The sequence below is a fragment of the Hemicordylus capensis genome, chromosome 2 (assembly GCF_027244095.1).
Source record: "Hemicordylus capensis ecotype Gifberg chromosome 2, rHemCap1.1.pri, whole genome shotgun sequence".
Taxonomy (NCBI): domain Eukaryota; kingdom Metazoa; phylum Chordata; class Lepidosauria; order Squamata; family Cordylidae; genus Hemicordylus; species Hemicordylus capensis.
In genome coordinates, this window is record NC_069658.1 from 185,447,108 (window position 1) to 185,590,763 (window position 143,656).

The following is a 143,656-nucleotide window of genomic DNA, read 5'->3' on the forward strand; positions in this document are numbered from 1 at the left end:
TCTAGTAGCACACCTCTGCTGATCTTTTATTGGGTCTGCACTAACAGATGTTGATCCAGTAAGTGCTATATAATTTATTATAGTCCACAAACTTTGTTTTGATTTGGTTTTTTTCCTTGCCACTTTAATTCCAGTCTCTGCTTCCCTGGCTTTGGAGTATGCTTTCTGCCTTTTGATCTTCATAACCAATTGATGGCTAAAGATTGTTAACCGTTAGTTGAGAAGCATTTGTCTGAAGTTTTTAGCCAATGGATTTTGAAGAGGTAGTTTAGCCAAATAATGGTTCTAGGGAGTTTGGAGTCACAAGTGTTGCCTTTTCCATCTTACAGGGCTGGGGTCAGAATTCATAGTACCCTCTTGGGTCTCTTATTGCTCCAATCTATCATCTGACTACAGAAGTAGAACTTGTAGCAGAAAAATGTCCCATGGACTTCAGTTTCATTAGTAATGCTTCCCTTTATGAGCACCAGATGGTGCTGTCATCACACAACAAGACTCGCTAGCGCAACCCATTTTTCAAATCCTCTCTATAGAAAGAAAATGGGTCCCACCATAGTAATTGTGAAATTCAGCCAGGGGGCTGCTCCCACCATACACTTTGGCAGAGAGAACTCCCCTCCCAACAAAAAATATGTCTTTGCTTGAACCAGGCACCTTTTATTTTAAAACCATCAACATCCCCCCCCCAATAATTTTGAGGAATCCTCCAATTTCGGAAGAAAATTCCTGTTTTTATCTCCTTTTTCTGGTGGCTGTACAGTTGATCCCGGTTGGGTTTGGATTGTGTTTGGTTTTGTATGCACATGTGCAAACTAAGAATTGTTAATGCACATGCCTGCACTGTGCACATACCTATGGCACACAGCCTATACCAGGGATTCTCAACGTGTGGGTCCCCAGATGTTCTTGGACTTCAACTCCCATAATCCCCAGCCCCAGTGGCCTTTGGTTGGGAATTATGGGAGTTGAAGTCCAATTACATCTGGGGACCCACACGTTGAGAATCCCTGGCCTACACCCTCACTTGTGTATGTGGTGTCAACTCGTGAATACCCCATACACCTTGTGGTTGCCTCCATGTTTTCTGCAGACACCTTTGCGAATACAAAACCCTGCATGTGTGTGTACGCTTGGCTTGCTGATCTCCCCAAATCAGTTGGGTTAATTAGGCAATAGTACCAATTAATATTAGTTTGAATTAAGAAATCAAGTTATGACTATAAATTTGGAAAAGACCTAGATGAACCAATGATACAAAAGGAATAATTACAGTCATGTGAGAACATGGCTAAAACATTGTTTAGCGCTCCACTGGAGGAGCTACTTGAAACTGCAGCACAGCTGGCCTTTCACCCCTGTTGCGTTGGCACATGCATATTACTTTTCTATGGATCAGCAGTGGAAGCGTCATCGGATTCAATACTCCATGGTTTTTAGGCATGTCCTTTGGTGGAAAAATTCTGGATGGAAATCATGGAAAATATAATGGAAATTAACAGGAGATGTTATTACTTGCCCAAATACTTTGGGGGCATTTAAAATATGTGGTTGTAACAGACGTTACGGTATAAACTGATTAACAGCAAAACTCTGCACTTCCTCTTTTTGGAAATTGCTCAAATTTCAATATTGCTCAACTGGTACAAACAGATTTGAGATATAATATTACTAACTCAATTGACAACATACAGTATAGACATGAAAATATAGATGTAGACGTATTTTGTTAAAAGATGGATTTTGTTTGTTAATCATTGGAACACAAAGTTGGATAATTATCCATATGCTTTTTTCAATTTTGTAATACAGTGTGTGTTTGGGGTTTTAAAATTTAATGAAGTACCAAACACCTCTCTCTTGGACGGTGTTCTGATACCTCTGTACACTTGCCTCAGAGGTGGCATACAATAATAGAAGGTAACTTATTTGAAGACAAAGACTATAGATCTAAAGTGGCTGGAAATGGAAAATTCACTTAAGCGACAGTCCTGGGCACCGTGGGACGTGGCTTCTAAGTAAAACTGCTCAGCATTGCACTGCTTACTGATTTACTGAGCTGGCTTTGGACATTTTGGGCATTTACCTGGCTTTGGACAGGAGTTGTCTTATGGTGAGATTAATGTTACTTCGGAGGGTGTGGGACAGGTTCAGGAAATCCTTGGCTCTTGACACTTCACCAATCTCTCTGCTTCTGATTAATTCAGTTTTCTGATTTAGGGGTCTAGTGAATTGTTCTGAGAAATGGGTGTCTTCTAAAACAGGTTCTATGAAAAAAGGCAAAGCAATAAAAAAAAAGAAGATGAGGACCAGAGTGGGTGGCAAATTAACAAAAGTGTCACAGATGGCACTGCTTACATTCCATGGCCTTTTGACCCCACTGTTTACAACTTCATTCTCTGTATCTGTGTGCACATGTGTGTGTACAAATGTACAGTGGACCCGTGAGGGCAGCTTCCAGAAAAGCTCCTAATCGAGGGTGCAACAGGGGGAGGTGAGGCAGGGGTGGTGCCTCAGGCAGGTGGGTGATGGCCATGGTGGGAGTGCCATCCTGTGGCTCACTCTCTGCCTGAAGCCATCATCTCACCTTGCCTCATGGGTGAGCTGCTGCTGTACAGGTGCCATCACATTAATAGTTTGTTTGTTTGTTTGTTTGTACATTATTATTTTTTTACATTTTATATCCCGCTCCTCCTCCAAGGAGCCCAGAGTACTACATACTTAGTACTACATACGTACTAAGTACTACATACTTGAGTTTCTCCTCACAACAACCCTGTGAAGTAGGCTAGGCTGAGAGAGAAGTGACTGGCCCAGAGTCACCCAGCAAGTCTCAAGGCTGAATGAGGATTTGAACTCGGGTCTCCCTGGGTTTCAACACATTTTTACACTGCCCAATCCAACAGCTCTGGGCAGTTTACAAACGAAAATAAAATAGAGTCCCTCAAAAATCAAACATAAAACCCTAAAATCTGAACAATTAAAATAATTCAAAACAGTTTAAAAACCCTGGAAGGCCAGACCAAACAAGTCTTAAGGGCTCTCTTAAAAGCTGATAACTTATGTGGGGATTCCACAAGCTAGGAGCGGCTACAGAGAAAGCCCCGTCCCAAGCTGCCACCAGACACATCAGTGGCAGCTGGAGACAGACCTCTCCAGATGACCTCAACATGTGGTGAGGATCGGCTTTAAAGGTAATAACCAGCACTTTGTATTTTGCTGGAAACGGATCGGCAGCCAGTGCAGCTGTTTAAGTATAGGCATAATATGGTCTCTCTGGGATGTCCCAGAGACCAATCTGGCTGCCACATTTTGAACTAACTGAAATTTCCAAACTACGTACAAAGGCAGCCCTATGTAGAGTGCATTGCAGAAGTCAATCCTGGAGGTTACCAGCTGGTGCATTGAGATTGTTTTGAGATTGTTCTTTTCAAGGAATGGATGCAGCTGTTGAATCAGCCAAAGCTAACTTGGCAAAGAGGCACCTTTTTAATGTGGTGATTCTCTTTATTTAGCAGGGGTAGAGTAACTGGCCCTATCCACCCCAGCACAGTACCTCCAGAGACTGTTGCTGGTGTCTATCTTATGTTTCTTTTTAGATTGTGAGCCCTTTGGGGACAGGGATCCATCTTATTTATCTATTATTTCTTTGTGTAAACCGCCCTGAGCCATTTTCAGAAGGGCGGTATAGAAATCGAATTAATTAATAAATAATAATAATAATAATAATCCCAATCCCCCAGTGAGACACTACCTTGGCGTGGTTGTGGGGCTTGTGTGCTCTGAGGAAGGTAGGAGCTATGCCAGAGGTCCAACCATACTGGACAGGTCTCACCAGAGGAGCCAGACAAAGTGTGCCTCTCCCATCAACAATATGGTGAGACGTAACTTTAATAAATCTATACCAGATCAGTCGTCGCCCGGGTCAACAAGGACCGCGCCAGGTGCTGGAGTCATTGGACATCTGGTGGCAAGTGGGCAACAGGACTCAGGATCTTCAGTTGAGCAACCAGGGCTGGAGACTGCAAGGTTACTGGAAGAAACGTCGCTTAACCGAAAAAAATATACGAAAAATGCCAACAAGGAAATAATGATCTGCTATTACAAGTCTAGTCCAACTAGAAGAGGTTATTTAAAAGAATGTACCAAATTTGGAATGAAAGGCATCCAGATACAGAAATAACAGAACAAAGGCTAGCAGACCAGGAGTTGAGCTGGAAGAACTGCAAAGAGCAACACAGGCTCAAGATATGGAAGAAGAATTACCACCAATTGAAGAAGTTGCTCAGGCGCAGGTGGAGGAGGTGTTGGAAATCGAGGATGCCACTGTTACTGAACTGTTTCAAAATCAAAACCAGGCAACCGCCCCTTTGCCTTCACCTCAAAAACCCAAATGCCATTTAACAGAAAAGCAACAAGAACTAAAGCAAAAAATAACTGAGCACATGAACCAAACAACCACCAGGGTTCGACTTCCAGCTCTAAAAACAAGTTGCCAAAAAACAACTCACTCAGGCATTAAAAGATGTCAATGCTGCACTTGCAGAAATAACAACCAATAATTTGCAAGAAACAAACCAACTAATGTACAGTGCAGCAACAATAACAACACCACCACAGGAGCTCGGATATAAGATCAGTGGACCTGTAAAAAAAGAAAGCAGTACATCACCTAAATGGAAGATTAGATTAGAAAATAAAATCGCCAGGCTTAGATCAGATGCTAGTAAATTGAAAGATATGAAAGACAAGAAGCTGAAGAATGAAAACACCAAACAGTATCTGATCCAAAAATACCACCTAGATTCAAGGAAAATTAGAGAAGTCCTGGAAATAATAAAGCAGCAAATAACAGCAGTGTCAAAGAAGATTAGCAGATATGAAGCCAGAATTACACAACAAAGGCAGAATCTCCAATTCCAGTCGAATCAGAGACGTTTCTACCAAAGCATAGAAGGAGAAACTGCAAGAAACATAGAAACACCAAATAAAGAAGAAACAGTGCAATTCTGGGGGAAATTATGGGACAATCCAATAGATTATAATAAAAAAAGCAGGCTGGATGAAAGAGGTCAAAAATGTAACCAACAAATGCAAGATCTAATAATAACACCAGAATTAATAAGTGAAAGAGCAAAGAAAATTAAAAATTGGACTGCGCCAGGCGACAAACTGCATGGCTTTTGGCTTAAACATCTAACAAGCCTTTATAAACAACTATCAAAACAGTTCAATCACATTTTGCAAGGAGGTGATATTGAACAATGACTAGCAACTGGGAAAACTCATCTCATCATGAAAGACCCAGCAAAAGGTGCAGTTCCAAGTAATTATAGACCGATAACCTGCCTGCCAACCATGTTCAAATTATTAACTGGAATAATAGCAGATGAAGTAATGCAACACTTATTAACTAACAAACAGCTTCCAGTTGAACAGAAAGGAAATTGCCCGAACACCAGAGGCACAAAAGACCAGCTGCTGATTGACAAAATGATTTTAGAAAACTGCAAGAGAAGAAAAACCAATCTAAGTGTTGCATGGATTGACTACAAGAAAGCCTTCGACTCATTGCCTCATACATGGATACTAAAATGTTTAGAAACAACTGGTGTCAGCAAAAGCATTCAGATGTTTATAAAAAAAGCAATGAGCATGTGGAGTACACAGTTAACAATCAATAGTGAGACACTTGGACAGGTTAGCATTAGAAGAGGCATTTTCCAAGGGGACTCACTATCCCCTCTGTTGTTTGTAATCGCCATGACCCCACTTTCACAAATACTAAACAAAACAGGCCTCAGATACCAAACATCTAAAACATCAAGTAAAATAAACCATCTGCTGTACATGGACGATCTGAAGTTGTACGGAAAGTCCCAGTCAGAAATCGAATCACTGCTAAACATTGTCCGTATATTCAGTAGCGATATCGCAGTGGAGTTTGGACTAGACAAGTGTGCTGCATTAATAATGAACAGAGGGAAAATAAGAAAAACAGAAGGAATAGAACTGCCCAATGGAAGCAAGATCAAGAACCTGGAAGAGAAAGAACATTACAAATACTTGGGCATTCTCCAGGCTGATAACATTGCACACACTGAAGTTAAAAGAAAAATTGGAAGTGAAGGAGAGGAGGAGAGTTAGAAAAATCCTCAAGTCCAAACTCAATGGCGGGAACACCATACAAGCCATAAACACCTGGGCTATACCTGTTATCAGATACACTGCAGGAATAATAGACTGGACCCAGGCAGAGCTAGAGACGCTAGATCGTAAGACCAGGAAAATCATGACCATCAATCATGCTCTGCACCCCCGCAGTGATGTAGATAGGCTATACCTCCCTCGCAGCTCAGGTGGAAGAGGAATGCTGCAAGTCCATCAAACAGTAGAGGAGGAGAAAAGAGGCTTTGAAGAATATATCAAGGACAGTGAAGAAGATGCACTTAAAATGGTCAATAATGCGAAACTATTCAACACCAATGAAAGAAAGCAGGCCTACAAGAAAGAACAAGTCAAGAACCGAGCAGAAAAATGGATAAATAAGCCCCTGCATGGTCAATATTTGCACAATATAAGTGGAAAATCAGATATCACCAAGACCTGGCAATGGCTTAAGAATGGCAACTTGAAGAAAGAAACAGAGGGTTTAATACTGGCTGCACAAGAACAGGCACTAAGAACAAATGCAATAAGAGCAAAAGTCAAAAAATCCACCACAAACAGCAAGTGCCGCCTTTGTAAAGAAGCAGATGAAACCGTGGACCACCTAATCAGCTGTTGTAAAAAGATCTCACAGACAGACTACTAACAAAGGCATGACAAGGTAGCAGGGATGATACACTGGAACATCTGCAAAAAATACATGCTACCTGTAGCCAAAAATTGGTGGGACCATAAAATTGAAAAAGTTGAAGAAAATGATGATGTAAAAATATTATGGGACTTCCGACTACAAACAGACAAACATCTGCCACACAATACACCAGATATCACTGTAGTCGAGAAGAAAGAAAAACAGGTCAAAATAATTGACATAGCAATACCAGGGGATAGCAGAATAGAAGAAAAAGAAATAGAAAAAAATCACAAAATACAAAGATCCACAAATTGAAATTGAAAGGCTGTGGCAGAAAAAGACCCAAATAATCCCAGTGGTAATTGGCGCCCTGGGTGCAGTTCCAAAAGACATTGAAGAGCACCTCAACACCATAGTGGTCACAGAAATCACCATCAGCCAATTACAAAAAGCAGCTTTACTGGGAACAGCCTATATTTTACGACGATATCTATAACAATTGACAATAAAATTCTGGCATCCCAGGTCCTTGGGAAGGACTCGATGTCTGGATAAAACAAACCAGTCAATAACACCTGTCTGACTGTGTAAACAAGAAATAATAATAATAATAATAAAAGGCGCTCCTAGCCATAGCCTCCACCTGAGATACCAGGGTGAGGCCTTGATCTAAGAGCACTCCCAAACTGTGCATCTGTTCCTCTGGGGAGAGTGTAACTCCGTCCAGAACAGGAAGATCTATCCCATCACTCAAATTCTGGTCCCCCACAATGAGCGCCTCCCTTTTACTTGGATTCAGCTTCAATTTGTTATCCCTCATCCAGCCCATTACTGCCTGTAGGCAGGTGTTTAGGGAGTTTGTGCCATTACCTGATGACAAGGAGAAATAGATTTGAGTGTCATCAGCATACTGATAACACCCAGCACCAAATCCCCTGATGACCTCACCCAGCGGTTTCATGTTTTTACCCAAATACAAGATAACTCTGAATCTTAGCCCCTTAAATTCATACAAATTGATATACAGATTATACCTATAGTTATTCAAAAGCGAAAGGACTCTCAATTTAAGATGACCCTCTAATTTTTAACATCAAAGAACTCTCAAAACACCTAGTCTTGGAATCAGGTAAATACAGTAAGTTTTTTGGGTTTTGTTATTGGAATAAATATGTGCACAGTAAGAAGCTCTGGGAATCTAGGAATAGACAGTGAAATAAAAACACTGCAACTACAACAGTTCTCAGTATCTAGATGTCTCAATATAAAATAAAGCATGTATACACTTTGGAGTAGATAACCCAATAGTTTCCTGATAGCCCAAAGTTTGCCTTATTTAGTCTGTCTGAGTTTATACTAGAGGACATGAGGCCAAGTGGGCACCTTCTCTCATGTTTGGTGGGCTTGGTCCATGGGGAGAGATTGGACTGGGGTTCTACAGTATGTTGAAGCAAAAGCTCACCATAGACTCGCTATGGATTTATACATATTTAGTTTTTTGGACAAAGAGCAGTCTGCCTCTATTGAAGCAGTCTGTGGGGCTCCAACCCTTCAGGCTGCAGGTGAGGGGTTCACATGAGTGAATGCTTGTCCAAACAAAATTCCCTGCACACAGTAGATTAGCATATCAGAGGAGAAAGCTAGTCCTTTAGTCCACTAGTTAGTCCACTTGTGGAACTCTCTGCCACAAGATTTGGTGACAGCCAACAACCTGGATGGCTTTAAGAGGGGTTTGGATTACTTCATGGAGGAGAGGTCTATCAATGGCTACTAGTCAGAGGGCTGTGGGCCACCTCCAGCCTCAAGGGCAGGGTGCCTCTGAGTACCAGTTGCAGGGGAGTAATGGCAGGAGAGAAGGCACGCCCTCAACTCCTGTCTGTGGCTTCCGGCGGCATCTGGTGGGCCACTGTGCGAAACAGGATGCTGGATTAGATGGGCCTTGGGCCTGATCCAGCAGGGCTGTTCTTATGTTCTTATATGGAGGAGCATTGTCAAATGAGCCCTCAGAGGTGCACCTAGGTAATTTTGGAGCCTGGACCTAAAGCCTTTAGAGCCCCGCCCCCGCCCCCTTCTGCAAGTTAAGCATCACCCCTACTCACACTCACTCACTCTCACTCATTCACTCTATTTTTAACATGTGGGTTTTTGAGGGCACAAACAGCAACTGAATTCACAAGAATGTAAGAATAATAAAACGTATATTTATGCATTAGCAGAAACATTTCAACACACAACATACTCCCATCCCACATATTTCTTTCCCCATTCACCCCTCTGTCTCTAGAGCACCCGGAGCAGGTCACAATGACCCTTGGCCACCCAGCACAGTGTGGGTCGGCATCACAGTGTGGCGGAACACACCACCCAAGACAGACTAAAGAGGATTTGGGCATCCCCAGGAGGTAAGGGTGTGCATGAACCTGTTGGGAGGCCCTTTTAGGGGCCTCCAAACGGCTTCGAACACCAGGGGTGGATGGGTTTGAAGTTTGAAGCGGGGGGGTTGTCACTTTAAGGGTGGGGGAGGGTGCACTTATCCCTCCCCCTGCTGGTGCTCAGTTTCCGTAAAAGCCTTTGGGGCAGCAGTGTACCTCTCTTCCCCCTCTTTGGCCGGAAGTACCGGGTGCGTGTGTGCAGTGTTCCCGTCTGACATGCACACATGTGATGTGCACACATGCATCCAGTACTTCCGTCTACTTCTGGCTAAAGAGGGGGCAGGGGCGGCAGGGAGGTACACTGCCGCCCCGAAGGCTTTTATGAAAACTGAGTGCTGGTGAGGGGGGAAGGGATAAGTGCACCCTCCCCCACCCTTAAAGTGACACCCCCACCCCCTTGAGCCACCCCCGCCCGGTTCTGTGCACATCTCTACCAGGGGGTGTGGAGCTCTGGACTTTGACCCCGAAGTCCTGGGCTAAGAGCACCTAGTCTGCTCTCCTGCAGTCTGAAGTGGTACAGGCCCAGGCCTCAGTGAGAATCAGGCCACTGGGCTTTTATCTCTACTATGGATGGTGGTGAAATTTCACCTAGCGGTACAATGGGAAAATAAGAAATCTCCATCTATTTACTTGGTTAGAGAGAATCTGGGACCTTTTGATCATGGACAAAATTGCTTTCCAAACCAGGAACATAAACAAGCCTAGATCAAACCATTTTTAGAGAGATGGTTTCCATTTTTGTGGCATAGTGAAGATAAAACAAACTTTCAGCAACAAAACACCAAGACTTTCATTTGTGTCAATTTATTGAACAATCAGTTCTTGTTGTATGGGGGGCGGGGGGAATGAGTGCTCTGCTATTATGTGTATTTCTATAAGTGCCTTGAAGATGTGTCCTTTTCTGCACACACTGTCTTCTTGAACAATAACAATTTCATCATGTTGGTACCCCCCTTTCTTCAGTTGTTCGGGTTTCTGTTCAAAATTCTCTTTATCCATCTTTTCTTTGATCTGGTCTACTTATTACCATGTAGGGTGTGTGTGTGTGTTGGTTTTTTTGGTCAGTCTTTCTAGGGCAGGGTTTCTCAAGGTTGGGTCCCCAGATGTTATTGGACTTCAATTCCAATAATTCCCAACCAAAGGCTACTGAGGCAGGGGATTATGGGAGTTGAAGTCCAATAATATCTGGAGACCCAACATTGAGAACCCCTGGTCTAGGGTATAAAAATTGTGCTTTTGAAATGCCACTGTCACCACCCCTCACTATGTAACATCTAAAGCCAATCTTGCCCCAGATCTGTGTGGGTGGAATATTCGATTGTGAAGGCACTCTCTGGACATATGTTTATTATTAAAATATTTATATACTGCTTTTCTTCAACATCAACAACTTCTTCTCAAAGCAGTTAACATAGTAAAGAATACGAGGAAAAAATGTCTCACAAGAGCTGTCCTATAAGGGCTCACAATCTAAAAAGTATATTCTGGTGTACTCCTTAGTTCCGTTCAGACATTATGCTGTAGGTGTGTACAGGTTTGTACATTTTCCTGTGCCCTGTTTGGACACTATGCTGCATGTACATTAAGGTGCATATTTTGTGCAAATGACTGTATAGTACATATGTTCACTTTGCAAGTGAACCTGGGTGTAGAGTCTACAGCTGGGTGTAGATTATTTCAAATTCAAGGGAACTGATAGGACGCAAACTGCTGTAGGTATTTCATTGTGCCTATATTATATGTGTGTCAGATATAATGTGTGAACAGGGCTTCTACATGCATTTATTTAAGTGAACCTGGGTACAGGCCCCCTCAAGTGCAGGGTGCAAATGGGAATTGTGTACTGCTGTACATGTGTTAATAACTGTGTATGGGCACACACTCTAGAGAGATTGTATGTGTGCATTAAAGGAACGTGTGAATAAACAGGGCTCTTCATTTCTCAGTTCACGTGTTCTAGAGCCCAGCGGCTAGCCCTAGAACGACCTTAGAAAGGTGGAAAGCGCTGGATCTCAAAAGCACTGCCTGCTGCCTCTCCATCTGGAAATTCCCTGCGCGCCCTCCAACCTCCTAATCTGCTCTAGATGCAAGTTTACATAATTACAAAAAATAAAATAAAATAAAAATAAAGCCTTGCTTGCCTGCCGCCATGGCCCCCACCCCTGGTAATTTGCTCCCGCCGCCTTGCACACCCAGCACACGTGGCCCTTGCCAGGCTCGGTAGCTGCTCCGGCATCTGGTTCCCATCAGAGGCCTAGGGCGTGTTGAGTTTCAGTGGTTTCTGGGCGATCGCGGTGCCAAGCAGCGGCCCCGCTTCCCTTCCTGGATCCCAGCCCGGGATGGGACCGGACGGGGCGCCCTCCCTCCTCCTGAGCCGTGACACCAGCACCCCCCCCGCCCTCTCCCGGAGTGTCCCGCGCTTTATGACTCATCACGAGTGAATGAATGGCAGACGAAGAACGGGGGCGGGGGGAGAAGAGACCGGACAGAGCCCGGGATGAGGCGTGGGGGCGGGGAGGTGTTGTTGTTGTAGCTCTTGCTGTTGCCCAGTGGCCATCAGAGTTGGGATTCCTGGAGATTCTCCCCCACCCCCATATATTTCTCGCAATAAAGCCAGCCATTAAAATCTTGAGGATTGCTTGCAAGAGTCACCTGGGTCTGAGATTGATGCCGATTCCTGGAGACTCCAGGCCGGTCCTAGAGGGCTGGCAACCCTAAGGGTCACCTGTCCTTGTGCCCCCACGCGGCCCGCCATGCCTGCCTCGGACCCAGCTCCACCCATGCCCTTATCTCCCCCGCCTTCCTCTTTGACCCACCCCACCGCCCAGCTCTCTCCATCTTCTTTCCCCGCCACCCGTGGGGCGTCCATCATCTCTCATCTCCTGGCTCCTGTTGCCATGACAACGTGCCCTGGCTGGTACAGCGGCAGCAGCTGCCTTTGCAGGGCGGGGGGTGGGAGGGAGATCTTAGGGATCTGTGGCGGGAAGAGGCCACGGGAAGGTTGGGAGGGAGTGGGATCCTGTGGCGAGAAAGTCGAGCGGCACCTGTTATTAGGTGAATCGTAGGGTCAGCCGGATTTCCACGCGTGCAACTAGTGTCTTTTCCTTAGCATCCTTCCCCTGGTTTCCCGCTAGGGGGCGCCTTGAGCACAGCAACATTGCCCAGGGCCGTAAAAGAGAGCAGTGGATCATAAGGGGTGTAATTGGGAATTTATAGGCCAGGGGGCAGCCCCTTTGCTCTCACCTAGCAGTTTTCCATTCCATTCCGTTCCATTGCTCTTCTTCTCCCCTCTTAGAATTCCCTGCCCATCCCAGCAAAAAAGGGGGGAAAGGGCGGGGGGGGGAGAAAAAAATGAGAGAGAGAAAGGGGAGGGACCCCAGGGGTTCAGGACAGGTAGAGAGAGGTGTATTGAATTATCATGTGACATTTTGCTTTCAAAGTAGTCCTGGTTTTGCACTCTCGTTCTGTGATTGTCATCTTCCTGTCTCCTTTCCTGTAGGGTTGTGCGCGAGATAGTCTCCTGCAAGGAAAAGTGCACAGTCCCTTTACAAAACAAATGGGAAGGGGCGGGTGGGGGGCTTCGATCTCTTCCATGCTTTGCCAGGGAGTGTTAGTTTGCAAGCGGGTTGCCTCTTACACTCACAAGCCTCCCCTACTCTCCATCCAGGTGGTGCACTTCAAAAACAGCCCAGCCTGTGTGGGAGAAACCCCTGTGCGAAACACCCCGAGTCTCAAGCTAGCTCCGGCAGCTAAGGGTCTGGGATGAATGAGTGCCCGGGAGGTACCATTTCAGGGGCCGGGGGTGTGCATGTGTGCATGGCGATTATCGGGACGGGAGAAGGAGTAGAGAGAGGATTTTCTCCCGCCCCTAACGGAGAGTAGAAGTAGGAACTTGGGTAAGGAAAATCGGGGAGGAGAGATTTCAGGGGTTGGGCAGGGAGGGTGGGGAAAGCATTGCTTTCCCCGCAAGCCCCCATCTCTTCCCTTCCCCCCCGCCTTAAATGGTTCTGGCCGCGTTTAAAGGGCTCAGACCGACTAGGGCGGGAGCAGACGCCGAGCAACAGCGGCTGCTGGAGACGGAGGCAGAGTGCGAGTGGCAGAGGAAGCAGGTAGAGACTGAATCCGTGCAGATCTCAGAGGGGTTCGGGCGGGGATGGGAGGTGGGTGAGGAAAAGAGGGGGCTACCGGGCGCGTGTACACACACACACCGCTTATCTCAGCACCGGGGGAGGGACATTTTTCTGCCACAAGGAAAGTCGTGGCTTTTGCGGAGAAACGGGCGGGCTGGGCGGCGGGAGATCCTTGAGCCTCTGCTAGGCAGGGTGGGGGAGCCCTTGCCTGGTTCTGTGCCAGGAGCAGACGCCCCATCTGTTGCCCCCCCTCCCCCGGTTGAGGTTCTTGCGTTCCTTCTCCCTCGCTCCTTTTTCTTTAAAAAAGGAGACACAACCCACCGTTCAGGGAGGCTTCCAGCTTCTCTCCCTTGTATCTGGGCTGGGAAGGAGGGCTTCATGGCAAGTGGGGCCGCCACAGGAAGGAAACGGGCCGGGGGAGGCGAGGAGAACAGGTAAGGTAATATTGGGGGGAAATGCGAAGGGGGAGGAAATGTAGCATTTTGAGATTGTGCCAGCCGAGGGGGGGGGGAGAATAAACTCTTTCCTTCTCACCCCCCCCCCCGCGCTCCCCACAATGGCTTGGCTCCTTACCCTGGAAGAGTCCAACCCAGGGTGGAGAAGGCTGGCTAACGCCCTTCATATGAGGAGGGGATTTAGTAGACAGCATTCATCACCCCGTCGCCCCCCACCCCATACTGTGGTTGTGCACGATTTGTCAGCTGGTGCATTTGTTTGTCTGTAACTGGTGCTTTTTCTTACACTCATTCCTGGAACCAAAAGCTATCACTTGTATTGGAGAAATTTCCAAATATATTGTCTTAGTGAGGCTGGTGGGGGTGGCAGCTGTGCTGGGGAGGTGAGAATCTTATGTTGTTATCATGGTGGTTTGAGGTCTAGGGAGTAGGATCTAAGCATTTAGAGAGGAGGGGTCTCTTTACTGTGGGAATTGGGTCAGCTTGATTGATGGTGTTGTGTTTTGGAAGGAGGAATTCTAGGTTCTCTCCTTACGGTGAACTAAGTGTGTTGCTAATTGGATGCCTTTATTTCCTTCATCCCCACAATAGCTGTGTGAGTCAGAACAAATTATTCCCATTTTGCAGACTGGCAAAACTGAGGTCAGGATCACCCTGCTAATAAATCCATGGCAGTGAAGTGATTTTGAACCCAGATCTCCAGGGTCAAAGCTGCATCTGATGGACCACACTGAAATGCAAGTGTAACAGGTTGGTCTCTTTCTTTATAGGTGGAAAAACATGTCAATTTCAGACTGCTTCCTTCTGCATGCTCCCCCCTGAGTGCATTTGAGACCCTAATGTGTATTGGGTGTATGGAAAACAGCCATGGCTGTTCTTTGATCCAGTTCTTTGCTATAGTATTCTAGGCCTTTCTGGGAGGGATATATTTATAATTCCTGTCTGCTTTGGAGAAGTAAGCAACCAAAAAGACTTGGGCTTGGTACAGAGAATGGAATATTTTTGCTATGTGATTGATGATGGAGAGGACAGGTTTTCGGGCATTGTTGAGGAGGAATGAGATTGTTGGAAATGAAAGGAGAAATAGGTTGTGTGAGGACTGATCATGAGATGTGATCCTAGTTCCTGGGGAAACCCTCCTAGTTGAGTGGCCTGTGTTTATGCATGTGTTGATTGTGAAAGTCAGGAAAGACTGCCTTGCACGAAAAGGGGAAAGCTCTGCATGTGATTGGGAAGAAGAAATGTTAGAGAATTTGAGGTTGAGAGGCTTGTGGCACTGATGTCATCCTTTCTAAGGAGTGTACAGTACTGATGGACACCACAGTAGGTGTGGAAGACTCCATGTGGCAGAGAAACAGAAAAGCAGTAAAGAAGCATCTGTATTGGTGGCAGAGCAGAATGTGTGTGTCTTCATATTTGCTCTGGTTTAGTTTATATTCTGGATGGGAACAAGGTTGCTGTCAAATTGGACTGACCTCAAACAATTATGATTTTAGAAGCATCCCTTTCCCCTTCTTTTAGAAAATGGCAAAAAAATGATCCCGATTCTCTCATCCAGATTAAGAATATAGGAAGCGGCCTTAAATGGAGCCAGCAGACCCTTGATCCTTCTTGCTCAGCAGTGTGTGCCCTGATTGGCAGCTGCTCTCCTGGTTTTCAGACAGGGATCTGCCCTTCTTGTACTTCTTTGAAAACATGGCCAATAGTTCAGTGGCTAGGCCATAAGCTTAGCCTGAGAATGTCCCAGGTTCATTCTCTGATATCCTGAGCTATAGGTTCTCAAGTAACCAGGTTTGGCACAAGGCATAAGTGGAAGATCTTGGAGAACTGATGCTGGTTGAAATAGACAGTGCTACGTCTGATGGACTGTAGTCTGACTGATCTCATTCACTCGGTTGAGCCATGTGAGCTGGTGGGGGAGAGACAGCCCTGGGAGTGGGTGCGTGCCAGGGTGGATTTGATTTAAATCAAACTGATTTAAATCACGATTTAAATCACTAGCAGGGTGGATAAAAATAAAAAAAATCTGATTTAAATAAAAAAAATTGGATTTTTTTGATTTAAATCGGATTTTTAAAATTTTTATCCACCCTGCTAGTGATTTAAATCGTGATTTAAATCATTTTGATTTAAATCAAATCCACCCTGGTGCATGCTGAGAGTATCTACTGTTTCCAGGTTATTGTGTATAACTTTTGAAAAGGAGTCCAGAATGGGAAGCTGAGTTGGAGGATATCAAGAGGGGGATGGGGCCGTATCTCATTGGCAGAGCGTTTGCTTTGTAGGCAGAAGGTTCCAGGTTCAGCCCCTGGTATCTCCAAGTAGGGCTGGGAAAGACTGACCTGGGCTGCACGACTTTGACCCTCCTGCAGATGTTGTGCTACAGCTTCCATCATAGGAACATAGGAAGCTGCCATATACTGAGTCAGACCACTGGTCTATCTAGCTCAGTATTGTCTTCCCAGACTGGCAGCAGCTTCTCCAAGGTTGCAGGCAGAAATCTCTCTCAGCCCTATCTTGGAGAAGCCAGGGAGGGAACTTGGAACCTTCTGGTCTTCCCAGAGCGGCCCCATCCCCTGAGGGGAATATCTGACAGTGCTCACACTTCTAGTCTCCCATTCATATGCAACCAGGGTGGACCCTGCTTAGCTAAGGGGACAAGTCACAAGACCAGCTCTCCTCCACACCATCCCTCAGTATTGGCCACTGTGGCTGGGAATGATGGGAGTTGCAGTCCAACAATGGCTGGAGGGCTGAAGTTGTCTACACCAGGGCTGCACAGTACTGAGCTAGCTAAACCAATGATTTCACGTGGTATAAGGCAGCTTCCTATGTTCCAAAAGATTCCCACATAATGGATCTAGGTTCTTGGTTGTGTGAATGCCTGAGCAGAGGTGCACCTAGGTAATTTTGGAGCTTGGACCTAAAGGCCTTTGGAGGCTCCCCCGCCCTTGCAAATTAAGCATCATCATGCTTAGCTGGGCGACCACACCACCCAGGACAAACTAAAGAGGATTTGGGGGGGCCCAGGGGCTGTGGAGGCCATGGACTTCAGCCCCGAAGTCCAGGGGTAGGAGTGCTTCTGTGCCTGGGTATATGTGTACACCTTATTGCAATGCTGTGTGATAAAGTCTGTACCTCTCCATTAGGACACTATGTTAGAAGAAGAAGAAGGGGGGAAATCCAGAAAGAGATAATGTTAGTGTGTGCAACATTTCTTACCATTTTTTAAAGCATTATTTTCATATGAGTGATGCATTTTTATCCCATCCTTCCTTCAGGGACCTCAGAGTGGCACAGGTGGTTCTCCTTCTCATTTTATGACTACAACAACCCTGTGATGTAGCTTAGAGTGAGAAAGAGTGACTGGCCTGTGAAGACAAGCTTCATCACTGAGTGGGGATGTGAATCTGTGTTTCCTGACTCCTGGCCTGACATTCTGTCCAGTACACCACACTGGCTCTGATATTATTTAATAGGGTTGCTGGGGACCAGCAGAATTGCTTCAACAGCCAGATCTGGCCTACGGTTGATTGACCAGTTCACCTATTGCTGCCTTTGGCTACCAACTTGTAATCAACAGTAAAAGGGTAGACCCCACACACTGCCTGATTCTTACTAATGGCCTCGATCTGATTCTGTATGTGAGCCTGTGGGCAATACTGGATGTATTCCGATCAATTCACTTAAAGTTTAAAAAAAAAAAAAACAATGTTCAGGTTGGAAGGTGACTGCTTTCCAGATATTTGTGGGCTCAAGTTTTGGGATGTAACATTAGCAGGTTGGCGGTTTGGATGAAGAATGTATGGTATGTGAGAGGACTGTAATTGTAAGGGAAACTTCACCCATGCGTGCACATCACTTGATCTCTGTCTCCGAATTAGATGTGTGAAGTGGCTCTAGTGGAAAGCATTGTGGCCCTATTCAGACTTTATGTCTGTACGCAGGTATGCGTTTTTGTGTGAATGGCTGTACCCGTGTTCATTTTTAAAGTGAACCTGGATACAGACTCTTCAAATGCATAGTACAGTTAGGAAGTGTACTGCTGTACCTATGTTCAACATAACATAGGAGTAACAGTACCTTTGCACAGATCTGTACCTGTGTATGCTGCACATTTGTACAAGTGCTCAACAATATCTAAAGGTCTTAAGTTTGAGGTGATATGAACATGTGGTGTTTAACTGCAGTGGCTCATTCGTACATTCAAAGTCATTGCTTGATGAGGAGTCATCAGGTAATGAACATGCCTGTATGAACCAGTCCTTAAGATCACTGTTCCCTTTAAGAGGGATTCCCAGATGTTGTTGACCTCAACTCCCATAATCCCCAAGCAAAAGCCACTGCAGCTGGGGATTCTGGGACTTGTAGTCAACAACATCTGGGAATCCCTTTTAGAGGGAACAGTGCTTAAGATGCAACTTAAGGTGCAGGCAAACAAGAAAGATGTGCCACGGTGGCATTATGCACTCCCAGTGTCTCATTTGAATCGGGCCCTTGCCCACTACATGTGCACCGTAAGAGTGCCAAGGGTCTGCAGACTGGGCAGGGGGGGCTGTGTTGGCATGCTGATGTTGTGTAAATAGTGGCTGATGGCCCAGTTTAAATGAGATACTGGGCATATGCAGTGCTGAATGGGTATGTTCTTGCCTGCCTGCCTGCCTGATATTCAAGTCAGGCTGACAGCATCTGGGTTGAGGTGGCATTGCCAGGAAGTTGCACTGAGTCAGAAAGGAGCAACCCCTTATATATCTAATTCATTTTGGGTGACAGGTGGCATTGCTGCTTTCAGCTTCACTAAGTTGGAGGGGTGTGTGTGTGTGATATGATGGTGTATTTGCTCTTAAATCCTGCAGGTGCTGTTTTATGCTGTGCATGGTGAGTGCTAATGAGAAACTGAGAAGCGTGTTGGAAGTGTAAAGGAAAAAACAGGTCCTCAGAGGCTGTGACTCTCTTCACTTGGAGAAGTGTGGATTCCCTGTTAGAGTTTGGAGGAACTGGTGGGAAAGTTAAGCATTTGAGGCCACCTAGTTAGGGTGTGCAATGCTGGGGAGACTATGGGACTAACTGTATCCTCAGTTCCAGAAAAGTAGTTTTGGTAGCAGCCCAAAGTGCTGTGGAACCTATGCTAGTTTACTTGGAAGCAAGTCCCAGGAGCTCAGTGAGGCTTTCTTCCAGGCAAGTGTGCATTCGATGCCAACACAGCCCCCCCTGCCCAGTCTGCAGACCCTTGGCACTCTTACTGTACACATGTAGTGGGCAAGGGCCCGATTCAAATGAGACACTGGGAGTGCATAATGCCACCGTGGCACATCTTTCTTGTTTGCCTGCACCTTAAGTTGCATCTTAAGCACTGTTCCCTCTAAAAGGGATTCCCAGATGTTGTTGACTACAAGTCCCAGAATCCCCAGCTGCAGTGGCTTTTGCTTGGGGATTATGGGAGCTGAGGTCAACAACATCTGGGAATCCCTCTTAAAGGGAACAGTGATCTTAAGGACTGGTTCACAGAGGCATGTTCATTACCTGATGACTCCTCATCAAGCAATGACTTTGAATGTGCTGTTTTACTGACTGTTTTACTGTGCCACAGAATTCTTTGTGTTTTCACCATGCAATGCAACTCTGGCGTGGCCCTTAACCACCTTCTCTCCACCTTGCAGGCTGGATGAGCTGCCTGTGTCTGGCCCTGTCTGACCCCAGGCAACTCCCTGGTGATCATGTGGCGGCTGCTGCTTGCCACCACCATCACCGCCACAGTCCTCCTCTTCTCACCGCCACTCGTCTTGGGCATCCTACCCTCGCGCGCCACCTTTACCGTCTCAGACATGTCCCTCACCCACCTGGCTGTTCACCATGACATGGGTGAGGTCTACCTTGGTGCCATCAACCGCATCTACAAGCTCTCTGCCAACCTGACCCAGCTGCGGGCTCACACTACGGGACCGGTGCCGGATGACCCCCGTTGCTACCCTCCACCCGGTGTGCGGCTCTGTACTCACCGGCTGGCCCCTGCCGACAACATCAATAAACTACTGCTGATTGACTATACTGGCAATCGGCTGGTGGCCTGTGGCAGCGTCTGGCAGGGGGTGTGCCAACTCTTGCGGCTAGATGATTTGGCAAAGCTGGGTGAGCCGCACCAGCGCAAAGAACACTACCTTTCTGGAGGGCGTGAGCCAGATGCTATGGTTGGCGTGATTGTGGAGCACCCTCGGCAACCCAGCCAGTTCTTTGTAGGCACGTCCATTGGAGGGCGCTCAGAATACTTCCCCACCCTCTCCAGTCGCCGCCTGACTCCTGATGCAACCAGTCCAGATATGTTCAGCCTCGTTTACCAGGACGAGTTTGTCTCCTCCCAGATCAAGGTGCCTTCGGACACCCTTTCGCTCTACCCAGCCTTTGATATCTACTATGTGTCGGCCTTTGTCTCTGGGGGCTTTGTATATTTCCTCACCTTGCAGCTTGACACGGCCCAGACGCCCCTGGAGCCAGCAGGAGGGCCCGGGGGCCCTGGTGTGTCTGGTGGGGAGCGGTTCTTCTCATCCAAGATTGTCCGTCTGTGTGCCAATGACACTGAGTTCTACTCTTATGTGGAATTCCCCCTGGGCTGCTCCAAAGATGGTGTGGAATACCGCCTAGTTCAGGCCGCTCAGTTGTCCAAGGCGGGTCGCCAGTTGGCCCAGTCGCTGGGTATTGCTGAGGGACAGGATGTGCTCTATGCTGCCTTCTCGCAGGGCCAGAAGAACCGTGCAGCACCACCCCGTGAGAGCCTTCTCTGCCTTTTCACGTTGGATGAGATCAATCAACGGATCCGCGAGCGCATCCAGTCATGCTACCGTGGCGAAGGGCGACTTTCCCTACCATGGCTTCTCAACAAGGAGCTCCCTTGCATCAATACGGTATGTGTGGTCAAGCAATTTGTCTGCTCCCTACCCTCTAGTTTCCGTTCCCCTCAAGGACAGAGCCCAGATATCCTGACACAACAGTCGTCTTGTCCCTTTCCTTAATTCTCTTAACTCACTTGATCTCAATTTACCCCAGAACTGCAGACCCCAGAAGGTATTGGCTCTTGTGATCAAAACAACACCTTTTCTCTCCATACACGCATACACCAGGCATAGGTATTTGCGGAGATAGAATGTCATAATGTATCCAATCCCTATAATGTAGGGGAAAGGACCAGAATCCTATTGGACGTTGACGCTTTCCGCTCCCCTTCTCTCCTTATTTGCAGCCCATGCAGATCAACGGGAATTTCTGTGGGCTGGTGCTGAACCAGCCTCTAGGGGGTCTGCAGGTCATCGAGGGAATCCCATTGCTGGAGGAGAAGGCTGAGGGCATGGCTAGCGTTGCTGCCTACACCTATCGAGGCCACTCAGTGGTCTTCATTGGAACCCGTGCTGGCAACCTCAAGAAGGTAAGATGTTCCCCTTGGAAATGTGTGGAGAGAGAGGGAGGGAGAAGAGAAAAGGATGGGTGGCAGGGTGGAAGTGGTTGCACTTGGGCTGTCTTTAAAAGAGTCTGCTGGGCCTGTCCTTTCCCTTGGTACCTCCAGCTGCCTTTCTGTGGTTGGGACTAGATAGCCTTTGCACTTCCTCTTTAACTGGTGATGGGTGGGCCTACAGTACCCCTTCCCAAGCGTCCTATAGCATCCTTTGGCCCCAATATGCAGTGGTGACACAAGGTGAATAATATTGGGATGGAGCATAGGTGAAGAAAAGTAGTTTTGGAAAGAGGTTAAATTCTGTTTCCCACCTGCAAACTGTTAATAGGAAATGTGTAGAAAGTTCACTTGCTCATGCAGCTGCAGTCCTGAGGGTGGCTGCCTACAAATTCCACCAATGGAGCTCTGCCTGCAAGGGGTGGAACAAGTGATAAATTTGTGGGGGGAGATACTTGCCCATGCTTGTCCCCCTGTTTGCACCATGTATTCCCATAAGTATCTTTGCCTTACCCAACAACATCCCTCCAGCTATATTATTCACTTACACAGAAATATCTCCTGACAAAGTCCATCCTCAGGCATTGCTACCATCTTTTCTAGAAACTATGGTGCCTTTTCTTATTTGGGTGATCCACTACAGTTTGACCCTCATCAGATAAAATTTAAACTAGCTTTGTATGGTCAGTTCCCTTTTCACAGCACAAGCACTCTTCTGAATGTTTAATCTCCGCCGGGACTCATGGGTGTCAGACCACCCTAGAAGATTTTATAAATCAATGCCTGGATGTAGAATCCTATAATGCATTTGCCGAGACTATGTTTTTCTGGTTTTTTTAGTTTAGTAAATGAATGTGTCTGACTGTGTATAGAATGCCCTTCCTTCGCCACTGGATCACCATAGCTAGGCCACACATTTCCGGACCTGAGGACTGCTTTCAGGGTATCTCAGGCCCTGGGCACATTTTCTTTTTCCTTTCTTTTTGTAAATAATGTCTTTTGCGCTTCTGTTATCACATTCTCCATTTGCTGGGTGCTAAGGGTTGGGAAGGAAAGCGCCATGGGGGTAAATTCTTCTATGCCAGGAGCTGTATGTTCTAGAATTAGGCCATGCCCCATGGGAAAGTGAAGCAGCTTCCAGGCTGCCCCACACCTCCCCCAGTCCATGTGTGCAGATGGGGAGTGAATCCCCTCACGTCTGGGACAGTGGGGAGGTGGCTGGGCAGGCAAGGAGGCAAATCCTCTTTCGGAGAGCCCAGATCTGAACAGACACGAAACACCCCTTTCTCTTGAGATATATATTTTCTTCCAGCCCACCCCTCCTCCCGCTTTGCCTTCTGTGGGGTGGGGGTAGGAGAGAAGTCAGTGTTACTGGCAGCCCCCACCTTTCGCCATTAGTTAGCACTCTGCAGAGGCTTGTGTGCCCAACAGACTCGTCACATTAAATATTAACCGGGCAGCAAGTGAGCTGGCGCACCTCTCCTCCATCTAACTGGGCAAGGGTTTCTTTTTTGGGGGGGTGGGGGGTAGTGGAGTCCATGTCTGAGAAAGCAGAGGAGGTGGACAGAGTCTCAAACTGTGTGGCATTGTGAGAGTCGGAGGGCTGTAGGTGTGGATCTAGACACCAAGGTGTAGCGGAGGGCCACTGATAATGTTGACTAGAGATGCAGATGCTCCAGGGTTCTCTTCTCCTCCCCACAAATGCATTTTGCTCTGAACTCAGCAGTTTCCGCCCTGATTTTGATGCCTTCTGAGGAGATGGGGAGTGTGTGTGTGTGAGAGAGAGAGAGAGACTGACTGACTGACTGACTGATTTGGAAGGAGAGAGGATGATGGGAAGTGGTTGCTTCTGGGACATGGGGAGATGTGACCTAAGGCTGGGGTAGGGCTTATTCACAGCTCTCCTTAATTATTTCCGGGTCCAGTTTATGCCTTGAACTCAGGCCCTATTGAAGGTGCCAAGACTTCAGCACTTGAACACATGAATTGATCAAGTACCTATTAGCATGTGCATCATGCCTCTTCGCCCGCCTCACCACAATGAAATCGTTAGACTGTCACACCCCTCACTAAATCTTGTAGAATTTTGGGGAAGGACTTCCAAGCCGGAGATCATGACTTCAGGAAGGTGTGGGTTCCTGCACCTTTCGTTTTAGAAATCAAATGCTGGCTCAGCTGCATGTTAGCTTTGGGAGCTTCCCAGCTTTGTTGATGTACCTCAGTTCAGACTTGATGATTCAGCTCTCTGCTTTCCTGCCATTGAGGTTGCCGTTTTAAATAGGCCTGGAGCGAAAGCCCTTTTGAGGGTTGACTTTTGGGGGGGAGTTTGATCTCCTGGCTGGATTGGTTCTGGAGAGGAAGCATCCCAGCTGCTATGCCAGCTTTCTCTCTCCTCTTCCTTCACAAGCCGTGGGGCCAGTTTTGAAGTGGAAGGGTGTGTGGGTGGGGGAAAAGTCCCCAGGGGCTGTGGCGTCTGGTCTTCGGGGCTCCTTGCACGGAATTGAGTTACAGCTTAGCTTGTGGCGGGGGGAGGTGGGGGGGCAGGAGAAGAGAAATTCTGTTTCAACTCTTGAACCCCTGGCAGGGGACATGAGGGGAGGTCATGACCCCCTTCTGTTCCTCATGCAAACGGTAGAGATTCAATTAGGATGGCAGGAGGCAGGGAGGTAGCCTGTCCGTCTGTCTTTGCCATTCCAGATCTCCCTCTCCCGCCTTTTACTACACTAATTGCCTTGTTGCTGCATTGCCTGGAGCCTCGCCCTGGGGTGACCCCCGTGGAAGAGGGACAGAGGGAAATGTGGTGACCTGCCTGTTCCCTCAGTCAAGTCTGAAAAGGACCATTATACCATCCTTGGGGAAGGGAGGGGGTGGAGCTTGTATCTGAATCCCCAGCCCTACAACTGCATTGACCCCAGAGGCCTGGTTGGTTTGTGGGGGAGGCTCAATAGGGCTTTGTTGTCCAGGATGAAAGATCCTTTGAGCTTTCGCTTTGGGGCAAGTGCCTGCCTGTGTGTGTGTGTGGTGTGGGTCTTTTCCCTTGTAGATACCTTCCTTCGATGTGGGGAAAGGAGCATGTCTCTGTTCTGCCTCTGGTTTCCACCTTATCCTGTGAGAATGTCCCTCACAGTCAACTGCCTCCAGGGACAAGGCTCTCCTCAAACCCCTGCTAACTGGGCAAAGAGGCACCTTTTTAACGCGGTGATTCTCTTTATTTGGCAGGGGGAGAGTAACTGGCCCTATCTACCCCCAGCACAGTACTTCCAGTGATTGTTGCTGGCGTCTATCTTATGTTTCTCTTCAGACTGTGAGCCCTTTGAGGACAGGGAGCCATCTTATTTATTATTTCTTTAAGTAAACTGCTTTGGAAACTTTTGTTGAAAAGTAGTATATAAATATTTGTTGTTCCTAAAGTCATTGTGAGCTGTGTAAGGTAAAATGTTGGGAATCATGAAGCTGTAGACCTATTCACACATTTTGTTTAATGCTTGTGCAAGTGTACACAGGTAAAGTTTATTCACAGATTATGTTGAACACAGATACAGCAGTACACTTCCTTATCTGAACCATGCATTTGGGGGGCCTGTACCCAGGTTTACATTTAAATGAAAGCAGGTTCAGTCATTCATTTAAAAAAACAAACAAACCATGCATGAGTGTACAGACATCTCTACACTCATACAACATAATGTCTAAGTAGGGCTTGTGGAAAGGGAGAGAGGGATTCACTTCCTTCTGTTGCTTCTCTCCTGTGCTCTCTCACCAGTGTGCAAGAGGGAAATCTTTAGAGTTTTCTGTAAGTTTTTGGGGTGGTGTTTTTCCCATTTCTCACTCCCTGCCCAGTTCAGATGAACACAGCCCTCACCAGTTCCCCACAGGGGTGTTCGTTGTAATCTGCATGTGCCCTAAAATCAGGTTTTGGAGCATGTGTAGAAGAGCAATTCTGATGGACACACCTCACATGTGATTAAGTCATGGGCCAAAAATGCATAGGCACGTTATTTAAAGATGTCAAAATGGGTGTGTTGCTTTATCATGTGTATGGGACCAGTGGGGGCCATGTTCATCTGACCTGGCCTGTGTTACTAGGGTAAGGAGGAGCTAGTTCCCTTCCCTCCCATTTCAGAGTCTCTTCTTCACCATCTAGGAAGCCCGGTTCTCTTTGAAAGAGTGGCTTATACTACAGCTGTCCCTATTTATTTTAGAGTGGCTCTTTATTTCTGATACCTCTGCCCCTGTTAAAGACTATTTTGCATTTTGGAGATATATTTTAAAAGTTGTGTTAATATATGTAAAGTAAAAGGTAAAGTGTGCCGTCAAGTTGGTGTCTACTCCTGGGAACTACAGAGGCATGTGGTTTTCTTCGGTAGAATACAGGAGGGGTTTACCATTGCCTCCTCCTGTGCAGTATGGGATGATGCCTTTCAGCATCTTGCTATATCGCTGCTGCCCGATATAGGTGTTTCCCATAGTCTGGGAAACATACCAGCAGGGATTCAAACCGGCAGCCTCTGGCTTGCTAGTCAATTCATTTCCCACTACACACACACACACGCTAGGGTCCAAAAGATTTCAGCCCCCCTCCTCCAGGTCTTGAGAAGTTAAATTTTCAGAAGTGAGGAACATATACCTCTTGACTATGCATTTATGTAGCATTCTGTATAGCAGGGCTTCTCAACCTGTGGCACTCCAGTTGTTGCTGAACTACAATTCCCGTCATCCCAAGCCACAGTAAATTATAGCTGGGGATGATGGGATGTAGTTCAGCATGTTTCTAAATCACACACACAGATATAAAATGTCAGATTTTGTTATTAGTAAAATGCTTCTTTTTTTATTCCCTGCTGCCCACTGACAACTATTGCTCCAAACTGTTGCATTCAGACCTGTTCGTTAAGTTGCAGCTATAATGAGAAAAATCAGATCTATTGCATGATTAAACTTTTCTGAAGGAAGTACTGTATTCTGTTCTTAATGTGCCTTGCTTCAGAATCCATTGCAGGTCTAGGCTATTAGAAAATAAGTCCTTCCCATTGGCAGTGCTTATGCTGTGGAACTCCCTGCCCTTTGAGATTCACCAGGCCCCCTCACTCTTTTGTCCTTTCACAGACAAGTGAAGATGCTGCTGTTCCACTTAATGTTTTTAACTTGAAACATCTGTGGTCTTGCTTTTGGACTGTTGTGTGTATTTGCTGCTTCGGTTGGTTGTGTATTATTGTGCTGTAAGTGGTCATTTTTAACTGCTTGTTTTTTAATTGTACATTGTCTTGAATATTTACTTTTGGAAGAAAAGTGGTATATAAATCTGATGAATACAACAGATGGCAAGTGGAGGAGAATGTTCTGTGAAATGTATGCCTCCAGTGGCTGTTGCTGGTGTCTACCTTTATGTTTCTTTTTAGATTGTGAGCCCTTTGGGGACAGGGGACCATCCCATGTATGTATGTATCTTTCTATGTAAACCACTTTGAGAATTTTGTTGAAGAGCGGTATATAAATATCCATCATTGTCGTACGCACCAGGGAGTGGGGTGTGTATGTATGTAGGATCAGGGGCTTAGTTATAATTGAATAAGGTGAGACAAATGTCCTGACCCTAGGCCCCGAGGGAGGGGTGGGCTCTCTGGCTAGGTGACAGCTTGCTCTTTGCTCTCCCCCTTGCTCCCCTCTCTCCCCACTCATTGGCTTGCTGTTGGCTGGAGGACTCATCTCGGTATCAAGCAAGGGGAGATGTTTCAAGCATACTCTCCTAACTGACTGGCTTGCTTATTTATTTATTGAATTTATATACTGCCTAATATAGAAATCTCTAGGATTAAAACATCTATATCTATATCTATAGCTATATCTTCTATAGACTTATTCCTCTAAGACGGGCCATGCGTGGATGAATGGGGATGCCCAGAAGGCGAGTGAGACGGAGGCAGGGGAAGAAGCAAGCAAGAGGTGGAGGGAGACCTGGGGGGGAGAGCAAACTGGCCCAGAAGGTTGCCCCCGGGTGGATGGCGAGGGGCCGGTGGCAGCAGAGCCGCGCTGTGCCTGGCGGGGGAGGAAAGCGCTGCTGGGCTGGCGGGGGAGAAGGAAAGGTGAGAGTAGACAGGTGGCGGAGCCTCACTGCCGGGGCGGGTGGGGAAGGAAAGCGCTGCTGGCAGGCGGGGAGGGAAAGGGGAGGGGAGGCGGGCGGCCGCGGCAGGGGAAGGAAAGCGTGGCGACCAACTAGCGGTGCAGATGCTATGTCTGCTAGTGATATAAAATATGAAACATTTAAAATACATAAAAAAATAAAAATCATAATAAAGCGACATTGAATTTTTAAAAAGAAGTTCCCCTCATGAAGGGGAAAGAGAAGAACTGGGGTCTGAGAGGGGCAGGGGTCCATTTTCACTTCCTGTCCCAGGACCCTCCAGCCTTGCTATGCCCCTTGTGGGGATGGCTTAGGAAATGACCCTGGATGCGGCACTAGGGAAGCGCAGGTGCAAAACTGGCCCTGGTGTTGTCTGTCTGCGGGGGCAATTTGGAATGGTTTAGAGGAGAGACGACAGTTTCACACATAGTTATTCCTCCAGATTTTTTGGGGGGAAGGCCTTGACTGGGGGCTAAAAAGAGTAGTGTTTTGCTCAACAGTTCATAATTAGGATGGTTTGGCTCTCTAAGCATGTGTATGGCATGTTAATAGCCCTGAAAATATTAAGGTGAATTTTGAAAAATCTATATTGGGAGTTATTCAGGGTCACTTTTGGGGGATCACTTTGAAGGAGGACATTTTATCTTGCAGTGTGTCAAAAAGACTCTAGGCCTCCTAGGGAACTCCCACATTCAAGTTTAGGGTCATTTAGCAAAATGTCCCATGCATTCCATCTGGCTAGGTGAAAGCGTGTCCCCTGGGTACTTTGCCAGTTTCCCTGTCCGTACAACTTCCCCTGCAATACGCAGTTAGTAAGCAGTAGTGAAGTAGTTTTGCACGAGGTTTCTGCCCCAGGGGAATTGCTGTGCCCCCCTAGGCCTTCAGGGCCTAGGACTTTTAAAACATTTTTTTGTTGTTGTTCCTGCTGGGGCCTGGGCTCCTACACTGCCATGGGGTGGGTTGCCTTCTTTGCTCCTGCCACTGCCACCTTGGGTGGCATCCTTCAGCACTCCTGCTGCCTCCAGGGAGGGGGGTAGCCTTCAGCAGTGCTGCCACTTGCCATCACCTCCTTGCAGGGAGCAGCCTTTGGTGCTCCTGCCACTGCCAGGATGGGATGGCAGCAGTGGAATTAAACAGTGCGCTGCTGCCCAGCATGTGTAAAGCCCGCCAGGAAGTGGTGCATGCTCACCCGCTGCCACATCCCTGCTTGTTTTTCACACGCCTATCAGCAGTGGCACACTGTTTAGCTCCTCTGCTGTGTCCTTGCAGCGGCAAAGGAGGAGGCAAGATGCGAGGCCAGGGAGATCTGGGGAATCCCCTCCAGACATTGGGGGCACATGCCCCTGCCCCCCAAGGACACCACTGTCCTGCCCTACTAACTGATGGTTCTATATACTAAGTGGCTGATATACACAGTTAAATAGCCCTCTGCTGCTGGTTAGCTTCTAGTTTTATGAGAGGCTTCCAAAAATGCTAAGATGCCATAGATCCCAGGAGTTGTCTGAATTTTACCAATAACTCAACCAGGTATGTAATGCTGTGTTACTGAATATTTGAAAGATCAAAATACTATTAATGGCCAAATTTCAACTAGCGAAAGCAAAAAAATTTCCACCTACGGATGTGCATGAAATGCTTCGTGCATATCCCAGGGGGTGGGGAGGGATATCTCTGGTAAGCCGCTGCTGCACCGTCATTCCTTGAATCCAACTTGAAAGCAGCAGCTGTGCTGTTGTCCCCTTTAAACTGCCACGCCGCCCGTGGGATGCTGTTCCCAGCAGCCTTTGTGTGACGTCGGCATACAGATGGCGTCGGCGCATGCGTCAACACCATTTGCTTGCCACTGTGTGAAGGCTGCTGGGAACAGCATCCCATCTGTGCGGCAGCAGGGGCGTGGCGAGGTTCCCGGCGGCTGGGGGACAAAGTGTTTAGCCAGGGGGCCTCAGTGCCCCAAGCCACACCCCCTGCATCTGACATCAGACACAAGGGGGCAGGGCAACCTAACCCCCCCAAGCCTTTCCCTCCCTGTTTTCTGAACTCACAGTGCAGTGACCCTTTCCAGAGGGTGGCTACCACCGTGGCCAGCAGCGGCACTGGCCCAAAGGCACGAAATCAAGCTGGGCATGAGGTTGCCATCCCCCCCGCAGGGGCAGTGGTGGATTGGAGCCGGGCATCCCCTCTTCCAACAGTTCCTGCATAGTGGCCAGAGGGCAGAGCAGCGGCGAGGGGGCGAGGGGTCTGCTGGGAGGGGGAAGCGGTGCAGGAGAAAGGAAGCCCCAGCATGCTTCTTCCCATTGCATAGGTGCCAAGTACTGAGTGCCCCAGCAACACCCAGTGTAGAAAGGGTGGTGGCAGGGCGCACCCTGAGCCTGGGGGCCCCTGATCCTTCAGGCCTGTGGACATTTGTCCCCCCTTGTCCAGTGTTCTCTCATTTTTTCCATCTATGTGTGGAATGAATTTTGTTCTGAGCGGCAATCTCAAGACAGTATGTGTGCGCGTCCGTTCAGAATGGGGCCTTCTTGATTCAACCTGAGTGGGATCTAAAATTAACTGAGCGGACATCAAAAAACTTGTGAGCGTGTGCCCATGTGCATGCCTTAGAAGGATGCACATAGAAGTTAGATTTAAAGAATGACAGCGCTGTGATGGGGAGGTGGGGGCAGTGGCAGCTCTCTGGAGGAGCAGGTATGACCTGCCTGGCTCCTTTTAAAGGTACCCCTTGCCCTGCGCCAAAACGTTTTGGCTGCAGGAGGCCGAATCATTTCGTTGTCTCTCCAAAGAGGGGCTGCAATGATTTCTCCTATTTAAAAAAAAAAAAAAAATTCTAAAAAAACTCAGCAGCCCAGAATATAGAGACATGGTGTTGACTGTTGCTCCTTTTGCATGAAAGCCATTTTGATTAACTTCTGCAATTCTCATTTTGTCTCCAGTTGTTATGACTATTTTTAATTTGCAAAGCCAAGCAGAATTACTAAGCAGCAGAGAGCAAGTTTAGCTATCTTGCTCAATTAAGTCTTAACTAAATCTCACTAACAAATAGAAAACAGGGAACATAGATAAATTGTTCCTCTCAGCCCTGCTCCTCCTCCTCCAAAGGGGCCAGTTTTAAGCACCACTGCCATAGTCGCCATTGTCTCTTCACTGGTACACCATGGGGTCTGGATTGGGCCCTACCTACTCTAGTTGCTGACCCCTATTCAGTCTACTTGGTCAATATGCTAAAGGCACAAATCATCTTTGTTTCAAAACAAATTTGCTTTCAAAGTGGAGGAGTTGAGTGGTGATAACATTGTTGTTATTATTGCAAGGTATAATAAAATATATTGGCTGCGGTGGCACAGTGGGGAAGCAGCTTGCCTAGGGAGCAAGAGGCTGTTAGTTCGAATCCCCGCCGGTGTGTTTCCCAGACTGTGCCTAGTAAATATATATTTGAAGTCACCTATATTGGGCAACAGCGATATAGAAAAGTGCTGGAGGCGGATGTTCACTTCAGTAACAATGGCAAAAGGCGTCATCTCATACTATGCGGGAGAAAGGCAATGGTAAACCACTTCTGTATTCTACCGAGAAAAACCACATGGCTCTGTGGTCGCCAGGAATCAACACTAACTCGATGGCACAATCTTTCCTTTCCTATAATAAAATATACATTTTGTGTATGTTTTTAAAAATTATTTAACCTTGAATGTGTCCAAGAGTGGGCCTTCTTCAGATCTCTTATCCATTCCTGAAACTTTTCCTCATTAATGATCCTAAAGTCCAGACTTCTCCTTTCAAAGGATCAGGGCTGTTCATCTCTTGCAATTCCCAAATGTGGAATTGCTCACGGAATCTAGTACGCTACGCAGATTTTTAGATGCCTGAGATTTTCAGCTTCCACTTAAGCAAAACCCTTTAAAACGATTTGTGATGACTACTGGCTGCTTCTGTGTAAAATTCTCGGTAAGCCTTGCCTAAGGCCTGCACAACTGGTGGCCCACCAAGCTGAACACAGCCCACCAGCCTTGTAGTGTGACCTTCCAAGTGCTTGACAACCTTTGCAGTTCGAAGCAGGCAGCAAAAACAGGTGGTTTACTGAGCCCCTGGATGGCTCTCTTACATGACTGGTTATACATTTTGGTTTGGTGGGTCACAAGTTGTGCAGGCCCCATTCATCCTTGCAGCAACCTTGTGCAGGGGTCCAGCTAGGTAATTTTAGAACCAGGACCTAATGGCCTTACCTGAGGGTGGGGGCTCACTCCCTGGTGATTACAACCCATTGTTTCTAGCAACAGAAAACAAGTCAATTCCTCCTGTGTGTACACACACGCACGCTGATGGCTTCCCAACCTTAGGCTAAATTCCTGTTGCATCATGCCAATGAATTCAAAAATTAAAAGCACAACCCTTGCGTCACAGTTCTCACGCAGATCTTCTGGATCACAAACCAACTTGAACATAGTGCGTTTGTGGGGAAAATTTGTTTATTTGGATGTTAACCATTTGTTCTACTTCCACTAGGTGTGAAGTACTATAGATAGAGATAACTCTTTCTTGCAGCTTTACTGCAGCAGGGAAAACATTCAGTAATAACCACAGAATTGACTGATTTCTTTGAAATAAAAAACACGAGAGTTCTGCAATCCAGTTTGTCCTCTGTGCCCAATTTCAAAGCCCTAGCCCAGCCATTCCAGAAGATCTAAAGGTGTGGGCAGAAGATGAGGTCAAGGGTCAGGTTTCTCCGCATAGGGTTGTAAAGATCTCACCCCCGGGACCTCTCCTCCATGGGAAGAGAGCTGGTCTTGTGGTAGCAAGCATGACTTGTCCCCTTAAGCTAAGCAGGATCTGCCCTGGTTGCATACGAAAGGGAGACTAGAAGTGTGAGCGCTGTAAGATATTCCCGTTAGGGGATGGAGCCGCTCCGGGAAGAGCATCTAGGCTCCAAGTTCCTTCCCTGGCATCTCCAAGATAGGGCTGAGAAAGATTCCTGCCTGCAACCTTGGAGAAGCTGCTGCCAGTCTAAGTTCTTTTAATTCAAAAAATCATTAAAAATCGATGGATTGACTGATCTACTTCAGAATAAACACAGAGTCCTGCCATCCTGTCTAAGATCTCTGCCCAATTTCAAAGCCCTATGCCAAGCCATTCCTGGAGATCTAAATGATTGGACATTAAAAAATTGGTGTGCTTTATCCCTTTTTATGAAGGCAAAGGGAAGATTCCTCCAGATAGGGATGAAATGATGGTCCAAGGGGGACTTCATTTCCAGGAGTTCTGGTAACTCTGTGCCTTGAAACAAGCCAGTTATAGGACTCTTTTTGAAGTGTTTATTAAATTCAAAAATTCATTTTAAAAAATCATCAAATCGATTTATCTACTTCACATCCAATATACCAAGTCCTGCCACCCTGCCCTTTATCTGTGCCCAATTTCAAAGCCATATGCCAAGCTATTCTGGAAATATACAAAGGGGGGTGGGATAAACAACACAAGCCCCATAGTCTCCCATACTTGCCTTCTCTAGGGCTTCATGACTCTTCTTTAGGCAGGTACAAGCCACCAAGGAGACAGCTGCAGGGCACAGGGTATGTACAGGACTCTCTGCCCCCAGCTTTGCTCCTGGAGAACTTCCCAGGGAGACAGCACAGCACTCTGCCTGTGGAAGCCCCACCCACCCACACAACAGCTGGTGGTCAGGTAGCTGGGGGCGGGGAGGGGGAGCAGTAGCCTCCCTGCAGGACCTAGAGAGCCTCCCTGGGCTGCCAGAGTGGAGGAGGCAGCATGCCAGGGAGGTATCTCTGAGCCGAGAACGAGATTATTGGTACTGGTGGAGACCTCCAGGACAGAGGGGCACACAGACCTTTGCCCCAAGGTCCATGGGGAATGGTGCCTCTGACCCTGTGATGCCAGCAATTAGCATTCCTATTTCATGGATAAGGAACTGTAGATAAGGGCCACATTTTGCTGCCATATACTGAGTCTGACCTTTGATTCAGCTAGCTCAGTATTGTCTACACAGACTGGCAGCAGCTTCTCCAAGCTTGCAGGCAGGAATCTCTCTCAGCCCTATCTTGGAGATCCTGCCAGGGAGGGAACATGGAACCTAGATGCTCTTCCCAGAGTGGCTCCATCCCCTGAGGGGAATAATATCTTGCAGTGCTCACACTTCTCGTCTCCCATTCATATGCAACCAGGACAGACCCTGCTTTGCTAAGGGGACAAGTCATGCTTGCTACCACCAGACCAGCTCTCCTCTTCGAGCACATGTCTTGTGCTTGGGTTTCTGAACCAGTGTTCAAAATGCCGCACAAGCAGCCATCTTGGAGATAAGGGGTTTGCCCTGTGAATGTGTGACAGACATCTGAACCCAGATCTCACACTGGGTACTCGTACTTTTTTAAAAAGCCTAGCAATCACATGTAGGAGACATCTGCAAAGGACTTCAGTGTTCCAGGGAGCAAAGCACCAGTGCTCTGAATGGCTACCAATCCTCCTTGTGGCCTCTCATCGTGATATTGTCCTGCGGTTCCTTCCATCATAGCTCAGCCACTCCAGCTCATAGTTTCTCAGAGGAAACCAGACCCCACCACTGTGACACCATTTATTGTGGGCTGATTCAGTTGTAATGTGCAGCCACAATTATCCCATGCGATGTCCCCAGAGCTCAGGAGCACACACTCCCCTCTCCATGCCCGCCTGAGCTAAATAAACTGAGCACTGTAACTCCCTCCTAACCTTGGGTAAGGGTCATAGTTTCTTTCTAGTAAGGCTATTGGAACAAACCCAGAATGGTTGGTTTGGCTGTCACTGTTTGGACATAATCTTGGTTTATGGTAACCTGAATTGAAAGTAGATGCTTGTGTCGGCATGAGAAGGGAGCGTGTGTGCTCCAAAGCCTGGGGGACGTCACATGGAACCAGGCGTAATCTGGGTACCATGTTACATCTGAACCAGCCCAATATGGTTCATTTATTTGTGTAGCATTCTGTATAGCAGGGCTTCTCAACCTGTGGCACTCCAGTTGTTGCTGAACTACAATTCCCGTCATCCCCAGCCACAGTAAATTATAGCTGGGGATGATGGGATGTAGTTCAGCAACATCTGGAGAACCACAGGTTGGTAATCTCCACTATATAGGATGCTAGCCCTGCGATAGAGACCCAGTCTTGCGGTAGCGAGAATGAATTGTCCCCAGGGTTCTCCTTGGTTTGCATTTGGATGAGTGACTACATGCGAGCACAGTCTGCTGTAAGATATTCCCCTTATGGGATGGGGCCATAACTCAGTGGTGGAGCATTTGCTTGCATGCAGGAGGTCACAGGTTTGCTCCCTGGCATCTCCAGATAGGATTGGCAAAGAGACTCCCACCTGAAACCTTGGAGAACCACTGCCAGTCAGTGTAGACAATACTAAGCTAGATGGTTCAAAGGTCTAACTCAGTATGAGGCAGCTTTCTATGTTCCTAGTACAAAGTACTTCACAGTTTTTATCATCTTTACAACACCCCTATCAAGTTATGTTTTTGTGTGTCATATAAATGTACAGATAGAAAAAGATGTGAAGTTGAGAGAATGACTTGCTACAGTGTTGCCCAGTAAACGACAAGCCTGAGCTGTGATCTGAGCCCACCTTCAAGTTTAACACACTGAATCTCTCTCTCTTCCCCTGCTCTTACACCCTCTACTCGCTATGCCCATAGTTTTCTGCTACCAACACACTGTTGTTTCCTCAAAAAGAAACTCTCAAATATTCGGCTGCAACTCAGGCATGTTTGGGGATGTGGGGTGGGAAGAGGAGGAAGGCTGCGCTGCATAATTTAAATGTGAAGTACAAGTAAAACTGTTCATGCCATCACACCAACAGGTGCGTGTAGACAACCCGGATGAGGCCCATCTCTATGAGTCTGTGCCCGTGATGCCTGGAGAGCGCCTGCTGCGTGACATGGTCCTGAGTCCTGACCAGCGACACCTCTATTTGCTCAGTCAGAGACAGGTCAGCTGGGGGCAGGGCTGGCTGGGGAAGATGAAAGGGCTGGGTGGTTTCCATTGTATTTTAGCTAGGAGGTATGAGGAGCTGAAGAATTGACTTGGTATGGGGTTAAGTCTGAGGTAGCTGCCATTCTTTTTTCCTTTAGCCAGGCCTTAGCCTTAGAATATAAGATGAAGAGTGCCACTAGGCCAGGGTTCCCGGCCTTGGCTCTCAGATGACATTGGACTACAACTCCCATCATCCCATGCAATGCCATGATGGCCATTGGCCATTTGGGAGCTGTAGTCCAACAACATCTGGAGACCCAGGTCTGAGAACCCTCGCACTAGACCCATGAAGGATTCCTTTCCCTTGGAGTCGTCACTGAGATTCAAACCAGGTGTTTACCTGAAGGCCAGTGCTTGGAACTCCACAGTGTGTGTGTGTGTGTGTGTGTGTGTGTGTGTGTGTGTGTGTGTGTGTGAAAGGCCACTGAGGGCAATCTGGATTGGGACTGTGGTTCAGGCGGGTTGACACTGACCCAGATGCCTCTCCCTGCCGCTGTATGCCCCGTGAGGGAAAATGTGTGAGAGCCCACAAGTCTTCTCTTGTGGGCAAGTAGCAGCTGGGGGTGGGATCTGGATCAGGGCCACAACGCTGGGAGAGGGTGTTTGCCACTGTAGGCCTGATCTGGCTGCTGAGGCAGAGGGAACTTGAAGAGTTCTACACATGGAACTGCAGGTAATGTCTAGTTAGATGTCTAGTTAGGTAATGTCTAGTTAGCCACTCACAGATAGTGGCTGTGATTGCTCAGGGTCAGCCACTATCTGCACTTCATTGGTGGCACCAGAAAAGAAAAGAAAAATGAGGGGTCGCACAGAAGGGACAAACTGTATTTATATTACACTGGGCCCCATATATTCTGATTTCTGAAACATAATGGAGGGACAGACTGTTTGTCTGGGGGGGCTCCCCCCTCTCACCAGAGCCGCCCTTGCCGCCCTCCTAAGGATCTGAGATCACATTTAGAAGGTATGAATTCCAGATACATTTGGGCCCGGCCCCTCTTTCTCTTTAGGAGTTAAGTTCTGGGGCTCAACCACGGCTGGATTTCAGGGCCTGTTTTCAACTGGCCAGGCAAATGGTATCATGACACAAATGTGGCTGGGCTTTGGGGAGTGTGCGTGTGTGCTAGGTGGAGGGCAACCTGGATGCCTCTTGGTATGTTAACATATCAAAACTAAGAACAGTCTGAACATACTTTGAGATGGGGAGACAAAATCCCTAGCACAGTGTTGGGAACAACTGGGCACAGGAGAACGGCAAGGGTGTTGTGATGGGGGAACTACATTGTCCTGGGGAAGCAAAATGTCTGCATGGCCTAGTAGTGTGAAGAAGGATGGAGGCTGTCAAAGCTTTTTTTTCATTGCTGTGAACACTGATTTTGTTTCCTAAATGAGTAAGAAGTCTGTGTGTGAAATGGGATTGGGTACTGAAACAAAGAATATAGTTCCTGTGAAGATGCTTCTGGGGTTTTTTGCAAGTGTGGGGTTGCTAAAGCCTGGTGTGGGGTGTAGGGTGGCCATTAAAACCCTCCCCCCCGTGCTGTACAATAGGCAGAAATTCAACAGGTAGCTTTCCCCTCACTGTATACCTATGCCAGGAACCTGCACCTGTTGCATTTCAGCTTGTCATGCAGTTGTTAAAGGCACAGAAACTTTGCCGGGTGGGAGGGAGAAGGGCAACTCAGGTGAGATGTGGGATGAGCAGGAGATGGGGGGAAACGCAGGGGGTCTCCAAATCTGTGACTTTTAACCCCTTCCCTCAGGTGGTGCGACTTCCAGTGGAGAACTGTGAACAGTACTTGTCTTGTGCTGAGTGTTTGGGTTCGAGAGACCCACACTGCGGCTGGTGTGTCCTGCACAACAGGTGAGATCATTTCTCACCCACCCCCCAAAAATATACAGGCGCAGGGAGGGAGGGAGAGAATCTGAGACTCACCACTCACTCCATTTTTCTTCTCCCCCTCCCCATTCTAAGTCTGGGGGTCAGGTGCTGAGGAGGCAGCCCACTGCAATATTCCCCTCCTCCTTCCTACTGTTCTCTTCCTTCCCCTTATCTAGACTCTGCAGGAGCCTTAATCCTATTAAATCTGCCAGCACTGAGCTGACTGGGAGGGAAAAGTTAGTGGGGGCTGGAGGTGGGGAGAAGGAGATAGAAGCTGTTGTCCCCTGAGTTGAGGAGAGAGTAGGAGGCGGTGCATTTTCTCCCCCTGCCCTCCACAATCCATTGCTGATTGTAGTATGTGGGGGGAGGGGAGGGGGAGACGATAAGTCTTTGGCCCCTGTGGGTGGCAAAGCTCATTTGTTCTCTCTGCCCTGCAGGAGGCAGGATGGAGCTGGGGCGGGCGGGAGTGGGGATCAGGCAGAGAAGGGCTCCTTCCTCCCCACCCTGCTGTATGTCTCTGTGAGCAGATGTTTCTCCTCCTTTCCTTCCCCCCCCTCCACTCGCCGCCCAATCCCCTATCACTGTCTCAGCACCTGGCACTAGCAACTTGCACCTCCTGGCTTAATATAGAACTATGTGATAGTACTGGGTGTGTGTTGGGGGGGAGTGTGAGAACGGAGGTGACACTTCTCCCCGCAGCCGTGCAGAGGAAAGGAGGGCAGAGAGAAGAGTCAGGGCTGCTCACCCTCCCTCCTTGGCCCTGAGCTGCTTTTTCAACAGTTGCAGTCTTTGAGCTCTCTGCCTAGGTCTCCCCGTCCCACCCTGCACCCCTTGCCGCCCCAACAGTGTCTCTGCCCTGGGCTAGGGATGTGCATGGAACCAGTTCGAACGACCGGCAATTCCGCTGATTTGTAGGCCGGGGGGGTTGACCTTAAGGGCGGGGGAGAGTGCACTTACCCCTCCCTCCACTTCCCCCCTGCCGGCGCTCCATTGCAAACCGGTCCAGCGGGGCGGCAGTGTACCTTCCTGCCGCCCTGTCTGCTCCTCGGACCCGAAGTAAGCGGAAATACCCGGCACGCATGTGCATGCCGGGCACGTGTGTGCGCACATTGCACTTGCGCGTGACGTGCTCTCGTGCGCTGGGTACTTCCGCTTACTTCCGGTCCGAGGAGCGGACGGGGCAGCACGGAGGTACGCTGCTGCCCCACCAGACAATGGAGTGCCGGCAGCGGGGAAGCAGAAGGAGGGGTGAGTGCCCTCCCCCTCCATTGAAGTCAAACGTCCCCCGCCCGGCTCCATGCACATCCATACTTTGGACCCTTTCTTACTTGACTGGCACTCTTTGGTTTGTTTGTTCTTTCTTCCTTTTGGATTCTCTAATGTGCAACTACAGCTAATTCTTCCTCAAGGCAGACCTCTCCACCCCCACCTCCCCAAGCATCCTTGGTTCCAGTGCTAACAAGCCTCCAGGGCCCTGGAGCGGAAGCAGCAGGTCCGTGTTACAGTCCCCGGACTAATTACACTCCCACATTGTGCAATCGCACATGCCTGTGTTGCTGATCGTGCTGTTGCTTCTGCTTTCCTCATCTCTTGACTTGATCTTTGCTCTGCCAGATTTCCCATGCAAGAGTCCTTCCTTGCCTCTAGGTTTCCCATATCAAGCCTGAGAAATCAGGCCCACCGCAGCCAAGTTCTGTGAGCTTTCCCTGGCAGTGTGTCTGATACAAATTCTATTCCACTGTTGCCGCTTTGCTCATGGGCTGCTGTGAGCTTTTCTGTCCACTGGTGGCAGAAGGGTGGCAAGAATGCTTGACTGTGAAACTTCCATTTCCATTCCAAACCCTCCTTTTTCTCCCCCTCTGCCTCAGGTGTTGTAGGGAAAGTGACTGTCCTCGTGCTTCAGAGCCTCACCGTTTCACAGCAACTCTGAGTCAATGTGTGCGGCTGCACGTAGAGCCCAATAACATCTCTGTGACGGAGCCCAGTATTGTGGTGAGTCCTGGACCCCTCCCACTCCCTACATCATTCACTTGGAGCTAGGAGTCCTTGGCAATGGATTGGCAAAGGAACAAGGCTGCCTGACTGGGCAAGGAGCAGACCTATTCACACATTCAAGTTTCCATACATGTTGTGTTTTTGTGAATGACTGCACATGCATTCATTTTTAAAAAGTGAAACTGGGGACTGGATCTCTCAGATGTAGGGTACAAAATTTGCATACTGCTGTACGTATGTAAATATGTGTAAATAAGTGTGTACACTGTGCACAGATTGTACATAATGTGTAAATAGCCCTACTCTTTCCTATTAATACAGTTAGTGAAGGAGACATTGCCCTCTTTTCTGAGGAAGGTAATTTCCTCAACCCTGTGATTCCTTGAGATTATATGTTACCTGCCCTCTGTTTTCACTACCTTTTCTCTATTTTTTGTGTTTTCTCTGTTCTTTGTGGCAGTGAAATCACCATGTTCAGAGTGAAAACTCTACAAAAGAGAATCCATGCACAAATGCAGGCTCTTTGATCTAACACAGGGATTCTCAACCTTGGGTCCCCAGATGATGTTGGACTTCATCTCCCATAATCCCCAGCCCCAGTGGTCTTTGGTTGGGGATTATGGGAGTTGAAGTCCAGCAACATCTGGGGACCCAAGGTTGAGAACCCCTGATCTAACACAACAAATAGGCAGAATATACAAGAATTTGTGTATTCTTATATTAATGTTGCCATGACCTGTGCTCCAAAAAGATATAATGATCTGTGCTCCATGACCTGTGCTCCAAAAAGATATAATACATGATACCAACAACTATCAACACTCTTCATTGTCAAAGTGAGAGTCATAGCCAGATTTACACTATGACATCTGACTGTATGTGAATTTAGCACCCCATGATCTGCCCCTAAACTGAGTTGACTATAATTAAAATTATGGAAGTGTCTCGCCTCTCTTCCCTTATCAGATGTAGTCAAACTTCTCAAAAGTGAGGGGACTGGTGAAAAGGAAGCTGAAAGGGAAGTCAGGAGGGTCAGATCACTCCAGAAAGCATGAAACCTATTTAAAACCACAATAATAGAAACTGAGTTGGAATGTATATCAAGGAGGAAAGGTACCTTCAAGTTAACGAGAAACCAGTGGGCCTAACAGGTAGGGTCAGGGAAGCCATTAAAGAGAAGAATTCCTCCAGAAAATGGAAGTCCTGCCCAAATGAAGAGAACAGAAAAGAACATAAACACTGGCAAAAGAAATGCAAGGAGACAATAAGGGATGCAAAAAGTGAGTTTGAGAAGCATATAGCTAGAACTGTCAAAGGGGGTAACAAAAACTTATTTAAATATATCAGCAGATAACCTGCCAGGGAGGCGGACCCTTAGATTATGCGGATGTGAAAGGGATTATTAAGGAGGATAAGGAGACTGCAGAAAAGCTGAATGAGTTCTTTGCATCTGTCTTCACGGCAGAGGATACTTACCATATACCCACTCCAGAACTGAGTTTCTCAGGCTTGGAAGTTGAAGAACTGGGCCAATTTTAGACGACGAGAGAGGATATTGTAAACTGTCTTGACAAAGTAAAAAGTAACAAATCACCAGGGCCACATGGCATCGACCCAAGAGTTCTGAAGGAACTCAAATGTGAAATTGCTGATCTCCTAGCAAAAATATGTAAGTTGTCCCTACAATCAGGCTCTATACCAGAGGACTGGAAAATGGCTAATGTAATTCCCATTTTCAAAAAGGGATCCGGGGAGATCCGGGAAACTACAGGCTGTTTAGCTTAACTTCTGTTTTGGGTAAATTGATGGAAAGCATACTTAAGGACAAAATTGTTAAACATATAGAAGAGCAGGCCTTGCTGAAGGAGAACCAGCATGGCTTCTGCAAAGGCAAGTCTTGCTTCACTAACCTTTTGGAGTTCTTTGAGAGTGTCAGCAGGCATGTGGCTAAATGTGATCCGGTTGACATAGTATACTTGGACTTCCAAAAAGCTTTTGACAGATTTCCTCACGAAAGGCTCTTGAATAAACTTAGCTGTCATAGGATAAAGGAACAGGTTCAGTTGTGGATTGATAACTGGTTGAAGGACAGGAAACAGAGGGTAAGAATAAATGGACAGTTTTCACAATGGAGGGAAATAAGAAGTGGGGTACCCCAGCGATCTGTATTGGGACCAGTGCTGTTTAATTTATTCATAAATTATCTAGAAGTTTGGGTAAGCAGCTAAGTGGCCAAATTTGCAGATGACACCAAACTATTTAGGGTAGTGAAATCCAAAACAGATTGTGAGAAGCTCCAAAAGGATCTCTCCAAACTGGGTGAGTGGGTGACAAAATGGCAAATGCAGTTCAATGTAAGCAAGTGTAAAGTGATGCATACTGGGGCAAAAACCCCAACTTCACATATACCCTGATGAGGTTTGAGCTGTCCGTAACTCATACTTGCCCAGGAGAGAGATCTTGGGTTTGTGGTGGACCGCCCATTGAAAGTGTCAACTCGGTGCGCAACAACTGTGAAAAAGGCAAATTCCATGCTAGGGATCATTAGGATGGGGATTGAAAATTAAAATGCTAATATTATAATGCCCTTATACAAATCTGTGATGCGGCCACATTTGGAGTACTGCAAACAGTTCTGGTCACTGTATCTTAAGAAGGACATTGTAGAATTGGAAAAGGTGCAGAAGATGATCAGGAGCCTAGAGCCCATTTCTTATGAGGCAAGGCTACAGCATCTGGGCCTTTTTATTTTGGAAAAGAAGCGACTATGTGGAGACAAGATAGAGGTGTATAACATTATGCATGGAGTAGAGAGAGTGGACAGAGAGAAGATTTTCTCTCACACAACACTAGAAACTGAAGCTTTTGAATGAAACTGAATGCTAGGGATCATCTCACAAAACTGAATGCTGGGAAATTTAGGACTGACAAAAAGTGCTTTTTCACATAATTGATATATGGAATTCTCTGCCACGGGATGTGGTGATGGCCACTAGCTTAGATGGCTTTAAAAGTGGCTTGGACAAATTCATAGGGAACTGGTCTATCAATTGAGATAGTTGCTACTACAGGTGAAACTCGGAAAATTAGAATATCGTGCAAAAGTCCATTAATTTCAGTAATGCAAATTAAAAGGTGAAACTGATATATGAGACAGACGCATTACATGCAAAGCGAGATAAGTCAAGCCTTAATTTGTTATAATTGTGATGATCATGGTGTACAGCTCATGAAAACCCCAAATCCACAATCTTAGAAAATTAGAATATTACATGGAACCAAGAAGACAAGGATTGAAGAATAGAACAATATCGGACCTCTGAAAAGTATAAGCATGCATATGTATTCAGTACTTGGTTTGGGCCCCTTTTGCAGCAATTACTGCCTCAATGCGGCGCGGCATGGATGCTATCAGCCTGTGGCACTGATGAGGTATTATGGAAGACCAGGATGCTTCATTAGCGGCCTTCAGCAATTCTGCATTGTTTGGTCTCATGTCTCTCATCCTTCTCTTGGCAATGCCCCATAGATTCTCTATGGGGTCAGGTCAGGCGAGTTTGCTGGCCAATCAAGCACAGTACACTGTATACTTTTCAGAGGTCCGATATTGTTCTATTCTTCAATCCTTGTCTTCTTGGTTCCATGTAATATTCTAATTTTCTGAGATTGTGGATTTGGGGTTTTCATGAGCTCTACGCCATGATCATCACAATTATAACAACTTAAGGCTTGACTTATCTCGCTTTGCATGTAATGCGTCTGTCTCATATATCAGTTTCACCTTTTAATTTGCGTTACTGAAATTAATGGACTTTTGCACGATATTCTAATTTTCCGAGTTTCACCTGTAGTTTGAGATACTACTAGATTGAGATAATTGCTACTAGTTTTGTGGCTAGTATATGGAATTTTTGTAAACTATCTCAATAAATTACCTTAATTGGTTTAATAGTGCAACTGTGTTTGTGTGAGTTAATTATTGCTCGTTCATGTGTGTGTACAGTATTTATGCATAATGTATATACACTGTACACATGCATACAGCACCTGTTAAACCATAGAGTGTCTTTGTAACACCTATTGAACCATAGAATTTCCCTGGTATGAGTTTGTCCTGTCACCCTTCTTCTTGTTTTTGCTAAATAAATTATGCAAACCATGGACATTTTGTTTCAATTCCATAATTTGTACACGCTGCAGATTTTGGGTTACTTAAGGACAGAATTTTGATGCAGATGTATCTGTTAAGCATAGATAGCCCTGATTAAGGTCCTCTTCCCTTCCTTAGACCGGTATATTTGAGAATTCTGTCAATCCAGTGATTCCCCTCCCTTGGGGTATGTTTCCAGCTGCAGCTGACTGCCCACAATGTCCCAGACCTGACCGCAGGTGTGACCTGTTCCTTTGAGAGCCTTGGAGAGAGTGAGGGGCAACTCCAGCTAGATGGAGGGATCCGCTGTCTTTCTCCTACACTGAGGGATGAGCCTCCTGGGGAGACTGGTGAGTGCTTGGAGGGAGGCGGGGAGTGGAAAGCAGATTTACAAAGAGCTGCTGTAGTGTGGTGGTTCTAAGCGATTGAGCCAGGAGTTGGGAGGAAGTGCCTGGTTCATATCTCAAGGCACTCCCTCTCAGACTTGTATCTCCATCTGTTATATGAATGGTGAAACTGGTCTTCCTTGCAGGGCGGTTGTGAGGATTATAGTAAAGTAAAGCATGTGAAGCACTTTGAACACAGAAGTGTAAAACCAATGCCTATGATGATGATGATGATGATGATGGAGTAAGGGCTTTTGCCCAGATGGCATTCGGAAGGAGGGACCCTTTTCATCTTTGGCTGCTGCCTTCCTGTTCGTGTTATCCATTCTCAAAGTCACATGATAGAGATTGGAATAGCTCTGGGTTTCCTTTCATGCTTGCAAGCAAAAGTTACAAAGAAATGGGGCACATGCTCACACACAGTCTGTGCTTGTGTGTGGACAGAGGACTTTAATCTGCATAACAATTCTGAACTAGAGGCTGGTAGTTATTCTTGCTTTGGATTAATCCAGAGTGTGACTTTGCAAATACATGCTTTCTATTGTTACTGACTGTCTTTTTTCCTAATCACCATCTCAGGTGATGTCCGCACTGTTAGACTCCAACTCCTCTCCAAAGAGACCGGCATGGAATTTGCCAGCACAAATTTTGTCTTTTATGACTGCAGCTTTTTGCGCACGTGAGTGTTGACGTTGGGGAAATGCCCCTCTTCAGACCTTGCCCAAGCTTTGAGCCCCACTCCCCGGTAATAATGCTCTTTATTCTTGATCTCTACGCTTTGCTCATAATTCATTTGGATATTGTATTACCGTGATTAATGTAGCTAACGTGTATGGAAAAGAATATGGTTCCACAAGGAATCCATATGGTGTGTTTCGGGGGCTGGGTTGCTGGCATCACTCTCTCTTTCTTTTGCAGTTAGGTCTCTAGGTGCGTTGTACTAAGACTGGGGAGATGCAGGTTCAATTCCCCACTTAGCCATGAAGCTGATGGGGTGACCTTGAGCAGTCTCCTCCATATCTTACAGGGTTGTTGTGTGGATAAAATGGTGAGGAGGAGAACCATGTGCTGCCCTGAGCTCCTTAGAAGGAGGGTGGAATGAAGATACAAATGATAGATAGACCCTGTTTCCCTACCCCGAAAGTAAGACCTAGCAGTAATTTCTGATGTACCGCTAATTGCCCTAGTGCATTTTTGGGGGCTAAAATTAATATAAGACACTGTCTTATTTTCGGGGAAACACGGTAGATAGATAGATAGATTGATAGATTGATAGACTGAATTAAAAATGTGTGGGTAAAACAAGTCACATCCTTACCCCAAGAAAATGAAACATTGTGTGTAGGAGAGGAAGGATTCTAGGCTTTAGCACCAGAGCCTGCTGAGTTCTAAATCGGGAGATCTGAACTAATCCTAAAGAATATAAAGCATGTGTAGAAAGCTTTTCCTTTACTACTTAAAGGGAAAGACACGAACTTATAAGCCCTTTAGTACCCGTAGACGGCATGCTTGCTCGCTCTCACGCCAAAGATGAGGGAAAGGAGCTTTTTAGGTTGGGAGCAGATGTGACAGGCTTGAGCGGGCTTGAGCCTCATTGCCTCTCGTTTAGAAATGAAGCACTGGGGTGACACTGTGGTACAGCAGTACTCACTCCATGGTCTTGCGTTTTTCCTGTCTTGGGTCTTGGCACAGTTCCTCCCTGCCATTTTGTGTTTAAAATAGGGAACCGTGTGCAATCTCTGATTAATTTTGAAGAAGTGCCTTCCTTTCTCCGTTCTGGGGCATCCAGGCAGGCTTGCTCCATCAAGTCAGTTTGTAGAGACGGCTTCAGTCGACATTCCCTCAGGGCTTGTCTCCACAGCCAGCAGATGGCTCTGGCAGGACTCTGGAAGCTGATTCAATCAGCCTCTTCTCCCCCACCCCCACCTCTTTCCATGAGTTCCATATCCTCAGGCCGAACAATGAGGGCAGGGAATAAAGGTCCAGGGAGGGGCTGGCATTTTGGGGGGCGGGAATAAGTGGACGACTCTGTGGTATGTAGGGGGGTATATGCAAATGAATGGAGTTTTTTCCTCATATATATATTTATAAGAAGATGACTGACAAGTTGAGAGGGGGAAATTGTAATATATATGTGTAAGCTGAGCATTCAACTAAAATTTGGTGTTCTCTCTGATAACAGAGGTACAATTAAAGGAAACCAAATGTTAGTGGAATGTTTTGACATGCGTCTTAAATATTACCTCCCCCAAAACTTAGTTTTATTTCCCTCACCCCTACAGGTGCCTGTCCTGTGTCAGCAGCCACTACCCCTGCCACTGGTGTAAATACAGACATGCTTGCACCCACAATGTGGCCAAGTGCTTCTTCCTGGAAGGGCGAGTCAACGCTACTGAGGTGAGAAGAGTCTTTGCCGTGGGGAGAGCCTCTGCTCCCCCTGCAGGGAACAGGAGTCTCTTCAGGCCCCTTGAGATTTTGGGGCTTCCGGGATACCCATATTCCAAACCCCTTAGCTCCCTGAGGCATAATCAGTCAGACAGGAAGTGCTCCCGCTGAAGTGCTTGGGGAGGGGCAGGAGGGGGTGAGGTGGTCTCCCAACAGGGATGAGCCTACCGCAGAGTAGGGCCAAATGGGCTGCTGGTTGAGGGCCAGTTCCGGGGGTGCACCCCCTGCCAGAGGAAGGAAGGTGAAATGACACTCCACAGGGTGTGATCAAACCCTTCCTTGATTTTCTTTTAGGAAGGAGGAGATAGGTAAAGAAGGAGACAATTGGGGATGTGATGTTAATAAGGACGAAAGGAGAAATGGGAGGGGGTGCCTCTTGGTCATATTTTTCTGCCTGAAGTGGATCATCATCTGGAGCTGTCCCCAGACCCGTAGGGTGACCCCAGAAGTTGCCTGCTTTCCTTGAGGGAGTGAGGACACTGTGTTTCTGCATTCCAGCAGAAATAGCTGCAGTCTTCTGCCTCCTCCCTGATCCCCCCTCCACCAGCATGGTTGAGGGCACTAAGGTGCAGCAAGGAAATTCCAGTTCTGCTTTTGGATTGATGCAGATCGTTGCCCTTAAACTGTATCCCTGCTAACTGGGCATAGAGGCATCTTTTAAAATGGTGGGTGTCATATTTAGGACAGGGACAGCAACCATCCTTATTTTATTCCCATTCGGCATCCCTCCCACTGGCTCTTGCTAGTTTTTCTTCTTAGATTATGAGACCCTTTTGGGAGAGGAAACTGTCTTCTCCTTTCTTTTGCTATGTAAAATGACTTTGTGATTTTGTTGTGGTTGTTGAAAATTGACATATACCTATAATTGTAATATTTAAATGGTGCATGTTTTTAAAATTCCTGTATTTTGAGATGGTGCAGAATTCAGAATATATTGTTGACCGGTTCTTGGGCTGAAATGGCAAAGAGCGCGAGTAGCTAAGGAATAGGAGATATGAAGACGGACCAGGAGATCTTCAGGGTATAGCGCAACAGGACTGTACAACTTTGGTCCTCCAGTTGTGTTTGGACTACACCTCCCATCATCCCCTGCCACAGTAGCCAGTAGTCAAGGATTATGGGAGTTGTAGACCAATATCAGCAGGATAGCTGAAGTTATGAAGCCCTGGTATAGCAGCAGTCCCTTTCCCTGACTGCTGGTAATAACCCTCTCCCAACACCTGATCATATCCAACATATTTTGATGATCATGAGGTCCAGAAACTTCTTTTTAAAAAGTAAACCCAAAGCTGAGGTATATGGAAGCTAGATCTCGACTGGTGGTGCTCTAACAGCCCTTGTGTAAGGGATCTCCATATAAGGGTGGGTCCCCAGTCCAGGGAATCCCGAGCAATCAGAGAAGAGTCAGCAGGTGGTAGATTGGCTGCATTGGCAGCCGATAATAGCACTAAAGTGCCTCTGCTGAGGCAGGGGGACTGGATCAATATGAGGGAAGCAAGGGTCTTTGCTGGTAGTGGGACCAGTCGCTCGTGATCAATCGTCTGGCCTGAGCGGCGGGATCAATAGACCTAGAGACGCCGGGGGCTCTTTGTGGGTAGGTAATTGATAGCAGCTCCCTTTGAGGGGCCAGCGTTTGGGTTGCGGTCGGATGTGGTGGCTGGAGGTGGGAGTGGTCTGGACAGCAATCTCAGAGGCTCTGGGAAGTGAAGCATTTGCTGTAACTCCTAAGCTTGAGAGAGACTGGCAAAATGTGTGTGCTCAAGACTGAAAGATTTGTGTTTGTGTGCATGTGTGTGTGTTTGCTGCACATCAGAACTAAGAAGTGTGAGAGCTGAAGGTCAGCCTGGTACTTCCAGGCCCCTCTTCCCAACAGGCTCTGCCTTTTGTCTTGACCCCATTGTCTCAGATCTGGATAGGAAGTTGCACCCAAGACCTGATTGTTTTCCAGGTCGGGACCACATTTCCTCTATTGCTTCCCATCGCTGCTGCCACCCCGCCTATTTACTAGCCATATAAACAGAGCAGCCAGCCCAGTGTGCCTCCCCCCACCTTTCCTTTGGTACCAAGGAGCAATTAACCAGGCTCTGGTTTCCATGGTAACTCAGAGCGCCCAGCAGGCTCTTTCATCTCCATCTCTCTCATGTGGCCGCTCCAGGCAAGAGGAGGAGCTGGGAGCCAGGGCTCCTGGGTTTTATCCCCTGTTCAGGATGAGGTCTTTGGGATGAGGAAGGTTATGTGGCTATGTGCATCAGGGAGGAAGAACCTTGGCCTGGACTCTTGGGTCCTCCTGGGGAGAAGGGAGAAGATTGTTGTATCCCTGTAGCTGACTATGAGCGTTTTCACATGTGAACTAAAGTTGCAGTCCTAAGAATACTTGGAAGCCTTGTTAATCAATGAAGCTTACTTCTGAGTAAGCATGGACAGAATCGGGCTCTAATCTGACCCGGCACCTGCTAATTCAAATACATCTACTGTAGCTAAAATTTACTTTGAATTTAGAACTAGCTCTCTTCTGCTTCCTATCCTGCATTCACAGTGTTCCCACGTGGACACAAATAGCACAGGAGAAGGTGGAAGGTACTTTTTTGTGCCCTGTGTGAAAATGCCTTGTGTCTCTTCCTTTCCTGTAGGGTTGCCCAGAACTGCTCCCGGGCGGGGAGATCTTGATACCAGCAGGAGTATTTCAGCCCATTACTCTGCGTGCCAAGAACCTTCCTCAGCCTCAGTCAGGCCAGAAGAACTATGAGTGCGTTCTGGGCATCCAGGGCCGCCAGCAGCGTGTCCCAGCCGTACGCTTCAACTCAAGCAGTGTACAGTGCCAGAATACCTCGGTGAGCACCACACCTTATATCTGCAGTTCAAACCCCCCCCCTCTCCCATGCCCCTAGCATTCTGCAGACATGAGGTCTAGAAATGTATTCCTTTAAAAAAGCAAACCCCTTTTCAGACTCCTGCAGCTGCAACCAGATTTTCTTCCCTGCGCTTTCCCTCCAACAGGACATCGTCCTCTACATTTGTACTATGTTTTGTGGCACATCCATGTTCTGGTGTGGTGTTTATGAATTAACAACAAGGGCCCGAACTTGAAAGCCCATTCCAACCCATGACGTGCCAGTGGCTGGAGTATTGAATTCAGGCTTGAGCTGTTTACATGGATAGCCACAGATTGGCTATGATCTGAGTTCCCCATCTGTAGAATGGGAATAGTGATCTAATTTGCAGTGTTCCTGAAAGGGTGAATGAATGAGAAATCTTCAAGCATTTTGCACATGGAAAGTGTGCAAGTTTTGATTCTTGCCTCATTGTTATAGCACACCACCAGAAGTAAAAGAAGCATCCTCTAAACCAGAGATTCTCAACGTTGGGTCCCCAGATGTTATTGGACTTCAACTCCCATAATCCCCAACCAAAGGCCATTGTGGCTGGGGATTATGGGAGCTGAAGTCCAATAATATCTGGGGACCCAGTGTTGAGAATCCCTCCTCTAAACAGCTGATACTTTTTCACTTCATTTCGTTCATTCCATTTCATGTATATCCCGCTCTTCCTTCAAGGAGCCCAGAGCTGTGTACATGGTTATGTTTATCCTCACAACAACCCTGTGAGGTAGGTTAGGCTGTGAGATCCGTGTCTGGCCCAGTCACCCAGTGTGTTGAAAGGGGATTTGAACTCAGGTCTCCCTGGTCCTAGTCCAACACTCTAACCACCATACCACACATTTTTCTTTGGGAATCGCGTGCACTGGCACCATAAGTAGGATTCCCCCAAGCCCATGTTTGTTCAAGGGTGCAGCAAAGTTTCAGATGGCACCAAATTACTCAGGATGGTGAAATGTCATGCAGACTCTGCGTAACTCCGAAAGGTCTTTCCAAATTGGGTGAACGGGTGGCATAACGGGCCAATTCAGAATGAAAGGGATTGAAATTTAAATCGGCAACTGTTCTGATTATATTCTATCAATCAGGGCTACACAGCTTCAGCCCTCCAACTCCCATCATCCCCAGCCGCAGTGGCAAATAGGTATGATGGGGTTGGAGTCCAACATCAGCAGGAGGGCCAAAGTTGTGCAGCCCTGCTATAAATCCATGGAGTGGCCACACTAACCATGCTGTGTACAGTTCTAATTGCCCTGTCTCAAAAAGAACATCGTAGAACTAGAAAAGGTGCAAAGAGAACAACTGAAATGATAAAGGGTTGGAGCGCCCTTCCTACAAGAATAAGCTAAGCTTGTGGGGGTTTGGGGGGGACAAGACTAAAGAAGTTTTTAAAATAGGTTAATTAAGCTAACTATGAACAGTGTGAAGCGAGAAGTGAATTCAGGCTTATCCAGTGAAACAGATTGGCAGTAGGTTCAGGATGGACAAAAGGAAGTAAACACAGTACAGTAATTAACTCACTGAGTTCCTTACCACAAGATAGGATGATGATGATGATAATGATGACGACGACTCTTCGCTCTTGTAGCCTTTTTTTAATGTCATAGAATCTTTTTAAATGCATGGCCATTATTTGTGATAGTTAAATAGTACTACTGTACTCAGAGCCACCATGCTTCGAGTATAAGGTGCTTGGAAGACGCAAAAGAGGGAGGAGGGCCTTGGTGCTCTGCTTGTGAGCTGCCAGGCTGTTGTCGGAAACAGAGCCCTGGAACTGGATCTTGATTTGATCCAGCTTCCTGTTTTCTAACAGAGAAGCCTAAAGTATAAACATATTAAAATTGGCACTACTAAGAGTAACAAGCAGCACACGCATCCAGCTTCCCACGGTCTCTGGTCTCTAGCTTTATAGAACCGACTTCCTGGCCTCTGGCTTGGGCTAGGCCTGCAGGTTTTGCATCATTTTCAAAACCGAGTTGGGCATTTGTTGGGTTTCTGCTGGATGTTTCATTGAGACTGCCCTCTGCTGTTCCTACCAAATATTGCATCCTATGATGATCTCCCCATGGTGATGAATGTTTTCGGGATGCAAACAGGGTCCAAATATCCAGGCTGTAGTGCAATAATGGTAGGGCTAAGACATTAAGGTAAAGGTAAAGTGTGCTATCAAGTCGATTTTGACTCCTGGCGACCACAGAGCCCTGTGGTTTTCTTTGGTAGAATACAGGAGGGGGTTACCATTGCTTCCTCCTGCGCAGTATGAGATGATGCCTTTCAGCATCTTCCTATATCGCTGCTGCCTGATATACATACCAGCGGGGATTCGAACCGGCAACCTTCTGCTTGTTAGTCAGCATTTCCTCGCTGCACCACTTAAGGAGACATTAGGGGCAGCTTAGTACAACAACATATTTCTGCCATCATCCAGTTACTTCCCATTATTTACTATGTATCCATTATGTATATATTTTTATATCACCCTTCATCCTAAGACCCCTGGGCCTATCCATTAACCTTGGATCCAGGCACTGCTGAATACCAATGGTTAATGGATAGCCAGGTCACCATGCCAATCAAGTCAGAGGATGCTGATACTAAATGCCAGAGCAGGCCATGGAAAAACAGCTGCCATATTGAACGAGGGATCCAACCTGGCTTGTGTCACCAAGACCAGGTTGGACAAGCGAAGTGGTGCTGACCTGACTCCACTGTGACTTCCCATGTTCTTGGCCCACTGTCAACCCCTTCACTGGTCAGGGAAGAGGGGGCAGCAAAATCCGGAACAATGTGATTCCAGTGTCTGGAATAGTGTGGTTCCCAACCTTGTGTAGCCCAACCACATCCAGTGACTCAAGGATGGGAACTCCTCATCTTTAAAAATTTCATCTCACTCTCCAGGTCCTCTGTCCAACAGAGCTCTCATTTTGAGTGTCTATAACTGAGTGTTGGGCATGCAGGACAGAACAAAGATTATGTGGCCACCTCTGCCATTCTGCTGCCTCCCTGCCTGAACGGGAGGAGATGATCGCAGACCTGGTACTGGAGACCCTCAGGCTTATAGTGTGGGAGAACTTTAGTGCCGTGGCTGCTTGTTAGCTCAGGACTTCGTGGTTGTCATGACAACTATGGAGCTGTCCCAACGTCATCTCAGCCCATTGATCTGGTGTTTTCAGCCTGGATGTTTGGATCTGTGGGTGAGGGATATATCAACTGTTCTGTTGTCATGGACAGATCACTTCCTAGTCAGTTTTAGATTTAGGATACTCCAGTCTTCTGCAATGATGGGGAACGGTGAGATTGGTCTGCCCTTGGCGGGTCACGGATTCAGACAGATTTTTGAGAGCCTTCTAGGAGTTTCCAGTTGACATGGCAGACAATTCTGTCAAAGTTCTGGTTGATCTCTGGAAAACAAAGATGGCCCAGGCAATTGAGACAATTGCTCCGAGGTGTCTTCTTTAACTGATCAGAGTCCCTGCTGGGAGGGACATCAGCTAGAGCAGAAATGGAAGGAAACTTGGAATGAATCCACTCAAACACAGAGAGGCTAGAGCTCATTTCCAGATCTGTTCTGTGGTGGCAAATGGTAGCAGAAAAGCTACTTTTCTGCTACCATTGCATCCGTGTCGAGCCATCCAGCAGAGCTCTTTTGAGTGGTGTGAAATCTGCTGCATGTAAGTCCCCAGAGTGATTGTAATGAACCCTCAGCAGCCCTTTGTGATTTATCTGCTAAGCACTTCACAGATAAAATCACTCTCATCTGCTCCAACTTAGATGCTACTTTGGACAGAATACAAATACCACAAAGTGGACTCTGAGATTTGAACTTCTAGCAAAATTTTAATGATGCATCTTAATCCATGACCTTTTTGAACATGCCTCTGATGTGAAGGGAAATAAGACTTTTTTTCCTTCTGATTTCTTTGCCCTATCAAATTGCCTCTGTGAGGTTTGGCATTCTCTCCTTGTGACCTTCTGTTTCTGCTAACTTTGGTGTTTGGCTAGAATCTACTTCACTTGTGCACATTTCATTGTAGTGAGGTTAGGCTGTCTTTGTGAGGTTTTGCTCTCTTCTTTGCAGTGACTCATACATTTCTTCTCTAGCTGCTGATGTAGCATTTTCAACCCAAGAAATGACGATCAAGCTGAGGAGGACTTATGTGTTTTGCATTTGGGGTTAGGTTTTGATCCCGTGGCGATTTGCAGTAAAGGGAATGGGGGCTGGTTTAATGCCAGGCGTTGAGTATTGGTGGGAAATGGGCTAAGGACTGGCAGCCAGCCAGTGCTATTGGTTTTTTGTACATGTGGACAGAACATTTCAGGATAAGAGATACGTTTGGGTGGTTTATCAAGAGTCCAGTTCCAGGTCTCATCTCTAAATGGTTTTAATACCCCACCTGTGACTGGTATCCGTGACCTCTTGTTGATTCTTCAGCACCTGGCCAGACCGGAGTTCACCAGGCCCCCATTCACACCAGACCAAATTCAGACATTTGTAATATAGCTCTTGAAAGGGATGGGCCTAGTCCCAGGGATCATGCATGTCCAGCACCATATGTATAACTTCTTGTGTGAGTGGCAAATCATACACATGATTTTCTCAATAATGTGCAGTCTCTTTTCCTTCTATCTGAAAGGGGTGGAAGATGCACACGTATTGGGCAAATATTACATATGAGAGGAAAGCTGGTCTTGTGGTGGCAAGCATGACTTGTTCCCTTAGCTAAGCAGGGTCCACCCTGGTTGCATATGAAAGGGAGACTAGAAGTATGAGCACTGTAAGATAGTCCCCTCAGGGGATGGAGCCACTCTGGGAAGAGCAGAAGGTTCCAAGTTCCCTCCCTGGCTTCTCCAAGATAGGGCTGAGAGAGAGTCCTGCCTGCAACCTTGGAGAAGCTGCTGCCAGTCTGTGAAGACAATACTGAGCTAGATAGACCAATGGTCTGACTCAGTATATGGCAGCTTCCTATATTCCTATGTTCCTATAATGGGCTTATACGTGGCATCATGCCATGCGAAGGACATTACTGCAGGCCCAAGTGTCTGAACCAGGGCCACAGATTTTTTCTGGGACATGACTGAACACATCAAAGCTTTTGTAGGACCAGATAGACATGCTAGAATTGTGGGGCAGGGGGAAACACACCCCTCTTGCTCATAAAATTTATTTATTGTATTTATTATTTATATACCACCCCATATAAAATCTCTGGACAGTTTACAATTAAAAACCCACAACATTTAAAATCTAAAATCATATGAAACAAATTAGAATGTTATGAAATAAAAGCCTGATAAAATAGGTGTGTTTTCAAAAGTCGCTTAAAAGCAGCCAGAGATGCAGAGGTTCTGTGCTCATTTGAGAGCACGTTCCAGAGCCCTGAGACAAACCTAGAGAAGGCCCAGTTTTGGGCCAGCACCAAATCAGCCGGTGGTAACCACAACCAGATCTGCCCAGGTGATCTTATTAGGTTCATGAAGAAGGCAGCACTCTCTTAAATATGCTGTCCCCAAGCCATTCAGGGCTTTATAGGTAATAATCAGCACTTTGTATTTTGCTCGGAAACTAATTGTCAGCCAATGTACTTCTTTTAAAAGGAAGTAATGTGGTCTCTTCAGGTAGTCCAGGAGACCAGCCTGGCTCCTGCATTCTGCACCAGTTGCAGTTTCTAGACTACGTATATAAACAGCCCAACGTAGAGTGCGTTACAATAGTCAAGCCTGGATATTACCAGCATATGCACCACTGTTTTAAGGTTGTTTATCTCAAGAAATGGATGTAGCTGACATATCAGCTGAAGCAGATAAAAACAGTCCTGGCTGCTGCCTCAGCCTGAGAGATTGGGGAGAGGTTTGGGTCCAGAAGTACTCCCAGACAACATATCTGTTCTTTCAGGGGGAGTGTAACCCTGTCCAGAACAAGCAGATCTAAACTGCTTCCTAAGTTCCGACCTTTCACAGTGAATACCTCTGTCATGTTTGGATTCCATTTCAGTTTGTTCTCCCTCATCCAGCCCATTACCGATTCCAGGCAGGCATTTAGGGAGGTGAAGCTATTGCATGTTTGCACGAATCAATCTTTAATTGCAGCAGGTTAGGAACCAGGTTTCTTCCCTCCACACACAAGTTCACAATAGCATGGATAGTTTGTGCTACCCTGTGTGTTCCCCCTACCCCCCACGGATATATTGCTTGACTTGCTTGCTTGAAGCATTTGCCCACTGTGGTTCACCTGTTCATGTCAAGTAGCAGTCTAGACTGAGGCAGGCAAAGGATGGGTTGTTGGATGGTCCTGTCCCTTGGCTCCTTCCAGATCAATGACTCTGTAAACCAAGACTAGTGAATAGGGATGTTCAGCCCATTCTTTCTCTCTTCTCCCCTCCCCTCAGTGAATACTGCTACACCTTTATATGCTAATTAGCACCGGAGTACTAATGGTATGGGGTACTGGATTTCATGTTGCCTTGATACAAATTAAAGGGTCTCCTTTCTCACAGGATAGAAGTAAGTTGAGTTGCAGGACTGTCTAGAGCTCTGTGCAGGCACTTACTCTCTTTACTTTGAGCATGCATTAATGATGTGAGAAATGGTGGATGGACTGAGAAGGGGGTTCAGATGTTATGCAGGCAATGCAAAATCCTTCCAGCTGGCAATGGGTAAAGAATATAGAGATGAGTTAAAGGGAAAGATTAAAATCAGGCAGCTGAGAGAAGCAAAATGGCTGATAATACTGAGTGTTGATACAGGTGCGAAGTAATGCCTATGGTGAGGGGAGGAGAGTCTTTTTGCATATGTATGACCCTACAACAGGTTTTACTAGGTGGTCACTTTGGGAGAAGAATGGATAGTGTCTGTGTTGGCTTGACCTTTCCCATGGCTGCCACTTTCACCACTCCTGTCTTCTTTTTTTGTCTCCAGACAGGCAATGCTAGATTTGTCCCAAGTACCATCAGTTAAGTTTAGGCTTATAACAAAACAAACAGAATGATTTCCACAGGAGATTGTGGAAGTATATTATGAGTAGTGCCAAATCAAATTGTTTCAGCGTCCATTGGGAATGGAGCCGTTACTCATCAGTAGAGCATCTGCTTAGATACCAGATTTTCTCCTGGCATCTCCAGGTGGGGCTGAGAAAAAAATTCCTGCCTGAAGCTCTGGAGAGCCGCTGCCAGTCAGAGTAGACAGCACTGAGCTTGGTGTGCCCAAGGGTCTGACTCAGTAGATGGAAGCTTCCTATGTCCAAAAGGCAATTGAATGGTGGCAGATACTGAGAGAGAAATTGACTATCATGAATGGCTAGGGCGTTTTTCCTTGTGTGTGTGCTTCTGACCACTGTAGCTTAGAAAAAAATGTAACTTTGTTTTCTGACTTTGATCACAGCATTCTCCACTGCCCCCCTCACCAACTAGAAAACTATATTTCTGTATTCCCAGCCGTAAATCACACATAACACAAACAGATGGCCTGGCTGGCAGAGCACTCTCTTGTCCACAGCCCAGGGAAAAGCAGGTCAAAATAAGGAGGGATGAGCGAAATAGGGGAATGCATGGGCCCACAGCATGTTTAAGATATCCAGGGGGCGGACCCTAGGAAAGCAGGAAATTCTCAGTGGGCTGCCTCATTGGCAGCATGTTTTGGCTCCTGGCCCAATCATGACAACACATGAGCACATGAGCTATTTATAATGCTACTGTGTGGCTTTGGTTGCTTTGTCACTGTCATTCTTCCCCGCCCCTTGGCCTGTGCGGTAGTAGCTCTGAAAAGGATGCTCTATAGACAACACAAGGCCCATTACCTAGATTGCATCTGTTAACAGTGAGGATGCCATAGTGAACACTTCAGGCTGTGCTGGGCATTTTGCCTGGGGCAGCTCTATTGACATTCCCACCACCCTATGAACCAAGGGAAGAAAGAAAGGCTTCTTCTCCCCCACCTTCACCTGCCAACCTGCGTGGCAGCCCTAAAGTTCACAGTGGCTACCAGTCCCACCAGAAGAATTGTACAAGGGAAAGGGAGCTTATGGGAAGGTGGAAGAAAGGAACTGGACTCTTCCCTCAAAACATACACCACTGCCCCTCAAATTGTTCCATATCTCCCTTTTGGTTCTTTCCCAGTGTGTGTTTCTTTATAGGGTTTCCGATCCTAACCTACCTCACAGGGACTGTTATGAGGGAAAACATAACCATGTACACTGCTCTGGGCTCCTCAGAGGAAGAGTGGAATATAAATGTAAAAAACAAAATTACCACAAAAAGTTCCTTGTACTCACAATGCGTCTTCGTTATGGGTGACCCATCTCTTCCCCCAGTACTCGTACGAGGGTGAGGAGCTGGGAGAGCTGCCGCTGGCCTTTGATGTCATCTGGGATGGAGACTTCGCCATTGACAAGCCGCCAGGGTTCAAAGGTACTCCTGGGGCCTGTGTATATTTCTGGGCTAAGTGGGGGTCCTAGGCCTGGTTTCCAGTCCTACCCTTTAAGTCCCCACAAGGTGACTTGAGCTAATTGGCTTCCTGTGGTGAATGTTTGGTTTCAAAGCACTCTTGCATAATGACAGCTGGCACCCACTGTGCCAGGGCCAACCATTGTCTAGAGATTGCCTTGGGGTGAGATGTGCCAGCCTGGAGGGGTTCAAATGAAAAGTCTTTGTGAGAACTGGGTGTAGTTACAGTCCTCTGTGATAATTTTGCCACATTAAAGAGCAGTGTTCCCTGTAACAGGGATCCCCAGATATTGTTGACTACAACTCCCATAATTTCCAGCTACAGTGGCCATTGCACCTGCAAGATTATGGGAATTAGAGCAGGGAAATGACTTGTTTAGCAAGCCAAAGGTTGCCAGTTTGAATCCCCGCTGGTATGTTTCCCAGACTATGGAAACACCTATGTCGGGCAGCAGCAATATAGGAAGGTGCTGAAAGTCATCATCTTGTACTGTTTGGGAGATGGCAATGGTTAACTCCTCCTGTATTCTACCAAAGACAACCACAGGGCTCTGTGGGCACCAGGAGTTGACACCAACTTGACAGCACACTTTACTTTACCTGCTAACAATATCTGGGAATCCTTGTTACACGGAACACTATTGAAGAGCAACATGAGGACTGGCTCTTCACCCCTGCTGCAGGGTTTAGATTGCAGAAAAGGGGCTTACTCCAGCCCCTTATCAAAGGCGCTGAGGAGGAGGGGTCTGTATAGGGTGAGTAGGAGGTGGTAAGCTCCTGCCAAGGAAACTGGAGTGGGCCCTCTCGTTTCCTCTCCAATCTACTCCTTCTCTCTTCCCAGCTCTGCTGTACAAGTGTTCAGCCCAGCGCTCCAGCTGCGGTCTCTGTCTCAAGTCAGACCCGCGTTATGAGTGTGGTTGGTGTGTTCCTGAGCGCCGTTGCCTCCTTCGCCCTCACTGCCCTGCTCCCCGTCAGAACTGGGTGCCACCTGGCCGACGAGGGGCCCGCTGTGCCCATCCCCACATCACACAGGTAAGGACATCTCTGCATCAACCAACCAATCATATCCTGGCACACACCGTTCCGGGATGGAGATGACAATCCTATCTGTGAAATTATTCCTACTAAAAAACAACAGGCCTGGCAAATCAATCCAGACCTTCTAATGGCTTCCCTGTGGCTGTGAACTGGGCAGATTGACTTTTCAGCCCTTTACAAGAGCATATGTTTCAACATTGTGTGTTATGCAGTTTGAGAATCAGTGTGGTGTAGTGGTTGTGGCTGTTGAGCTCTAGGACCAGAGAATAGGGATTGCAGAACTGGTTTGGTCGCAGACTGGACCGCCACAAACCAGGCCAGTTTGATCTGGTTTGTCAAAGCAGTTCACATACCCACGGTTCAGTCTGAATTTGGACTAGACCTCAGCAAATGGTCCATGCACACCCCTACCAGGGAGATCCAGGTTCAAATCTCTGCTCAGCCATGAAACTCACTGGGTGACTTTGGGCAGTGTCTCTCTCTCAGCCTAGCCTACCACACAAGGTTTTTCTGAGGATAAAAAGGAGATCCTATGCACGCCACCCTGAGCTCCTTGCAGGAAGGGCAGGTTATAAATGATATGAATAATACTGATGTTTTATTGAGAAAGTCTATGCGTTGTCGGGATGTGGGGTCGCACCTGCTCCATTGCCACTCTTAGCTCCCATTTTGCATATTCAGTGTCATATTTGCAGAAGAGTTTACATACATGGAGTCCAACTCCGATGCTATTGTGTAGACCTCTACACAAATTCAAAATGCATGAGCATTGGACAGGGTGCTGGAATCCTAGTTCTATGCTGCACATCAGGAGTGCAAACAGAGGAAAAGCCTGTCAAGCAACTCCTCACTTAAACTTTTGTGCAGGGGCAGAGAGAGAGAGAGTAAAATGAGGGAGGAACGCCTCGGATCTTTATGACTTGCACCCCGCTGCACAAAAGTTCCAAACGTCTGCAGCAGACTTATATTTCCTACCCGCTGGGTGGGGCCTTCTACTCAGATCAGAAGACTTTGGCTGCCTTTGCTAGTTGTGCCTATTTGGTTGCTTATGGGTGCTCCCAAATATGGCTTTTGTGACTGTGGAGCTTTTTCCGTATTTCTATACAGTAGGGGACTTCCATCTGTTCTGGGGCTAGATACAGGGATGTTGTGTTCTCTTGTTTCCCTCCATCTCTGGTGAATTAAGGAGCCCTGTAGCAACAGATTTAATATTGCAGAAATGGGTATGTAGTAATCCTAGCTAGTCCCTTGGCAGCCTGTGTTTTTGGGGAATCAACTTTGTCCTTTCCTTGAACTCCTCCTTGTTGGCGCATAGGAGCTTCATCAGCTTCCCTCCAATGGAAGCCCTTTCCCCCCCTCTCAACTCTGCCCCATCTCTCTGCAGGTATTACCACTGACTGGCCCCAAGGAAGGTGGGACACGGGTGACAGTTTGGGGCGAGAACCTGGGGCTTCATTTCGTCGAGGTGGGAGTGCGTGTGGCTGGTGTGCGCTGCAGTTCCCTCCCTGCTGAGTACGTCAGTGCTGAGAGGTGGGTGAAGTCTTGCACCGGGACTGAGGGCTTGCTGAGCAGCAGGGAGTGGCTGCTGTGGGGAGCTGTCAGGGTGTAGAATAAGGGGAAACAGACACTTCTAGAGACAGTGGGGAGTATGGTTTACAGGGTCTGCCTTTACAGTAGTTTTGATGGCTGTAGGCAACCTGCAGCCTCAAAGGTGGGATGCCTCTGAATACCAGTTGCAGGGGAGCCACAGCAGGAGAGAGGGCGCATCCTCAGCTCTTTCCTGTGGGCTTCTCAGAGGCATTTGGTGGGTCACTGTGGGAAACAGAATGCTGGACTAGATGGGCCTTGGGCCTGATCCAGCAGGGCTTTTCATATGTACTTTTCATATGTACTTACAGAGGGTCAACGCAATCTCTTGAACCCTGATGATGCATTTAATGGTGAATTCTCTCATAATTGTACTGACTTGACTTAAACCAAAATAATAGCACATGAAAAATAATCTTTCACCTAAAACCTTTCCCATTCTGCATGGGTTGGAATTCCACCCAATAACAATACTTTGTACCCAGCTAGCAAGAACCAATTGCTTCTTCTTATGGGCTAGTCTGGGCTATTATGGGCTATAGTATGGGCTAGTCTAGTTGTGGGCTAGTCTGGAAAGTACTTGATCTGCCAGCCTAACCCCATGCAATGAGAATATATGTGTGTGTGCCATAAGCACACATGTCCTTCCTGACCCTCAGAGTTATCTTTCCCTCACACCCAACGTGTGTGTTGGGTGTGGGGGGTAGTAGCTCATCGGAACTGCTCATCTTTATCTGTCCCAAATACCTGCTTGTTGAGAAGTGCTTCAGACCGCCTCCCATGTGATTAAAGAAAGGCACCCCTGTGCACCAGCAGTGGGCGGGAGGATGTGCACACACATCCTTATTGCCTCTCTTTGTTTGGATGATGTGTCGTCTGAACTGGCCCATTCTCAGTTCCAGCCAGCCTTGAACCCTATTAGCATTCTGATGTCCTGGACTTCACTCCAGGACATGTGCTGTAGGATATTTACTGCCTTTGCAACAGTGAAGTGCGCCTGGTGAAAAAATGGCCTTGCTATCTCATTTTGTAGAGAGGTACTTTAAATGGAGAAAACAACCTACTGCTACTAAAACCTGCTATTTTGGCATTTAGATTATGATGTAATAGGTTCAAAGCTTTTCACATCTGCTGTCTCAGAGTTAAACTAAATATTACGTGCAACATAAGAGTGTTGTTGTTTTTTAAAGAGAGACAGAGAACACCAAAATTCACCTTGGCCTGCTATGGCCATCTCAGCTCAGGCCGTAAGTTTTTCTTACAAGCCAGCAATGCATCTTGGAATGTGAGAGCCCCCCACCCCACCCTGCCCCCGGCTGCTTGTTGTCTGCATGCATGAACAGAGAGACTTCCAGCTGCAACAGCCCTTTCCTTGTGCATTTGGGACTCAGAGGCAGGGCTTCTAGGCAGCCTAAAACTGTCCGTGTGTTAAACTTTTTCATGTTAACCTTATTACAGTTAAGAAGAGAGGCTGAAACATTTGAGAATATTCTAATTTAACAAACCAATACAATGAACCAAAGAGCAACTAAAACTTAAAACTTGATATGATAGTGGAATATAAATCTACACAATAATCAGATCAGATCAGACCAGGAAGATTTATGTTGCAGAGAAGGATAGTCAAACCTGAAGCTTTATCAGTTTTAAATAGCATCAATATTGTCCTTGTGTGCCCCACTCATTTTAATTCAGATGCATGTTGCAGGAAAGCAGCTGCAGCTTTCCCTCCACTCAAGAAACAGGCTTAAAAAAAAAAAAAAACCTTAGGGAGTAGAATTTCTCATTTGAGAACACCTGACCTAATCAACCAAGGACCAATGTGTCTCTTTGAATGTGACAAACTGGACCTTGTCTGTAGTTTCAAAACATCTTTAAATCGAAATTTTTCCTTGGAAAGTTTCTGTGGAAAAGCAATGATGCAGAGCTGGAATAGCCAATTAATTCAATGTGTATATGTATGGGTAGGGAGGTTATTTCTACCCTTACTGTGTTATATTGCTCCCCCTGTGCATCTTGTTTGGACAGGGCCTGAGGGGCCCCCACTCACCCAGACAGAAGAATCTGGAACACACCCCTCCTAGTGTAAAACAAGATGATGTACCACTGGTCTCTGAGATGGCCTCTTATTTTGTACTGGGAGGTATATTGGAACCTTCTGTGTTGAAATGGACTGAGGAGGGGCATTGGCCAAGCCAAAGGCTACACTAGTATGCCTTCTGGCTCAGTACAGAATGAGGGGATTTGTGATATACACCAATGTTTCCCAACCTCGGGTCCCCAGATGATGTTGGAATACAATTCCAAGCATTCCCAGCCACAATGGCCTCCAGAGATGATGGGACATCTGGGGACCCAAGGTCGGGAACTCCTGGTATACAATATATGGCAGATTTCTAACCCAGCACCTACACACCATAGTGTGTCTGTGTCTGTGTCTGTGTCTGTGTCTGTGTCTGTCTGTCTGTCTGTCTGTCTGTCTCTCTCTCTCTCTCTCTCTCTCTCTCTCTGCCATGGAGGGAAAGATAGCACTGGCCACATTGAAAAATTGGCCTGACCAGCACCACTCCAGGGAGTAGTCCTATTCAGGATCCAGCAGTTTCAAACCTGGAGCCAAGAAAAGAGAGCAGTGCCCCCCCCCCATGGGGACAAGGTCCAGATGTGGCTCATGGGATACTAATTAGCCATCCCGAGTTAAAAGGCAGTTCATAGCCTCATCTGAGAAAGGATGACAGGGGATGGGAAGGGCTGCTGGTACCGAACAAGAGGAGACTGAGAGTAGTGGCGTTGGTGTGGGCCCTGCTCTTTTGACACATCTTATTGCCTTCCTTCAGATTGGTATGTGAGCTGGAGCCATCACTGCTGCCTGACCCTCCGCCTGGGCCTGTGGAGCTCTGTGTAGGTGATTGTGGTGCTGACTATCGGACCCAGTCGGATACTCCCTTCACTTTTGTGGTAATCAGAGTGTGGGTTAGGGGTGGATTTTCTACCTTGTATAAGAACTATGATAGTTAGACAGCTCTTGCATTTTAATCAGAGGGTATTTGGTTTGGTAGGGGAGTGGGATATAGTTTTCTGGGCCCAGGACCCCAAATCAGTTAGTTCAGTCCTGGGAGGGTAATGGTGTTAATCAACTTGTGGAAGGGAGAAGGGAGCTGCTTGAACTTTGTATCTTGGGAGGAAATTTATTATTGATTTCTACCTCCCCCCCCCATGCAGACCCCAAGTTTTCATGGGATAGACCCAGAACGAGGCCCTGCCTCAGGTGGAACAAAAATCACCCTCCTGGGGACCCATCTGGATGCTGGGAGCAATGTCAGTGTTGCCATCCGTGGAGCACCATGTCGGCTGATCAGGTACTGTCATGGGTACCATCCAGGTTTCCATGGAGTGTCCGGGCACTCTTGGCTGGGTTCAAATCGCGGAATGTCTCACAGTGACTTTAGCAGTGGTATCAACACAGGCCAAACAAACCCTTTGTTTGACATCTCTGGGCCAATTTCATTGTTCATAATAGCCACTTAATATGTAGAACCATGAATGAATTTATTATTACAGTCAGTGACCAGCAATCAAAAAATAAGATGGAAAATAAATTTAAAGTAAAATAAAATCAAAAACAGGACTGAGTAATACAAAACATATACTTACAGAGGTCTCAATTACAATTAATTAACTGCTTCCGTCTCAGTTTGCAGGCTGCGGCACAGAATCTTGCTGTAATTGCTTTAATTTGGTCTGCCAGAAGAAAGGATGTATAATACTCTTCTGATCAACCTGGCATGTTTTTTATAAGTGGCTCGATCCAGGCAATGCAAATGTCCAAACAGTATAAAAGTACATGTGATATGGACTCGATATTGCCCCAACCGCACGGACATAGCCGTTTCCTGAGTGGTATTCTCTTAAATCTGCCATCCAAAAAGGCAGAAGGCTGGGCATTAAACCGTTCCAGCGAAAATGCTCTTCTCTGATTTATAGTGGTCAAATTTGTAAGGTACGCCGCTGGCTGAGGGTAATGTGTAGAACCAATTAACTCTAGGTTCTAGGTGCTCTTGAGGAATAATTATGAGTTCTGAAGCTGAAGGGACTCTTGTGCTCTGTTGAAAGGTGCAGAGGAGGTGGAATAGACCTTCATCTTTGGAGTGAAGTGGCCATTCATGCTTTCATTCATTCAAGGCTAGTGACTCTAACTCTCCCTCCCTCACTTTCTCTCCAACCCTTTTGTTCTCTCAAGGCGTAGTGCAGCAGAAATTGTCTGCCTGACTCCCTCCTCAGCAGTTGGCCCAGGCCCTGCTAATCTTAGCCTACGCATTGACCGGGCTAACATCAGCATGAATGGCACCATCTCCTTCCGCTACAGTCCTGACCCAGTCATCACAACCATAGAACCTGCCTGGAGTATTGCCAAGTAAGTGATGAGCCTGTGACAGTGTTGGGTTGCTAGGATAACCTTAGCAATGCTTCCTTGCTGAGCATCTGCCATTCCCATTAGATGGCCTTCAGGATCCAAACTGGCACATGTGGGGCAACTGGGAGAACAGTGTCATGGTGACTGCCCCGCCCATTGGTGAGTCTGCTGCCCACTGCTGTCTAGTAGCAAAGATCCTGATACTTCTTTTCTTTCCTCTAGCCCCAAGAGGAAAATTAAGAGCTGCTCTCCATCCTATAGAAACTAGTTTCTTACCATGGCCTTGGACTCTTCTGTTTCCTCCAGCTTTTTGGGATGGTGTGGTGGGAATGATGCAATCTATCTCCATCTTCTAGATCAGCAGCATGTGTGTTTTGGATTATTTAAAGAACAGTATCTCCAAATTATTTGAAAGACACAAGAGTATTATTTTTTTAAAGAAGATTCTGTACCATAGGCATATACAGTATACCACAAGAATCTGAAGGGCATAATATCTAGACTTTTGGGTTAAATATTTCAAATCCACCCTGTTCTATTAGAGATCAGTTGGACAAGACTTTCAGTGAAAAATTGTAAAGGATAGGCACATTATTGACACTTAGTGACTTAAGCATAATACACACACAATACAAGGTCTTCTGAGTCCAAACTACCCCTCTGGGCACAACAAAAGACATTAAGAAGATTGGGGAAACTGAACCATGCAAAAAGAAATCTTCAGTTTTCATCTTCCTATATTCATTTGCATAGGACTGCATGTAGGTTCGTTTAGTTTGCCTTCCATGTCCAAATGTATCCCTGGATTCATTGCCAGGGGAACACCCCTGGTAGGTTCCATTAATGAGAATGGGAACCAGCAGACCTGGGATGTTACCAAGCCATAGATGTCCCTTCTCCAGAAAACTCTTTCCCCTACATTTCGTACCACAGCTTTTTGTGGATTGAATCCATTTTTCCTTTCTCCCCTTGTTCTTACAGTGGAAGTACCAGTCTCACAGTGAGCGGGACCCACCTGCTGACAATCCAGGAGCCACGGGTTCGAGCTGCCTATGGGGGAATAGAAACCATCAATGTGAGTCTCATTTGGAGAGGGGTGGATCTAACTATTGGGAACTGAATATGTATGTCTGCATGAGGGGAGAGAAAGCAGAGGCTGTTGCCAAAAGTAGATGAGTGATTATGTAATGAGGGGGATTTGTAGAGTTCAAGTCTGCTGCTCTGCTCAAAGACAGGGCCTTTTATGCACCAGCTTATGTTGTGTATTAACTAGGGATATTGCACTGTTAAAGAAATCAGAGTCGGTCAATTGTATGTATGTTAACTGATCAGCTAAATATACATAAATTTATATATGAGATTTTAAAGAATAGGATTCTTTTTCTTTTTTTAGATGCAGGTATGTATTATAGCAGGCACCATCTTGGAAGAGGCATTCTCTCCTGCACAAGATTGAAGAGGGAATACCTCTTCTAATATGGTGGTTGCCATGCATGGCCTTTGTAAGTAAAGGTAAAAGGTAAAGTTGCGCCGTCAAGTCAGTGTCAACTCCTGGCAACCACAGAGGCATGTGGTTTTCTTTGGTAGAATACAGGAGGGGTTTACCATTGCCATCTCCCGTTCAATATGAGATGATGCTTTTCAGCATCTTCCTATATCACTGCAGCCTGATATAGGTGTTTTCCATAGTCTGGGAAACATACCAGCGGGGATTCGAGCCAGCAACCTCTTGCTCCCTAGGCAAGTTACTCGCCTTAAAAACAATTGTTTCTGTGCCACGATTAATTGGGGCGCAGATTTCTTAATCAATTAATCTGTGGCTAATCAACTAAACACTACAGCCCTATTATTACTGTGTTTTATGTTGCTGTATATTGTGTGCATGACTTTTTTATTTTTCTTTACATAAGCCGCCTTGAATATCTTGAAAGAAAGGTGGGGCATACATTTTAAAAATATTAACGCTCCTGCAGATACCTGTATCCCATAGTGAGCCACAATTAGTCTACCCAAAGTTACCTGCATCATTCAAGTCATAATTTTAATGATCCCAGTGGCTCAAAATACATACTGTGCTATGAGAGAGACGAGAGTTCACCAGTGTCATTAAATCATTTTCAACTTGAGGTTAAATTTCTTCCCAGTTCTAGATAATAGTAATGGGTTGGAGTGCAGAGGAAAATCCAAGTGCCTCTTGAAGAGAGGATTCTCCTGACACCACCGTGACTCCCAAAGCTGGGCTGCTCATAGTGCCAATGTGGCCCAGTGTGTTGAGTTTTGGAGGTGGAAAACCCATGTTCAGATCCCTTGGGCAAGTCGCACTCTTTCAGTTTTAACCCACCTCTTAGAGTGGGTGTGAAGATAAAATGAAACATTGGTTCTTTGACGTGGTCTCTGACTTTTACACCAATGGGCTAGGTGCCTGAGAAGAGACCTCTTCAAACCCAACAAGCTCAATTCTCCTGATTTAGGCAGGAACCCCGCCCCCAGCCGCTATATGCAGCTGCGCCACTCCTCATCCCCTCAATCTTCGTCATCCGCACTTCAGTAGACGTCGTGGAATCTTCAGCTCAGCAATGAGTAGGACTATTATTGAATCCTCTTGTGTTTTTTTTCGCGATTTCCCTGTTTTCATGCCTATTGTTGCTTTCTTTGTTTCACGCAGTAGCGTTTTTTTCTTGGCTTACGGTCCCACCCCTCCTATCTTCGTGGCTCTGATCCTGGCCAGGATGGGGCTTTGTGGCCGAAAGTTTTCTATGCCAGGTGCAAAGAACTTTAAGAAATGTGTTCGCTGTGGATTTAAGATCCCTTCCCCTGATACTCATACTGAGTGTCTTCTCTGCCTGGGGGAATTCCACATTGTCAAGACCTGTACTGATTGCCAGAGGTTTACGATGCAGGCTTGAAAGAATAGGGCTTCTCGCTTACGCGCTGCCCTGTGGGACTTGGCCGTCCATTCTTCAGAGGCCTTGTCATTGAAGCAATAGTTTAAAATGGCTTCTTCAGTGCAATCACCGTGCTCGGACTTCAGTCCTCCGGCATCAGAACTCCCGGCCTCGGTACCAATGTCGTCGATGCCTGCCTAGGATTTATCCATGGTTTCGGCCCCTTCTGTGCTGCTAGAGGACTTGCCTAAGCAGGCTTTACCTCCAGTACTGGACCTCCCTTCAGGACCGCTAAAGAAGAAAAAGAAGAAGAAGCCGACGCTGGTTCCGCATCTGCTGGCAGGGCAACACCTTCCAACTATCCCCCCAAAGAAGAAGCCCTCGCCAGTCTCTTCTTCGGAAGCTTCGTTGGCTAAGAAGCCGAAATTGACACCTTCAGGGCATGGCATGGCAATTATGGACCAGGCGTCAGAAGGTCGCCTGGCCTCTGGTGCCAGCTCTTCCAATACCAAGTTCTACGAACCCTCACCTTTCTACTGGTTCTCCAGTGGCCTTGATGTCTCCCAATCAGATGCCTGACTATACCTTCGTGGGACAAGAACTCTTGATAGCGGCCAATGAGTGAGAGTATTCTATGTCAGACTATGAACCCTATTTGCCAGACAAACCCACTGCAAATGCGTTGTGGCTGCCTCGACGTCATTCATCTCCCAGGCGCCATGTGAAGCAGCCCCCCCTTGGGGATCAGAGAGTGTGCTGGGACTCAGAGGAGCACTCCTCTGAATACAGCTATGGGGGAGACTGGGATTGACATGGGCCTTCGTACGCTAATCGATACCATGTCTCTGCACGAGGTTCTGTGCATGTAGAGGACGAACCCTCCTCCTACGGAGATTGGCGCCAAGGCACCGTTGTTTATAGACAGTATCCCTCTGATTATCATTCAGATTGTTCTGACTATGGGAAGCGCTGGTACAGATCTTGGTACTGAGAGGGTTCTGCTTATGGAGAAGCTGGGACTGTTCGTGATTGGCATAAGGCCCCTTTGCATTCAGAAGGGGGCCTCGCTCTTCTCAACGAGACTTTCGGGACTGCGCTAGGGGGTGCGAATCTCCTTCGGAAGTTCCAGTTCGGTCCTCGATGCTGCAACCTGCCTCAGTACTGGCTGCGGCAGTTGATGTGTCGGCACCAGAACCACTGGGAAACCAGATGGAGCTCCTGTCTCTCCCTCTGGTCTTGGCCCCAGATTCGGTGGTGCCTCCTGAGACAGAAAGTGAAAGTGAACTTGGCTCTCTGGACTCGGACGTAGTCTCCCTGAGGTTGTCCCCTTTGGACAATCATTCAGACTCTAAGCCCGTATCTCCATCAGAAGATTTAAAGCAATACGCAGCCTATGTGGCCCACATGGCCTTGGCCCTCACTGTGAGCCTTGATACGCAATGGAAAGGGGAATTGGACCCTCTGTTTGGTTTCATTGATGTTGAGGCTAAGGTACCAGCCTCTCTGCCACTTAACACAGCCTTATTGGGCGTCATGTGTGGACACTGGGAAAAGCCAGCAACTCTTTTGCAACCCAACTGGCGTTTGAAGAACTTCTATAGGGTGCAGATGCAGGATGATATGATCTTCTTGAAGAATCATCCTACCCCTAATTCCATTGTAGTGGAGGCATTCCTGCAGAAGTCTAAAGGATGCAGTCACTCTGCGCTGGGTGATAAGGAGGGCAGGAAGTTTGATTCCTTTGGGAGGAGACTACTTGGTGTCAGCTTTACATTTACAAGTTGCCAACTACCAGGCCTATAATGCCTGGTATAACAATTTCTTGTGGGAAAAGGTGGCCCCCTTTTTGGACCTCCTGCTCCAGGATAAGTGTGATCCAGTGAAGGTCTTCCTGAGCGAGGCTGTCCAGGTGGCAAAGCAAGAACTTTACTTGGACAGACACTCTGTGGAGTGCACAGTGAAGGTGATGGCCACGTCCGTGGCTCTCAGGAGGCATGCCTGGCTGTGTTCCTCCGGGCTGACCTATGAGGCCGGCGCTAGTATTGAGGATCTCCTCTTCGAGTGTTCTAGCCTCTTCGCGGAACAGACTGATGACACCTTACAGAAGGTGCAGAAGCTGAGGAGTACGGCAAAATCTATGTCCTACTCTTCCTCTGCTCCTAAGCTGCAGAGGCAACCCAGGTTCAAATCCCCATTCAGCCATGATTCTAGCTGGGTGACTCTGGGCCAGTCACTTCTCTCTCAGCCTAACCTACTTCACAGGGTTGTTGTGAGGAGAAACTTAAGTATGTAGTACACCGCTCTGGGCTCTTTGGAAGAAGAGCGGGATATAAAATGTAAATCATCATCATCATCATCATATACCATCCATCTGCTATATACATTAATATATAGCAACCATCTGCTATACATGGACGATCTGAAGTTGTACGGAAAGTCCCAGTCAGAAATCAAATCACTGCTAAACACTGTCTATATTCAGTAACAATATAGCAATGGAGTTTGGACTAGACAAGTGTGCTGCATTAATAATGAACAGAGGGTAAATAACAAAAACAGAAGGAATATAACTGCCCAATGGAAGCAAAATCAAGAACCTGGAAGAGAAAGAACATTACAAATACTTGGGCATACTCCAAGCTGATAACATTGCACACGCTGAAGTTAAAAGAAAAATTGGAAGTGGATACATCAGGAGAGTTAGAAAAATCCTCAAGTCCATACTCAATGGCGGGAACACCATACAAGCCATAAACACCTGGGCTATACCTGTTATCAGATACACTGCAGGAATAATAGACTGGACCCAGGCAGAGCTAGAGACGCTAGATTGTAAGACCAGGAAAATCATGACCATCAATCATGCTCTGCACCCCCACAGTGATGTAGATAGGCTATACCTCCCTCACAGCTCAGGTGGAAGAGGAATGCTGCAAGTCCATCAAACAGTAGAGGAGGAGAAAAGAGGCCTTGAAGAATATCAAGGACAGTGAAGAAGATGCACTTAAAATGATCAATAACGAGAAACTATTCAACACCAATGAAACAAAGCAGGCCTACAAGAAAGAACAAGTCAAGAACTGAGCAGAAAAATGGAGAAATAAGCCACTGCATGGTCAATATTTGCACAATATAAGTGGAAAATCAGACATCACCAAGACCTGGCAGTGGCTTAAGAATGGCAACTTGAAGAAAGAAACAGAGGGTTTAATACTGGCTGCACAAGAACAGGCACTAAGAACAAATGTAATAAGAGCAAAAGTAGAAAAGTCAACAACAAACAGCAAGTGCTGCCTTTGTAAAGAAGGAGATGAAACCGTGGACCACCTAATCAGCTGTTGTAAAAAGATCGCACAGACTGACTACAAACAAAGGCATGACAAGGTAGCAGGGATGATACACTGGAACATCTGCAAAAAATACCCTGTTTCCCCGAAAGTAAGACCTACCCCAAAAGTAAGAACTAGCAGTAATTTCTGATGTACCGCTAATTGCCCTAGTGCATTTTTGGGGGCTAAAATGAATATAAGACACTGTCTTATTTTCGGGGAAAGCTACCTGTAGCCAAAAATTGGTGGGACCATAAAATTGAAAAAGTTGAAGAAAATGAAGATGTAAAAATATTATGGGACTTCCAACTACAAACAGACAAACATCTGCCACACAATACACCAGATATCACTGTAGTCGAGAAGAAAGAAAAACAAGTCAACATAATCAACATAGCAATACCAGGGGATAGCAGAATAGAAGAAAACAAAAATCACCAAATACAAAGATCTACAAATTGAAATTGAAAGGCTGTGGCAGAAGAAGACCAAAATAATCCCAGTGGTAATTGGCACTCTAGGTGCAATTCCAAAAGACCTTGAAGAGCTCCTCAACACCATAGGGGCCACAGAAATCACCATCAGCCAATTACAAAAAGCAACTTTGCTGGGAACAGCCTATATTCTGCGACGATATCTATAATAACAGCAACATTGATAACAAAATTCAGCCATCCCAGGTCCTGGGAAGGACTCGATGTCTGGATAAAACAAACCAGTCAATAACACCTGTCTGACTGTGTAAATAAATAAATAAATAAATAAATAAAGCCCCTTCACAGCAGCAATCCTCATCGGAGCGTTCCTTTCGGGTCAACAACCGATACCAGTCCGGGTTCCAGCCCAATAAGCTTGCCTTTCAGAAACCGCATCCAAATACCTTTTAGAAGAAACAATGACTACTGGGCCTTTTGGACCTGCCTGGCTCCCTTTGAGGCGAATTGGGACAAGGTGACTGTGGATCAGTGAGTCCTCACAGTCATACATATGGGTTATGCCCTCGAGTTTCACCAGACACCACTGTTGTCTGGGGTTGTGACTACTCCGTCGACTCCAGTGTTGGATCAGGAGGTCTGTGCTCTCCTCTTGAAGAACGTAATCCAACGTGGCAAGCCCCAGGTTTTATTCCTGTTGTTTTGTCGTTTCAAATCCGAAAGGTGGCCAGCACCCTATATTGGACCTCAGGGGCCTAAACAAACACCTTGTTTACAAGTGTGTCCTGATGCTGTCAGTACTGGCTATTTTGGCCCTATTGGAGAAAGACATGTGGATGGTCTCCTTGGACGCTTACTATCATATCTCCATACACCCTCAACATTAACGTTTCCTGCGTTTCCAGATAAGGGGAATTGCCTATCAATTCAAGGCCTTACCATTTGGTCTCACAATGGCCCCAAGGGTCTTTACAAAGTGTCTGGCCCCTGTGGTGGCATTTCTGCAAGAATACGGGATACTAATCCTGCCATATTTAGACGTTTGGCTTATCCTGGCAGGTTCGAAGTGGGCTGCTTTGAGCTTTCTCAATGCAGTCATAGATACTCTGCAGAGCCTGGGCTTGCAAATCAACTTTGAGAAGTCCCAGCTAGATCCTACCCGCAGGATACAATTTATAGGGCTGATCTTCACCACCAGCTTGGAGCAAGTCTTCCTCCCCGAGGCCCACATAGAGACACTTATGCGGCTGGCCTCTGCCTTCCTGGCCAGAGGGCCACACACTATGCATTCGGTGCAGTGCCTGTTAAGCCAAATGGCTGCCACCATGTACATGGTTCCACATGTGCACCTTCGGCTGTGCATCATTCGGAAGTGGTTCCTGGATGTATTTGACCCCCTTCAGAACTCTGCTCTGTTGGAGCACACACCTCCTCGGTTAGTGTGGGAAGCCATAGCCTGGTGGGTCAAACCTTATCATTTGCTCTTCGGCTCTCCCTTCCAGGTCTCCCCTCCATGCTGGGTGATTATGATTGATGCATCGGAGCTAGACTGGGGTGCCCATTTGGGTGGTTATCGCCTGAGCGGCCATTGGACATCGACAGAGAGGGGTCAACACATCATGTACTTGGAGCTGTTGGCCATATTCCATGCCCTAAGGGGCTTTTTACCCGTAATTGTGGATTGTCCGGTGACCGTTCAAACTGAAAATACGACTGCAAAAGCCTACATGAATCGGCAGGGATGCACAACCTCCAGGAGCCTCTCACTTGACCTGTGGCATTGGTGTGTAGCTCATGTGGTGACGCCTCATGCGGTCTCCATCCAAAGGAACCTGAATGTCCAGGCGGACATGCTGAGCAGACAGGAAATGGTCTCCCACGAGTGGACCTTGGACTGGTGTGTACTCCGGGACATATTCGCAATGTGGGGTGCTCTGGATCTGGATGCACTTGCATCTCAGGACAATGCTCAGTGTGTCCTCTATTGTTCCAGGGGAGGGGAAGGGGTGAGCTCTCTGGGCGATGCTTTTGTCCTGGAAAGGCCCCTTGCTTTACCTGTTTCCACCGTTCCCCCTCATACCAAAGGTTCTTCGCAAGCTGAGGGAAGACCGCTCCAGGGCCATCCTGATAGCCCCTTGGTGGCCCAGGAAGCCTTGGTTTGTGGCTCTGAGGTGGCTGGTGGTGACTTGGGTGTGCCTTCCCGCTCTGCCTTACCTGCTGTTGCAGGAGAAAGGTCAAGTGCTCCATCCGGACATCCGATCCCTGCACCTGACTGCCTGGAAGATCCTACCGACTTCCTGGTGAGACTTAGAAACATTTTGCTGGCGGCTAGAAAGCCCTCGACGAGGAAGTCGTATGGACACAAATAGACTCATTTCTGTACATTTGCTACTCAAAATGGTTTTGATGTTCTTAATTCATCTGTTCAAAATGTTTGTACCTACCTGTTATCTTTGAAAGAATCTGGTTTGAAGCTCTCTCTCAGAGTACATTTGGCAGCCATTGTGGCACATTCGCCCGCTTCTCGGGTTTCCTGGTTTAAGGACCCGCTGATGAAGAGTTTTCTGAAGGGTTTATCACGTTTTGCCGAATGACCCTGCTGTGTCACCAGCTTGGGACTTGTCTGTGGTTCTGGCCGGTTTGCTGCGACTGCCCTTTGATCCTTTGGCTTTGATTGATCTTCGTCTGCTGATGTGGAAGGTTGCCTTCTTAGTGGCGATTACCTCTGCTAGGAGGGTGAGTGAACTGCGGGCCCTGAGGGTTGATCTACTTTACCTCCAGTTTCATAAAGATGAGGTTGAGCTCTGGCCGGATGTTCAATTCCTTCCAAAGGTAGTTTCTACCTTTCATCGCTCCCTACCACTCACCCTGCTTGTATTTTTTTTCAAAACCCTTCATCTGATGCAGATCACAGGTTGCACCATTTGGATGTCCAGAGGTCGGCAGGTTGGAGGAAAACCCCTTCTCTGTTCTATATGATGGGCCTTGCAAAGGCATGCAAGTTTCTGCTCAGTTCCTGTCTAGGTGGATTGTCTCTACTTGAACTTTGTTACAATTTAGCACATAAACAATTGCCTGCGACCATTAAGGCGCACTCAGTTAGGTCTATGGCAGCCTCGGTTGCCTTTGATCGTGCAGTCCCTTTGGACACTATGTGTCAAGCAGCTACTTGGGCTTCACCCCACTCCTTTATTTGCCATTATGCCATTGATGCCAGGCACGGAATGATGCTAGGCTTGGCAGGACTGCCCCTCAGTCTATTTTCAGTTGATGTACCTCGTTTCTATGAAATAAATTCTTCTTACAGAGTGCAACCTTGTCTCCGTTTGTTCCCTCCTCCTTGGGTGCTAGCTTGTTATGTGCCCATTGGTGTAAAAGATAGAGACTACGTCGAAGAACTAGAGGTTGCTTAGCTGTAACTTTGGTTCTTCTAGTGGTCATCTGTCCTTTTACACACCCTCCCATCCTCCCCACTGGGTCTACTGAAGGCGGACTCAGTGACTGGGGGGATGTGGAGTGGCGCAGCCACATATAGTGGCTGGGGGTGGGATTCCCACCAAAATCAAGAGAATTGAGCTTGTTAGGTTCCGACGAGGTCTCTGCACCAGCCCATAGCCCATTGGTGTAGAAGGACAGATGACCACTAGAAGAACCAAAGTTACAGCTAAGCAACCTGTAGAACTTACCAGATAGGTCATTCTTCTCCTCAGTGGATTGGACTGTATCCTGTAATGGTTGCTTCTCCCACCTGCCCCTAAGACAGGGCTAATTAAATTTCAGCTTTAGGTCACCTTATGTGGTGGGAGGAGCTGATAAGCCTAAATGGTGCCAAAAGCACTCATTCAAGTCCCCCAAAATCAGCCTGCAGTAGGTCAAATTATTCTACACTTTTGTCAAAGTGAGGACATTCTCCTGACCATAGACTGAGTGGGTTCGATATACTCTGATCCACTGAGGAGAATGACCTATCAGGTAAGTCCCAACATTTCAAGCTCCCTCAGTGGAGGTGTGTATCATGTAACACAGGGCCGCACAACCTCTGCCCTCCTGCAGATGTTGGACTGCAACTCACATAATTTCTGACTCTTGGCCACAGTGGCTGGGGATGGTGGAAACTGTAGTACAGCAACAGTTGGGAGGGCCAAAGTTGGCAGCCCCGCTGTAGCGGATCTTCAAAAGCTCCTATTCTCTGCTGCTGGAGTCCAAGGGCATCTCACGTGTGGGTTTTGCGATCCCACGTGACCCCAGAGGCAGGACTAAGTCAATTAGGAAAGCTTTTAAGGCTGGGAGGAGCAAACCCTCCCCAGTTCTTTTTAGTCCTGCAAGGCTCCAGGCAGCTTCCTTTCGCTTCTCCTTGTTTCCTCCAGCTTGCCTCTCCATATCTCGTCCCCTCTCCCCCTCTTTCCCTCCTGCCTCACCTCTTTACTCCCTGATTCTGCTGCATGGAAAAAGCTGGCAAGGTACTCCACCTTCGAGTACTGAGGGGGAGGCTTCGCTCGGGCCACTCCATGGCCTGCGGAACAGCTGCGAGACCGCCCAGCAGGCAGAGCTTGTCCGCGTGCTCCCTGACCAGCTGCAGCCCTCCAGAATGTGCTGCTGCTGCCAGTCAGCTGTTTGGCAGCGTTCCAGAGCTTCAGTGCCAGCAAGCGGCCATTTCTGAGGGCAGGGAAGTGGGCCAAGCATCGACTCCATCGCCGCTTCCTGCCAGCTCTTCCTGCCTGCCACTAGTTGCAGCAGCGTCCCCGCTAACCCCACATGCCCATCGAGGCCTCATGGGGTGCGTGGGAGGCCAAGCGGGCCAAATCCTGCTGGCAATGGCGTCAGCTGGCCAGAAGGCCCAAAAGCAGTTGACGCTGCCCAGGACCGGGGCAGCCTCAGAAGAAGTGGGGATGGGCCTGGTCCTCCTGAAGCAGACCCCCCCCCACCCGCGCACAGTGGTGACAAGGAGCGTGGCCCAAGCTGGGTCTCTTGCTCTATTGCCCTTCCCGCCCCAGACTCCTCAGGGTCATCTACTCTGACCCAGACTGCATCTATGGACCAAACCCTGATGCAACTGCTAGGGGATATGCCACCTACCTGGGGGTCATGCTTTGAGGGCTTGTTAGCTAAATCCTTTGAGATATATGATGATTTGAAATCCAAAAGGCAAAAATGGTCCAGGCGAGTCTCCCTGTCCTCCTCCAGCCCAGTTTCTTCTGCTTCTAAGGCTCCAACCCCTAAAAAAGTGAAGAAAAAGGAAAAGTATGTTAAAAGGTCCAGGAAGGGCAGTTCTAGATCTAAACAGAGGAAACGCAGTACGCGCTCATCTGAACTCTCTGCGTATGACTCACCCAGTCCTAGAGCTCTAACTCCTAAGAGAACTGGTGATTTGCTCACTGATTCATCACAGGAGCACCCTCGGAGGCCCCTGGGTGACATTTTACCTACCATTCCCCTAGACGAGGACCCTTCTTCACCAGTCAACCCTCTGGGTGGTGGGGACCCAGAACTGCCAAGATCTGAAGGTGAATAGTCTGCTGGCCAGGACTTCAGAGACACTAAGATTTCAGAGGCACCCCTCAGACTCTTTCAGGCAATAGATTTAGCACCCCTCATGTCCAGAACAGTACACACCCTAGAGCTTAACCCGCCCACCTCCCAGCAAGAGTGCTCTGGTGGTCAAAGCCTTCTAACGTGTCTCTTCCACTCCCGTAACAATTGGTGGAAGCAGTAAAAACAGAATGGTCCCTTTCTACCTCATCTAAGATGGTCATTGCAGTGGCTAACAAACTCTATTCCTTCCAGCAGGGAGTGAGTTCTTCAATACACCCACTACAAACGTGCCGGTTGTACAACTAATTTCCATCTGGATTCTGACCAGGGATGGGGAATCTGTCCTGAAGGACCCCACTGATAAATGCATGGAGGGGGCCTTCAAACGTTCTCACGAGTCAACGGCCTTATCCATGAGAGCCTCGGCAGCTGCCTCCATGGTGTCGAGAGCATCTCTAATCTGGCTGGATGGTTTAATTCAGGATCCTCTTACAGATCCTGCCAGATTGCGCCAAACTCTTACAGTTATATAAGGCACAGGCTTTTATTTCGGATGCTACTCTGGATGGCCTACGTTTTGCGTCTCGGGCAGCTACATCCTCAGTGGTAGGCTGCTGTAATTTGTGGCTGAAGTACTGGCAGGTGGATACCACATCCAAGTCCAACCTGGCCGCCATCCCTTATGACAGTGAAAAATTGTTTGGCAACGTGGCATTAAATGACATCTTAGTAGAATCAAAACATAAAAAGAAATCCATGCCTTCCTCCTCAAAGAAACAGGACCGGCCTCTAGGAAGACGAGACTTTCAGCCCTTTCGTCCCCTTTGCTCATCTTTTGGAGACCAAGACAGGGGCTTCAAGTCTCAGCGCCGCTTTTGGGGCAGACCTAGGGCATCCAGACAGGGTTTTAGGAGCAGAGCTCCCTTTAATGCCCAAGCCAAGCAGTCCAAGCAACAGGCATGACAGGACTTGAGAGGTGCCCCTCGGTGGTTGCCTCTCCTCGCACTGGCACGTCTAGGAGACCACCACCTCAGATCAGTGGGTGCTCTCCACTCACTGTAAGGGAGGCTACTCCATAGAGTTATCCAGCCATCTGCCTCACAGATTCTTCCCCTCTCCAACTTCTCGCCATCCACACAAGCACCAAGGCCTGCAGAAGGCAATTCTACATCTTCCTGCAATAAGGGCTGTGGAATCCATCCCATCCCAACAGCGCAGCAAGGGGGTTTACTCTATAATATTCACTGTACCAAAAAAGGATGTTTCCCTGCGAGCAGTGTTGGACCTAAAACAACTAAACCAGTTTGTTTAGATGCAAGCACACGTTCCATATGGAATCCCTGAGATCCATCACAGAGGCAATCCATCACCTCGATCTCCTCATGTCCATCGACCTCAAGGAGGCCTACTTGCACGTGCCTATTCACCAAGACAGTTGCCATCTTCTCCGCTTCCTTTACTCAGGATGCCATTACAAATACAAACTGCTCCCCTTCGGCCTCTCATTGGCTCCGTGTGTATTTACAAAGATCCTAGTGCCCATGATTGCACACCTGCAACTCCAGGGCGTGAGGATTTGGGGTACTTGGATGATCTTTTGGTCTGGTCTACGACACCTCAGACAGCCCAGAGAGACCTACAGCTCACCCTACAGACCCTCAATGACCATGTGTTCTTGATCAACATGGTGAAAAGCCAGTTACAGCAAACTCATCAAATCCTGCATCTTGGAGTTCTCATAGACACTCAACTCAACAAGCTGCTCCTTTCTCCTGAACACAGGCACACCCTGGAGCTAGAGGTCCACAGGATCCTGAGTTCAAGACTCCCCACCTTGCTGTCCCTAGCCAGACTCCTGGGACTGATGGTGGCATGTCTGGAGTTGGTTCTATGGGCACGTTTTCACCTGAGGCCTCTAAAGTGGTTCCTTCTCCCGTTCCATACGGACATTGCAGTGAAATCCAACAAGTGGGTTCCCCTGACACAACAGGTCCTTCACTCCCTGCATTGGTAGGTGAAGGCACCACACTTGTCAGTGGGCAAGGAATTCCTGGATCCCACCAGGATCATAATAACTACAGATGTTAGCAAGAGGGGCTGGGGAGCCCACTGCCTCCAACAGTCAGCCCAAGGGAAGTGATCGGCACAAGAACACCAACACAGCATCCACTGGTTGGAACTCAGAGCCATCCACTTGGCCCTACAGGACTTCCACGCCATCATCCATCACCGCCATGTGCTCATTCGCACCGACAGTACCACGGCGAAGGTTCACATAAACTGCCAGGGTGGGACCAGATCCAGATCTCTGCAAGCAGAAACAGTCCTGCTCTTTCAATGGGCAGAACGCCATGTGGCATCTCTTATGGCACATCACATACAGGGCGATCTGAACACGGTGGCAGACTGGCTGAGTCGCTCAGATCTGCTCCCAGGGGAGTGGCGTCTAAAACGGGAAAACTTCCAGCAGATCATGCTATGCTTCGGACTTCCGGTGGTGGACTTCTTTGCGACCCCGAGCAATGCCCAGGTCCCTTGCTTCTTCACAAGGTTCCCCTGCCACCAGGCAGAATCAGGGGCAGAATCCCCCTGGCCGGAGGCCCTTCTTTGCGCATTCCCTCCAACTCCGTTGCTAGAAAGGGTACTCCGCAGGGTCAAGATCCTGAGGGTGCAACTGCTTCTGGTAGCTCCATTCTGGCTGAGAAGACCGTGGTTTGCAGAACTCGCCAACCTGGCCTCAGAAACACCCCTCGTCCTGCCCATCATGCCAGACCTTCTTCAGAAAGGCCAGGTCTGGCATCTGGATCCAGGCTGGTTAAGGCTAGCCGCCTGGAAACTGAACAGTGCATCTTAGGGCAACATGGCTACTCAGCTACAGTGCTCAACACTATGCTAGTGTCCAGATGACCATCCACCAACAGGATTTACCAGTATATCTGGAGGGCTTTCCTGAGATGGTCAGAACATCACAGGGTACCCCAGGGATCCACTACCATGACACACCTGCTGCAGTTTTTGCAAGATGAGCTAGACCATGGACTGTTGGTGAATACCTTAAAATGTCAAGCCGCCTCCTTGGTGGGCCTAGTTTCTGGAACACCACATAGTTCCATACACCGCCGTCCTCACCTGAAGCATTTCCTGAAGGGCGCCACCCTGCTGTCACCTCTGGTGGTCCACTGTTTTCCTAACTGGAACCTGCATACTGTCCTTAAGGCTCTCCAGGGTCCACCCTTCGAGCCCTTGTCATCTGTTCCACTCCACGTGTTGTCCTTCAAGCTGGCCTTCCTCGTGGCCATTACCTCTGACCGCAGGGTGTCCGAACTTGGGGCCCTCTCCATACACAAGAACCTTTGCGTTTTTTCAGAGGACTCTGTTAAACTCATCCCAGACCCCTTTTTTCACCCTAAGGTAGTCTCTCCCGTCCATGTATCTCAGGACATTATCCTGCCTTCTTTTTGCCCCAAACCGGTTCACCCGACAGAGAAGGCCTGGCATAAACCTGATATCCGCAGGTGCCTTAAAGTATATATCAAGTGGACAAAACACATTAGGACTCTTCAGACTCTCTTTTTGTGTCTTTTTTGCCCCAATCCATGGGACAACCTGTCAAACCCACCACCATAGCTAGGTGGCTAAAGGCATGTATAACTTTGGTGTACGAAGCACAAGATCTCAGGGCACCCACTAAAATATTGGCCCATTCCACAAGAGCCACAGTGGCCTCAGCAGCTTTTTCAACGAACGCTCCTGTCTAGGACATTTGTAGAGCAGCCACCTGGCAGGCACCTTCCACTTTTACTAAGCGTTATAGAGTTGACAACTTTGCCTCTGCCCAGGCAGTGTTTGGAAGGCAAGTCCTTCACGATGAGTAACCAATGCTCCATTTTAGAACAAGTAGAACCCTACTTTCTAGCATTTTTTCTCCTACCTCGTTCCAAAGCTGGGGGATGGAGTCTAGGTAGGGAGTGCTAGTTGAGGCTTGGCAGACGAGCAAATTCCCCACCTCTAACCTTGCTTTTATTTAACACATGATCAAATATTGGGAGTGCACATAGTTCCCAAACTATGGTAGGAGACTTCTTCTACACTAAATAATAATTGTGAGAATAGCCCTATGCAGTTTCACCTGGGGAAGATGAGTTGAGTTCCCTCCATGAAGGGACCATGGCCAAGTGCACTCTCTCTGTTTATGTGGGCTTTGGTAGTTGTATTGTGTGTGCGGACTAGAATGCGATGGTGTAGAAAGGGCTAGAACTCTAGGAGAGTGTTCCTGATCGCCCAGAGTTCCAACCAGATTATGCTGTGCTGCTGCTCTGTCTGGCTCCAGCAGCCCTGGGCTACCTGCTGTAGGCAGTGTACTCCCCATCCCCTCAAACATACATCTGTCATAACTTGAGTATTTAATGTGGGGGGAAAGGGAACACCTTGCAGTGTTACAGGTGAGCTCCACCAAGACAAGGACTGACATACCTGATCTGGAACAAGAATCAGTTTGCTTTACCTCTCTGCAGTCTAGTTTTGCCAGGGCAGAAGAGTCCATTGGAGTGGCCTGTTGTGAAGGTGGTGCAAATGACAAACCAAAGGGGAGAACCCAATAGTCGAAACATTGGCCATGATAGGTGAACCTCGGGTATCCCCTGCCGGTGGGGGGGATGGGGATGGGGATGTGCTAGTTCAATTGTGGTGAGTGGATCCCTGCTCTATAGAGCTGCCAGGATAGTCCTCATTTTCCATTCGGAAGCCATTTGTTCAGATGAATTTGTTCAAGAGCTTACGACCGAGAATTGTTCTCTCTTCTCTATTTTTATTGGGCACTATGGACAAAATCAAATAGATGCTCGAGCATCTTTCAGTCGTAGACGCCAGCTCTATAGCTTGAATTTGTAAGAGATTATGGATGGCCAGCAACATGAGAAAATGCTTCTTCTCCATGGGAGAAGGAATTAACCAGTTGGGAGGTTTCTGAAGGAACTCTAGCTGGTATATCTCACGGATCATTTGTATGACCCATTGATCAGTTAATGTGCTTTTCCAGACGGGGGAGAAGTCTGTCCCCCACTCTTGGCTCTGGCCCATAGGCATTGTGACAGCTGTCTTTTGAAGGGCTTGTGGATCTGGAGAGACTGAGTGGTTTTTCTGACTGGTTATTGTGGAAAACTGACTTATTGCAATTCCTTGGGGGTCTGTTGGTTCTGAGCTGGTGAGGGTTAAATGGCGATCTTGGGGAACAAAAAGGAGAGTTAGAAAACTGCCCCTTTCCACTTTTCCTTGTGAATTGTTGGTGGCATTGTGTGCTGCTAACCTTAGTTTTTATCAGGACTGGTTTGAGCACCTCTCTGAATAATTTGCCACCCTTGAAGCTAGAGATGATGTTTCATGAGATTTTCTCAGAATCGTATCACATATTTTATTGTCCTGACAGCTCATCCCCATTTTTGGGCAGGGTGGCCCTAGTAACTATTGCTGCTACCAGGGTGTCTGCTGGGGGACCTTAAGCATGTGCATCACATTTTTAGGGGCCAAATAAAAATTGTTTCCAGGATTATGGACGGTCACTTGCCTTCTGTGAGGTTTGCCTGTTTCTCTACAATGATATTGGTGAATAATTGAGGAGAGGGGGTGGTACTTTCAGCTTTTTGGGAGATTGTGAAGACTCTCTGATCCCCTTCAGTTTGGGCTTTGTAGGTGGCTCCTGACCATCCAGCCACCTAATGGCTCATCCAGTTTGAGTATTTGTTGTGGCTTCCTGAGTAAAACAGGGAAGTCCTCTTGAGAGAAAAGCATTGAGAATGGGAAGTGGCAGGGCCTGCTTTGATAGCTCCCCTTCCTCCTCCTCTGAAAGAGACTTATCCTAATAATCAGTGAGAGCAGTGGGAGATGAATTTGTCATTGGTTCCCTGATGGGGTTATGAGGCCTCTAGTGAGGAGAAAACAAGTATTTCCATGGAGCCTTGAAGCTTGTGACAGAGAATCCAGCAATTGTCTGTCTGAGTCGCTGGAAGAGTGAGAGGGGAAGCGCACACTTTGTGCTTGTGGCATGGGCATCCTTAGTGTGTTCTGGTCTTTCTAGCTCCTTTCAAGGTGCCCACCTGGGTGCTTCCTTGTTGGGGTAGGAGGGCTTCAAACTCTACATGCTTTTTTGCACTTCCTGCACAACCAAGTGCCCTAGCCAGCTTCAGAGAGTTCTCACCCCCCCCCCCAGCGCACTGTGTGGGGCCTTTCCTTGGGCGCCCTTCAGTTCTTGAAGCTGTCGTCACTCATCCCTTCCGCCTCATCTGGGCTGGGACATTTGTGATCCTGCTGTATGTGGTGCTGCAGCTCTGTAGTGCCCATGAGCAGTGTTCCCTCTAACGGGATTCCCAGATGTTGTTGACTACAACTCCCATCATCCCCAAGCAAAAGCCATTGCAGTCGAGGATTCTGGGAGTTGTAGTCAACAACATCTGGGAATCGCTTAGAGAGAACACTGCCCATGAGCTCTGTACCCATCACTGTAGTGGATCCGGGCATGTATCAGAGCTGTCACTCCCCATTCCCTGCATATCTGGGTCGTGGCTGCTGATGGGCTGGTGAGGTCATCTCCGCTCGGGAGGCTCTTCGTGCCTTAGATTCTTTGCAGGCAGCTCTGACTCCATGCCGTGGGGGAAGGGTGGGCTCACCTGACAGGGAGGCCTCCAATTCATTGATTTCTCTCTGGGCAGCCATGGAAGTTAAGGCAGTGGAGCCCCAGAGGGCACAGACTGACAAACATAGAGCTGACTCCACTGCTGCCAGTCTATCTGCCTTTTGGTTGTGATGATCCTGACCTTGGAACAAAGAGACTTGCCATGCTAAATGTGAGAATAAAGCACTATTGCTCCCTGCTCTGGGCAAGACAGGGTGGAACTTGAGGCTAAGGCAGTTCCTCTCACTATATAAGGTGACCTAAAACTAAATTTTAATTGGCCCTATCTTGGGGGCAGGTGGAAAGTGCAACTGTTACAGGATACATGGCTCCACTGAGGGAGAACAAGGGAGCCCCATCTAGGCCACGTTGAACTCATTGGGTAAAGAGCAGGATGCAAGACATACATAAAATAAATACCTCCATGGTGGCAAACTCTGATCCAAAGAAAAGGAAAATATCTCAGATTCACTCAAATGCACAGTGACACTAGGGGAAGAAGAGAGTTAGCACAAGCTGTTCTTTGTGCTGCTGCTGCTGCAGCAGCAGCAACCCCCCAAGCCCTGTTGAAAGGCCATTGCTGAGGGACCCTCAGTAACTATGTGGGCTGCCCTATGGGTGGCTGCAGGAGGAGGGCAAAGAGCCCCAAAACTCCACTGAGGGAGACCTTCCACAAGCAGGCTCTCTCCCCACCCACTGCCATTCACAGCTCATGTTGATACGAAGGGTCCCTTGACCTTAAGAAATGTCTTTTCAGCAGGACTGGGAAGCTACAACAACACAGAGTTGCTTGTGCTAACTACCCTTTGTATCGCTGTACTGTATATGCAAGCCATTCCTGGGAGTGCAGGAGACTTTTTGTGATCCCCAGTAAGTTCTAAATGACAGCTGAACACATGATCAAGGTTTTCTGCAAGACTTTACTGTGAGTTTGAAGTTGCCCCCCAGAACGACACAAAAAGTGGATTTTTAAACTCCAGATATAAATTGGGCTCCACTCACGATGAAAAACCTGAATTGTATATTAAATGCTCCCCGGTAGCTCACAGAGACTTCGGGATAAATCTGGCCAATATGTGAATGCACACCCTCCATTCCAGAGGAGATGTGAACTAAAAGCCGGGTGTGAAAAACCTCCTGGAGGACTATACCATTTAAGACTGCAGGAGCAGAAATTGTATGACTGAATACACTCTGCACATCAGAAGCAAGCTACCACTGTGAGAGAGAGCAGTTCTAGCCTGAGGGAACATTAAAAGATGTGATGTCTCCACTGGCAGTCTGAGTAGTACTATTTAGAAGGAACCCCACCATATAATCTTTCTGATTATGTGTTTCTGCTCCAAAACCCTTAAGTAAAAGCATAAAACGTTGTTTCTTCATTGTGGTCTTCTGTGCCTTACACCTATGGACTTGCACCTGAGCAAAGGCCTCTATTCAGAATATTCCAAGCTGAAAGAATTCTGGCGGGAGCCCCGCCCCCTCTCCTTCATGCATCTGCGCCCGGCTCTCCTTCCTCAGTCTTTCTTCATCTGCCCCGTCATCTTGCTACATCAGAGGACCGCAAACAAAAGGCTGCTTTTGCGTGCTGTCCAGTAACTGCACAACCTCCTCTGACAAGTAAGCAGCAGCTTTTAGTGCCAACTCCTCTGCCCACCACCCCTGCTCCTGCCGAGCCAGAGGACCAGGCACATACCCTGACCTGGGCCTCAACTTATCAAGACCCTGACCCAGTAGACCCTGAGTCAGTGGAAGTGGAAGAGGAAGAGGAAGAGAAGTATGTGGACGATGGCGTCCCGGTGGAAGATGCTCTTTCTTCCAAAACCCTCTCCTTGGGTTCATCCCCTAATGACCAGCTTGTGCACAGAAATAATCCTCCCCCGCGGAGGATTATAAACAATAAGCTCATTATTTGACTCATATGGCATCTTCCCAAGGCATACAGCTGAACCAACAAAGTAAGATGGACCTAGACCCCCTCTTTGGTCTTATAGGCGTGGACACTCGCACACCTATCTCATTGCCACTAAATGCAGCACTTCTGGATATTGCAGAATCTTGCTGGCTCAAGCCATCTTCTCTGTATCAACTGACCAAATATCTTGAAAGGTTCTACCACAAACATATGGAAGACGAGTCAATGGGGAAATTCCTGCTCAAACATCCCATGCCTAATTCCGTGGTAGTGGAAACCAAACCCGATCTCATAATCTGATGCGTGTGGCCTCTTCTCCATCAGACAAAGAAGGCCAGAAATTGGACTCCCTAGGTCCTAGGAAACTGGACTTCGCCACCAATGTGGCCTTTGCCCCCACTTCCTCGGCAAAAACTTTACAATGTCTACTGGGACACATGGCCTCGACTACTCATGTTCTCCTGTACACTCGCCTTTACTCTCTCACCCTGCAGTTCTGGTTCCTTCACAATTTCAATTCAACCCTCAGATAGATGGGTTGTATCTATCTGATACAACCTGGCCTCCACTCTCTTCCTTCCCCGATTCATGCGCCATTCCCTGCTATGGTGGACAAACCCATCCCACCTCTCCATAGGGCACCCTTCCATTCACCTGCACCCATGAATGTTCTTATTACCGACGCTTCCAAACAAGGCTGCAGAGTGCACATCCACGACCTTTGCCTCCATGGCTTATGGACCCGGGCTGAGGCCCGACATCACACAAATTACCTTGAGCTACTCACCATTTTCAAAGCTCTAAAAGGCTTCCTGTCTATCCTGTCCGACTCTGTGGTGACTATCCAAACAGACTATATCACCGCCAAAGCATACATCAACAGACAGGGTGGAACGGGGTCCAGGACACTGCTTCAGCTCACTGTGGTCCTCTGGGAGTTGTGCATAGCTCATAGCATTACCCCCCACATTGTACACATTCAAGGCACAGACAACATGCAGGCTGATGCCCTAAGCAGATTGAGGACCGACACTCATGAATGGAAACTTACAACACAAATTTCCTGATGATCCCATCATGGCTCTGGCTTGGGACCTCTCCCATTATCTCCTGCCTCATGTGTCCACTGTTAAATCTCTTGGCTGCCATTGACCTTTGTCTTCTATCTTGGAAGGTTGCCTTCCTGGTTGCTATCACATTGACTAACAGCATGAGTTATGTCTTAAGGGTGGACTCTCTTTACTTGATCTTCCACAAAGACAAGGTGGTTCTCTGGATGTTTCCTTTCTACCCAAAGTAGTCTATTCTTTTCATCGCTCCCAACTGTTTGTTCTTCCAACCTTCATTCCATCTCCCAAAGACTCAGCAGAGCACACACTTCATTCTCTTGACCTAAGGCGGGCTTTGGCATTCTACATACACTGCACGCCCCCCTGGTGTACATCACCCTCCTTGTTTGTCTCCTTTACCAACCCCCCAAAAGGCCATCAGATCTCAACACCAACCCTCTCCCATTGGATTGTGAATACCATACAGCTCACCTATCAACTGGTGCACCAGCCTCTCCCTTTACCCGTCAAGGCTCATTCCACAAGATCAGTGGCAACTTCAGTGGCGTTTGATCGCTCCATTCCTCTGCCAAGTGGCGACCTGGTCTACACTGCTGTCCTTTGTCCAGCACTACACCTTAGATGTCCAAGCACGCAGACATACTGCTTTTGAGCAGACAGTTCTTTGCTCTTCACTTGATCCCACCTCCAGGTAAGCCGAAGCTTGCAATGCACCCATAGGTGTAAGGCACAGAAGTCCACAACGAAGAACAGCAGGGTGCTTACCTGTAACTTTGGTTCTTCTAGTGGTCGTCTGTGCTCTTACACACCCTCCCTTCCTCCTCTCTTCTACAAAACAAAACAAGAACAACAACAATAATAATTAATAAATTTAGGGTGGACCCAGAGACTGAAGAGGGAGAGCCGAGCGCAGCTGCATAAAGGAGAGGGGGTGGGGCTCCCACCAAAATTCTATCAGCTTGGAATGTTCCGAATAGAGGTCTCTGCACAGGCACAAGCCCATAGGTATAAGAGTACAGATGACCACTAGAAGAACCAAAGTTACAGGTAAGCAACCTATTGTAATGCATGGGAATCGTCACCTTTCTAAGCACTAACAGGAACAGGATACTTGTTTTTGAGATGAAAGCAAAGGCTGTAGGTCGTAAGTTAGAATGGCTAGTCATTAAGATATTGGAGTGTGGTTTGAGGTCAGGTACTGAAAGTTGAGCTCAAGGTGCAGAAAACTATTCTGCCCTCTTCTCACATGTGTGTGTATGTGTATGTTTGCTTCCCTGCAGAGTTGCCAGGTGCTAAATGAGACAGTGATGTTGTGCAAGGCCCCAGGCATTGTGCCTGGCGAGCAAGCACTGCCCCTCGGAGGTGCTCACCCTGATGAATTTGGCTTCCTCTTGGATGATGTGGCTGCCGCACGGACTCTGAACCGCTCAGCTTTTACTTACTACCCGGATCCCAGCTTTGAATCATTCGGTCCCAGTGGCATCTTGGAGATCAAACCCGGCTCCCATGTTGTCCTCAAGGTACTGAAGCCATTTCAGGCTTCAGGGCATTTCATTCTGCTGTTTTTAAGAAAGCAAGTTCTGGCATGTTAGGACTTGCAAAGATAGTATGGGGGCATTAATGTTACACTGATGTATAATTAAATTATTACATAATTTATTGTCATTAAAATAGTGACACACACACACGTGTGTTTATGTGTGTGTATTATAGTTTGGTGAAATCTCATAATCTAGTAGGGAGTATCTTGAAGAGGATTTCCACTGCTTAAAGGGATGCAACTTCAATGCCTTGCACAGATCTTTGCTTTCCCCCATGAATAAGATAATGATGGAATTATGGGAAATATGTATATGCATGGCAAAGAGTGTGCCTCCCCTAGCAAGTGTGTGTGTGCTTAACAGGGGCCCACTTTGCATTTTGAGACCCATAGGTTTAAGACAAGGAGGCTCTCCTCTTCAAGTTGCAAGCCAGGGTCATGTGGCAGAATGGTCCTATTCCTTTCTCTCATATTCTTTTGTCTCTCAGGGCAGAAATCTCATCCCCGCAGTGTCAGGCAGTGCACGGCTCAACTATACAGTGCTGATTGGTGGAGAGCCCTGTACCCTGACTGTGTCGGAGACCCAATTACTATGCGACTCACCAAGCCAAACTGGAGAGCAGCCAGTCACGGTACATCCAATGTAGGGAGGCAGCATGGGGAATGGGATGGGTCCACCATTTCTGGGGAGCATGGCCAATGCCATGGGCAGGTAAGGGCTTGTCCAGATGGTGGCTTCTTGGAGCCAAACGACACATGGCATTAAACTCCTCACTGGCCTTTGTGTGTTCAGTGTTGGTTTCCTAAACAGCAGCTGCAAGCTAGGCTGCCCTCATAATGAGTTAAACTAAAGCAGTCTCCAGCAGTGAATTAACAGGTGGTGGCAGAGGACAGCTGTCTGCCTCTGCTGCCTCAGTTTGCCTCACTTGCCACCTCTGTCTCTGCCACGGACATTTGCCTTGGTAGCAGTGTGTAAATGCCACTCTTGTCATCACCCTTGGCATCCTGTATTTGAAAAGGAGGAGGGGAGAGCAAAAGAGGAAGTATAGAGGAGAAGGGAAGGCTGGGCTAGAATGTCTCCAGCGATGCTCTAGCCCAGGGATTCTCAGCGTTGGGTCCTCAGATGTTATTGGACTTCATCTCCCATAATCCCCACCCTGAGGCTGGGGATTATGGGAGTTGAAGTCCAATAACATCTGGGGACCCAACGTTGAGAATCCCTGCTCTAGCCCACCATTCTCCTCTCCTTCACACTTAATATGTTGTTCTATCTTTCTTTTCAAATAAAGTGTGCCAAAGAGAAGGAGGATGTTTGTTCGTGTGCTGCTACTAAGGCAGGAGGATGGTGAAGGTGGTCAGGTGAAGAGGTAATGGCAGGCAGGGGCAACAGGGGGGCAGCACCTAAGCAAGGATAAAGTCCTAAGCAAGGTCAAGAACTGAGCAGTTCTATGAGCTTGAACCTCCATGTTCCGATACAGTATATCTGAATACCAAATGTTGGGGCACAATAGGGAAGGCCTTTTACTTTCATGCTCTGCTTGATGAGGCGGGTGGGAAGTGTCCCCAGGGATTGGCCACTGTTGGAAAATGAATTTTGGAATATTGATGGGTCCTTGGTCCAGTCCAACAGAGGGGCTCTTAAGTGTATTGTGGTGAATTAATCTCCTGCTCTTCTCTGAAGAGATCTGTGGTCTTGTGGCAGGAAGCATGAATTGTTCCCTTTGCTAAGCAGAGTGTGAATGGGAGACTGCATGTGTGAACACTGTAAGATATTCCCCTCAGGGGATAGGGCCGCTCTGGGAAGAGCACCTGCATGATTGTATGCAGAAGGTTCCAAGTTCCCTCCCTGGCATCTCCAGATAGGGCTAGGAGAGAATCCTGCCTGCAACCTTGGAGAGGCTGCTGCCAGTCTGTGTAGACAATATTGCTAGACGGACCAATGGTCTGACTCAGTATAAGGCAGCTTCCTGTGTTCCTTGCAGATCCTTGTGGGAGGCCTGTCTTTCTCGCCTGGGACCCTACACATCTACCCTGAGGCAGCCCTGCCTTTGCCAGCTCTTGTTGGGTTAGGTGCAGGAGGAAGCCTGCTTCTGGGGGCTATCATTGGGGTGCTGGTGGCCTATAAGCGGAAGACACGAGATGCTGACCGCACCCTGAAACGCCTGCAGCTGCAGATGGACAACTTGGAATCTCGTGTGGCCCTGGAGTGCAAGGAAGGTACTGTGGGAGTGGGGAATGCAGGCAAGGCACAGAAGTCTGTGGAGAATGATGGGAGGGATAGGCAGGGACGTACTCTGGAGCTGGCACCTGTTTCTTTGATGCTCTAGTGTCTCCTCTGGCATTTCCTCTTTGGACCATTGAAAGCAGTTGTGATGTTGGCATGGGAGCAGCCCTTGGGAGTAAAGTTGCTCCCTTTGATGCTTCCCTGCAGTGTCCAACTGGAAGTGCAGGCAGAAATGTATATCGAGTCTCATTCCCAGAGTGTGGAATAGCTTCATTTGGATAGAAAAGCCATGCAGCCATTTTCCAAGACAGACACCACACTTTACAAAACAAATAGCCTATGAAGGCCAGAGTCTCCTCTAGCACCGAGGCAGCTTGAGGAGTTAGGTATCTGACTTGGTTACAATTATGCCTTGAATTATAGAACATTATATCTAACAAGAAAAGTGGTAGCTTCTTGGGAATCCTTCTATCAGGCTTCCTGATAGGAGGAAGCTGTGTCTGGCCAAAGCTTCACAGCACATCTGCCATGTGTATGCATGACATGTGTGCACAGTGTTTAGATATGATGCTCTGCGTGCAGATTCAGTGCCAGTTCCTACATGGGATTGTTTTGTTTTTTCTCATGTGAAGTGGACTTTTTTGCAAGGCATGTGGGTGTTGAATGTCTTGGCTCCCTCAGGCATCCAGAGCCTACAGGGGGTGGGAGGGTGTGTGCGGGCACAGTGGAGAGGATCACTCACTGCACACACCCCAGCACTCTTGACAATCTCCCACCTTCTCCAGCTTTTGCCGAGCTCCAGACAGACATTAATGAGCTGACGAACAACATGGATGGAGTGAAGATTCCCTTCCTGGACTATCGGACATACGCAAGGCGTGTGCTGTTCCCAGGTGTGGATGAGCACCCGGCACTGCAGGAGACCAGTGTGAGTGCAAGGGAAGGGGGAAAGGACTTAGAGGAGATCTTTGTCTTACTCTTGGGAGAAAGAGAAGATACTCTGGGAGACTTTGAAATTGGATTGTGGAGGAACAGCTAGGTCCTGGGGTTTTGGCACGTTAAGGTCTTCTTTCTTCTAGATCTTGGGCATCACACACACTCTTTGGTACCTACCCTGTGCAGATGCTTGATCCTGAACTTCTTACTGGGGCTCAGATCCTGATGTGGGCAACATTTGTAAAACCTCAGGGACGTAATACTCCCTGTAAGACTATGGAGAGAGTTTTGCCTTTGGGAACACTGACAGAGTTTGCTGCAAGGTTTGCTAACAGGGTTTCTGTTCTCTGTCTGTACAGACTCCACCCAGCACAGAGAAGGGCCTCCGTCTCTTTGGGCAGCTGCTACACACACGACCCTTCCTGCTGACCTTCATCCACACCCTGGAGGGCCAGCGTGGTTTCTCCATGAGGGACCGAGGTGCTGTGGCCTCTCTAACTATGGTGGCCCTGCAGGGCAGGCTTGACTATGCTACTGGAGTACTCAAGCAGTTGCTGGCTGACCTCATTGAGAAGAACCTGCAGAACCGTGCCCATCCCAAGCTGTTGCTCCGCCGGTGAGAGCTCCCCCCCTACACACACAAACACACATCTGCCATTTTAGCACTTGCTGTGTTGGTGCCAAATGTTGGCAGGGTCTGCAGGACCAGAGGTGGCATAGCACAGGACAGAAGATAGGATAATGTTGTCCTAGTCTTCGAAAAGGTGGAAACTGCAGGCTAGTCAGTCTGACTGACTGGCCTGAGACCTAGGGAGATACTAGAACAAATTATAAAGGAGCATTAGAGAGCAGGAGAAGCCAGCATAGATTTGTCTAGAATAAATCCTGCCAGTCTAATCTTCCTTTTGATTTGGTTACTAGTTTAGTGGATTGGGGAAATGTGGGCATAATGTACCTTGATTTCAGCAAAGCATTTGACAAAGTTCCCCAGGATAATTGGGTTAGCAACTGGTCAAATGCAAGCTGGATGATATAATGACTCAATTAGATGGATAAACAACTGGTTTGAAAACTGTTGTCAAAGAGTATTCATTGATGCCTCCTTCATTGATGGAGGGAGGTTTTGAGGAGTTACCACAAGGGCTCTGTCCTGGGCCTGAAATGCTCACATTTCTATCCGTGACTTAGATAAAGGGTGGAAGGAGTCCTCATCAGGTCTGCAGATGACACAAAACCAAGAGGGATAACCTAACATCTCACGGAAGACAGGAATAAAATTTAAAGTGACCTTGACAGAATGGAGAACTGCCTTGAAACTACCAAAATTTAATTCTACTAAGTCAAAGGGAAAGTTCTGCACTTAGGCAAAAACAATCAAGATGCCTGAGTTGTGTTAATACTCTTGTGCACTCAGGACCGTCCTTAGGGCAGGGCGACCAGGGCAATTGCCCCGAGCCCCACACTGGCATAGGCCTTGCTCTGTGCACACTGCAGTGCACCCTGCCCTCCTCTCTCCCCCAGTCCCAGCCACTTATCTTTCCCTGCAGCCCATCTGGAGCCGATCTTTTGTGTCTGTGTGCAGCTTGAAAGGCTCCCTGGCAAACTGCTAGAGCTCTTTCTCTCTGGCCTCTCAGTTGTTTGGCGGGTGGGCGGGGCTTCCAGAGAGGCCTTCATGCAGGCCTTCCTGAAGCTCAGGAAAGAAGCATGCAAGCAGGCAGTGTCCAGCACCAGAGCTCTCTGCAGACCCTCTGCCCAGCCCAGCCCAGCCTTAGTAATGGAGGTATGATGTGATTTCCTTTTTGTGGTTCTCTCCTCCCCTCCCTTGAATATTTAGGGATTGGCTTGCCCATAGGGCTTTGGTATTGAGCAGAGATGTAGGGCAGGGTGGGTGGAATATGTATATTTAAATTGAAGTGGATTGGACAAATCGTTGGTTTTTAATTTTTTTCTTTAATTTAAAAAGTCCATCCAAAAAGTTCTATAAGTGGCTTGCTTCATGGCAGAAAATTACAAAAATGTATGGAACTGAAGCCCTCCTTAGACCATCATTCCACCCCCATATGTAAGAATCTGCCCTTCATAAAAAAGGGTAAAATGCCCCCCTTTCTGCCCCAGCCTTTAGATCACCTGTCCTGGAATGACTTAGCATAGGGCTTTGATGTATGAGATGAGGAATATGTATATTTAAATCGAAGTGGATTGGACAAATTGTTGGTTTAAAAAAAACAACCCCTTCCAAAAAACCCTATAAGTGGCTTGTTTCATGGCAGAAAATGACAAAATCTTCTGGAACAAATAATATATAATGTGTTTGTTTATGAATGCATGATGCTTAAGTTGATTTGCAACCCAGAAGGTCTGAGAACTGTGAAGCATGTGTTGTGCTTTTTATTTTTATTTCTTTAGAAATGCATTATATGTCCAAGTTGGTTGGACATGTCCAAAAACCTCACTCACACTATTTACACTGTATGTCATCAATCAGTATGATTAATGATATGAAATGTTAAGGAGGCCCCACACATGCCACACTACCCATGTGTGAACCTATTCTTTGAGACCAAAATAAAGGAACTACTTGGAATCCAATTTGCAAGCATAAAATAACAAATGGATCACAGTCTAGACAGTAGCAAGACACGTTGGAGTACCTCAGAGGAGCAAACTCAGATACAAGACTTTTGAAAATAAAGAAACTTTATTGTTGTTTAGAGCAGAGACACAATGTAAACCAGGGATTCTCAACATTGGGTCCCCAGATGTTATTGGACTTCAACTGCCATAATCCCCAACCAAAGGCCACTGGGGTGGGGGATTATGGGAGTTGAAGTCCAATAACATCTGGAGACCCAGCATTGAGAATCCCTGATGTAAACATATCGTATTGGGTAACTTTGGTAATACTGGGAGTGAAGGCAGCTCCTGGGGAAGTGGAGGGTTGGGGAGAGACAGAGACCTGGTTAGCCTAGCAGCTGCCAAGGATGGAGTATGGGTATGAATTGGGGGTGGGGGGAGAAGAGTGAGAGAAATGAGCAACTTTTATACCTGAAAAGTCTGCTGTTTCATGAGTGAAGCCAAGGAAATGAGTCATGTTGGGGAGATCGAAGAGAGCTGGTGTCAGACAGGGAAAGACAACAGGTTGCCAACTTGGCACCAAGTTTCAAGGGGCACTCCATACACCAACAACCAGTAAAGATGAGTTTTGGGGTCCCAAGGCAATTGGGTATAGGGTTTAGCTCCCAGCAAGCCCATATATGGAATGGCCCAGCCTCAGCAGTTGCGTGCCAAGTTTCAGTGATTCCAAGGCAGTCAGGTCCAGTAGCAAGTTGCCTGTAGCAAGCCCACAGTGGGAATGGCCCAAGTATTGTGACTGCAGTTCCAGGACTGAGACGCAGCAGCCCATTGATACAGCTTAAGGGGAAGGGAGTCTGGGTTTACAAATAGGTGTTCAGCCGGGCGAGGCTTCAGAGTAGCACAGGGCAGACCATGCCACCACATTTCCACATAGGAAGTTGCACACTTTAAGCAAAGACTGTTTATAGCGCTTTCTTTCTGAGGCCCCCTAGGAGGGGCTGCAAAGGTGTGAAAGTTCAGGAAGCAGAGGAGATAATTGAGAATTTCTAAGGGGAAAATGCCTGGGTGGGGGAGTTGCCATTCAGATGGAGTGCCAAGACAAAAGGGTACTAGTAAGCCAAATCTAATTGACTATCTTAGAGCTTGCATTGATTGCATTTTAGAGTGCGGTTGCTCCATTTCTTAGAGCTGGTCTTTTATCTAAGAACCGATATGCTCTATATGGACATTCAGCTTTATTAAGAATTCAAAGATTCGAGGTGGGTGCTCAGCCTCTCCAGGCTGCTTGCATCTGTTCAAGTTGCATGACTCCACTGTTTTGGTCTAAATGGAGGCCTGTTTCCCTCCTGGCACCAAGCCGCCTGTCCCTGCAACAGTCTTGCTCAAGTTCAAAGCTGAAAGCCCAAGATGGAGGTGAAGCTGTCTGGTATCATCTGGTAATAATACATATGAAAAGGATCTCTGAATTGCAGTCTTTCACAAACTGAACATGAGTCAGCAATGTGGTGCGGCTGTAATAAAAAGCCTAATGTGATTTTAAGGTGCATAAACAGAATCAGAGTTTTCAAATCAAGAGAAGTAATAGTTCCACTTGATTCCATACTAGTCAGATCTCATCTGGAGTATAGCACTGCAATTTAAGGAGGATGTGGACAAACTGAAACTGGTTCAGAAGGAGGAGGAGAGAAGACTGATGTGAAAACAGCCATGCAGGAGAGGGCAAAGATTTGTTCTCTGCTGCTCTAGAAGTCAGGACTAAATCAAATGGGCTTAAGTTGCAGGAGGATAGTTTTCAGCTGAACGTCAGGGTATTTCTCCTAAAGTTCACCAATGGAACCAATTATCTAGGGGGCGAGTAGTCTCTCCTGTGCTGGAGGTCTTCAAGCAGAGGCTGGACAGCCATCCGTTGAGGATGCTCTAGCTCTGGATTTCATGCATCAAGCAGGGAGTGAATTAGATGACCTACAAGGCAGGGGTGTAGCAAGGTTGGAGTGGGCCCTGGGATAAAAATTGAAGACGGTGCCCTCCCCCTCCCACACCACCTCCCCTGTGAAGGGAAGAGCAAAGATCAAACTCTCAGCCCGCCCGCCAGCCCTTCTTCCTCAGGGGCATTTGTTTTCCCCATCCCTGTGTTCAGTTACGGCTACATTCCTGCACAAGTCCTCATCCAACTTTGGTTTTATCAAGCAGTTTGGTTTCAGGCATATTGCCAGCAACCTGGTACAAGGCATGGAGATGGGAAAGGGATGTATGATGCAAGCCTTTTTCAGGAAGGACAGAAGACTCTCAAAGCTCCCCTTGAACTACTCAGAATTACTCATTTCCACATCCTATTCCAAGGACAGCCAGAAGAACTCCTAAAGCGCACAGCAAAGGATTGGCATCTTGTTGGCACAGTGTATGCCGCCTCTGCTGTTTCTGCCTCTTCCAACAGTCCCACATTGAACTGCCATCCCGTCTTGCCATCTTCCCCAGCCCCTGCTTAACCTACACAATTGTTCCTGCGGTTTGTGCTCCCCAGAGTTTTCTATCCTTTCCGTCCGTCTTTCATGGTCCTGTACAAGGTTGCTGTGGCTTTTTCCTGCATCTCTCCTAAATGGGCCCATAATCCCTGGCAGCATCTCATACCTCAGTGTCTCTGTTACTAGTAATGCTTTTGGGACAGAGGAGGAGGAAAGGGCGAGTACACATAAGAGACCAAGGCTCCCCAGATTTATCCCGTGTTTCTCCTTCTTGCAGGATATCTTATAGCTGAATGGGTGTCAGGGACTCTTCTTCCCCCTCCAATCTCCCACATGTGAATAACTGTCCTTTCTTCCCCAGGACGGAGTCAGTTGCTGAAAAAATGTTGACTAATTGGTTTACTTTTCTGCTGCACAGGTTCCTCAAGGTGAGAATGAGTGGGAACAAGGCCTCGGGCATCGGGGTTGTAGCCTTTGCTCTGCCAGAGAATGGGATTTCTAGAGGGTTGAGGAAATTGGAACGAAGGATCCAAGATCCTTCCTGTGATTGCTGCCAAGGGTGATGGTGGTAGATGAATAGAAACAAAACCTCCAGAGTTATTCCTTGCCAAGGAGTCTGTCTCTTCATTCCCCAGGAGTGTGCTGGAGAGCCGCTGTTCATGCTTTTCTGTGCCATCAAGCAGCAGATGGAGAAGGGCCCAATAGATGCCATCACGGGCGAGGCACGCTACTCGCTGAGCGAGGACAAACTTATTCGCCAGCAGATCGATTACAAGACCTTGGTGAGCCAGAGGGGATGGGGATTGTCTCACTGCTGACTGAGGCGCTAACGTCTCATTCCTTTCCTATAAAGCCATAAAGGCAACTGGGACGGGGAGCTGTTGTTGTAGGCCACACTAGCTTGCATCTTGGTGGCTTGAAACACTCCATGCCATCTGATCTAAGCCACCTAACTTTCTAACAACTTGGGGGGCCTTATTCATGCATAAGTAATGGGATGATATACTTCAGTTCTAAATGGAATTGGCCAGGGGGAAGCAAAGCTGTGGAATGGCAGTCAAGATGCCATGGAAGCTTAGCTGGGTGAAGTACATTCAAGTTGGGGCGGGGTGAGCTTGGCATGACTGTGTTGGAGCCTGCTGGCTATATGCAGGGCAGATGCAGCTGATGGAAGTGGGGCTTAGCAAGAAAGGTTATTTGTGTTTTTAGCTGTCTGTAAGGGGAATTGGCCTTGACTTGTTTGCCATTTGGCAGGGACTAGGCATAACCTGATTTGTTTGTTTGTTTGACTTAAAGTGTTTCCATCCTGCCTTTCAGTCCCATTTAAAGGACCCTCCAGTCCAAGGTGACTTACAATAAAAGTAATATGTAACTAGCAGTGTTTCCTGTAACAGGAATTCCCAGAAGTTGTTGACTACAGCTGCCATAATCTCCAGCCAAAGACCTTTGCAGCTGAGGATGCTGGAAGTTGTAGTCAACAACTTCTAGGAACTAAGGATGTGCATGGAACCAGGCGTGGGTGGCTCAGTGGCGGGGTGTGTGTGTCTCACTTTAAGGGCGGGGGAGGGTGCACTTACTCCTTCCTCCGCTTTCCCCCCACCGGCACTCAGTATTTTTAACATCCTATGGGGCGGCAGCGTACTTCCCTGCCGCCCGGTTTGCTCCCTGGCCGGAAGTAAGTAGCTGGCGCGCACATGTGCACATCATGCTCGCACACGTCGGGCGGTCTTGCGCCACCAAGCAAGTCAGAAAGAGAAATAAAACACAAGCCAGGCAATACTAGGATAATAAAACCGCAGTAAATCATATAAGTGGTGAAATAAGTGGTTTTTCACCACTCACTTGGAAGGCCTGCAATCATTCTTCATGGAGAAGAGAGTTATACAATCTGGGTGATACTACTGAGAAGGCCCCGTGAGGTCTTCACCAGATGTACTTCTGATGATGGGGAGACGTGGAGCAAGGCCTCTGATGACGAATGCAATCTGGATTTGAAATAGCAGGGTTTTTAAAATGCAAAATGTTCATCAAGTTTACATGTGGGACCAAACCAAAAAATAGTATTCTAGAACGGAAACCATTGTGTTTGCTCAAAAATTGAAGGGGGCAGAGGGAGGAGATAATGGCCTGCCCAGACTCAAAGCACAGAAATGTCTAGCTAAGACCCCGTCTGCATGTGACTGTGGGGATGTGTGGGTTTGAAAACTACGATGAGTGAGAAGACCGCAAATGTCTCTTTCACCTAGACACTGTTCTGTACCCCGCCTGAGCCACCTGGAGGCCCTGCAGTACCCGTCAAGGTATTAAACTGTGACTCAGTGACCCAAGTAAAGGAGAAGCTTCTGGACGCTGTATACCGAGGGGTGCCCTATTCACAACGCCCACGTGCTGAGGACATGGAGCTGGGTATGACAGCAGGAACATGGGAGAAAGCATCCGGGGCTGGGAGTGTGAAGCAGATCTGGGGAACTGGAAGTGGACTTAAATTGTAGCAGCAGAAGGAAGGTGTTGGTGAGTCGGGGGGTTACAAAGCCAGCTTTCTCCTGACTGACTTCCCTGTCCATTCCAGAGTGGTGCCAGGGTAGTGGAGGCCGGATTGTCCTGCAAGATGAGGATGCCACAAGCAAAATCGAGGGAGACTGGAAACGTCTCAACACACTAGGGCACTATCAGGTAACTGCCTTCCCACCCCATTACAGGGCCAGACGTATGCCCATAAGTATGCGATGACTTGGAGAGTCCTTGCAAAGTTGGGTTGAGCTTCTGTTGTGGGTAGCTCAAAATGCAGTACCTGTTCCGTATGCTTGTATATGGGGAAAATAGGGATGTTGTCAGCTGTCAGCAGGAAGAAAAGAATGTTGTGGACACCATGGAAGATTTTGGTAGAGGGGAAGGGATGATTGTGAGCCCTTTGGGGGCAGGGATCCGTCTTATTTATTTACTTATTTCTCTGAGTAAACTGCTTTGGAAACTTTTGTTGAAAAGTGGTATATAAATATTGGTTATTGTTGTTGGATGTGATGGAGGGCTGTGCATGTGAAAGTGTGCTGGCCATAGGAAAGGAAATGGGCCTCAGATTATAGCTTACCAGAAGGCATTGTTGCCCATTTTACTATTTGGATGCTCCAGTGATTCAGTTGCAGTCTGGGGGTTATCATAATGCTCTTTGAGCATGCCAGGGCAGAGAGTTGGTGTAATGTAGTGGCTAAGATTGCGAGCCAGGAACAGGGAAGTAGCAAGGTTGGAGTGGACCCTGGGACAAGAAGTGAAGATGTGCCCCTGCCACTCCCCATCTCCCGCGATCAATCAGTCATCTTATGACGGTCCAAGACCAGCATAAGATAGTACAGTTGAGCATGATTAAAAACAGTTATGAAGCAGTATGGTCATAATAGAAATTATGAAGTCATGTTACATTAAAATTACTATAAACTATAGTTACTGCAAGATAAGTACTATAGAAAGTCTATAAAATTACTAGAAACTATTAATAATTATTGTAGGCTATAATGACTAAAAATTCTACTCTAAAGATGTAATCAAGACTATAAAATTATGCACTACTACTAAAGTTCCAATTTGATACTATAAAATCAGTACAAGTCGCCACATATGGAACCATAAAACTATGTTACTTTAAAATTATTACTCTAATATTAAAGGCTATTACATTATATGATACTTAAAAACTGTTACCCTTGAAAAAAGTGGGGGAGCTATGAGATTATTAAAATTCTAATGTACATAATGAAAAAGCGGTGACTAAAACAGAGTACATAGGGGAGGAGCGCTAGTATAGTGGCAGTTCAAAGCTGTACAGAGCTGATGCGAGGGAAGGCCTGGTCATCCTGGTCTGACGGATCTTACACGCTGCCACGCAGAACTTGGCGGTGTTAAAGTGAAGGCCGGGACTTCATCTGAAAGCAGCAACCGGGTATAGACATGGTTTGGGCGGCCAGGCTACTTGCGAAGCAGCGGAGAAACAAACTTGGCCCGGACGTCTCTATGAAAGGGGCAGAGGAGAAGTCTACATTCTGTGGCTTCGACCTCCCCAGTGTCACAGGACCCCCCGCTATTATCATTGGAGAGACAGGAGGGGGAGAATGAAAGCAAGCTGTCACTCATTTGTTGAGTCCCCTCTCTTTCATGGGCCCATGGACATTTGTCTCCCCCACCGCACTTGTTCAGTTGTAGTTAATGCCCCTGGCTGGGAAGCTCCCTGCTCAAGCCTTGCCTCAGTCATGAACATACTAGGTGGCCTTGCTCTCGGCACCAACACTACATTATGGGGCTAGTAATACTGGCCTACTTTACAGAGCTGATCTAAATATTGCTGCGATAATGTATGCAAAATGCTTTGAACATCTTGAAATGCACTGTATAAATGCTAAATATAGTCGAGGTATTAATTAGCAATGTTTGTTTTTCTTCCCTCACCCCACCCCATCTCTAACCTCATGTTTTCCTCTTCCACTCCTGCCGTCCCTGCAATTCAATATGCAGGTAACAGATGGCTCTGCAGTGGCCCTGGTTCCTAGACAGGCTTCAGGCTACAATATTGCAAGCTCCTTCACTTTCACCCACTCGCTGAGTCGCTATGGTAAGGAATGGCAAACCCTGTGAGCACACCCTAGTTTCTCTCCTCCCCAACACACATGCTTAACTACACTTGATTTTCAGCAAGGTAAAGGTTCTCTTCAGCAAGGTAACACAACACTGTGCCAAGGCAACTTTTTTTTGGTCAAATCATTTACCTCCTAGAGTTTGAGAGGATGGCTAGGCATTGTCTCTGCATGTTCTTGACAGTACATACATAAGTATGTACTCTCTCTCTCTCTCTCTCTCTCTCTCTCCACTCAGTCTGTCAAGATTCTACTGCTAGAGAGCTATTCTGCAGTCCTGTATAAATTATGCCATTTTCCCCTTTGTGCTTGCTGGTCATGGAGGGGATGGGTCAAGGAGCTGTGGCTTGCAATGTCCCCAACTACTGTGAATCTTACTCCATCACGCCTGAGATTTCACTAGCCATTGCCACACTTGTTCAAACATATCAAGCCATGAGGGTTAGAAATATGCCTTTTAAAACCATTTGAAAGCTGAGATTTTCCAGAAGCTGAATCTTGTACCCAGTCCCACATTTTGCTTTTTCCCTTTGTTAATTACAGCATACTGTCCATACAGGGTAGTATGGGATCTGGGACTGGTTTCCAGAGTCCATAGAGCTTGGTCACAGCTTTCTCCTGAATTTTTGGCTATCTTGTGATACCATCTGTCAAGGTTCCACCTTGCATCAGAGCCCTCAAAAGCTGAAGAGTAGCCTTGTGCAGATGGGACTTTGATATAGTCCAGAACAGGGGCAGATCCACCATTGAGTGGATGGGTTCAAAGAACCTGGCTGCAAGCCCTGTTCCGTGGCCCCTCCGTGCACGTGCTGTGCATGCCAGTGACAACCCTTGCACATGACGTCACGTGCGCATGGGCATGGCCCAATCGCCAGAGGGCCTGCAGGAGCCCTCCGGAGTGTATTCCCAGCCAGCGCTGGCTGGCTGGGTGTATTTATTTCCCTTTCTCTCCCTGACTGGAGGGAAAGGAAGGGAAATAAATGCAGCCAGCCAGCCAACACTGGCTGGGAATTGGCTCCAGAGGGCTCACACCAGCACTCCAGCGATTGGGGGTGTCACTGGCACACACAGCGCGCACACACGGCAGGATCACCAGGGACAGGGCAGAACCCCGGCTCTGCCTCTGGTCCAGAACCTTATGTTATGTGGAGACCGTGTCCTCTCTGATAAGTGAACTTGTGCTTAAAGAGATTTCTCTTTCGCATGTGGTGTCCTCTCTTGCACATGTTTACCGGCACAGCAGAACTGTAACTTCCAGTGGCTTGCCTCATGGTTGCTTCACCCAAGTGGCTTTTCCCTGCCACCACAGTCAGCCTTTTCAACAGAGAGCCTGCTGCCACGTCCTCAGTTCCTATCCTTGCACTTGCTCCCGGCACCACCCTGGCTTGGCTGTAATTATCACTGCTATTCTGGGCATATGGAATGTCTGTCATTTTACAGCCACTCCCATTTTGTGGTTCTGTGGGTGAAGAGGAACGGGTGGAATGCCTTCTGCTTGGCCTGGGGAAGGGGTGGTTCTCATATTACCAGGGCTTGGTTGGGTTCAAGCAGTTAAGACCCTTGTAGACTGAATACATCCAGCCTCATCTTCAGGTGAGGAAAATGATCCTGTGGTAGAACCCAGAATGGAAAGAGGCACATAGAATGTGATGTGAGCAAGCTCAGCATTGTTTGTCCCCCCACTTTTAGAGAGTTTGCTGCGCACCTCCAGCAGCCCAGAGAGCTTGCGCTCACGAGCCCCCATCCTCACGCCCGACCAAGATTCAGGCACCCGCCTCTGGCATCTGGTCAAGAACCACGAGCATCTTGGAGACCCCAAGGAAGGAGAACGGGGAAGCAAGATGGTGTCCGAGATCTACCTCACCCGTCTCCTTGCCACCAAGGTATAGCAGGAAGAGAACTAAACCATAAGAGTTGGGAGATGAACTGGCCTTAAACCTCTGCTGAAGGAAAACAGGATGTTTTCTACCTAATCAATCCATGGCAAATGTCTTTCCTCAGCAACTTTCCGAAAAAGAGGTCATCCCACTTGCCTTAATTACAGCAGGTCCTAATATAGCGTTTTCCTGAAAGTTTAACCCAGGGCTGCACAACTTCAACTCTCCTGCAGATTTTGGACTACAGGCCCCATCATCCCTGACTACTGGCTACTGTGACTGAGGATGATGTGAGTTGTAGTCCAAAAACAACTGGAGGGCTGAAGTTGTGCAACCCTGGGTTAACCTAAACGTGCCTGCCTGGTTGGTTGGTTGGTTGGTTGGTTGGCTGGCTGGCTGGCTGGCTTATTTAAAAGATTTATATGTTGCTATCCTCCATATATGAATTCATAATGGCTTACAGCAAAATTCGTTTTAAAAAGACAATAAAGCACTAGCTCTTTGTGCTTGTCTTATCCACAGTGGACAAGGAAAACTATTATCTCTAATATATTTTTAAGTATTGGGGATTCTCATCCTATTCTCCCTAGTCCCCTCCATCTTTTAGATAATTTAGATTAAACATATTCATATATTTTCAACTTTTCCTCATATATTTGTCCGTTTGGGGCATTTATATATTGCTTTTCAAGTGAATCATAAAGTAGTTGACATAAAAGCATTAAAACAAGAAACAGAATTAAAGAGCTATGCAACAAAACAGTAAGGACAAGCAATAGAAACACTAGCTAGATCTTTTCATTTTGCAATCATAAATCAGCTTGTCTGGTAGGCTATTTTGTCCCCTCTCTCCTCCTGTTGGAACAAGATGGTCCTTGGGTAATAGCAACTGGGGAGGAAGGAGTTGCCAAAGAAACTTTAGAATTGGTATCTTTAAATGCTTTGTCAAGTCTGCAACTCTGGCCCTCAGTAAACCCTCCTGGAGATACGTTTGCCCAACCCTCTCCTTTGTGTCTGTTGTAGCATAGTCAGTCCTTCATGTTGGTGGTCTGAACATCTCTCTCCTAGGGAGGAGATGCTTTGACCGCATCCTGTCTGGGTTGCAGGAACATGATCATTGGTTCCTCTGACCTGGGACCTGTGGCTAGCATGTCCCATCTTTCCTGCACCTGCCAGTTGGCATCTAAATACAGTTCAGATACTTTATGGGCGTAACTGAAATGCCACTGTTGCCAAAACATCTGGCAGAGTCAGAGCCATTAGTTATTTGCTGGTGAGGAAGGAATGTAGAGAAGGTGTCGCCTGGGATCTGAATCATGTGTTCAGTCGCTAACCACTATTGATCCAGCCATGTTATTGTTAACCGATATTTGGTTATAATATTCAGTAGTATTGGGGCGATGCTGGTGTAGTGTGGTGGCTAAGTATGAACTGTAAACCAGAATGTCCTCCGTTCAAATCTTGCTTCTGCTATGTACCTGCTGGGCAAGCAAGCTGCTATTCACTCATCTCTAATATGGGGATATTACCACCTGACAGCATGGCTGTAAGGATGACAGATAGATGTAAAATGTAAAGCAATATGTAAATGCTGATGGAATATGAATATGATGAATATTTATATTATTAGCACTTACTCTATAAATGCTGATAATAGTGCTAATGCTAATGTACTATAGCTTTTGAAACCCAAAACACGATACAACTGCTAATAATACCACTACTACTCCTGCTAATAATATTACACCTATGCAGTTGTGTCCAGATTCTCTTTTACATTGGCACCCAGTGTCTTCTCACTTTATAAACACAATTGTCTTGTGTGGGCTCTCAAACCTATTTTAAGGCATGTCTATGTTACAAATTTAAATTGGTGCCATGCTGACTTAACTGGCAGGGCTCCTTTACCAATCACTCTGAGAACTATAGCTCTGCAAAGGCGGGAAGGCTTCTCTGAAGGGAACTCCAGCATCCTCCGTGTGTTTCTAAACTGAACTATCGGCATTTCCAAAACAGTTCCCTTGGTTCCCTGGGGGAAAACAGCAGCCATTACATTAATGCAAAACTGACTTATATTCAAGTGCAGAACTGCCCTTAATTTAGATTGTCGTTTGGTTTTATAGTCACAAATGAGGAGTGGAGAGAGTTGAGCAATGGGGGTATTTCAGAAGGTGTGTAGTGAGGGTCCAGTATGTCAGAGGGGAAAGATGAATAGCTCCCATTTGGACATCTGGCAGGCAATAGGGAGTCGCAGGGGGAGGTACATGAGTGAAAGTCACTCTGACTTCCTGATGATTGGAAGACTTGCTATGACATTCTCTGTCTCTAAATATTTAGAAGAAATTGCCAAAGTGTGTGTGTTTCTCCATGGTAATGAGGACTAGATTTGTGTTTGTGGTTTTAATCTTCTGATGGAGATTTTCAGGATTCTGAAGGAACTACCAGATTCTAACCTCTGTGGCACAATCACAGCTATGTACATTCCTAGCCTCCTTGAATCAGAGTCTGGTTTTTGCCTGCTGGTTATTCCGACCCCCCCGCAAAAAAACTTGGGGGAGATGTTGGTATTAGATACCGCTGCCCATAGTTCTTGCCTGCCTGCCTCATTCCATTTAATGCTGGATAAGTGTTTGGTTTGGTACACTGTAGCAGTGGAAATAGAGTTAGGAGAGATCCTCCTCCTCAATTCCAGATTTAGCAGTTCTCAGATGCATCTTGCAGAAACTCTTCTCCTTCTCCAGGGCACGCTGCAGAAGTTTGTAGACGACCTGTTTGAGACTGTGTTCAGTACAGCACACCGGGCCAGTGCTCTTCCCCTGCCCATCAAGTACATGTTTGACTTCCTGGATGAACAGGCAGAACGGAGGCAGATTGGAGACCCTGATGTTCGACACACCTGGAAAAGCAACTGGTGAGATTTCTGGCTTTAGATTTCTTGTCCACAGGTCAGTACCCTCAAGCACCAGTCGCCGGTTGGCAGCTTGTGAGCCAAGCCTGACTGCAGGTCACTGATAGCTGGCCTACTATGCATCTGTGCTGAAGCAGATAAAGAAGAAGCCTTTTAGCCCTAGCCAACCTCTGCACAGCTGCCGGGTGGGCTGTGTATGTTCCTTGCAATCTCCCCCTTCTCTCAGAGCATGCCCATCTGGGACTTTTGACCTCTGCCAATTATAAGTATGTTGGCATCAGCAAATGAATAAAGAGGACTGAAAAAGACTTGGCATCTCCATATCAGCCTTCAGCTGAGCCAACCTACTTGCCATCCATTGTCCTACACTGTCCAAATTTTATTTATTTATTTATTACATTTTTATCCCGCTCTTCCTCCAAGGAGCCCAGAGCGGTGTACTACATACTTAAGTTTCTCCTCACAACCACCCTGTGAAGTAGGTTAGGCTGAGAGAGAAGTGACTGGCCAAGAGTCACCCAGGAAGTCTCATGGCTGAATGGGGACTTGAACTCGGGTCTCCCCGGTCCTAGTCCAGCACTCTAACCACTACACCACGCTGGCCCTCTCAGATTCTCTTTGGGAAGAAAGTTGAGCCCCAAGTGCCCGCTCTTCATGTAATCTCAAGGACTTTGCCAACTCGTGCCCCATTCCAGAGATGGAGGGAAGACCATGTTGGCTCTCAACAACTGGATTTTACCTCTCTGGGGCACAATAATTTAAAAAAGAAGTACTGTTTTCAGGAAATAAGACTTAATTCCAAGTCACACCTCTCTATGGAATTCCTTGCACAGTCTTTGATCTCTGGTGTGTTCATCTGTTTTGTACTCGTGTTTCCCAGGATATCCCAAAACAAAATGTGAAAATTAAACTGCAACCTCTTTATTTCCTTGTATGTCCCCTCTGCCTCCCATCCTAGTCTAGCCCTTTGGCCTTGGTGTGAGGAAATGTCTTCCAAAGTCACTTTCACACACATCTTGCCTCTTCTCCTTTCCAGCCTACCCTTGCGGTTTTGGGTGAATGTCATCAAGAACCCACAGTTTGTCTTCGATATCCATAAGAGCAGCATCACAGATGCCTGCCTCTCCGTTGTGGCCCAGACATTCATGGACTCATGCTCCACCTCTGAACACCGCCTAGGCAAAGACTCCCCTTCAACAAAGCTGCTCTATGCCAAGGACATTCCTGTCTATAAAGGCTGGGTGGAGAGGTGAGCTGTTGAAGCCGGTTGTGAAGGGGAGGTAGAATGGATGTTGCCTCTGGGGTTGGCTTCCTGCCCTCCCGCCCTGCCCCCTGGGTAGCGGGACTTTTAGCAAATTGCATCCATAACATCTTGCTGTACACAGGCAACAAGATTCTGCTGTCTGACTCTTAGGAACATAAAAAGATTCCTGATGCCAAATCCGATTTTGGTCCACCTAGCTCAGGACTGCCTCCTGTAACTGGCAGTGGCCCTGTGGGGTTTTCAGACAGGGCCTTTCCCAGCCCCTACCTGGTCCCTTGTGCATGCAAAGCAGCTGCTCCACCACTGAGCTACAGCCCCCTCATCCCCCTGCTCCCTCCCCCCACCCCCAAGAATGCTTGGGTGGGAGTTTCTCCTCCAGCTGCTTAAAATATGGAGAAAGGCAGGAGGCTCCCTTCCAGCAGTGTTTGGGTCAGCTGACCAGAGGATTGAGGGCGGGGTCACTGTGGCTGCTCTTTGCAGCTTGCCAAGGGGCGGAGCCACCACTGCTGCTGCGCCATGCTTCATGCAGGTTGGTTGTCTTGAAGCAGCAGGTCCTCATTTGATTCGGCGGTTGCTGATCTCCCCCCAACCAGGCGCAGGCAGCTTCTCTTGAAGGAAATGAAGAACTGTTGCTCCAAGAAGATAGCTGCAGCTCCTGACAAGAAGAGACTGGTGTGGGACAGTGACAGTAGCTCTTCCGCTCTCTCAGAGCATAGAGATAATCTAGCTTCTCTGGCTGTGGTTGACTGTTCTACACACTGGTGGGAGGAAGAAACCCCCTCCCTGCCTCAGATTTCCCAGCAGCCACATGAACATATGAAGGTGTCTCCCTTGGTCCATCGAGCCCCCGTTTGGTCTGCTCTCACTGGCAGTGGCTGTCCAAGGCCACAGACAGAACAACTCTTACCCACCAGCCCTGCTGCCTGAATTCCTTCCACGGAAGGTGCCAGGGATTAAAGCAGGGATCCTCTGCATGCCAAGCCTGCGCTGTGCCCCTCCCCAGCCCGAGGATGACCTCTGTCCATATATTGGCTCAGGGTGTGAAATAAGACCAATTCTGACTGTTGAGGATCTCTCTGTCCAGAAATTATGGCAAAAGCATGTATCCACATAAGCCATGAGGAATCGAAGACTGCAAGGTTGAGATCGTTTATTCAGCATGAAAAAACTGGAACTTGCAATTATAGCTTTCACTGGGGAAAAGAGGGGCGGCGGAGGGGGGGGACCCGCAAGAAGCATACACATATCTTCTCTGTGTAAACCACCCTGAGTCATTTTTGGAAGGGCGGTATAGAAATTGAAATAATAATAATAATAATAATAATAATAATAATAATAATAATAATAATAATAATAATAATAATAAAATTAATAGAGGCACAAAAGACCAGCTGCTGATTGACAAAATGATTTTAGAAAACTGCAAGAGAAGAAGAACCAATCTAAGTGTTGCATGGATTGACTACAAGAAAGCCTTCGATTCATTGCCTCACACATGGATACTAAAATGTTTAGAAACAACTGGTGTCAGCAAAAACATTCAGATATTTATTTAAAAAGCAATGAGCATGTGGAGTACACAGTTAACAATCAATGGCGAGGCACTTGGACAGGTTAGCATTAGAAGAGGCATTTTCCAAGGGGACTCACTATCCCCTCTATTGTTTGTAATCGCCATGACCCCACTTTCACAAATACTAAACAAAACAGGCCTCGGATACCAAACATCTAAAACATCAAGTAAAATCAACCATCTGCTGTACATGGACGATCTGAAGTTGTATGGAAAGTCCCAGTCAGAAATCGAATCACTGCTAAACACTGTCCGTATATTCAGTAGCGATATAGCAATGGAGTTTGGACTAGACAAGTGTGCTGCATTAATAATGAACAGAGGAAAAATAAGAAAAACAGAAGGAATAGAACTGCCCAATGGAAGCAAGATCAAGAACCTGGAAGAGAAAGTTAGTTAGTTATAAGTTTATTCGGTCATTGACCAGCAAACATTTACAATAAAGCAGTACGTATTTTACAAATAATATAACAAAACTTGGCCATAACAGAAATAATATCAGTGTCCTCATTAATTAAAAGATAATTTAAATAAAATTCATCAGACCGGCCAGGCAAATTGTCTAACATAGGAGATAAAAGTCTTAAACGGGGTTCCCTATAAAAATCACAATAAAGAATAACGTGCGAGGTGGATTCTATAACCCCTTTTCCACATGGGCAAAGACGTAAAAATAGGGGAACTCCCTTGAACCTGCCATCCAATACTGCTGTAGGAAGAACATTTAAACGTGCTAAAGTGAGGGCTCGTCTAAATTTAGGGACAAGCACCACATCAAAATATTTAGCTGGTTTAAGATTAATAGCTTGACTCCCTAAGTATAAGCCCTGCTTGAGCCATGCACCTTCTTGTTGAACTTCTATATCCAGGACACGTTGCTTAACTAACTTCCTGGCTTGCTCAATTCCTACAGTATGCAAATCCTCTATGGAGAGGCCAAAAGAGGAAAATTTGCTCAACACAGCTTGTTTCCAGCTTGAATTAAAACCATCATTCATAGCCAAAGAGGCTAAACCCGCCTGTCCAACACTCATTTTTAACCAAAATCGAAAGATACAGCACCAGTATAAGGATTCCACCCTAATAAGACCAACTTCCCTTCTGATGACAGCATTCGGAGCACAACATGGAACCTGCAAAATGGATCTAATAAACTTAGTCTGGATAGCCTCCAGTAAGGCAAAATTACTTGAGAAAGAACATTACAAATACTTGGGCATTCTACAGGGTGATAACATTGCACACACTGAAGTTAAAAGAAAAATTGGAAGTGAATACATCAGGAGAGTTAGAAAAATCCTCAAGTCCAAACTCAATGGCGGGAACACCATACAAGCCATAAACACCTGGGCTATACCTGTTATCAGATACACTGCAGGAATAATAGACTGGACCCAGGCAGAGCTAGAGACGCTAGATCATAAGACCAGGAAAATCATGACCATCAATCATGCTCTGCACCCCCGCAGTGATGTAGATAGGCTCTACCTCCCTCGCAGCTCAGGTGGAAGAGGAATGCTGCAAGTCCATCAAACAGTAGAGGAGGAGAAAAGAGGCCTTGCAGAATATATCAAGGACAGTGAAGAAGATGCACTTCAGATGGTCAATAACACGAAACTATTCAACACCAATGAAACAAAGCAGGCCTACAAGAAAGAACAAGTCAAGAACCGAGCAGAAAAATGGAGAAATAAGCCCCTGCATGGTCAATATTTGCACAATATAAGTGGAAAATCAGACATCACCAAAACCTGGCAATGGCTTAAGAATGGCAACTTGAAGAAAGAAACAGAGGGTTTAATACTGGCTGCACAATAACAGGCACTAAGAACAAATGCAATAAGAGCAAAAGTCGAAAAATCCACAACAAACAGCAAGTGCCGCCTTTGTAAAGAAGCAGATAAAACAGTGGACCACCTCATCAGCTGTTGTAAGAAGATCGCACAGACTGACTACAAACAAAGGCATGACAAGGTAGCAGGGATGATACACTGGAACATCTGCAAAAAATACAAGCTACCTGTAGCCAAAAATTGGTGGGACCATAAAATTGAAAAAGTTGAAGAAAATGAAGATGTAAAAATATTATGGGACTTCCGACTACAAACAGACAAACATCTGTCACACAATACACCAGATATCACTGTAGTCGAGAAGAAAGAAAAACAAGTCAAAATAATCGACATAGCAATACCAGGGGATAGCAGAATAGAAGAAAAAGAAATAGAAAAAATCACAAAATACAAAGATCTACAAATTGAAATTGAAAGGCTGTGGCAGAAAAAGACCCAAATAATCCCAGTGGTAATTGGCGCCCTGGGTGCAGTCCCAAAAGACCTTGAAGAGCACCTCAACACCATAGGGGCCACAGAAATCACCATCAGCCAATTACAAAAAGCAGCTTTATTGGGAACAGCCTATATTTTGCGATGATATCTATAATAACCAACAGCATTGATGATAAAATTCAGCCATCCCAGGTCCTTGGGAAGGACTCGATGTCTGAATAAAACAAACCAGTCAATAACACCTGTCTGACTGTGTAAACAAGAAATAATAATAATACCAAAATAATCCCAGTGGTAATGGTCGCCCTGGGTGCAGTTCCAAAAGACCTTGAAGAGCACCTCAACACCATACGGGCCACAGAAATCACCATCAGCCAGTTACAAAAAGCAGCTTTACTGGGAACAACCTATATTCTGCGACGATATCTATAACAATTGACAATAAAATTCTGGCATCCCAGGTCCTTGGGAAAGACTCGATGTCTGGATAAAACAAACCAGTCAATAACACCTGTCTGTGTAAACAAGAAATAATAATATAATCTTGCCCTAAGGCTTGCATGGAAAAACGTGCAATAGTGTACATAGCATTTTGCTACAGAAGCAGGAACCAGAGGAAAGATTGGGTGGTGCCTGTATAATTGGTCTGGAACTGGGACTTTGACATCACAGCCCTGTGGCTCCAGCTCCCAGTTTCTTCACCCTGACATCTGGATGTGTCCTCTACATTATATCACATCCAACCACCTCCCCTTCCCTCTGCAAGTTATGCAAACAGGACAAGTAGTTTTAATCAACATTTCTGTGCATGTCTTTTATATCATACCAGCTTTCTACTTAAAACACTCATGGTGACACACAACAAAAATCAAAATACAATCTGCCCTGGGTATATAACTTGAATGCAGTATTGTGGGGTTTTCTAGCATAGAGTTTATGCAGCCCTAGGAAAAAGTAGCTGGTTGGCTTGTTAGACTTGCATTCCACCTTTTCATTGGCTGGCTCAGGGTGGCTAAAGTGTGGGGTGGGGGGAGGAATTGCCATCACACAATGGAAAGACATCAATAAAAACTATAGCAAATAATTGTATGCAAACATGATTCTACAAGGTCAAGGGGAGAGCTGGATTTGGCCCCTCCCTCTGCTGAACTGAGAATGTTGATTGGCCAGGGTCATCTTCAATCCAGGAACATTAAGTCACTAAACAATACCCCTCCTTATTTCCCAGGTATTATCGAGACATCACCAAGATGGCTTCCATCAGTGACCAGGACATGGATGCCTACCTTGTGGAGCAGTCACGGCAGCATGCTGGTGAATTCAACACACTAGGTGCACTAGGAGAGCTTTACAGCTACGTGGGAAGGTACCGTGATGAGGTGAGGCTCCATCCCAACTTTTGCTTCTCCCTCCTCCACCCTTTTTCACATCCTTAGCTATAAATTGGACCTGAATTGTGATTCAGTCAAGAGCCTAACTTCAGCCCTGGTATAGCTGGGAGTTGTGGGGGAACAAAGTACCATGGCAAGTTGACAGCCCTGTCTGCTGGCTCTGCCCAAAGTATCCTGCGTTCGGCTCTCAGAATTCTCACACCAGCATCCTAGATCTCAATAAGTAAGGGATGGTTCGGGGCTCTGGAGAAGGTGGTATGACAAGCAGAGACCTCCACTGCTTCCCCACTTTTTTGATCTTTCACCCCATAAACCTAACCAACCTTGCATGCTAGGGGATGCAAGGCCAGAGAGAGGCGATAGCTTTTGCAGAGAACTGAAGGCAGTTTGATAGAGGAGCTGCACGTGGTGTGTACGTTAATCCCACTTCTGCCCCTTGAGAAACAGAAACCTGTCAAGACTTGATTATGTTTCAAAAGCCTGTTTGACCCCAGGCGGCAGTGGAAAGCCCTAAAGTCATGTGTGCACATGATGGGACATGAAGCTTCTTTCAAACCACTTTGAGTTCTTAAAACTATCGCCTTGGTCTCCCAGCCTGCCTCAAGGTGATGGGACAGACCCTGTAAGCCTCTCTTGTCCCCTGACCCTCGACACGCCCCAGCTTCCCTTTCCAACTTTACCAGGTGCCTCTCCATCCTCGAGCCCCCAGATCTTATTCCCTTTTTGCTCCTGGGAGTTGGAGTTGACGCAGCCCCTCCTGACCTTTTTTCACCTCTCTCTTTTCCTTCCCTGATTCCGGACCCCCGTGCTTCCAACCCCGTTGCCTGCCCGCCCACCAGATCCTGACAGCGCTGGAACGTGATGCCGCCTGCCGGAAACACAAACTGAGGCAGAAGCTTGAACAAGTCGTCACTCTCGTTTCTGGGAACAGCTGAGAGTGCTGGGGGGGGCGAGGGGGCGAAGTGTGTGTGTCGGCGGGGGGGCATGCATCCAGGATAGATGCATCGGAAAGGACTCTACCTCCAACCCTGACTTGTGGCCCCACCAAGGGTGACAGACTTGACCTTTTTAACCTCCCTGTGGGCAAGAGACCTGTGACCTTTGCCCTCCACGGCTGGAATCCTGGGGTTACAGAAAGAGGTGGTGGTGCCCCTTGCCAACTTTCAGCCCAGAAGCAATAACAAGCACCCTTTCCTCTGTATCTGACTTGGGAGGGGCAACTCAAAGTGAGCAATGGAGTTGGGGTGCAGCCAGAAAACCAACTCCCTCCCCCCTCAAGCTGGCAGCTAAATAGATATCCCTCACCCCAAATGTTTGTGGACCCCTCCCTCAATCATACAGACCACTCCCTAGTCCCCCACTCCTTGTTGGTAGCTGGTGGAATTTTGCCCTTGTTCTGTTTTTTGGTAATCATGGCGATTGGATATTTTTAATCCTTACCTGACACCCCTGCTCACCCCCACCCCACCTGTTGTGCCCTCACCGGGTGCAGTGCCTTATTCATTAATTTATTATTGCATCTCGTTAAGGTTATTGGCTGTAAATGGTTCCATTCCCTGGGTGTAGAGATTTCAGTGTAAAAAGTCCTCCATTTCCCCCTCATCCTTCGAGTCTGTGTAAATATTTGCACTGCGGCCTGGAGGGATTCAATCCCCCACTCCTACCCAAAAAGAGAGAGAAGAAAATCCCCCATCGGGGTGAAGGAAGTGGGGTGAGAGAGGTCCCTGCAGCTGCATGGGCTTTTTATTGGTTCATTTTATAATTAATTTTTCTTTTGCTAAATAAAATCCTGGAAAAACGTTCTTCTTGATGTCATGTGTGTGGGGTGTGGGCAGGGGGAGGAATGCCACAAGAGACGATTCCTGGGGAAATGGCCCTCACCCCTTACGTTCTATTTGGACACAGAGGTGGTGGTCTCTCTGTTCCTCATAGGCATTCCCTCTGCTAGAATAGTTCTTCTGACCTACTGTCAGAGGTGCACCTAGGTAATTTTGGAGCCTGCACCTAGAGGCCTTTGGAGGCCCCCCTCCCCTGCAAATTAAGGATCATCCTGCTTGGCCGAATGACCATACCACTTGGGTCAGACTAAAGAGGATTGGGGGGGGCAGGGGCTATGGAGGCCCTGGACTTCGGCCCTGAAGTCCAGGGTTAAGAGCGCCTCTGCCTACGGTTGCTGCTTCTCTTTTGTATTGCACCTAAAATTCAGGATAATCCTAGCAATTTTAATTTAGAAGAAAACCATGTTGCTTTCTTTGTGGTGTCATTTCTGGCATTCCAACAAGTCCATTTGCCTCTTGCATATGTTTCTTTCTGCTGAGGGGTTCCTGCTTTACATAGCCATCGTATTTGCTGCCTATCCTGCAGCAAATATACAACTTGTGTATGAAGACACACATCCTTCAACATCTAGGTACATGATTTGGCTATATATAGTTAAGATGTCCAGACATATGTACATGGATGTTTAAGGATGCATGTTTGTAACTCAAACATGGCAGACATTAGTATACCCATGGCAAATACTATTGCCACAAGTTTGGAGATCTGTTAACCTTGAAATAGTGTGGTCTCTGTTCATGCAGAATGAGGTGGTAGAATAGACTGCAGGTGAGAGATGCCACTTTTGAATATTCTCCCACATTTTCAAAAAAACCCAAACCTCTCTGCAAGTAGAAAACTACCCTAGCACAGCAGGTTCTAACCCAACCATTTGCCTGCCTTGCTGGTTTTCTGTTTGCAAAGTGTGATGTGGTGTTTTTTTTTTAAAAAACCACACATAAGGAATTCAAACACACAACCACCTACCTGCTATTCATTCTGTCACCTCCTTCTGTGGCATGTCTAGACCAGGATTAGCGATTTGGAATTGCCATCCATTGTTTATGGAGAATCCAGATAATGATGTTTACAATCCCGTGCATTTCTGTGGATCCTCTGCCTTTTTTCAGACTTGACTTGTGACTGTTTTTCAAACAGCTTAAAACTTGATTGCAGCCCCTGCCTGTCTAGTGTGGACTAGCCAAGTGTTGTTGAGGCTTTTCAGAGCTACTCCGCCTCTTTAATTAAAACCTTCCTCCTTGCAGCTTCTGCCTCTGTTGTTGCTCCCTATCAGTTTTACTGATTAATAGTCTTTTAATTCAGGCCTTGACAACTTTTTTTTGGATGTAGGAGTTGGCCCAAAGATTTAGGAGCAAGATAATGGACACTTGACAAAATATCGGATTTAGTGATGGGCTTTCTGGAACGGAAGGCTAAATAGGCTTCTCTTTACCCCATTTACAAGTAACATACTTAGAACAGAAACAGGGCTGCCTGGGACAAATAAAGATTTTATTCTAGATGCCACAGTTAAATTTTTAGACACTGTGGCTCCCTGGTGCCTGGGATTTGTCAAACTCTGTCTTAATTGTCCTTTACTTTTATTGCAAAATAGTGCTAATACATTTTTTTTAAAGAGAGAAATAAGTAATTAAAGCCCCCCTCCCCCTTTCAGGAGACACAAGAGGCTATAATCAGTAACACTGATGCCACACTGTATGGGAAACAATTATGGGTCAGAAGCCACAAAGAAGAAATTTCTTATTAAAGTTGCAGAGGACCTTTGTGGAACAGGGATTTACTTCTGAGTAATTAGAGAATGATCTTAGCCCTGCAGATGGGCCCTGCTGGACAAAATCGCACTGTTAAGTGCCATGTGGCACCATATTTTAATTCTCCATCCAGCTGACTGCAAGAAAGCAGCACCTCAACAGTCCCAGAGGATCCTAGAGCGAAAGCAGCCCAGGTCTTTCTAGTGGCAGCATATTATGACCTCTGTTGCATAGGTGGATGGCCCTATAAACAGTTGTTTGCAGAACCAGCAGGAGTCTGTAGCTTTCTAGTTTTGTATGTGCCCATGATTTGCCAGTTCCTTGTCACTGAATTGTAGAAACTGTACCTGTTGCTTCTGTTGTTCTGAGATAACTTCTGGACTTCCTACTTGGCAATCTCTCTTGAATTTCATATTAATCGGCTTAATCTAAGCATCTCATTGACCAGTGATTTGGATATGCCTCCAAGCCATTTGGGCAAATGTTCTTAATGCTGCAGACAACCAACAGCCACTAGCGATACAGTGGCATGATCCCCCTCAATATGTCCAGAAGCAGGATTTCAGTGCCCACAAGAGAGACCAGTCTTACCTAGGCCTGCTTGTTCTAAGAGATGGCCAGAAGCCAGTGGCTAACTGCACAGAGCAACAAAGCAAGCTTTAGCAAGAAGAGCAAGGGGCACTAGCTGCCACAGTTGGCCTTCCTTATGTAGTCAAAGGTGAGGAGTCTTTTGTGTGTCCCACATTAAGGAACCAAAGATCTGGAGCTAATGTGAAGTTGTAGCTCTTATGAGGCATATTGAAAGCAAGACTTACAGGACTTGTAGTGGATAAAAGAATCTGGATAAAAGTACTGGACAAAGAGTTGTCTTCACGGGCAAAAAGATGCTCCAAATACATAGAACTTAGCTCTTAAAACAAAAGATTCTGATACCTGGGTGGAGCCCAAGACAGAGCCTTCTGAGTGTAAGGGCAGAACCTGCCAGTTTAGGATGGATCTGGGGGTTGGGGTAGACACCCAACACAAAAGCTGCTTGTTCATTTAAAGCAGGGCTAGGCAGAAGGTTGATTCGGATCTGTTGATAGATCTCTGGATGATTTGTGGTAGATTGACAAAGTTTTCTGACTCTTAACAGCTAAATTTTTTTTAAAAAAATCTGCCGTGGCTGACCTTGGGCTAATTTGTTGCTTGTTTCTCAGATGCAGTGGTGTTTACCTGAATATGAGTATTAATTGGTTACTTTTGACCTGGTCTTTGTGCAACTTTGCTGGTCACTTTGAGAGTTTTGTGTTAACTCTGATGTAGGTAGATGGTATATGTAGGTTCTGGTATATGCATGTTATCCCAAGCCTATGGCTCACAGGGTGCAGTAGGTAATTGACTCCACCTCCTAAGCCTCCATTTTGTGTCTGGCTCTGCCTGTCCTGAGACTCTATTTTGCTTCTGGCTGCAGTGGGTCTTGGGATTCAGTAAAACAACAAGGTAGTTCCTGCAAGTCTGGTGTTTGCTTGACCCACCAGTATTTTTTTAAAAGCTGTAAAATTTAGATTAATGGTGAGCAAACATCAGACTTGCAGGGGAGATATATTGCAGGGTGTATGTATGTATGTATGTATACATGTATGTATGTATGTATATTTATTTCTTTATTTATTTATTTATTCCTTCTCTATGCATAGCTTCACATTTGCAGTTATACAGACTAGAATTTCCACTTCATTTAAACATGCATATATTGAAAGAGTACTTGGCAAGGGGAAGCTAGCTCTTTAAGCATCCCAGTTGTGTGCATGAAAGGGGGTTAAAGTGCCTTGCCTTACTAACCCTCTTCAGGAGATCTTTGAAAGTACAGTGTGTCATTTTCAGGTGCTCAGTCAGTACTGGTAGATGTGGTATCCTTGGAGTAGTGAGCAAGTGGTGTTCTATTCCTTTTGAGATTCGTCTATTGCAGTACTATTCTGGCCTTAAGAATTTTAAACCCTGGTGTTCAGGAACAGACCTGGGACTCTCCTGAAAAATACATTCTGGACTCGTTCCCCGGTCATTTGTGGCTGATAGTGGGGAGGAGTGTCTGTGGGGTGTGTGTGTGTGTGTGTGTGTTTTGATGTGGGAGTGAGGCAAACCAGCAAGCACCCAGGAGGGGAGGCAGCAACAAGATAAAAGGAAAATTTTGGTGGCAGCTTTATGAATAAGTCATGGACACATCAGGGGCCTCATTAGCAGAAGCTCTGGGGTGCTGGGTAGCTGGGGGTGGTGTTGGTGTTTGTATCTCCTAAGCATGGATGTGACTTAAGGAGTTACCAGTTTTAACTGTCAGGCAAAAGTAGAGAAATAGTGAGAGAAGGGATGTAGATAACAAGTGCCTGAGGGATTACGATGCAGGGCCACCCCCTCCTCAAATGTGTATGGGGTGGGGAGGTGTCAATGGCACACTCTTCTTGTTCCTGTTCTCACTTCATAGAGTGGATTAAAACTCCACTGAAAACCATTTACCAGAGTCAGTCCCTATTTTTGGTACCTGTCCTTAGTAAATCTATCGGTCCCAGTAGGACAGCAGATATACCTCTAGTACAACTAGATGGGCCCTGGGCTGCTGGGCACACACTACATGGCATCTTAATCTGGCCATCTCACACCCTGCAGCTGTTAAGGTTAATTCTGAACTGCTGCTAACCTAATCTGCTAGAAAATATAATTGTCCTTTCTTAGCTGCTGGGTGAGGACATCTCATGTGGGTTATCCTCCCCGCATGCTCCAGAGGGCAGGACAAATGATGTAGGCAAAGCCTTAAAAATGTGGGAGAGGATAAGAACATAAGAACAGCCCTGCTGGATCAGGCCCAAAGCCCATCTAGTTCAGCATCCTGTTTCGCACAGTGGCCCACCAGATGCCACTGGAAACCTACAGGCAGGAGTTGAGGGCATGCCCTCTCTCCTGCTGTTACTCCCCTGCAACTGATACTCAGAGGCATCCTGCCTTTGAAGCTGGCAGGGGCGTATCTAGGGTGGGGCAGGCAGGGCACGTGCCCCGGGCGCCACTTTAAGGGGGGTGCCATTTTGTAAAATTATTTTTTTTAAAAAAATGGCTGCTGAAAACAAAATGGCCACCGCACATGCTCAAATGGCCTCTGTGAGGCCCTAGGCCATGCCAGGACTTGCAGAGGCCATTTGAGCATGCATGGTGGCCATTTTGTTTTCAGCGGCCATTTTTTTTAAAAAATATTATTTTTAAAAATGGCCACCGCACATGCTCAAATTGTCCCTGTGAGGCCCTAGAGGCCAGCGGGGGGAGGGAAAGCCTTTGCAGACCCCCCATGCCCCCACAGCCTTTAGAAAGCCCCCTGAAGGGGCTACAGGTAAAAAGTTTTTTTTAAAAAATAGTATGATATAAGACACTGTACACATATTCAGATTGGCACTATGTACAGAAAATCAGGGCTTGTGAATACTGAGCTGAAGCTTATGAGTTAGGATTGTATTCATTAAATGTGATGTCTTAATAATATGGCTATTAATGGTGAGTTTGTCTTTGAATCAGTGTGAAATCCTTAGTATTAAGGCCCACTGGGAGTTTCTTGCTCTCTTTCTCTCATTTTAACTGTCTTTCTGAAAGACTAGAATATATTCCAAGCAATAACACAGTTTACTCTGCATATCCTTTAATTATTTTCAGAGTATCTGGGAAAAGTCAAATTCTCCATTTAATTTTAAAACTTATGTAATAGTGATGCTACAATGCATAGTAGAGAATTAGACAAGCACTTCTGTTTAGTTTTCCAAGTACACCTCCACATAGTATTTGGGTATTTCATGAGCCCCGCATACTGAAATTTGTAGTTTTCCAGCATTTTTTGGTCTGGCTACATCCACTGCTGAATAGTTTTTGAAATATTAAAAGATTAACGAGTTTGACTTGTATATTTCAGCTGATATTATGGTAAAGTTATCTGAAAGATGAGTGTTAGATGTTTGGACAGGGGGCGCAATTTCAGTGTTTGCCTTAGGCGCTATTTTCCCTAGCACCTCTGGAAGCTGGAGGTGGCCTTTAGACCTCCGACTAGTAGCCCTTGAGAGACCTCTCCTCCATGAAGTTGTCCAAACCCCTCTTAAAGCCTTCCAGGTTGTTGGCTGTCACCACATCTTGTTGTTATTGTTATTTATTTATTTATTTATTCTATTTCTATACCGCCCTTCCCAAAATGGCTCAGGTTGGTTTACACAGAGAAATAATAGATTAATAAGATGGATCCCTGTCCCCAAAGGGCTCACAATCTATAAAGAAACAAGATAGACACCAGCAACAGTCACTGGAGGTACTGTGATGGAGGTGGATAGGGCCAATTACTCTCCCCTGCTAAATAAGAGAATCACCACATTGTGGTAGAGAATTCCACAAGTTGATTACGCGCTGTGTGAAAAAATACTTCCGTTTGCTGGTCTTAAATTTCCCGGAAATCAATTTCATGGGATGACCCCTGGTTATGTGAAAGGGGGAAGAATTTCTCTCTATCCACTTTCTCCACACCATGCATGACTTTATAGACCTCTATCATGTCTCCCCGCAGTCATCTTTTTTTCTAAACTAAATAGCCCCAGGTGTTGTAGCCTTGCCTCATAAGAAAGGTGCTCTAGGCCCTGATCATCTCTTGGTTGCCCTCGTCTGTACCTTTTCCAGTTCTACAATGTCGTTCTTTAGATGTGGTGACCAGAACTGTATGCAGTACTCCAGGTGTGGCCGCACCATAGTTTTGTATAAGGGCATTATAATATTAGCAGTTTTATTTTCACTCCCCTTCCTAATGATCCCTACATGGAACTGGCCTTTTTCACAGCTGCCGCACATTGAGTCGACACTTTCAACGAGCTGTCCACCACGACCCCAAGATCCCTCTCCTGGTCAGTCACTAACAGCTCAGATCCCATCAACGTATACTTGAAGTTGGAGTTTTTCGTCCCAATGTGTATCACTTTACACTTGCCAACACTGAACTGCATTTGCCATTTTGTTGCCCACTCACCCAGTTTGAAGATATCCTTTTGGAGCTCCTCACAATCAGTTTTGGATTTCATTACCCGAAAGAGTTTGGTATCATCTGCAAATTTGGCCACCTTGCTGCTTACTTCTACTTCTAGATCATATATGAATAAATTAAAAAGGACCAGTCCCAGTACAGATCCCTGGGGGACCCCACTTCTCACTTCCCTCCATTGTGAAAACTCTCCATTTATCCCTACCCTCTGTTTCCTGTCCCTCAACCAGTTAGCAATCCACATATGTACTTGTCCCCTTATCCCATGACTTCTAAGTTTTCTCAGGAGTCTTTGATGAGGAACTTCATCGAATGCTTTTTGGAAGTCCAGGTATACTATGTCAACTGGATCACCTTGATCCATACACTTGTTGACACTCTCAAAGAACTCCAAAAGGTTTGTAAGGCAAGATTTACCTTTGCAGAAGCCATGCTGGTTCTTTCCCAGCAGGGCCTGTTGTTCTATGTGCTTTACAATTTTATCCTTGAGGATGCTTTCCATCAATTTGCCTGGAATGGACGTTAAGCTAACTGGCTTGTAATTTCCCAGATCGCCCCTGGATCCCTTTTTGAAAATTGGTGTTACATTTGCTACTTTCCAGTTCTCTGGTACAGAGCCTGATTGCAGGGATAAGTTATATATTTTAGCAAGGAGGTCGGCAATTTCACATTTGAGTTCTTTGAGGACTCTTGGATGGATGCCATCCGGCCTTGACGATTGTTTAGTTTTTAGTTTTTCCAGACAGTTTAGAACATCTTCTCTTGTCACTTCTATCTGACTCCGTTCTTTAGCCTCCATCCCCAAAAAGCCTGTTTCAGGAACAGGTTTATGCTCAGTATCCTCTGCCGTGAAGACAGACACAAAGAACTCATTTAGCTTCTCTGCAACCTCCATATCCTCCTTAATAATCCCTTTCACTCCCTCATTGTCTAATGGTCCAACCGCCTCCCTGGCAGGTTTCCTGCTTTTGATGTATTTAAAGAAGTTTTTGTTATTCCCCTTGATGCTTTTAGCTAAACTCTCTTTTCGCCTCCTTTATTGTTACCTTGCATTTCTTTTGCCAGAGTTTGTGTTCCTTTCTGTTTTCCTCATTTGGGCAGGCCTTCCAATTTTGGAAGGAAGTCTTCTTCCCTCTTATGGCTTCTTTGACATTACCTGTTCGCCATGCTGGCATCCTTCTGGACTTGGTGGTACCTTGGTGGTGCCACGGCTTTGGGACCACCATGAAGGGACCGCCACATATGCCACATGGTCCATGTCAGATCTCAAGGGGGGGCAGGGCTCATCTGGAGTTTCCATGATGGCCGCGGATGACTGGGCGGCCTCATTAACGTGTGCTAACAAGTGCTTTTGGCCCTTGTCCCCTCTGTAGCCCAAAGAAGAGCCCAACATCGTGCTCCTGGAGCAAGACATTCCTTCTATTCTGACGGGCCTCAACACCCTCCTGAGGGAAGGAAGTTCTCCCGCTGCCACCCCCCCCCATGGCTCTGAACGAGCATGAAGACTTCCTTCTCCAAGACGCTCCCTCCTCCGTCCTACTCCAACAATCCTCCACCGCCGACATGGCCTGTGGCATCCGGAGATCCAGCACAACTGCCCACATTGCTGCTCCTTCCTCCGCCTCCTTTGACTCCTAGAGATGCTGAAACTCTAAACACTCCTACCCCAATTACCCCGGCTCCCTCCGAGGACCGAGGCCCTGGTGCACTACCAGGCCCGGCTCTTCCTGCACCTTGGGGTTCAGTGAGTCCACAGCTGGATTGGCCCCTGATCCCTCGCATCCCTGCCTTGCCCAGGGGCCCCCTTCTACCTCCAATCCGGCAGCCCTCTCCTTCCCTGATGACATGCCCATTGCCTGGCAGGCTTGGTTTGTGGAGGCTATACATTCCTCCCTAGGGCAACTCCAGCCTAAACAACCTAACAAAAAGAAGCACAAGTGTAGTGAGAGATCTCAGTCTCCTTCCTCCAAGTCATCATCTTCATCTTCCTCCTCCTCTTCCTCTGAGAGTCCCCCTAAAAAATAGAAAAATAAAATCCTATAGGCAAAGAAAGGCCAGCAAACAAAAGAAAGTAAAAAGGTCTAAGAGGCATGCTAAGCACAAACACAGGAGGACAAAAAATCATTCTTTGGACATCTCAGATTAGATTCACCAGACCCTCACCCTGGAGGGCCAATTGTCCCTTCGGAGCTCCCAGCACTCCTTTGCCCTTGGCACAGGAACATAGGAAGCTGCCATATACCAAGTCAGACCATGGGTCCATCTAGCTCAGTATTGTCTTCACAGACTGGCAGCAGCTTCTCCAAGGTTGCAGGCAGGAATCTCTCCCAGCCCTATCTTGGGGAAGCGAGGGAGGAAACTTGGAACCTTCTGCTCTTCCCAGAGCGGCTCCATCCCCTGAAGGGAATGTCCCTGGTGGTGCTCCCCTCATCCCTGCAAATGATCCCAGCTCCAGGGAAGAGTGGTCGGATGGCCAACAGGTGGAGTCCTCCCCTCTATCTCACGGATTACTTCCACTTGAAATTTTTTTCAGCTGCTCCTCAAGGCCTTTCATACTCTGGGCCTGCACTCTGACATCCCTAAGGGCACACCCACTCCCTCCAGAGAGTTGCTGGTGTTACCTACCTCTTCTGCCAATGACCCTCTGTTTCCCCTTCCCAAAACCTTATCTGAAGTGGTGAAACAGGAGTGGCAAGCGCCCACCTCATTTATTGTATCTAAACAGTATGGGTTTGTTCCCTCAGCGGCAGCTTTGTTTCAGACCCCCTCCAGTCGATTCCCCAGTGGCCGCTCTGACCTCTAGGGCAATCCTGACCAGAGATGGTGAGTCCTCCCTAAAGGATCCCGCCGAGAAGAAGCTAGAGTCCCAGCTTTGCAAGAACACAGACACCATCTCAGTATGCATCAAAGCATCCACCGCGGCTTTCATCATTTCCAGGGTGGTTCTTCTCTGGTCAGATGAGCTTCTTCAGACTCCGCTTCCAGATCCACCATGACAGAGACAAATTCTGCTAAAGATCCAGAAGGCCCAGGCCTTCACTGCCAATGACACCCTGGAATCCATTCGTTGTGTGGCCCGTGCCACGGCAACTAACATCGTAGCCAGACGGACTCTGTGGCTCAGACACTGGTAAGTGGATCAGCCTTCCTGAGCCAACTGGATAACAGTTCTCTTCACTGCTTCAAAGTTATTTGGTGACGAGGCTCTCCAAGCGGTCCTCATTGAGATCAAGGACAAGAAGAAGGCCCTCCCCTCTTCTTCACGCAAAGATGAAAAGCGCTCTCCACACAAGCCTTTTCAGTCCTTCCTTTCCTTTCGCCCAAACCTCTGACCCAGGAACAAGGATTGCAGACAATCTCATCCCCAGTGGAACAGACCACGCTTCAACCCTAGGAACTCCACCAACAAGCAGCAGTTTGGGCAATAGCCCAAGCCCTGTCAGACCTCCTCACTCACCGCCCCAATGTGTTGAAGGTCTCTTGTCTCATTATTTTCATGCCTGGGAGGCCTCCATGTCAGACAGATGGGTACTGGACACCATCCACCACAGTTGCAAAATAGAGATAACAGCCCGACCCAGAGACTGCTTCCATCCCACTCCTTGTTCCAGGTCTCCTCAGAAGCATGCAGCCCTGATGGTGATGATCCAACACCTTCTCAACTTCTCCGCAATAGAGTGGGTTCCAAGAGAACAGGAGGGACAGGGCATTTACTCCATCTTGTTTACCATGCCGAAAAGAAAAAGCTCTCTATGCACCATCCTTGACCTAAAATCCTTAAACAAATTTGTGAAACACTGAGAGTTCCACATGGAGCTCCATCTCAGAACCCCTGCACCACAGGGATTTCCTGGCCTCACTGAGGCCTATCTCCATGTCCAATCCACCAGGAACACTGTCATCTCCTCTGTTTCACATACAACAGTCTGTATTACCAATATGCAGCCCTTTCATTTAGCCTCTCCTCAGCGCCTTGGCTCTTAATGAAGGCCCTCCCCCCCACCCCGGTGGCCCACATCCGCCTACAGAATGATCCAGGTCTTTGTTTAGCTGAACAATCTCAAAGTCCAGTCTCCTTCCCTGATCTTAACCCAGAGGGATCTCAACGCAACACTCTCTATACTTGCTTCCCACTGATTCCTCGTAAACATGGCAAAAAGCAACCTCACTGCCTCCAACAAAATCTTGCATCTGGGAGTCCTCATAGATACCCTGAACAACCGCCTCTTCCTCCCTCAGGATCGGATAGACAAGCTTCAAGCTCTCATTCACCAGGTGCTACTCCCGAGGTCAGTTTCGTTGCTTTCTGTGGCACAACTCTTGGGGCTGATAGTTTCCTTCCTGGAAGTGGTCCCTTGGGCACGCTTCCACCTCCGTCCTTTGCAGTGGTTCCTCCTCCCTCACCAACTGGCCATCACACAAAGGAAACAGGTCTGTATAGAGCTTTCCCCATCAGTCAGAAGTTCCTTAAACTGGTGGCTTCAGGACTCCCACCTGAACACGGGCTGTCCCTTCTTGGATCGGCCTCGCACCATCATCACGACGGACGCCAGCCTCTTGGGCTGGGGAGCCCAATGCAACAACCTATCGACCCAGGGAAAATGGTCCCTCCAGAAGGCCAAGTACATGATCAACTGGCTGGAGCTTCGGGCCATCCGTCCGTCTTTCCTGGCTTTCCAGGACAAGATCATGCACCATAATGTCCTCTTTTGAACGGACAATACAACGGCCAAGGCTTATGTCAGCTGCCAAGGCGGAACTCATTCCAAGTCATTACATGCCAAAGCAGCCCCCCTCCTGTCCTGAGCAGAGATGCATGTCGCCTCTTTTCTGGCCCACTACGTCAGTGGTTCCTTGAACACCCAGGTAGATTGGCTCAGCCGGCAAGATCTCCATCCAGCAGAGTGGAAACTCACTCCCCAGGTTTTTCAGCAACTTGCTCTCCGCCTGGGTCAGCCAACAGTGGACCTCTCCACCTCTCTCTCTCACTTCCCCTGTAGCTGGATGGAAGCAGTGGACTCCCTGTCAGTTCCCTGGCCCCAGCAACTCCTGTATGCCTTCCCTCCAGCTCCACTCCTAAACCATCTGCTCTGCTGCATCTGCCTCCACGCAGAGGTAATTCTCGTGGCTCCATTGTGGCCCAGGTGGCCGTGGTTCCCAGAAATTCTTCATCTCACTGTGGAAGCCCCCTGGTTCTTACTCACGGTTCCAGATCTCCTCAGCCAGGGTCCAGTACTGCACCACAATCTGGCCTGGTTCAGGCTTGCCGCCTGGCGACTAAGCACAGCCTCCTGAGCTACCGTGGCTACGCCTCCAAAGTCCTGGACCTCACTTCCAGGCGAGCCTCTACCAACTGCATTTACCAGACTACCTGGAGGGTCTTGCTTCGCTGGTGCTGACAACACAAGAGTGGCACTGGAAAGCTGAAGGATTTCTCCTCCCCTCCAATTCTTGAAGGATGGCCTCAACAAGGGGGCTAAAGGCGAATGCCCTCAAATTACACACGGGGGCGTAATGATAGGGGGGCAGGCAGGGCACGTGCCCTGGGCGCCACTATGGTGGGTCATGTGGGGGGGCCAAAAAGTGGCATGCCCCCCGACCCCCCCCGATCGCTCGGTGGCTGGCGGGCGGCGGTGGGACTCGGGAGTGAGCGCGGTGGTGGCAGTTGGGAAGCGAGGCCGGGCCAGAAGGCAGGCCTCGGTGTTGCTCTGCTGCGCTCGGCGGCGATCCGCCGCCGCGCTCAGTCCTGAGTCCCGCCGCCGCCCGCCAGCCGCCGCCGTGCTCACTCCCGAGTCCCGCCGCCGCCCACCAGCCACCGCCACGCTCACTCCCGAGTCCCGCCAGCCACCGCCACGCTCACTCCCGCCGCCGCCCGCCAGCTGCCGCCGCGCTCACCAGGGGGCGCACACAGGTATGGGGGGGGCGGGGGCGCAATTTCAGGGCCAGAGCTTGCCCTGGGCGCCGTTTCTCCCCGCTACGCCACTGATTACACATGGCTGTACTGGCCTCTCTCCTAGTCCCCTTCATGGGTAGGAGCATCCAGTCTCGTCCACACTGACATTTTCTTCAAGGTGCCACATTGTCCTTTCCTCCAGTGGTCCACAGATTTCCCTCCTTGGAACTCCACAAAATCCTGTGAGTGCTCCATGCCCCCCTCCTTCGAGCCCATAAAATCGAAGTATCCCTTGCGGATACTCTCCTTCAAGCTCATCTTCCTGGTTGCCATCACATCTGCCAGAAGAATCTCAGAGCTTCGAGCACTTTCCTTGAATTCCCAATTCTGCATTTCCCCCTCCAACTCCGTTCGTCTGATTCCTGACCCATCATTCCTTCCAAAGGTCTCATCGGTATTCCACAGGTCACAAGACATGGTCCTTCCCTTCTTCTGCCCCCTGTCCAGCAGTGGCATAAACTCACAGACAGTAACATAAACTCAATGTACGTTGCTGCCTAAAAACATATATCTCTAGGACTGCTGCTTTCCGCTCCACAGAATCTCTTTTCATTTCATTTCTCCTGGCCACCATGGGTCAACCAGTGTCATCTGCAACCTTAGCCTGCTGGATCAAGGCATGCATTGCCCTAGCATACGAGGTTCAGCACCTTCCGCCTCCTTTGCGCATCATGGTCCACTCCACTCTTTCTGCAGCCACATCAGCAGCCGTCTCCACCAATGCTCCTTAGGATGAAAGCACTTGGTCATCCTTTTCCACCTTCACGAGGCACTACAAGTTAGACCTCTACAACTCCACCCAGGCCACCTTCAGCAGGCGGGTCCTATAACAGGTCCTTCCTCCCCAGTAGCTGGGGACACTCCTACCCGGGGTGGGACATCCCATGTGAGATGTCCTCACCCAGCAGCCGAGAAAGGAGCATTGGTCACTCACCGTGAAGGCTTCTTTTGGCTGCTGGTGTCAAGGACACCTTGACCCACCCTTGGGCATCTGGCCAATAGCTACTGGTAAGTGTTTTTCATCCCCTCCCCTTTTCTGGCATTTGTTTTCCTATTGTCTTGGGGGCCTGTCTGTGCTTTTTCCTACCTTTTAGAAGCTCGGCTTGACCAAACTGAACTAGGAGGAGCTATCCTCTCCCTCCTTTTAAAGGTTTTGCCTAGATCGTTTGTCCTGCCCTCTGGAGCATGCAGGGAGGATAACTCATGAAAGATTTCTTCAACACCAGCAGCCAGAAGAAGCCTTCACAGTGAGTGACCAATGCTCCTATATCTTTAACCAAAAGGACTTGGGAGAAAGCGACTCTTTGCTTTCTGTTAAATGGAGTATGGGCTATTGCAGAGAGTAAATGCATACAGCAGGCACAGGGGTGTATCAATAATTGAGTGTGTGTGAGAGAGGGGGGGCGGACATGTCCCCAGGTCCCTTAGGCCTTCCCTGAGTGGGCGGGCGGGGGGCGGGGGCAGAAGGCAGGCCCTAACTGGGTGACAGTTCACTCTTAGCTCTTCACTGTAGCAGATATATATGTTAACAAGGTTTCTGTAAGCTCAACTGTGTGTGTGAAAGTGTCAGCGTGAATGGGGAGTGTGATGATATTTACATATTTACAGAAAAAAGGATGTGCCAAGAAAGTTTTGTTTTTCCACTCTGTCCATACAGTTCTGCAGTAAAGACACAGTGGGGAGGGACAGGGAAGGAGAAAGGGGCAGGGCCCCCCCATCTTCACTTCTTTTCCCTGGGCCCACTCCTGCCTCGCTCTGCTCCCAAGCAGTCTGACAAGTACCTAGATGGGTAGGGAAGAACCTCAACCCGTGATCCTTGAGGGAAAGAAAGGAGTGTTGCTGTCAATGGGTGCTGATTTTTCCTATGAAATGGTGATGGGTTGATTGGCTGTGTGAAATTGAGAGGATGGTAGAGAGCATCTACTTTGCATGCAGACGACTGCAGGTTCGGCCCCTGGTATCTCATCTGGGAAAGACGCCTGCCTGCCTGATGGCTGGGAGAGCTGCTGCCAGTCAATGTAGTTAATGAAATGGATCAAGGGTCGGATTCAGTATCAGGCTGCTTCCTTTGTTCCTCTGAGCTGTAACAGGTGCTAACCTACAGGGTCAGAAAGTGGATTGGCATTTAGTGCAGTAACTAATAGGAGCTGAGGCACAGATCCACCCATTGTGTGGATTTATTTTTATTTTTATTTTATTGATTGTTACATTTATATACCGCCTTTCATTAAAACCATCCCAAGGCGGTTTCATACAAACAATCCCAAGGTGGTCCCAAGAAGAGGAATGGCTGTCCTCTCCTTTTCTCCACTCATATGCAACTGCAGTGAAAGTTCATTTTAAGAGACGGCCACAAGCCAGTGGCCTTCTGAAGGGTGCTGCTTCCCCCCTACGGATTTGCCAACCCCAAGGGCAAAAAAGAAAAGAGAGGGTGGTGAGCAAGTTGTAGCTGTAGCAGTGAGTATCAGTGGTCACCCTCCTTTCTCGGTGTGACTGAGCAAAGCTAAGAGGTTTATGGTGGGGGCAGTGCTTGATTATCTTTCAGACACAGAAACATGCATGGTGAGGAGTCATCGGGATCTCCCCCCACCCCCACCCCCACCCCAGGAGTAAGAAGAATGGGCCAGGATGAAAAGGCCTGATGGGTCTTACCCTAGGGCTTTAAAAGCCCTGCACAGAGGGGTGGGGGAGAGCTGTAAACTCTTCATGCACATCCCAGCCCCAGCTAATTCAATCTGGATCCATCAGCTTTGACAGTGCAGCCCACAAAGGGCCACTCAGGGAAATGAAATGCCCAGTCCCATTAAACTTGCTCCGTTGACAGCCAGCAGCTGAATCTCACTGTGGCGTGGCATGGACCCTTCCCATTTTGGCCTCTCTCTCCCTCTCCCAACTCTGTCCAGGCATGCTTCCCTTCATTTTGACTTCACCCAGCTCTTTTTCTGCCTTCCCCCCCCTCCACAAAAAGCCCCTCTCTTTCCTTCTGCTCACCCCTACTCAACCCACAAATCATCCACAGAATAATCCTTGGAGCGGCATTTACATTCTTCTGCTTTTGCTGTCATCAATGACAACCCCCCTTCCATCTCTCCGCTACTGCTCCCTCCCGCCCAAGATTATCCCTTATTATGGGGAAGCAGCAGTTCTGCCTTTAATCCCAGGGGAGCTGTCTAAATCCAGCCCCTTTGAAGTTACTTCCTATGCAGCCCGTGAAAACTCCTGCCTCCTGGCAGAACAAAACCATGTCTTAACTGGTGTCAGGACTGAGTTAGGAACTTTGTTCCTAAGGCCAGGATTTCTCCCTGCTGCAGACAGAGAGTACTTCTAAGCATGTGCAAAGTACCTTCCTCTCATTGCTGATTAACTACAGCCAGCCCCTCAACATTTGGATTAAGGGGCAGAGCATGGGTTTAGGTGCATCTCACAAGAAATTAATCTGTTGTTGTGCGATTGTTGAGAGTCAGTGTCATACTAGCAAATGCTTTTGGGAGAGGAGAGCTGGTCTTGTGGCAGCAAGCACGATTTGTCCCTTTAGCTAAGCAGGGTCCACCTTGGTTACATATGCATGGGAGACGAAACATGTGAGCACTGTAAGATATTCCCCTCAGGGGATGAAGCTGCACTGGGAAGAGCAAGAGGTTCCAAGTTCCCTCCCTGGCTTCTCCAAGATAGGGAGAGACTCCTGCCTGCAACTTTGGAGAAGCCGCTGCCAGTCTGTGAAGACAATACTGAGCTAGATAGACCAATGGTCTGACTCAGTATATGGCAGCTTCCTATGTTTTGCAGATGAAATAAAAGTAAGTCTATGCCCCTACAAGGATCACTGCTTGACCTCTCTCCCCTGCTCTAAGATCACTGAAGTGACATCTCTGCCTGCATTATAATAAACTGACCATAGCTGTTTGTTTACAACATTTATCAAGTTTAATAGACCATTTAAAGTTTCATCTGCCAGTACTTGCATTCTGAATAGGCAGTCGCAGGAGATAGAATGGAACAAAGGAAGTCGTGCACTGGCATCCATGCATATGCATTTGGATCATTGCATAGTCACTGCATTTTGCAATAGTCAATGCATCTGTCCTGGATTCAAAAGATTTAACTTCCAATGTCCTAGCGTTGCCCCACAGGGCAAAAGAGAGATGGTGTTTTGCCAGAAACAGGTGCCAGGAAATAAGGGCTGTCTCTGGTAAATAGGACCAGCTGGAGGAGTTAAATTCACTTTGGTCCTGAGCACTTTGCCCAAGGCTTCCAACCATGCTGTTACCCCAGCATAGGCGTGCTTAGCCGAATCACGACTGCATGATTTAAGGTCCAGTACCAAGGGGGCTTTCCCAGCCACTGAGTGTGCTGGACTTTTCTTTAAAGCTGCTCACCAACTCCCTGTTAACCCTACGCTCTGGCAATGGTTTGTGCTGGCGGTGGGGACGGGAGAAGGAGAAGAAGAAGAAGAGGGAATCCCACCGCTGACTCCATCCATTAACCTTGTGTCGGCTGTTTGCTCACAGAGAGGGATGAATAATTAATAACCAGCAGGCGCAGACGGTGGCAGTGGCTGGGGCCAGAGGGAGCGAATGTTGATGCTTCCACCTGTGAGGGTCACGTGTGGGTGGGGAGAGAGAAATGGAGGAACATGCTCATGCTGGGCCCGAGAATCCAGCACACAGTGAAGCTGTTCTCACGACCAGGGGAAATTGGGCGAAGGGAGCCTAGCCCAATTTCCCCTGGTTGTCTGCCACACGGCTCCCGGCAGCAAACCTCAAAAACTACCCTTCCCCTTAAACGTGGTTAGCGGAGCGAGTGCTCTGCTCACCCCGTTTTGTTGATCAGTTGCTGCCACGGCACGGCTCCGCACCATGGCAGTACATGAGGAGACCCCCGCCGGGAGGCTGAAACAACTGCCTCCCTGCCCCGAGGGGTCTCTCCAGCATGCCCCGCACACTTGCATGGGGCATCCTAGAACTTCCGGGGGCCGGCTGGTCCCTGATCCCCGCTGCCCTTGCTGGCTCCGGGATGGAGCTGGCAGCCGTGTGGGCAGCCGATCCAGCAGCCCAGGGACGGCTCTCTGCCTGTGTGCGGGGAGAGCAGGTGAAACCCTCTCTCCCTGCACTACCCCAAACCCATCACCTCGGTGTATGCTATGAAGAGGCTACATGTGGGAGAGCAGCGGAGAGGAGGGAACAGGCTTGAAGCATCTGAAGCACTAAGATGGATGGCAAGTGAAGGTGCTTGGATCCTAGATGCAGGAATCGGAGAGGCAAAAGACTAGGGCCCTGATCCAGTTAAAACGTAGTGGTGTCTAAGGCCCACTGAAAGTAATGGGGTGAGTGAGTTATGTTTACCTTGCTCCATTGGTTTCAGTTGGACTTAGTCATAATTAGGTTAGCTGGATTGGGGACTCGAGAGTCTAATTAAGGGATGTTTGGAGGGAGGAAGAAATTGGGGAGGAGAGGACTGTCCTAAATGAGGCACCATTTGTGTCCAGCTCCCTACCTGTTGAGCAGGCCTGGCATCAGTGAATAGCAGCAGGAGTCACAACACCCCAGCAGGGCCCAACACGGACGCCTGCCCTCAGGCTCTCTGAGGGATGGTTGGATCCAGCCATAATTCAATGGGCAGCTGTTGCTTCCCTCCCACAACACTTCCAACTGTGAGGGAAAATATGGCTTCCATGTTTTCCCCACAATGTCATGGAAGTATGCTTCAATGTCATGGAATTATGCAATGTAGAAGGGATAAAATAGTGGTTGCTGGATACTGTGAGGAGCTCCAGGCAGTGGGGGGGATGGACCCACCCACCCCTCCACAGATATGCCCCCATCCACCAACCTAGTGTGGGCATTCTGACATTGGCTTTGCTCTTATATGTATATAAAACCCAGGCAAGAGAAGATGATATTAGATGTGGGGTGAGGCTCTTCCTCAATGGTGCAGTGTCTGGAGTGCTGAGCTTGGATGTGGGAAACCCAGCTTCAGATCTCTATTTGTAGTGTAAAACAACCTCCAGAGCAAGCCGCTTTATTTTGGCCTAGCCCATCTTGCAGCATGATCTGGCTAAATGCTATTCTGAGAAAAGGCAGGAAGCAAACCTAACTTGAAGAAACCTATTCCAAATGTCTGCATCCTATTACAACCAAACTCCTTCGCTGGGGTAAGTGGAAGAAGCACTGTCAGAAAGAGGGAGGGGGAGGTAGTAGGCTGTGTTTGAGGAAGGAGAGTCTCCCAAGTAAGTGCCCCACCCATCTCTCTAGGATCAGCACTAAAGAAAAGGTGATCCTAGAGAGGCAGCATTAAAGGCCATTGGCGTTGCCCACTAGACCAGTCCTCTCCCTCTCTCTCCTCCTCATTTGTGTGAGAATTTCACACTCCAGTGGAGGAGCGATGGGAGAGAAAACCCACCCCCTGAAAGCCCAGCAGAAGGTGGATTTGAAGTGAGCCAGAGAGGCAGCCAAGATAGATCTGCTAGGCTGCTGAAGGCTGATAGACTTGTGTTTTGACTGGAAAAGGGAACAGAGCTCCTCTAAAGGTCTGGAGAAAAGAATTTCATATAATTGGATCTGGGCTGGGGCAGAGGCGAGGATTGCCAGCCAGCCAGAATTGAAAGAGGATGGCATGCCAGAATAAATTCCATTGGAGCCATGTTTGCTATTGGTGAGGTGCAATCGTATGTCATAGTATATACGCATGTGTTCTGAGACACCACACAGGAGTCAGGTCTGCATTTAGTGTAGAGACCACATATGGGTGCTGCTAGGTAGAAATCTCCCCTGTAATAAGAGAAGTGTGCTGTAAGATACTAGACTCTTAAACCAGGTACCAGACTGTCTCTGTACGGATGAGGGAGTATTTGCTTCAACAAGGAAAGGCTCACTGTTCCTACTCAAGGCACTTTTGCCCTTAGCCCCTTTCTGTAAAAGCAGAAACAAACCTGGTGGAACTCTATGCCTGCTGAGAGGTACTCAGCCCAAACATTTAGCAACCCAATGATTGCAACTTCAGCAAAATCCTGTTAGGGCAAGCCTGTTTGTTGGGGGAGGTGAAGGGGTGTGTGTTTGTGTGTGTGTGTGTGTGTGTGTGTGTGAAAATTCTCTATTTAGACTGTCGTGTTTACCGCTTTCTATAATTTTGGGCCTGTTCACCTTTGGTCTCCAGAACACATGGCAGAAAGATTATTTGCTCCCACCCTTTGATACACATGCCTGCATCGCTACCCCTATACATAAGACCAGAGGGATGTTAAAAATGGGGTGGCAGCAACCGAGGGAAATGGAGAATGGAGTTGAAAGTGCCATGGAAACTGTAATTGTAGGTTCTTGCTTCCCATAATCTGGCTCGGTGATCTAAAGAACATTTTCCTTAAGATCACAGTGTTTCTCCCTCCCCACCTCTCTAGCAGGGGTGGGGTTGGGTGGGTTGCTGTACGGTTACAACATTTCCCGCACTGCCATGCTGTGTGATTCATGCCATCACCAGTCGCTGGTGTCCATTAGTGGCTGGCAGCACCGCATAACATTTTATCAAGAGCAGAAAGCGGGGGGGGGGGAGCATCAATCCCACCCGGAGCCTGTCACAGCCACCCTCCCCCTCCCCAAGTTGGTGATTTCACCCGCCAGCCGCCGCTAATGGCCTCGTAAATGAAATTTTATTGTTTCTGTCTCAAAAAGTCCAGAGAGAGAAAAGAGCCAAGATATAAATCCTGGGGAGGGGGGAGCAGGGGGACAATGATCTCAGAATAAGTCTTGCTATTTGAAGGTGGTAGGGAGAGGGGGAGTCAGAAAGAAGAAACGGATTGTCTCTCCCACCCATGAGACACTGAGGAGAGGGGAGTTCCGTCTGCCTCAGCTCAGCAAGGAGACTCAAGTCCAGTTTCTGGGGGAGGAGGGAGTCAAAGTGGGCCAGAATGAAAACCTCACCCATTGCTGCCAGCATTTTTTTCTGTGCAAATCATTCAGGGCTCAAGATCAGCCCCAAGTGGAAACAGACAATTTTGCAACATCTTCCTTCCTTGGCCTGCAACAGCCTCCAACCACTGGAGCTGCGGTCCAAACCCCAAAGAGGCTCAGATTACTACAACGGCAGCTGAAACCCCCCAGTTCTGGGACCCAGTGAGAAATGCAAATCTAAACCAGCAAAAAAGGTTTTGGCTGCTACAGCAGATCCCAGCCTGGAATGATCAAATGCCTTTCTACAGTAAGATGGGCAAAATAAAAGCAGACTCTCTCGCCGGATGCAAATGATGTGAATAGGAACGGAGGAATCCAGAGGGCAATCAAGTCATATGTTGTTGTGGGCCAGAGAGAGTGTGTGTATGTGTGTGTCATAGTTTCTTAGCCTTCCTTGCCAGCTGTAGAAATTCTATGATGGCTCACTGATTCTGTATCCTACTGGCTCTTCTCCCTCCCCACCGCTGTGGCTGTGCTATGTTTCTCTGGCTGTTCCCTTCTCTCAGACTGGAAGAAACTGGAGTCTGCCCACCCCCTTCCCCATTTTGACGATGCTCCATGCGTCAATATTCCCCTCTTCACCCACAGCTCAGTCATTTTCTTGCCAGGAAAAGGAGCAGTCCAGTAGTCCAGGAGTAAGTGGTTGCTTAGCAAAGTAGCCGCTTTTCTTCCAGACTGAGCAAAGCAACAGGGGTGGAATTGTGAAAGTAAAGCAGGTAGCCATGTGCCTTGCAGACCAGATGGCCCTGCGACTTGCTGTCTGAAGCAGTGTAGAAAAATAACAGATACTTCACAGAAATTGGAATCTAGTCTCTGCACAATAAATAGTTGAAGGGTGCTGCTTCTCATCTTACCCCCAGTGGATGGTTATATACCTGGTGCTGATAATGTGGTTTCCCTGTGTCTGTACATCTCATAGGAACTCTGTAAGGTAGACCAGTATTATTAATTATTTTTATTCATTCATTCATTCATTCATTCATTGTCCCTCGGATTACAAATCTGAAGAATGGGCTGAGAGATGGTGGATTTGAGAGGGAGAGGTAAGGTTTGCATCACTATGCTAAATGAACAACTGTATCCCTTTGTTCTGTCATAGAATCACAGAATGAGCCGGGGTCTCACGATCAGTGAGACCCGGTTTTGAAGAGTGAGCAGGGAGAGCGGGCTAAGCCCGCTCGCCCCACACACGAGCGAGGCAGGAGCCTTGGGCGGCCAGATCATCCGCCCACACGATTGCTGGCTCTGTGACAGAGCCGGCTGGGGGGAGCAGGGCATGCTGGTGAGACCCCCGGAGCCAGGAGGTGGCTTTTTGCCTTCCCTCCGGGGGTCTCCTCTTGAGGAGCCACGGCGTGGCACAGCTACTCACGATTTTTAAAAACGGGTTTGCGGAGTGCTCACTCCACAAACCCATTTTTGGGGGGGAGGCTACTTGAGTGGGTTACTTGAGTGGCTCAAGGACCACCGGGCTCGCAGCCGAGCCCGGTGGTTCTCACGATTGCAGAAAATCGGGCTAGCCTCCGCTAGCCCGATTTTCTGCAATCATGTGAATAGCCTCAATATGACCTTTGGAGGTCTTCTAGTGCTCAGTGCAGGAAACTGCAACACTGCCCAGTCCCCCTGCTCAGTGTAGGAAACGGCTGCATCTTTCTCAGTGTGCTCTTAAGTCTGTCAAGATTTTCCCCTCTTCACCATCCTTTTCTCTAATTGGGTTGAAAAAAATACTCCGTCCCTTTAATTTTTTCTCTCTAATGGAGTTCTCCATCTTTATCCTCGACACTTGCCTCTGTGCTAAGCCGTGATATGATTCTAGGTCGTGTTTGTAAAGTGTGCGATGTTGGGCTTCAAGCCTGTGGGGAATCCTCTGGTCCAAAAGCCTTGGCCTTCATCCCAACTGCTGAAGCCAGTCTGCAGGTATAAGAAAAAGCTAATCCAAATGAAGAGGAAATTGAAGGACGATTCCAGGGCCTATCACTGGATTCTCCAATGGTGGCTGAGGCCCAACAGGAGTTAATCTCTGCCAAAATTGGGCATGGGAGATGCGTCAATCATTCCTGAGGAACTGACCTGTCGTGCATTTCTATATACATTTAGGGTTGCAGCCCTAGTCTCAGACACCTAGCTGGAGGCTAGGCTGGGTTTTACATATTATTTATTTATTTTATTACAAATGTTTTTGTGGACGACAACCTGTAGGAAGGGAAGAGTTTGTGATTGAATGTCTTTGTTTTCTTATGGTGGTGGAGGAAATGAAGGCCCTGACAGTGATTGGATGTGCTGCCCAAGTTCCGCGGGATGGGAGCAGGCAGATGAGTCTCTGGTTGCTGTTGAGTGAACTGTTCTGATCCTAAGGGATCCTGATCTTGATCGGATCTGTTTTGATCCTAAGGGCCTGTGACTGCCACTGACTGAGTTAGTCTGGTTATAGAAAGACGGAAGCCCTATTCAGATGTTATGTTGTACGATTGTGCAGATGTCTGTACACTTGTACATGTGTTTGAGTTTATGACTGTATCTGTGTTCATTTTAAAAGACAACCTGGAGACAGGCCCCTCAAATGCATGGCAGAGGCCGGACATGTACTGTTGTACCTGTGCTCAACATAACATGCAAATAACTCTACCTGTGTACAGATCTGTATTCATGTATACAGTACACTCATTGTGTGAACGTAATGTCTGAATAGGACTAGAGCAGGGTTTCTTAACCTTGGGCGCCCAGATGTTGTTGGACTACAACTCTCATCATCCTTGGCCACAAAGGCCATGTTCTGGGGTGGAGTTGTAGTCCAACAATATCTGGGGGCCCGGGGTTAAGAAACCCTGGACTAGAGTCTAGGGAAGAAGGTCTGTAGAAGCAGCAGTGGCCTTAAAAAAAAAAAAAAAGCCAGCAGGGGCTTTGGAAGGCAATGGTTTGTGGAAAGCAGGTGAGTCTAAAACAGAAGCATTGGGAGTAATCCAGAGGGAGGAGTCTGAGAGGGGAAGGAACAGAGGAAGAGAATGAGCCAGGGGAAGAACTGCACAGAACTAAGAGCTGAGAGGAAGGCTGAAGTTGACAGGCTGTTTGAAATAAGCAGCCACACATTTGGCCTGAGTTCCAACCTCCATTCTGTTTTCCAGGCTCCACCTGAGAAGGATAAAGGATCAACAGTGTTTGGAAAAGGTGCTGGGAGAGTGCCCTTTTGGACCCAGCTCCCCTAGTGCTTATGAAAATAAATAGTCAGAGTGTTTGGTTTCTTTTCTCGCACTTTCCGTTTCTTTCATGGACACCTCTCCCAGTTTTGCCTCATTTTCGCACATTGACGCGAGGCATTGCCACATCACTGCACACATATGTTACTGTGGGGGTTGGCCCTGGGCGTGCCCTGCTTCCTGTTCACACTTTCCCGTCTTGTCATCACCAGTCATAAGCAAACATGACTCTTCCACATGTACGCCAGAGACTTGCAACGTAGTGTGGATATGTTTCCTTGAATGCAAATATACTGTTTGCTTAGAGTGTGAAGGTACTACTCGTGCCTGGTATAAGCAATAGCCATCCTAAGGGCCCAATGCCAAGAAAAAGACAGAGATGTGAATGCAGTTTTGCTTGGGTGATGAAATAGGCTAGGATGTGTATGAATACAAAGTAGTCACATGAGAATCTTGCTATTACAAGAATGAAGACTGAGCAATCTGAAGAGCGTTGGCCCAGATCTGGTAAACTATGGAAGAATTCCATGAGTTAAGAAATAATTCTTGGGATACTTCTTGACATGTTCAACCTCCCCGTCCCCATGGTTTAACTTCACATCAAATAAGTCTAAAGCGTAGTGGCATGACCCATTAGATAGATCATAAAGAAGAGTCTGGAGACCAAATATAGGTGTTGGGTCTGAGCATTTGCACAATTCTTGTGAAGGTTTCCTTTAGTGGAGAGCTAGAGCCAATCCTGGCTCCTTAGCACACATGTATGTGGTGTGTGTGGGTGGCAATGGCAGGCAGGAATTCACACATTACTTTCTTTTTGGAGTACACCTGAAACATTTTAGGGCAAACTCCTACAGACAATGGAGCAAATGATTTCTCAGCACTTGATGATTCACAGCTGAATATGTGAGTAAAAAGCATGGTTTCTGAGGGGCATGTGGAAGTATTGGCTGACAATCTGTGCGGCATTCTGCAGGCATTGTCAGCACCACAGGAGCTGCCGCTGTGTGGTCATAAGAGTGTGAATGCCGTTACCATTGGAATTGCCCCTTTGCAGTCGTGTGATATACGGCCATTGGAAACGACGGCTGCACATGATGCCACTGTGTCAGCACAATTCAGGATTTGCACGAGAGCATTATTGTGCAATTGCATGAATGCTTTTATTGCAAGCACGCAGCAGCTCCCACAGCACGGACATCATCTGTGGGAGACTGTGCAGAATGTCAGCCTCGGTTCCGAAAGAGGTTTGATCTGGGATGGTCTATTCCAGGGATGGGGAACCTTGGCACTCCAGCTGTTTTTGGACTACAACTCCCATAATCCCCAGCCACAGAGGCCAATAGCTAGGGATTATGGGAATTGTAGGCCAACATCTGCAGGAGTGCCAAGGTTCCCCATCCCTGGTTCTATTTCCCATGGGCACATTGCCATTTCTTGAGGCCTTCACCATATGGGATCCAGCCCTTAGGTGTACATCAGACAAAATGCAAAGCAGCCCGGATCAAGTGAGCACTGCACCTACAAAAGGATCCTATTCGATGGCCCGCTAATGGTTGTTGGCTCTGATCAGACTCCAGTTCAGCAGTTGGTTCCAGGGGACAGAAGCCTGGAGGCTGCAGCCAAGGGTTGCAAGACATTATGCATCCTTCGCCCAAACTCTGCATGACCTTGTGTGGTAAGGAGTCCAGCTGATTTGCAGACGAAACCCACCGCTAACCCCCACTTCCAGCACTGCAGCTGAACCGCTAATGCCGCCGCTGCCACGACCACGCTTCCCTGCTTCATTAGGCCTCACCTTGTGGGCTCCTAGCACCATTAATAAAGCCTTTAACATTGTTAATTGCTTCCCTGTCTGAGAAGAGGCTTGGGGGCAGTGGCTAGAGCGAAGCGAGCGGCTGTTAATAATCCTGCCTGGAACTTGTTGCCTATGCAGCTATAACAAGGATGGAGGCTGGGAGCCAGGATGCCTGGGTTCTTTACCAAGGCAGCAGGCTAAACCAAGGATGTGTGGGCACTGAGGCAGAATTGCTGGGGTTCTGTCTCCAGGTGTGACTCTGTGTCTGTATTCTACCACAGAACACAGAGGACGGCAGACGCTATTGTTCTGTACGCATGCAAATTAAAGGAGATAGTCCTCATTTCGCAGCCCCTTCATCTAGCATGCTTCCCCCTCCAAATGCTAGCTGACTTGTAATGTTCTCGTCATCCCAAGTAGAAACAAGAGGTTCCTTTGCCCTATGTGCTCCCTCGTTCGGTAACTTCAAAGTGTCCTACACTTGAAGTAGATCAACATGGTGGTCTGGTGCGGTAGAATTCTGGACTGTATGCCTCAGCCTACAAGTGGGAGTTTTAAATGCTTCACCCAGGTTAAAAAAATCTCCTGCACGTACTGAACATGCACAGCAGGAAAAGGTTTGGCATCCGTCTCTCCCTGATGTGCTAGTTTCTTATATGCAGGGAGCGTTTTATGGGCAGGAGGAGTCTCATACTCCATATGCAATCGGCAGAATTCTACCGGTGACCACCCTATTTCCACATACTGTGAGGTCAGCATAATGTGTAGGCTGCATGTAGCAGATAGATGTGGCCCAGTCCTGAGATGGTAGGATGGACGTTATTACTCCAGGGAGGGGAAGCCTCCCTGCCCCCTTCATATTCTTCCGAAATAAAAACAAAAACGTCATCCTTCTCCCAAGATATTAGCCCAACCCTTTCCCTGATGAGCTAGTTTTCTACATGTAGGGAGGTTTTGTTGTTGTTGGAAGTATGCAAAAGTATTATTCTGCAAGCCCCCACCCCACCCCTTGTGCCGACCATTCTATCACCATCCAGCCCTGATGGTGTGCTGGCCAAAGTAAGGTCACGTGAGTTGTGGAAACCCTATTTACAGTATGCCCTTTGGAAGAAAACAAAGCCTCTTCCCACCTATCCTCATGAACCCATTCTGAGCGTGGTCCTCAGGGAGCACTGCTGGTGTTTCACACTCCTCTCTAATTTAAGACCAGTCAAGAACTGGGGCCTCAGGCAGCTGCGTTCCACCCAGCCTGCCGTGGTCTGTAAATCTTGTGCCCCTGACACCCTCCTCTGCCTCTGGGTAGTGAGGAAGGGAGATTATAATGTGAATCGGATAGAAGTTCAGAGCAGCCTCGTAAAGATTAATTATGAGCAGGGGGCTTTTAGCACATTAATCGCGTAGGGAAGTGGCATTCGATGCCAACTGCATTTTCAAGGGGGGAAGAGGCAGAAAAGGCGGGGCCAGTCTGGAAGTCTAGGCACAAGCCTCAGATCTAGAAAGGAGTCCATGGTGGTGGGGGGTGGGGGGTAAAGGTGCAGAGCCGGGACTCTTGGTGGTGGGTTCCATTTCCTGCTTTGGGAGACCAGAGAGTCATCAGTTTGTTTAGCCTGTGGAGGATAAGAGAGGAAGCCATGATCAGTATAGCAGTGTCCTACTAAGCAAAGACTGGTGGCATAGATGCATCACACAAACACACTGACCATGAAGTTGTCTCTCACCACCACCACCATCTCTTTAACCACACACACACACACACACACACACACCCTACCTACCTACCTATCAGGAAAGTGTCAAGGAGGAGGAGTAGCCTTCCATAACGGGCATCCGGGCTGATAGTCTATTTGGGGGTTGGGGGGGAGGATTATACTTTTCCTCTGTCCCCAACTCTCAGCACACCCTGCAGCCAAGCCTCCCGGGTTCATTGTTCTTTGAGCTTGGAAGTATGGAGAGGTAAATCTGTTGGACTGGAACAAGGAGGGGAAGGGGAAGAGAGAATTAGATCCCACCCCCCCTCCCGCAGCCCTCACCACAATCAAGAGGCAGGAGAGATCTCCGCTTGAGGAAATGGGTTGCAGATGATGTCTGGGAGGGCGCTGGGGGATCCCTTCTTCTCCTGCTTCTGCAGACATGTGCTCTCTGACCATCTGCCCTGGCCTCTGCTTGTCCCCAGAGGGTCATAAAGAGCCACTCAGGGTGAGGCTTTCCAGAGCCCAGATGTGATTGATTCCACACACACACCCTTTTTAAAGCAGAAAACCTTGCCATTGCGAAGAAGCGAGCGTTCATAATTCCTCAGCGGAAGGCCGGAGCTTCAGCAGCTGCTTAGAACTGAGGTGATGATGGGGCGGGGGGCGGGATCACCTTTCTACTGATGCTAAAATGCAGCTGCTTCTGGGGAAAGAAGAGATGCTGCTAACCATCAAGGCGAGATGTGAAGTGAGAAAGAACCCCGTTTGCAATGCAGTTTTTCTCTGGGAAGGGTTTTAGCCTGGACTCTAGAATTCTCCCCTTTTTTCTTTAAAATGGGGCTCTCCAGATATGAGGCAATCAATTTGAAGGAGAAGGGCGCCATCTGGTGGCCGTCAATCTACAGCAAAGCCGCGAAGCGCGCTGAGATCATTTTGCACTCCAGTCCCTACCAAAAGCCGTTCCATAGCCTTTCATCTGTCATCTAGCTAGCAGCTTTCTTCCCTCTCCTCCCAAAAATGCTCCTTTTAAAGTAAGGAAGATCTTAGACGTCAGCCTCAATTCTAATCTCTCTCCTCGGTTTCAAGAATCGGGGCTAGGACTGGGACCCAGGAGTCTTAGCGCCCTGCCCGCTCCCCTCGGATGCATAATTAAGGAAGGTGTTGTTGTTTTTAAAAAAGGGACGAAAGGAAAATGCATTTTTGGCCGCAACGCTAGAATGTAGAGAAACAAACAAGGCGGAATGGGCAAATCTCATTGGTGCGCCAAGAAAATTCAGCAGACTATAATTGGCACCGCTGAGAGAGCTGGTGTGGGATGATTCAGAAGGCTGGAATTCTGAAATCCCTGCTTAGAACCTTTTTAGGAATGGGCGAAAGTGTGTTGCGGGAGCGGGGAGAGGAGGCGGATGAGAGGAGAGTATCTGTCTCTGAAGGACAGTGTTAGGTTCACAGACGAGCCAGAACGACATCATTTCCCCAGCAGAATGCCAACGTTGGTCTCATTCTGATGGCCTTGGCCAGAGTTTATGTCATCCCGGATGCCTATAATCTTGATAGCACACTAAAAATGCTGTATGGCTTAATGATGCTAAGCACTACAGTCTTTTATTATCACATCAGTCCTGTGAGGTAGGTCACTCTGGGACATTTGCCTCATTACACAGAGACAAACCCTGACACCGGAGTGAGTGTTGGGGCCAGTCAAAGCTCTCTGAGAAGTGTATCTGCATAAGCCATTTTTAGCCCTTTTCAGATGTTGTTCAGCTGTCTGTACATCTCTACATGCTTTGGGTGCGAATGGCTGTACATGTGTTCATTTAGAAACCAAATCTGAGTACAGGCCCCCTCAAATGCACAGCCTGGATAGGAAGTGTACCACTTGTGCATGTGTGGAACACTATGGATGCCACCCAGAGAACAATTTCTTATGGGGTGGCTAACAAAGAAAGATTATTGTTTATTTATTTTGTATTTATTATATAATAATAATGTTTATTAATGAATAACCGTACACACATACAGATCTGTACATATAAATATTGTACAGCATTGAACATAATGGATGGACAGGTTTCTCGTAAATAAGTGTTTGCTGCATCTGTCATTGTGTGGGTATGTGTACACCACCAGCAGCCGTTCAAGACATTTTGCTGACTGAGGCCAAGGACAAGATGGCATACACACACCCTCTCTGTGTGGGTGCTCAGCAGTAGGGCCTGCTATTGAAGGTGGGGTGGCAGCATCCGAGCACTCTTTGACCACCCCACCAAGCCAGGCAATGGCCGCAGAAGCGTTCCTAGCTAGTATGGGGTGGGGTGGGGGGATAGGAGGTGTGCCCCCCACCCCGCTGGGCCAAGGAGGGGGGAATGGGGTGC

At 47.5% G+C, this 143,656-nt stretch overlaps 1 protein-coding gene and 2 long non-coding RNA genes across 6 annotated transcripts; 1 reads left to right on the forward strand and 2 right to left on the reverse strand.

The window, feature by feature from the left end:
• Window positions 1–13,186: 13,186 nt before the first annotated feature.
• PLXNA3 (plexin A3) lies at window positions 13,187–113,891 on the forward strand. Of its 3 annotated transcripts, XM_053300322.1 has the most exons (33): window positions 13,187–13,340; window positions 14,408–14,566; window positions 19,477–20,715; window positions 21,051–21,233; window positions 35,221–35,349; window positions 37,154–37,254; window positions 39,141–39,264; window positions 43,617–43,767; window positions 44,383–44,482; window positions 46,086–46,200; window positions 48,879–49,079; window positions 57,430–57,526; window positions 58,404–58,594; window positions 59,985–60,130; window positions 63,022–63,142; window positions 63,407–63,543; window positions 64,425–64,598; window positions 65,580–65,673; window positions 87,711–87,950; window positions 88,459–88,602; window positions 89,953–90,187; window positions 90,980–91,122; window positions 91,490–91,746; window positions 96,528–96,594; window positions 96,802–96,948; window positions 98,413–98,572; window positions 98,736–98,839; window positions 100,670–100,766; window positions 102,478–102,671; window positions 105,407–105,576; window positions 106,610–106,822; window positions 111,927–112,077; window positions 112,929–113,891. In XM_053300322.1, exons 3-33 carry the CDS (start codon window positions 19,534–19,536, stop codon window positions 113,022–113,024), a joined length of 5,664 nt encoding a protein of 1,887 aa, XP_053156297.1. In that variant the 5' UTR covers window positions 13,187–13,340; window positions 14,408–14,566; window positions 19,477–19,533; the 3' UTR covers window positions 113,025–113,891. The 3 variants fall into 3 exon arrangements, with proteins under 3 accessions (XP_053156297.1, XP_053156298.1, XP_053156299.1); XM_053300323.1 differs by lacking the exon at window positions 14,408–14,566 and having other exon boundaries at window positions 13,224–13,340; XM_053300324.1 differs by lacking the exons at window positions 13,187–13,340; window positions 14,408–14,566; window positions 19,477–20,715; window positions 21,051–21,233; window positions 35,221–35,349 and adding an exon at window positions 36,040–36,066.
• On the reverse strand, window positions 21,596–41,303 carry LOC128346733 (uncharacterized). The gene is made up of 3 exons (XR_008317160.1): window positions 41,178–41,303; window positions 40,385–40,470; window positions 21,596–21,669 (listed from the first exon to the last, which is right to left on the reverse strand). It is a non-coding gene; the product is annotated as an uncharacterized LOC128346733 (long non-coding RNA).
• Window positions 64,555–80,967, reverse strand: LOC128346731 (uncharacterized). 2 transcript variants are annotated; one of them, XR_008317159.1, is made up of 3 exons: window positions 80,908–80,967; window positions 76,323–76,462; window positions 64,555–65,648 (listed from the first exon to the last, which is right to left on the reverse strand). It is a non-coding gene; the product is annotated as an uncharacterized LOC128346731 (long non-coding RNA). The 2 variants fall into 2 exon arrangements; XR_008317158.1 differs by having other exon boundaries at window positions 80,710–80,967.
• Window positions 113,892–143,656: the final 29,765 nt, after the last annotated feature.

What these genes read in the sequence shown, in the direction of transcription:
- PLXNA3 (XM_053300322.1), top strand. Translation starts at nt 19,534, where the DNA reads ATGTGGCGGCTGCTGCTTGCCACCACCATCACCGCCACAGTCCTCCTC. An exon ending in CCTGCCTGGAGTATTGCCAA is followed by an intron (nt 64,599 to 65,579) that starts GTAAGTGATGAG and finishes TTGTTCTTACAG; the next exon opens with TGGAAGTACCAGTCTCACAG. An exon ending in GGGGAATAGAAACCATCAAT is followed by an intron (nt 65,674 to 87,710) that starts GTGAGTCTCATT and finishes GCTTCCCTGCAG; the next exon opens with AGTTGCCAGGTGCTAAATGA.